At 39.8% G+C, this 144,179-nt stretch overlaps 1 protein-coding gene across 1 annotated transcript; it reads right to left on the bottom strand.

The window, feature by feature from the left end:
- Window positions 1-38,704: 38,704 nt before the first annotated feature.
- LOC138202280 (urotensin-2 receptor) lies at window positions 38,705-97,236 on the bottom strand. Its single transcript, XM_069156163.1, has 4 exons — window positions 96,725-97,236; window positions 94,693-95,408; window positions 90,934-91,312; window positions 38,705-43,783 (listed from the first exon to the last, which is right to left on the bottom strand). The coding sequence occupies exons 2-3, from the start codon at window positions 95,404-95,406 to the stop codon at window positions 90,935-90,937; spliced, it is 1,092 nt and encodes a 363-aa protein (XP_069012264.1). The 5' UTR covers window positions 95,407-95,408; window positions 96,725-97,236; the 3' UTR covers window positions 38,705-43,783; window position 90,934.
- Window positions 97,237-144,179: the final 46,943 nt, after the last annotated feature.

The raw sequence follows: 144,179 nt of genomic DNA, 5'->3' as shown, positions 1-144,179 counted from the left end.
TTGTTTGTGTGTTCGGGGTTGATGGTCTGCCATATTAAGTGTCATTCCAAACCAATCACTCTGAAGTGGGAAGAGTTGAAAACGCCCTCCAACACGGAGTCTCCATCAATGGAGGCTTACAAACAACACTCCCTGAGAAGCACTGCTTTTGAGTCCGGCGTGAATAAACAAGGTTCTAATCAGATCAATAATGGCAAACGTGAGAAATGTCAACAACAAAATAAATACTGCCAAAGAGGTGTGAGAGTGAGTTTTGAATCTATTCAGCCATATTTTTCCCCTCACAACCTCATACTATGCAATGAAATTAAGGGTATCTTTGCCCATGCACTTTTTCCAATGTTGTGTATGTAGTTATCTTTTCGGTAGTTTGATAATATCAATATCCTTTCTGAAACATTTTTGAAACATTTGTACTGCTGTGCTGTTGCCATGATAGCTGCACAGCCTGAGACATTTCACTTATTTAACACGGCAGACAAAGAAAATAAAAAGAGAGGTTAACAAGGTTGAACGTTGTATAAATAAAACAAATATGAACCTACACAATACCTTAAATTATTTGTTATTGCAAAACAGTGTAGCCCTGGTTTTAAAGATCACACAGTGCCACATTAATGTGGAATAACAGTGCAGAATGACTGAATAGGCACGTTGGTCAACACTAAAATGGGCCTTAACCACACGTGCCCTCTAGCCAATCTGGCCTTCGCATCCACCAGCAGGTGAAAGGTCCTAACTCAACACAAGTCGCTGAAGCCAAAAGATGTTAATTTGAAACCACGCGAACGAAGTTCCTGTTTCCGATAAAATAAGGTGAGCCCGTCCCAAAGCTTTACGATGTATTTAGACCCCCCACCTTGGTTAAGAGACCCTCCACGGCTTGTGGGACTCCATCACAAAGTGTAGCGGCCGGACTGGAATTTGGGTCAGAATGTTGACTGTGACCTGAAACCCAATCACCGAGAGGATTGGTGAGTAATGGAAGTCTGCTGGACATTCTCTTCAGACCACAATTGCTCAGAAAAATGTTGGGGCAAAATTACCTGGGGAGCACACAGTTCAGTAATCTGTGGCTGGACTGTTCTGTCTGTGGAGCCAAGATAGCAAAAACCTTAATTAAAGGTGTTCCTCTGCGCCTGCCACAGGGGCCGTGGTAAAAATGTGTTCGCTTTAACGTGAAAAGAACCCATTTGTCTGAACCCATATGAACAGCAACACGGACACCGAGGGATAAAGTACATTTTGGCCCTTTGAAAGGATCTTTGGGAGGGCGGTCATATGTTCTATCATAGTGATAAATAGAAAATAGTGTCATTTCAAACAGCAACAAAAACTCATTGGAAATTGTCACTAACTCCAGTTCCGTGAAAACGTGCACAGCCTCCTGACGGTTTTACAATTATTTAGGTCACTGATTGTCAGGGAGGGAAAGTAAACGAGGCCCATGCAGGTGGGGTTGCTGCTGTTGTATTGGTCCAACTCCATCTGTTCAGTGAAGTTAAATGGAACACTTCGAGACAGTTTCCTCAGCAGAAAATAGTCCTTCCTAAAACTGTGCTCAGTGACATTTGTGGAAATTCTAGTCACCTATAATATGTGTTTGAATAGAGACAGAAATCTTAAATATGGGCAACTCAAAATCTACGTAAAACGTCCGGTGGCCGTTGGAGCGCAACACAACATGAGAAAGCACATCGAAACAGAGAAAGCCAGCAGCACCTAAAAAACGATGGACGTGGCTGAGACACGCTTGTTGCAATCGTTTGCGACTCATCCAATGCCACTGATGGATTGTCGACTTCAGTAACTCCACGAGCCATGAGGAATTGCAACATGAAGTGAGTGTAAGCCGTGTCCATCATTTTTTTAGTGCCTCTCCTTTTTGCTCTGTTTGAAGAATGACATTTGTGTCCATTTGTGAATATTTTACTGTCCTTGAAGTACTTTCCACAGTAATGAAAACTCTTTTCAGCTCTCCACAGAAAGGTGTTTGGATATTTTTTCACTTAGCGGTGGCCTGGCAGCTTCCTCTTTTGCATAAAATGATAAAAAGGGGTGAGGACAGTGTAAATCCAGATTTATGGGTGTTTACCAATACATTATTTAAATGTGTCACATGGCTTAATTCCCCCCATTGGTTTTGATTTACCCTGGCGGCAGTAAGGCATCAAAGTGTACAGACAAACACTTCAGATGGCACACTGTTTAACATTGTTAGTCGGTCTTCAATTCTCAGCCTCGCTCCGGATCTCCCACCATCCATTTCTGCCCCCCTGTGTCTGGCCTCAGCGCCCTTTTCGATATCTCGAATCCCTCACAGTCCTTTTCTTCAATTTGTCCTCCTCTTGTGGCCTTTGTTCTCAGAGGCCAACAACCTCCGCTCTTTTCCCTGTCACTTTAACCTTCTGTTGTCCTCGTCACTTCACTCCCACCCAGGTCTGACCTACACAGACGTCTTCTTTATTGCTCCCATGCTTGTTAAAGCGTAAAACCCAAGTGTTTCAAATTAACGCTGCTTTTGCCGTTTAGTGCTTTGTGTACCGTTTGGATGACATGAACTCTGGCTTTCCATATTAGGCTACCATGTGGTTTGACTCTCTTTTGAAACTGTCATTTTGAGAAGTAAGACTTATGGTTCAAATATTTTCAATACCAGCATCCATACCTTAATTTCAATACTGATTCCTGAACAATACACTTTTCAATACCAATTTTCATAAAATCCATTTTAACAAAAAAAAAGAAAAAAAAAAAAAGAAAAGAAAAGTATATTACATACTAAAGCACAAATCTTTAGTTTTATATTTATCTTCTCTGCAATTTTACAAACTCAAAGCAATTTTATAACATTATTATTATACCTGATAAAATTGAGCAACAATATTCAACCAGTATTATTAGATCTTGAAATGAGCATGCTGCAGGCTAATTGCAGTGTTTCCTACAGATTGAGAATGTACTTATGGTGGTGAATGCCGCAGCTAGAGACCAATGTGCACGTAGACTCGTGCACTTCAGAGGGACAGTGTAAATCAGGTGATTCTCTGTAGCTACAATTGACAGAGGTTCCCTAAATGCCTCACATGCAGACTATCAGTAAACACATTCATTATCTTTATGGCAGCAAAATAGAAAAATCTAAAAACATATTTTGGTTTATGTTCGTTTATATTTTTTATGCACTACAAAAAAAAAGGTATAAAAAAGACAAACCCCTAAGTGAGCTGTCGATACATTTGACTGGTACATTGCACAGTTAATTTGTTACATTTGCTTCAATGGTAAAAAAAGAAAAAAGTTCTGTCTTCCTCTGATGTCGGTGTTCCTGCTCCAGCTTTCCTTCCCGTAATTGAGTCTGCTCAGTCTTCCATCCAGTCTGTCATATTGACAAGAGAAAGCTAACGTGGGAGCTTAGTGAGCAGCAAGAACCTCAATCCTTGCCTCAAATCTGACAATGCTGGTTTCACTTTCTAGATTTCCTGAAGACTTGGCTGATCTGTTGCAGAATTTCAAAGCAGAGTTTCACAGCTCTCACCATGAAATATGACAAACCGCCATATTAGACCGTAATGGAGCGCAACCAGGATCCAGGAAATGCAGGATCAAACACTCATTTTTCTTGTTTCAGTGTTAGCTTTCTCCATTTATTCATCACATTTACATGTGTACATTTACATAAGCAGCCTAATTAGATCTTTATCACACTGACAGCTTTCTTACACTTTCCGTCAGTAAATGAATACTTGCAGAGTGCACATGTACATGCTGTGTGGACGTGGCCCGATTTTGCTGCTTTCATTTTGTATCGGTTGTAGTTTTACATGCAGTTTGAGGGCGAGTCGCAATGCATGATTAATTCCAAGCCTTGAGTTTAGCCTTTTGGACGTCACCATCTTGCTATTTTGAAGCCAGAAGTACCATATTTGGACAAGATGAGCTGTAGCAAGCAATGAATCTGGCTCTATCTGACTCTGATCCCAAAGATACGACAGAAACCTGACTCCACCCCAGGCATGTTAATCAAACAGACACACCCCCAAATATACCGTTTTCTATCTTATACATTTTTGAATTATTTTCAGAAAGACCACCAAAACATTGATCAGAATAAGGGAATGTAGCAAATGAAACCATAATGACTTGAGGAAAAAAAAATGTGCCTTTAGATTACATAAGAGAAGTTGAATGGAAATCAATGAAGCAAGAGTCTTTTGGAGCCTGCCCCTAGCTGCCCTCGGTGGTATTGCACTTGCACCTGTGAATTGGCCTCACTCATTAAACCTGGAAGCTACGTCCACGTTTCTATGCAGTCTGTGATTAATTCCCATATTGATCATATTGATCTGGCTGTTGGATAATTAGCTACATATCTGGCATATTCTAAATTGTGCTGAAAATGTGTTAACTTTTCAACATGGTCTGTTATCTGAGCATGTGGCCATCTTGTTTGGACAGAACTATTTTGGATACATCTTTACATATCCACAAGACAGCTAACAGTAGAATTGTTTTTACCACAGACAAATAAACATGTCATACCAGGATAAACCAGGTTATCAATGATGGCTGCATTCCAGTTAGTTGTGTGTGCTGGGTGACTGTCATGGCACAGTAAATAGTCATCACTCGTGTTATTTATTCCACCTGTGCTTTTCCTGCTGTAACATGTTGCATATGTGGTTGGAAGTACAGTACAAATAGTATTTTTTTTGCAGTTGCATTTTTCAATGTCTGTGTCTTTCCAGGCCACTTAATGTTCACATGTACCTCACATGTACAGGAAACATGCTAGTTTGGTGGGAGGGAGCCCATCTCAGCTGGTCTGATTGGCCCGCAGTTCTGGCTGGAACTGCCATTCATTCAACCTTTATTTATAATCCAGAAATCAGGGTGATCCTCATTTACAATGACATCAAGTCATCTACAGAGCAAGGAGCAAATGAAAAACAATGGCAGTGATCACAATAATAAGACAAGCTGACAGAGATGAGATTGCACCACAGTTGAGCTTATAGTTAACCATTTAATTGTCAGATGAAAGATTTACCTGAAAGATGAATTAAAATCAACAAAAATATAAAATAAGAAGGTTATTTAAGAAGCATTCAAATATAAGTTAGGTAGTTTGAGTACATAAAACGGAGTAAAATACAGTTATATAAAACAATTACAAGTACAGGTTTGGAGATTTAAAATCAAGCTTTGGAAATGTGTAAATGGAATAAGTGAAATTATTTTAAGGAGATGTTGCATTTTGTTCCAGGAGTCAAGTGCACTAAAGATAATAAGAGCCAGTCAGTGGGTTTGCGGGTCTGATGAGGCCCGTCTGTGTATATGAGCATTTCAGACAGCTGCATGTAACAAAGCAGAGCCGGCAAACCTCCCCCATCTCCGATGCTGCCTCATTATTTTTATAAGACCTGAGCCAAAACTCTGCATTGCCATGTGACAAATAAGCAAGCCCATTTCATTACTCTCCTTTTGGTTTCTCTACTAATTCTACTTCTGGGTACTTTGTGATTACTATAGCAACCAATGTGGATAGGCTGAAAATGAGGATTTCCACTCATTCAGAAAAATCCGATTTATTATGCAAGCAGTCAATCATGAACATCGACTCTGATCAGATATACAAAAAAATCTGACTTTGACTGACAGTCTGAACATAATTTATGTTGCACTGTCACTGTTTTCTCTTGTGCTTTCACACTTGTGACTCATCAGCTGTGATCTTCTGCCCTCCTCCCCGGCTGCACTTTCATTTCCAATTAGTGTCTGTGTCTATGTAAAGAGAGCAGTTCTGTGTGGTGTTTGCCAGCTTGTCTATGTTGCCTGCTTTATGTTTAGTGGTCCAGCCAGCCCTTCCTGAACACTGTGATTTTCACTGGCTGTTTGGGACGTTCTTTTCGTCAGGCAATTTCTTGTTTGTTAGTTCATTATTACTTGTGTTAATCAGAGTGCAGCGTGTGATCAATGTTCATACAGAGACTCATGTAGTTTAGAGGGGGAGAGTGTAACTTAGTTTACTTTCTGTTGCAGCAGTTTACTAATGACTAACATGCAGGCAGGTGAACACAGAGAAGCACATTGTCACCACTGCAGTACAACTGAGATAGGTTAACTAATTAGTTTGAAAAGAGATATGGTATTCTAATATTATGGTTTTGTAATTTACTGCAGGTCTAACTGAGTGATTTTGATTGTAGGCTTGTCTGTGTTTTCCTTTAGTCTGTCTTTATACATTTTATGACTGTGAGTACCCTCTTTGCAGGAAATAAACAGCAAATATACCACAGTTGTATTTTCCACCCAGGGGTGTTGTTGCTTTTAATAAAAGTTTAAAGCTCCTCTTTCTTTCAACAGCCTTGTATATTTCTTTATTGGCCATCTCCCCCCCCCCCCCCCGAGTTCCAGAACGAAACTGAGAGCACATCTGGCATTGCGTTCATCTTCACGTGTATTTTAACGATGCAGTTTATCAGTCACGTATCTTGAAAAACATGACATCATCCAAACATTTCTACATTGAAGACTCTGATTGGCCCGTCAATAAATGATCAATCAACTTACAACCTACATTCAACAGAATATATATACATAAAAAAAAATATATATTTTTCTCATTGTTACGGTGTTTAATTTTTTTCAAAAGATTGGAGAGCTCATTTTCAGATTTGTCACTGAGATGGAAGTACATGTAATTTCAGGCAATATTGAACCAAGAACTTGGAATGTTTTAGCAGAAACAAATGTATGCATTAGACACAAATGATCTGCCGCAATGTCTTTTGGCATGTATTAAAACTCTCACAACTTTACAGATTCATTGTATAACAGGCCCATTTCCAGAGACTACAAATCTTGAAGTCCTTGAAGCCCTCTATGTACCACCACATGCACGTGCACATTTCGATAACAGTGAGTCACATATATTTAGTGTGCCAGCACGAGACACTCACTCTTCTTGACCTGCCAGCTCTTTCCTCTGGTCAGTAAAAATGTTTGGCTGCTTGCTCTCCTCTGAAATACGACACTTCATGTGCGTCCTTGCGATGACATTGATGTTCTGGGGAACCTGCCAGTAGTTGTATTTATTTTAAGACTCTTGTATTTTTTTGTGACATACATGTAGTTTTTTCATCTGTATTGGGCCTAACATTTGAAAAAAAAAATCCTATTTATTAAATGGACATAAATGCCAAATTTATGGCCGGTGATTGTCTGCAAGTCCTCCAACCTGAACAACCATATAAAAACAACTTGGTTAGATTGAGGTACAGAAATGGCTGCACTGGGTTACATCGAGGAAAAGGGAAGAACTTCCTCTTCATGATTACAATTATAAACAGGCAATCCCAATTAAAAATCCATTGCTTTGTTTACCCATCCATCCACCCCAACCTCTGCCCTACATAGACTTTGTGGCTCATTTGTTCCTGTGCTAATTGCTACAACCACGAGATGGTGTTGTTACAATAAAGCCTAACTATGGATCGTAAAAGTCTGCGTGCACAAACAACCAATGAAGTTGGGTTTTTTGTGGGATAACAATTTTGGGATTCTAGATGAAGAGCCACTAAATTAGGAAGATGATATTAATTTTGCAACTTATATAATTGATTTAATGAGAGAACCCTGGGCAACAAAATTATTACTGTTTTGTCCCACAAACTAAAATAGTTGGACATTATGGTTCTTTTTGCGCTGAATTCCAATCGGTTTTAAGTGACAGAGTACGTTACATATTCATAAATAATGGTGTTTTTACACTAAAGATATGTACAAATCTACTTTTACATGCACATATGCGAAGTAATCGCCTTTTCTTGGCCTCACCAACATCCCTCTTTTGTGTCCTTTTATAGTCTGCCTACTCTTTCCTTGCAACTGCTTTTCCACGTCCTTCTGACTATAATGGAACAAGACACAACTATAGATGATAGAGAGATTATGAAAGCAAATTTGGAGTCAGCAGTCAAATGTACTTAAGAAACAGGAATTTTTTGCATGGAACAAAATCTTAATTGTTCAGTGTTATTATTGCATATAAGCTAAAAGTTATTGAAAGCTCAGAGGAGTGGAGACAAGAAGTGAGAGGAAAAATGATAGGGTGGTGAAGGATGTAAATACACCCACACGCATACAAATTAGCAGAGGTATTTTAAGAGGTCTGTGTCCAGCTGTGAGGGTCAAACATGAGCCATGTAGATGTCAAACAACCACGACGACCTCTAAACAGGATCTCAGTATGATGGTGGAGAGAGTGGGACTTAATTGGAAAGCTGAGCCGTGCACCATAATATCATAACCGAATAATCTAAAGACTAGCAGGAGTCAAAATCATTAAACGACTGGGTTATTTGAAGGATCAACACTGCATTCATTACGATTTCTAGAATTGTGGGTATGCTGACACAGAGAAATAGTTAGAGCTGGTAGCTGAAGAAGGTATAGCCGAATAGAGAGCGCAGCACGTTGATTCAGCCAGCCATTTCACTCCAGGCAACGGACTTCATCCCCTGAAGCCACAAAACTCTGATGAGTGAGAGGAGGCCCTGAGCTGGAGAAACACCTGAGGAGGAGATTGATTTTGATCCTAACTGGGCCCACTATTGGATGATCACAAATACACTGCAGGCACTAAACTGACTGTAAGATTATTGCGAAAGGTTCAGTATCCTGCTTACTTGTACCTTGTGGAAAGGCCGGAGGAGCGTAGCAGGTCAACTTTAACAGCTGAATTGCTGGTAGAAAGTGGTAAGACCTTCTTAAGGACTAGCGAGCCTTCAGTTAACAAGATCTAAGTGTTATCCAAGGGCAACTGGACGCAGACGTTTCACCTCTCATCCAAAAGGCTTCATTAATTTTAGCTGACTTGAGGGTGAGTCCCAGACTTAAACCTGTTGCGGGGATCGTTCACACCTTCATAGTCATTGTGGTCACAGCTAAGACCCAACCGGCCATCTTGTGAGTCATTTAGGGTCGTTTAGAGTCACGGTAGTCTTGGTGTGATTGTTAGTTGTTAAGGTCCTGGTGTAAATGGGTGTTGAGATTCTGGGCAAGGAATCTTAGGATTGCAATTTAAGTGCTCCTCTGTTTATAGATGGTGGTTCCAGTTTGACATAGAGGACTTCTTTTACTCCTTGATGTCTGAAACATGTACACTGTTGTCACCTTGTCTTTAAGATGTAGATAGACTGCTGAGTCTTGCCCTGAGGAATTGGCTGTCCTGTGTTGTGCTGTTATTTTGTTTGTTTCCCCAATGTATCTGACCATTCCTTGCTGCATTGACCGCGGTACACTACATTGCTGTGCAATGACTGCATCGGCCTATCTTTTCTATCTAGCTATGTACAATTGGTCGTTTGTTACTTTACCTGAACTCCAGCAGTTTTACCATAATAAGCCCAAACTTTAAAACCTTTATGGCCAATTATAGATGAAGCAAATAACCCTCATTAAAAAGGATCATGTCAATGTCTGGGATAAGTAGGCAGTTGGTTCTTGTAGTTGACGTGCTGAACGTGGGAGATAATAGTCAGGTGTAAAGACCTGAGCCACTTTTGAACTGGCCAAATTTCTAGGACCTGAGGACTATGGCAGTGCATCTCTGAAATGACATAGCTTGTAGGGGGGCACTGGTCAGCACCGTTGCACCGATGAGCTTTGTAAGGGTGAAACAAGGATTAATAACTGACAGCCATCATTATGCAGGGAAAATAACTCCACTAGAAATACATGACGCTATGACCACAGAGCACCATGGTGTCTGATACGGGATTATGGGTCTCTATAGGTTCAAAGCCTGCTGTATTCACACCATTTAATAAGAAATAGCTATAATCACTACATATGAAGATATTTCCTCTACTTCCGGAAAAAATATGTAATTAACATGATTGAACAGATTCACTCTCTTCTGTTCTGTGCTGATATCCTTCGACTTAATAGCTTTCTGGCAATCCAAGAACCATTTACTCCCTTTTCACGAGAAGCTGGGTTGATTGCATTTCTTGGCATTCTTTCCCTCCATTTCAACCATTTGAGCCCGTTTTATTCAACTCTACCACTAACCCTCCATCAAAGAATGTTATTCACAGCTCAGTTTGACAGTTGAGTCATAGGCAGAGCGGGCAAGGTTGCCAAGGTTCTCAAGCACCCACATAATGTGGGTGCACATATTTGCCTACCACCATCAATGAATTACTGGAAATGGAAAGGAGATAAAGAGAATTGTGAATGTGAGAAGACGGGATTTCTGTATTGCTCACGTCCCTCTGTCCAGATCTACCGAACAATGTCCCTTGAGTCATGGAACAAGCACCAGGCTTTGACTGTTCAATTCTGCCACTGGGTTTCTCCTTTCAACTCACATTTGTCTGTCTGGCAGTGAGCTCCCAACATCTTGGTCTAAGATCAGTTGTACTTCAAAGAACCAAGTGAGGGAGTTTGTCCAGATTTAGCACATTTTTCACTCATGATTTTGGGGGAAGGACTTGCACATGAAAGAGCTTTTATGCAAACTCTTAGGTCATATCACATTTATTAGTGTGCTAGTGTAGCCCTGTGACATCAGAAGTACAAACACGTGTCAGTGCAATTTTATACAGCAAATGTCTGCTACAAGGCTCACATAGCATAGTCGTCTCACTGAAACATATTCACTGATGAGCCAAAACATTAAAGGCACCCACAGTGGAAGATGGTAAATGAACAGTCAGTTCTCCTAATTGACATGTTGGATGTGGGAAAAATGGACAGACGTAAAGACCTGGATTACTGTAACACGGGCCAAATTGTCAAAACCAGACGAGCAGGTCAGTGCATCAGCAATGCCAGAGCTTGAGTGAGTGCTCCAGATCATCACTGTTACACCTACCAACAGTGGTACGAGGAGGGACAAACCATCAACCGCAGACAGGGTTTTGGGTGATGTGTTGGGACTGTAGCAGCTCCAACTCACAACTTCCAGGACCTAAAAAGGATCTGCTGCTGATGCCATATACCAAAATGCACCTTCACAGGCCTCATAGACTCTCTACCTCAGCACCTCAGAGCGCTTTTAGCAGCACTTTGAGGACAAAATGCATATAAGGCAGGGTTTTAATAGACACAGTCCTCATTTACTCTCTTCAGTCCCTCTGGGCTTTCACCGACTTTGCAGCAGCCTTTCTCAAAAATTGTGATGCAGTTAGTGGAGTTTTAATTGCAGGACTTCGTAAAAGTTGAGTTAAAATGTGATGTTCTTTTGTAAGTACTACCCAATGAAGAAAAAAGTCGTATGCAATCACTCCCTGATAATAAGCATACTGCACATCACAGAAAATATTTTAGTTCCAGTCTTTTTTTATTTCCTGAATTTAAAGAACCCTGGGGCCCAAAGTTACAAAAATAATTCCTGAGTCACTAAAGTGATGTAGTTCTACAAATTTGAAAATCTGTGACTGCAATATACAATAAATATACATTGTATCTTCAGTAAACGTAAGTGCTTTCATAGCATTTTGAATAATATTGATTTAGCACATACGACATGCACAAAAAATAAAGTGCAATCTCTTACAAATTTAAAGGTGAATAAAATGAATGTAGATAGGTACCTCATGTATGTGGGTAGCTTAATTTACAGGATGAGAACACATTTCCCATAAATCCTGCCACTTCCCATTTTGCCAGGATTTGTTTGCCCGATGTTTGTTATGATATTGAGAGAAGAGGTTGAAGAGCCTTTGTGACTGTAAATGAGGAAGTATTTTTGTTGACGAGGCAAGTTTTTGGGGTAACGATTTGAGTCATGTTTTTGTTATTTTTCCATGTAGTATTGGCCAGTATACCAGTTATACTTGTAATGACGCTATTCTTGTGAAGATGAGTACTCTGAACATCCCTTTACATTGTCCAAAATGAACAACAGAAATGTCAAACTCAAAGTCAAATTTATTGTCAATCCATCATATGTACAAGACATACATATGTACAGAGAGATCGAAATATTGTTTCTCACAGTCCCACAGTGCGCAAAATAAAAAGATAAAACAAGAAAAGTATAAATATGTAACAATAAAAACAATAAAACAGACAACAACCACAGTGACACTTAACTGCAACGTATTTAAGTACAATGTTGTGCAAATATGGGTCCATAGTGCAAAAGTCAAGACTTTATGAGGCAAGGGGGAGAGAGTTGAGCATCCTGACAGCTTCCTCAGTCTGGAGGAGCGTGCGGTATATTAAACAAAATGAGGAGTCGTGTAGAAAGTGCAAAAAAGAAGTTTCAAAGTCATATTATTCTCTCACATATTCACAGCTATGTCAGCAATGAGGAAAGGTTCACAGACCAGGGTAAAACAAAATAATTAATAGTTCCATTATATCACAATATTTGCAAAATGACTGCCACTTGTCCCCCAGCCTTTAATTATTATTCTCAGTCCACTCAAAGTATGAATCTGCCTTTTCTATTTACTTTGGGATTGTCTCCTTTTTAGTAGTCCAGTTTTTCCAGTTATACAGGCTTTAGGATTTCTCCAACGTGCCTTCAATGGCAGCATCTCAGCTACGACTGTTTGTCTCTAAGTCAAGTTCCAAGAGGAAATGTCAAATAACGACTCTGGTGTACATGAAAAGACCAGACAATGTCTTCAACCGCTTTCAATTTTAAAGTGTGATTGCCTGAAGATCCTAGCTCAGCTTGATGTCTGTGTGGGTGCTCAGAGAGCAGCACTTAATGTGATGGAGGCAACAGTTTGTCTGGCCTTCATCTTCAGTCAATTTCAGTGTTTGCTGTACGGTCCTTGGCTGTGTGTTGAGTCACAGAAGAAGCAATTTAAGGTTTCAGATGACACTTTCACTTTAATGGACTCATACAAGGAGACTGTAGTCGAATTCAAGACCGTGTCAAAAATGGGGTTGATTTCAGATAGTAGTTGCAAAATATGAACTCGGATATTATTCAGTCATGGGTTGGAATTACCTGCAGATAGTAACTCACCCAGGGTACATCTGAAATTCCTTACATGCATCTACCTCATGTTTTACTTCCACCCACTAAATTTGTAAGGAAAAATGTTTCAGGTAAAACATATTGAAATTATACCATCCTGAGTGTCTGAAGCAACATAAATTTCTCATGATGCAGATGGATCAGCTGACATTGTTGTTGGCATTAGCAGGCACCCCTGCTTTTATTTCTTTGCCTATATTTTAAACCTGGCAAAACAAGGTTTATTTTATTAAAATATCTGTAAAATATTGATACTATCCTATTATTAGCAATGCTAGTGGCTCTGTGAGGCTATACTTTGGCCCAGTGGTGCTTTGAGCGAAGGTTGACATGCCAACATGCTTACAGAGACAATGATATATGATGTAAAGCAGGTGTAATGTTCACAGTGTTCACCATCTTAGTTTAATGTGTAAACATGTTAACATTTGCCAATTAGAACTGATACAATACAACTGTGGATGATGAAAATGTCATTAGATTTGCAAATATTTGGTTGTAAACCAAATTATTGGCTCAGAGGGTTGAGTGGGTTGTTAGTTCAATCTCTGCCTCCTTTAGTTCACATGCTTGTGTGTGTGTGTGTGTGTGTGTGTGTGTGTGTATGTGCATGTGCATGTGCATGTGTGTGTGTGTGTGTGTGTGTGTGTGTGTGTATGTGTGTGTGCGTGCGCGCGTGTACGTGTGCGTGTACGTGTGTGTGTGTGTGCATGTGCATGTGCGTGTATGTGTATGTGTGTGTGTGTGTGTGTGTGTGTGTGTGTGTGTGTATGTGTGCGTTCTGTAAACCTCTAAGGTAAAAAGGTACTATATAAGTGCAAAGAATTTACCATTAAATAATTTGATGATTGTGAGAGATTAAAAGTCCAGGTTTCACCAGAGTTACATCAATCCATCCTCTGGTAACCAGGAATGAGTGCACCAAGTTGGGTGCCAATCCATCCAATAGGTATTGAAATACAGTATTTCACAGAGACCAATATCTGCACCAAATTTTATGACAATAAATCCAAAAGTTGCTCAGATATTTAAGTAAAAGTCAAAACTGTAGATCTGCTGGAGACGTCGGGAAGACGAGCAGGAACGGACTGTCCTGAGACAATTAGTAGCGGTGAGGGACATTTTAATTGAATTACAACTGGACTGTGTGAACTGCATCTATATTCAAATAGAAATTGTAGAATAATGAATCAAAATGACAAATCTGACTTGTACATGAGGACGGACGTCTGTTGCTTAATGCACAAAAATTAACCATTGGCTCTGTTGTGCATGATTGTGTTTTGACAGAATGTAACATCAGTGCAGATGGAACAACACCTGCTACCTTCAGATGGCTGTGCAGAGACTCACCAGAGGAAAGGAAAGGCCATCATCTGTGCATTACAGAGCTGGTAAGGATCACTCATGATTTTTTATTTGGTCTGGCTGGCATTAAGGCTGTAATCAGTATCATTTTTGGCTGGTTGGAAAACATTCGGTAAAAGCTGAAAGCCAAACATAACATTGATAAAGGGGGTTGTGGGACTTTTAAGGAAGTATATATGGATCCATATAAAATAAAGTGACCAATATATTATGGAACCCAACTGCTCTGAGCAGACCAGTCAACCAAACACAAACAGGTTTCCAATGATGGCAGACCTCATTGATTTGTGGGCAATGTGAAGAGGGATGCAATTAAGATAGGAGGAGGAGGCAGGAGAGAGATGGGGCAGGCAGGTTGAGAAAGGCCAAATTGGAAACAGAACTCATCAACCCACATGGAGAACATACAACACTGTAAAAAGGGGAGGAAACAGTGGTAGGCCCGTTTCATAAATCTCTAGGTTCATAAAAACCTAAACAGCAGCAACATTATTCTCTTTTGGAAGGGCTTCTCCATAGTTCATAGTGAAATGAGTGATGTACAAAATATGGTTGTCCTGCCCCCCCCCCCCCCCAAAAAAAATTTGACAATCCAAGCATGGATGGTGTAGACATCCACTAAGAAGTTTATCTGTAAGTGACATCACTTGCCAGCTGGTCCAACAGCGACTGTGTGGCGCTCTTTCTTTTCTGATGGTGATGTGTTGTTTCCAAGCAGTGTGTGATGTCACAATGGTGTTTCCCATTTTGTCTTTTTATACCATTTTGAGCCCTCATGAACTAAAACAACCGATCACTACAATTGTGCACGCTGATGATGTCAGTTAAGTCTGTGAAGATTCAATGCTTTGGCTTCAGGATGGAGAGGGGGATTGGGCCAAAGAACAAAGATATTGTAGCACGAGTAGTTACAATGACTGATTAATGAAAGAGAGAAGCAGCTTTGGGAAAACTTTTAATTCAGCTAAAAAGAAAACTGCCTTAATACTCAGCATGCATTCTAGAAATGAATTTGACTATTTCTGGTCGCTGAAGAAAAATCTGGTCATGCCTTTCCCAGCTGAAAGCAGAGTCTGAATGAAAAATGAAAATGTGGCTTTTTTTGAACAGGTAGATCTTAATTAGCAGCCGTTGATAGAGTCTACTATTAGTTGTTTCTCATGACTAATCTTGTTCTGATTGAGTCACACTTCAGACTAATACCAAGACGTTATAGCTAATTGCTATAGATTTGGTGTTGTGCTAAACTTCTCCTGGCATTTTGTCCCTCACGTCAATCCATTTCGTTGAATAAAGTCATGGGAGAGAAAAAAAGGAAACTCTCCAAGAGAATATGCTGTGATGCCTTCCTCTATTTTGACCTCAGAGGTCAGCACTGTCACTACAGCATGCTGTTGGACTTTATGCACACCGTTGGCACAGATCAATTCCTGTTTTAAATCCTAGTAAGAAGCATTGAATTTGTGTAGATAAAATTGGGCCTTGGCCAGCTGATAGTCATGCATCTGTGAACGATTCTGAAGTATTAATGAAACAGATGATTGCAGTCTGGTAATTCCTGTACATTGTAAGGCTCTGCCTGAAGGAAACTGTAATTTCTAATGACAGTATTCTATCAAAAAGGTTATTCATAGAAATCAGGTTTTACAAGTACTCAGAAAATGCATTTGTATGCAGTGCAGCAACCCTTATTACTTTAAAAACTGTAAACACATGCAGCCTACCTCCAATATCTTTCTCAGCGCTATAAAACCCAACTCCTCATTTATGTGTGTACCTTTCCTTACAGTCTACATGTGTCTAAATTGTACAAATACAGTCCCATCCATTAGTTTTAGACACAACAAGTAAAGTGAGAACGCTTTTAAAAATAATGACATGAATGGTTTCTATTCATCAATTAATTTCCTACAAAGGGCACTTTAACACAGCACCATTTCTCCTTGGCACACCAGCACACACATTTTTTTTAAGGTACTTGGCAGGTAGGCTCCCACAGTTCCTGTATTTAATGAATCTGTTTCAGCTGCTCTTTCTCTACATGTCGTCCCAGACTGACTTCATGATGTTGAGCTGAGGGCTGTGTGGGGGGGCCAGACCATCTGTTGCAGGAAACCTTGTGCTTTTTGTCAATGAATTTGGGACCTATCAGAGTCTTCCCTGATGGTATTGTGTGATGGAGATAAACGATTTAAACTGGCAAAACTTTTGTGGAGTTCTGTAGTCAACTGTTCAGTGGTGGAAACCTGCTCTGCTTTTAAAATGTCAGGCACATTTGGTTGACTTTTACACCGCACATGGCTAAGTAGTAGTCATTGTATCCACGTCAGTTGAAACTCCAAGAAAAACAAAGTTCCAGGTGAGCTGAGCTAAGCTGATGCTAAACGTTGACCTGAAAACACTGCAGACCTTTGACTGGTCAGACAGAATGGTCACAATCACTGCATCGCTGCATGCACAACACGAGACATCCTGCTTAAACCTGCGATTGTTAACTAGCCACGTTATTATCAGCCACAATGTTTTTTAATTCACTGGACAATTCAATTGATGGCAACCTGCAAAATCACGGCATGTTCAATTGAGGAGGTGCAGAAGTTCTTCTGTTTGGTTGTCGACAAAAAGATCTAGCTAGTGTGTGTGTCGCATTGAAGATGATCGCAATTAGGGGGTGTTATTTGTCGTAAAAGTCCTGAAAATTACTAGGTATCAAAAATGAGTAGAGTCGAAAGGAATAGAGCCGGTACCAGAAGTGGAAAAGGGGGCTTATGTATGGGCTTTGATTCTAATTGTTTATCCACCCTTATATGTGTTATAAAAACATATAAAAAGGTAGGTAGAGGTGAGGGGTAATGACACAAATTTAAACCTTTATGTGTTGCTGGAGCTGAGATTTGTGTTGAGTTCATGAAAACTGACAAACACAATGTTTTGCTCCATAAAACTGCCTCTAACCGCTCGGGTTAACCCCGGAGCCGCTCTCAACAAACTTTAGGTTGATTTTCCAAGGGAATACGTTACAATCTGTTGCAGCACCGAGGAGTTGGGCATTTTCCCTCTGAATCAAATATATCAGACTTGAGTCATTTGGCTGAGAAGCGAATGTTAGAATAGATTAGCTCAAAAGAAAGCAGCCTGGCATTGTTTCTGGGTGAGGAATGATTTTCTGGCAGGAGGAAGAGGTCTAATGGTACCAGCTTTGGTAATGTGATTACGAGACCTTGTACGGGATTAGGTGTGAAAGTGTCTGGCCAATAAAATGACTGATGGTAAACTGAACTATTGAAGCATGTGTACAGACCACGGAGAGGTTTCAAGGTCGGCCTGCTTTTCTCCACCAACAGCTTAACACTAAAAGGAATTGGTCTCATCTGATGCCGTCCTCAGTGACGCCAAAGAAAAGAGATCCAAAAAAGTACAACCACCAACCCTCGGACCAGCTGGAAGTGTTATTTAAGGTCGAGCTAAAAGGAATTAGCAGAGTCCTGTTATGTTGTTAATGAGATGCTGCACCCTGCCAGAAAGAGCCTGCTGCCTGCAATTCAAAAGAACACAGTTCATAAAGTTAAGTCACGGTTTCTGCATCTGTGTGACGCTTCACTTTCAAGGTAATTGTCAGCAGAGGAGGGGAGTAACTGGTTACATACAGATCTGTAATTAGATGCCAAAATAAAAAGTAATCATAGTCAATTACATTTATTGAGAAATTGTTTTTAAATCATTTACTGTCACGATTTAAAATTTTGGTGTTGGCAAGGGGTCACATCTGAGTATATTAGTTAAGTTAATAAGCTTATATGTATGAAATATCATTATGTTGCTTTGCATCTTTTTGCTGCACAGTAATGCCATCTGTCTACTGTTGAAAAAAACTTGTTCTGTAAATAGTTCTTCTACTCTTGTGACCAAAAACATTGCTCTGAAACTCAATTCTGGGGCTGTTCTGTAAAAAGTTTTCGAATGAATAGCAAATTTAGCAATTTCTGATCAACCCATATCAATCAGGCTCAAATGAACAACTTCTGGTTAGTTCCCACCCACTTCCGGTCTAAGCACCAGCCGCTTTCTGCCCCTCTATAATAGTCTGATCTTACATTTTCCGTATCATACTGAAAACATTGCTTTCCCTGCAAGACAACAGCCACGCTGTTTCTTTGTTTCCTCATTAACTGCTGAATGCCAACTTTTTGCCATTCACATCTTAACCTAGTTTTTTTTTTATTCAGCATGATATCTTATGTATTCCTCAAGTGTATTTTCTTTTTACAATTCAGCTGATGACAACAATTTCAACCAACTCGTGGAGCTAATGTTAGACTAATTAGCTAACTACAGCTGTTAAAATCAGCTAACAAGTTCTCATTTCAGTGACAAACTTGAAGGTTACGAGAAGTGAGACATTTGTCTCTATCTGTCTGAAACCATATGCCTATAATCACAACTTCAAAAACTGATGACTTGATACTTAAGCTATGCACAACAATTTCAGACTGTTAATTGGAAAATACAAGAATAACAAACCCCCCAAAAAAATCACAGTATGACAATCCTGATGCTAAACAATCTTGTGAATGTTCATTTTTGGTTTTTAAAGTTTGTTATTGATGTAATCATGAGAGAGTAAAAGTTGCGTAATTCCAGCTGATGTCAGGCATTTAAAGTGAAAACAGTTATGCACTCTGATACTTTCCATCTCATCTTTTTTATTGGACCAATCATGTCAGTGGGCAGTTCTTATTCCCCAGACTTCTATGTGTGGGCCTTGATTGTAATAGTTTATACTCATCCTCGCCAATATGTTTTATTACAACTCATAAAAAGAGGGCTGACATTCACATACTAAGTAGAGGTGAGTGGTAATGGCACATTTTAAACCTTTGAGTGTTGCTGGACCTGAGATATGCGTTGAGTTCTGATTAAAACACAATGGTTTACTCCATAAAACTGAATCTATCAGTTCCAGCTAAGCCGAAATAAATGCCTTTCAGAACAAACATGAGTGCTCTTCTAATGGAATACATTACAATCTGTTACAGCACCAAGGTGTTTTGGTCAATTTTCTTCTAATCGAATTCTATCAGACCCGAGTCCTGGCTTGTAAGTGAATGTTGGAATAGATTAGGTTAAAAAAAAAAAAAGCAGCCTGGCATTGTTTCTGGGTGACTGTGATGATACCAGCTTCAGTTATTTGGTCATAAGATCTAGTGCAAGGTTATGTAGGAAAGGGTCTGTCCAATAAAATTACTGATGATTCAGGCATGGGTACAGGCAGGCCATGACATGTTTTCAAAGCTTGCCTGCCTTTCTTCACTGATTGCCAATGAGGAATAGCAGGGGTCTCATCTGATGCCATCCTTTGTAAGAATCTGCCAAAGAAATGAGATCCAAAGAAAGAAAACAATACGTTTTATTGAAGGTGGTGAGCTTGAGAATGAGAAATTCGAGTCCTGCTATATTATTAATGAGATGCAGTGCTCCACTGGACAGTGCCTGCTGCTTCAAAACAATACAGATCATAAGGGAGACAAAGACAAACATGAAACAGGATGAAGCATCGTCCTCCCTGAGTTTACACCTGACAACTACTTTCCTTTTTAGTTACCCCCCCTTGGACAACAGCATACATGGGAATCAGATACATCTCTAAAATAAATTGTAAAAGTTTTCTACACACACAAAACCATACAGACATCCTCCAGTAATTTATTTGCTACATATCCTTTCAAAGAACCATATCCCACCAAGTCTGCACTAAATGTATATATATCATAAAATCCATTATCAATTGTCCACTAAACATCAACAACCATGTTTAACTTAGCAAGTGGAACATCCTGAAGACCCGCCAATCTTTGATTTTTCCCCAACTGTTAAAGGGGTACATATATATGATTGATTGTAGTTTGTAGGCTGGTGTCTTTTTTCAAAACCAAAAGGTCAAACGCAAAGTTATAAGAAACTTTGTGTTGATGCTCTAATGTAAAGGTGTTAGCGTGTAACCAAATGTTATATCCAAGGCAAGTGAGCAATAATCTGGGACACACTTCAGCTTCAATATTTGCTGTAATTATAGTCTGGAAACCTTGCTCACATTAAGGTTTGTTCAACCACTCGGAAGGGCAGATCAATGAGCGACCAGCGAGGGTGGCCAAGCACAATGACAATGAAGTAGTTCCAAAAATGGCGGCAGTCGTAGAGTTTCAGTGCACATATATGGTGGTCAGTGCCGATTGGTTAAAGGCTGCACCAATAGTATCAAAATTCTCCCAAGGCTCACATTACGATGCAACGACTGGAAACAATCCTCAATGGAGGCTGGCCAGACCTATATATTCATGCAGTCGATTTAGGTCTGGTAATACCAGGCATTTTTATTCTAAGAGCTCCAGTCAATGTTATCAGGGATACTTTAGACTTACAATTTTATTATCAGTCATAGAAAGTCCATGAACTTGAGTTCTTCACATAAGTATAGTTTTGCGCTGCTTATATTTTTCTTGAGTATTTCTATTCTCTGCTACGTCTTACTTCAACTCTACTACATTTCAGAGAGAATATCCTGCATTTTACTCATAAAATCAATGGTTCCCACCTTTTTACCCCTTTATCCCTGGCAAAAAAGCCAAAGGGTCTTATTGTTGTTTCAGATGTCTATGGGAATGTTGAAGTTTCACCAACTTCTCAGATTTATCTCACAACTCAGTGGAAGAGGAACCAACTCCTCCTTTGGAAACTACTCAACTAACTAACTAGTTACTGTATCATTGACCAACCATGTCCTACCTAACCCTGACCCAACTAAAATAAAACAAATTATAGTGTGTAAGCAGCAGTTTGCTGTCGGAGGAGGTACTGAGTGGTTTTACATTTGCATTAGAATCCTGTTTCTTTGGAATATCCAGGTTATTTGTTGCCCATGTAAATATCATGGGCAAGGCCTTAACCCCAGATTTGAGAAACCCGGATATACTGTCTGGAGAAACCAGTATACTGTAGCATGTAAACACCTGATCCATGTTTCAGAATATTCTGAAACGAGTGAGAAACTAAAGTCATGAGAGGCAGATAGAACAAAACATGGCCTTCCTTTGCCAGACTATTGCTCACAGTCTCAGTTTTCATTGCTGTGATTATAGACTGGAAACCCTGTTAGCGCTAACATTCGCTCAGCGACTCTGAAGGGTGGTTCAGTGCAATGTCGTTGAAATCGAGTATATTTTTCGGAGTTTCTGACAATTTCGACACATAACCTTTTATTGCTACAGTTTCAAAATTACTTGAGCGCTACGCCCAGTAGGATGCAACAACTGCAAACAATTCCCTAACGAGCGCACCCAGACTCATATTCACGGTAAAAACCAGACAAACCAAAACCATGACAGAAGCCATGTTTTTTTTGCATATTTTTGCATGAAGTACACATTTCCATTTTTAAAAGCAAGCTGTGCCAGCAATGTCAACTAACTAATAAAGCTAATGTTAGCCTAATTTAGCTAGCCAGTAAGTTCTCATTTTACTCGTCAAACTTGACGAATGCTAGACGTGACACATTTATCTGTATCAGTCTGAAACCAAGGACCATCTGCTGCAAAAATAACTAAAACCTTTGAGTGGGAAATTGTTCACTGTTGTCCCAGATGAGAAGGGAAAGCTTAATTTTGAGCAATAATAACTGAAGGGAGCCTCAGTTATTTGATAAATGTTGCCCTCGAGCTTCTTGCAAATCGAACTGTTCTGTAATTTCAATGAGCTTCATTAATGACAATAACTCATGGCATGAGTAATTTTACAATTGGCTGTTCTGTTAGTCAACATGAATCTATACTCGTGGACAAAATGTCAAGCCCAATGTGCCTCTCTTTGGTACTTCAGCAGTTCTACACAATAATGGGTTCATCCTCGTATGGATTTATAGACAAGGCCACAGATGAATGGGGTGATATATGCAGTTACATCTTATCTTGCATTGATTTTCACCTTGATTTTGTCTCTATTTTGAAAGAGAAGAGCAACATTGAAATGCAGCTCATGAAATATCAAACAGTTGGCTGTAACTGGGAGACCAATTACAAAATATAAAGAGCCAAACATGATGAAATGTTATTTATTTTTTTCTACTTCATTATGTTTTTCATCTATGAATGCCCCCATGAGTTGTATGTAATTAAATTGGAATGAATTGAAACTTCTGTCTGTGTACCCAGAACATAAACATACTTTCACGTACACTGAGTTGTGTATTCATGTCTTGTTAATTATGATGGCTTGCAGGATTCCTGATCTGTGAATATTTTACCACATAAATGCACCAAAACACCAAACAAGTACCTTCTTCTACAGTAATTGATTACTTCTAAAACTGAATTCTCTGTCTCTGTTTGAGATTTGATCTCTCTTCCTCTGTTATCTCCTACTGTGGACATCACCCAGGCTGATGTCCTTCAAACTATTGATTGAATCCCTCCAGTATGAATTGCTTTTCTGAGAATGTTGTTGTTGCTCAACAACTACTGGGGGGGATCAGCATGAAATTTGGACAGTGTGCTGTCCATACAGAAGATTCCCTCAATTTCTTTTCAATGACGTCTCCCCAACTGCTGGATGGATGTTTACCCTTGAGATGAAGTAATACTTTCTCTTATCCTATCTTATTGCTCTTTTCAGGAGTCGTTATCAGGTTAAAGGTTTTGATTTCTCCAATATTTTTGGTTTATGATCAAGTACCAGCCAAACTAATGCCATTCCCATCAGCTTGAAATGTTAACATGCTGGCATGCTAAACTTAGATGGTTAACATTGGTATCTTCATTGTGTGATGTTAGGCTATAACTCGAAACACTGCAGCAGCCTCCACAGAGCTGTTGGTCTTTTTAACAGTATATACCAAAACCAGGGGGATGGAGGTCATAGTATAAACAATACATCACAGCAGCACACCACAGACTGCAAGAAAGCCCTCATGTCCATATCCATACAACCCTAATTTTGACAGCACAGTTGAGCCTTGAAGAGTCTAACAGTTGGAAAGCAATGAGTGTAACAGCCTCACATCGCAGTGTGCTGTCAAAATTAGACATTTTTCAAAACTGCCACACATTAAACGTGTTATTACAGGAGCTATTTAAATCCCCTACTGTAAATACATATGTGCTGACAAAATAAAGTTATTTCAGCTTAAGGTCTTTTGGAATAATGAGTTAAATTAAAATACTGAGAGTTCACTGAAGTCATTCAATTAAACTGAATTGCATATTTGCAGACTTTCCCAGCCAGACCTCTTCTTTTTAGTTTGAAGAAAGCATACATGAATAAAACTTGGTATTTGACTATAATGCATATAAAATTATGTCGCGGTTATTTCTTTTCAAGTTCAAAAGAAAAAAAAAGGCTTTCATATTGAAAGGTCCTGTTGAATTTGGTCCCTACACCAGTGCACTTAAAGCTAGGTTACAGACGCAAACTCAAATGTTACTTGTTTGTACTGACACTTTGAGCTGTGAAAATGAAAATGGAAAAAAAAATCAGTGATTGTTACTGTTGCAAATCAGTTGTTGTTTGAACTTAATGTTTTAAGTTTATTATACTTTTTTTCTCAAGTATGCTTCACTTTGCTTTTAAAACATTGCAACTGAGACAAATTGTGGAAAACTGAGCAATGAAGTTTAGTTAATGCACTTTTTTTTTTAGTGATCTACAAGGATTCCCCTCTGAATCTATCAACTGATGCATAGCCCTCAATGACAAAAGCCATTTAAGTGGATACAGATGACCAAGCCCTTGGTTGTGAACATTGATCATTTTTCCAACAGTCCCAGTTTGCAGATACTCATTCGGTTGTAGTCAGTTTTAAAGAAGCAAAAGCCCAGACACCATTCTGCCCCACATGCCACAGAATCCAAATGTAAAAAGGGGGCAAACAACATTCTTTAAAGGAAGTGTGGGTTTGCTATTTTATGTCTGAACCAATTTTGAGTGGCATAGTGGTTGGATTTGTAGTTTTAACCTGCTTTTTTGGAGCCAGTGTCAATGTTTATGAAAGTGTTTTACTCTTTAGGCCACGTTTAGTGGATTAGAACAAAATCAGGGCTTACATTTGTTGCCACCTTATTCCATCCAAACACTGTTGAGCATTTCATTACTTTGACTTAATTTGATTCTTGCTAATCAAACTTAATGCGACTCGCACATGCTGTCCAAGCTAATCCTTCGCACCATCTATAATTTGAAAGGAGCCACATTTTCAGTAATAGCCTGTCCAATGGCTACCTCTGGGGTCAGGAGATTGGCCCACCTGTCAATACTTTGCCAGTTAATCTGGCGGTTTCCGGGCAGGGAAGCTCCCATTAGGAATCCATCGTCAGGATCCCTCGGTAGCCTGTCAGTGATCAGTAAACATTAAAACCCGATCATGTTGGAGAATTAGAGCTGTTAATCTCTTTGGAGACTGACACGTGCATCCTTATGTTCAGGGTTGATGTGGTTGCCTAAGAGGGTTGGGTAAATCCTTGGAGAAGCCAATAACTAATAACATCAATGATGGCTCAGCTCCACTCAAGTGTCCCAGTAAACCATGACAGTGGGTCAGAGTGCACAACATCAAGAGTCTGATTCTGAAGCAGTTTAGTGGAATTAGGATATCATTCATTTTATTATTTACACCTGGGATTCTCCAGCTCTCACATGTTTATATCTTCAATAGAAAATGGCATATATAGTGTCTATATTGTCTGTAATAAACTGTAGATTAATATTTGGAATGAACGTCTGCACCACATTTATAACCCCATTTCTGCCTGATTTTATACTCTTCTATTAAATGCTTAATAACTTTTCATCACGGCAAAGCATGTAAAACACGCGCACTATAGGGAACCGTGTCAGTGTCACGTCTTTGCCTTACGAGACGCATCAGTGTTATATGCTTGAGGAAAACCATGTGGAACAAAACCATGTGGAAACAATCACATGATTAGGGGTTAGAAAAAAAGCAACTCAGAAAAACACGTCATCTCCTCCTGGACTGAAACCCTGTCCATGACTTTTGTCACCAAGCAACCCTTCCAACCTCTCTACTTAGACTTTAGTGACCTTTGTACTTTGTCTTTTGTCGTCAAGCGATGTTTGTCACATGACCTCTCTTACGTGACCTGCCTTAGTTTACAAACGTGTTTTTCATACAGCTACACGATTCCAGGTGTGTCAAAGAAAAGCTTCCCTCTAGTGGATGAGTGTGTGCACGCTTTGTCGTGAAACTGGGCTGCATGTCAACATCGTAGAACCACGATTAAGAGCTTAAACAGAAGAAGACACTTGAGCTATACATTTCAAAAGCATAAATTACTTCATCTGTTTAGCAGCATGAACAAACAATCTTTCATTTAAAAATTTACTGTGAACTTCCTAAAATATTTTTTATAGTAGGTTATCTCCAGATACGCACCCCCTCCTCCTGCCTCACCACCTCATCTTTCTGGAAGCCTCAACTGCAGTTTCCATGAATCATCTCCATTCTCGTCACCCAACCCGATCGAGGCAGACGGCCGCTCCCCTCCGAGTCTGGTTCTGTCGGAGGTTTCTTTCTGTTAAAAGGGAGTTTTTCAGACCCGGCTGTCACTCGTGGGAATTATCAAATTATTGAGTTCCTGTATTAAGTGCCCCAAGATGTCTTGCGTTGTCATTTGGTGCTACATAAATTGAAATCTGAAAATGTCTCCTTTCCACCACCTTCAGCGTCGAGGCTTCAGATGGTTCTGTCCCAACTCCTACATCCATTTGAGACACTGCTTTATGGTCTACATTCCTACTTTCACGTGTAGTCATGAACTTTGGATGATGACGTATGGAATAAGATCCCTGAGTGGCTCATGGTCCTCAGGGATGAGCTGGACGAAGTTGGGACTTCTGGATTTCTCTGATTTTTCCTGTTGCCACCGCATCCCTAATCTGACCTGCTGTTGTGGTCAAAACGAAGATGAGCAAGATTTGACGATCAACGCATTGAACATGAGCCATGAAGGCCTGCACACAATAGCAGCCATCACTTTGATTGCTGCAGTTGCTTTTCACTGGTCACATTTAAAGACATGATGGGAAATAGTTCTCCTCTAAGATGGTGGATCAACAACCCGACGCATTAGAGAAACTTTGTAATTTGTACTTTTTGCTGCCTTTGACACTTCATGTATCAAGAAAGTTTTGTGACTCTGCCTTTGTTAATCAGCTAACTTAAATTAGATCAGAAGTGAGGGGAATTTCTGCCTTAAACTCTGTCGTCACGTTTATGCAAAAAAAAGAAAAAGAAATTAACGGCTGGGTCCTGTCAGGGAAGCAGGTCGTCTCCACATGATTAAAGCCCTCAGGGAGAACACTCGGTTCAATGGAGCATGTGCAGTGAAGAAACTGCCTCTGCAGTTTCATTAGGGACTTCAAAATTCCCAGGTGTCATTCAGCTCAGGGCCAGTGAGGGGAATGTGCTTCCGAGGCGGTGTGATCTGCGCTGCTGGCAAATTTGTCAGACATACAGAGCTGTCTTGCTCAGGCTGAAAAAGCCCGGAAGCCTTTGTAGGTGAAGGACAAAGATAAGATTACACTTAAAACAAATATGCGTACCTGAAAAGTATCTCTTACGGTACATGTTTGCATGTGTGAAAGTGTGGTTTATGCTTTTGGTTTTGTACCTTCTGCAGCGAGTGATTAGGTTTCCTGCTGATGCTGAAAGAAAACATTCAAACATAAATGACCCCCCGAGGAATTCAGAAAGGCACAGGTGCTAAAACATTCACAGCGCTGCTCGCAGCACAGCAGTCATCCATGACATGAGTGTTGCTCATTCATGTCATTTCATGGCTTTTGTCTCGCTGCAGTTTTCTCTTAAAATTAATGAATTCTTACGTTGTTTTTACAATTGCACCTCTTTTAAAAAATTCTGCTTTTTTCTAGAAAGAAAAAGACCAGTGATTTTGTTAGTTCTGTCGCCTCAGAGCAAGAAGGCTCTGCATTTGAACGGCCGTTATGAGGCTTTGAGTTTGTATTTTGGCTGGCGCCATCTAGCTAGTTCGGAGCAGTTTGGAGCCGGAAGTGCAGTTCAAGGGACTTCCACATCAGCTTCATTTTTCCGAACCGGAAGGAAAGTCCACTTTTATATACAGTCTATGATTTGAACCTGCTGGTCATCTGAGACCTTTCTGTGGGGAGTTTGCATGTCCTCCCTATACCTGCATGAGTTGCACAGTCCAAACACATGCATGCTTGGTTATTTGATGACTCAAAATTGTCTGTTGATGTCGTCAAAGTATAAATATATCCAGTAAAAGTCTTAATACAGAGAGAGTCATTGGCAAACAATAGAAAGCACTTGTTTATATATATATATATTTTTTTTTAAAGAGTTTAATTTAGATGATTTCACTTGGAACAAAATTCATATTTTCATATAAATATATGTATGAGCATAATCCATAAACAGAGATGAGTAAATCACTCTTCAGTGTTTATGACAACATGATGAAATACGACTGCAGATGACAGAAGCCTTCTGTTCCTCCCATCAGTCTGTCTGCGCTGTGCTTTGCTTTGAAAGACCCCGTGAGGACACGTTTACCTGCTGCTGCGTCGGGGCAGTATATCATTCAGCTGGTTGGCTGGATGGGACGGACGATACCGGCCCGATTTAGGAGGGTCTGATTTACAGGATCCCACAGAAACACGGCTGCCTCAACAGGCTTTGGAGCCGTAAGCAGACATGACAAAGCAAAGTTTACAGGCTAAACACACACACACACACACACACACACACACACACACACACACACACACACACACACACACTATAATAACCTTTACAGTAGTTTACTCTGGTGCGGCTGCAGGTGCACCAGATTATCGTGTAATTGGACAGGGCTCATGAATAATATAATGTGTATGTGTCTCTACTTATTAATCAAATGCATCGTTGAAATTCTGAATGAATTCTAACTGTGTCACTGTCTCTTGAGGGTATTTTCATCTTTTTCCCATTTTTATGTCCAGACAAGAACAAATGTATATATATGTTTTGATATTTATATACATGATACAGATTATTAGATTTTGTCTGACTTTTATTTATCATGCTTTAATCTTTGAAACTGCAAAGGTCTGTACGGTATGAAGCAGGATTTGCGGTTAGTGACCTGACTTTGGTTTAACGCTGGGCCTGCTGGGCCACAAAGGTGGTTTACTCCTTATCAGGATATATCGCCATGGTAACTTAACCATATCAGAAGGAGGTTAAGTTTGAGATGACAGATCAAAGTGTAAAAAGCACTGCTGACTGACCAATCAGTTGGAAGATGGCATCACCAATCACAGAAGATCCTGTGGAGCTTGGTGTGCAGATAGTGAGAGTGTGAAGAGAAAGTGTTCAGGCCAAAAAGCCGAACCTCTTTGACTTTCCCCGACGACTTTATTATGTTCAGACTGTCAGCAATGAATAATCAGAGAGAGAAAGAAATATGAGTTGTGAGGAATTGAGACGTTGCAGCCATTTGGCGCAGAGTGTTTGAAGTTAATCCTCCTGAGTTGTGTGTCACCGTCTTTGCTGCAGCTCCAACTCCTGACCGTTGACCCAATCAACAGACCAAACGGTAAAAGAGTCGCAGTTTATTATGTTACAACAGAGAAAATCCAGCAGGCCATCAAAATCCTTCACCTGGCAAATACGTGCTATTTTCAGAAACGTGTACATCGTCACCTCAAACCGTTTGAGTCCTTTTAGCTCCAGGAGCTGTTAACTGCTCGACCTCTGATTTCTGACACTGATGACCTGACCTGCTTTTTCTTCTGTGTCGATTTGCTGTTACAGTTCAGGCCTCCGTGGCTTCATTCACAAGTAACAATTGTACTGAACAGTCAAGCTGAGACTTGCTTCTCTACACTTGTTCTTCTGTGTAATGGCTTCTGGGTAACAAATATCTCTTGTGATGTTTTATTTATTTTTGTATGGAGTGTAAACACTATAAACCGATCGTTAATCTGAGCTCATACATGTTGCAGCGGGTGTGGGAGTTCAGTACAAATAAATGTGTTGATAACTGTTTTAATGGTTTATGAAGTGGTGCTGATTTATGCTGCTGCAGTGTGTGTGTGTGTGTGTGTGTGTGTGTGTGTGTGTGTGTGTGTGTGTGTGTGTGTGTGTGTGTGTGTGTGTGTGTGTGTGTGTGTGTGTGTAAGTAAGTGTAGCTTTAGGCATTATACTGTACCAGTGTGTGTATGTAGCTGGGAACAGGGCTGCAGAGAACAACTATCTGCCACCTCTTCACTTCTGTATGAAACCTCTGCAGAGTTTATGAATCCATCAGATCTAAAACTGAGACAGGAAACAGATACATCAGACACTTGTGCTGTGCTCTGTGACATCTTTTTTGCTTTTTAAGGCTGTGTATACTGTAAGGCATTCAAATAAAATCTACATATTTTGACTCTTTTTTTTTACACTGTGAAACAAGACAACATCTTGGTTCTGGTTTCTCCACCTTTTTCCTACCAACCCAGACTCCATCTGCAGCGCCTGTTTTTTGTCTGAAACGGAGGAAGCTGCACATACTGTAACTACAAATCTCAGCTCCATGTAGATATGTCACAGTCTACTTTAACAGAACCCAAATCCACTGACCACATGCTATGCAAAAATACATATTAAATAAAGCTTATATGGGGCTTTATCAGTTGGAATTTGACAAATTAAATGGAGGTCGTATTAAGTTGCAGGGATTTCATTCTTTCTGTTTCCCTGGATCCTAGCTGAGCTGGAGTAACAGGATACTAACACAAAAAGGGAACTTTTTACTAAAAAGAATAGAAGATTGGGGAATAGCATCTTGATGTTACTGTCTCAGATTGTTGAATCCTGCTGTTTGAACCAGTTTGATCACTTAACTATTCCTTCACAGTTTGAATGGGATATCTGTACGGCCAGTTTTGATAAGAGGGATGATACCAAAAAATTATTTCAATATACTGATTTAACTTGACTGTATTTAAATATACTTTAATTTCCCCATTCATTTGGTCTTGTCATACACTTAAAGAACAAGTGTAATCGTTTGACATTTACAATGGCTGCATCCAGGTGCCTGCTCCTGTTCCTACTGTTTCACTGGGATGGAGCCACACCTGATTTCATTAGCTTGACATGAGATTTGTCCTCCATGATAAATTAAAAGAGCACACAAGAGGTGCAAAAAGCTTCACATGTGGTTGTCTAATTGTCACTGCGACACAAAGGGATTAAACTCTTCAGCACCGACTGGGCCTCTAAACTCTGCCCAAAAAAATTACGTTTTGCACAAGATGCCCATAGAGAACAATATTACATAATTGCTCAGCTTACCTTTTTTCAACAGAAACATATAAACACAGGAATAATTATTCTGTGTAAATTTAAGTTAATTAAGTAGCTAAATGACTATTTATTCACTGGCTAAATTAGTGAGTAGATTGGGTGTTTTAAATTCCATGTACACGTGTCTAGTTTGCCATTCCACGAGATTTGTTTTCTTTGTAGGCAATTTATTTGACACTAATTGCTTAATTTTTCTGAAATAATAATAGTATTATTCATAGTCTGTGCAACCAAGCATTTAAATGTAATTCCAAATAGATATAATTGCAATTTATGGCCATCAACCTGCATTCAATAACCCATAATGAGTGAAAATAAAAGCATATCGATAGAAAATTCTAAATATATTATTAAAAAAAATAATAACAGTGTAAAACAGCACACACCTGCTCATTTAAAGCTCCACAATTTACAGTGCATGTCAGATACAAAAAACAACATCAGGAAAAGCCAGAAACTCTTTGTAGACTCTGTGATTAAATTGTTCCAAGATTTAGATCAAAGCGAGGGCATAAACCGTCTCTGAAGCTTTGAGTGTTTCCAGCAGCACAGTGGCCTCAAAAACTGTGTAATGGAAAAAGAATTGGCTGTCTGGCCAAACAGCAGGAAGGGCCTTGATCAACGAAGCGACCAGTGAACGTTCACTCGAAACAGAACTTCTGCAAAGACGGGGGAACCAGGGGAGACATTTGGCATAAATACATCCTTATATTAAAGCATGGTGGTGGTAGCGTGGTGCTATTGAGGTGCTCCTCAGCAACAGGGAGACGGGAACTGGTCAGAACTGAGGGAAGGATGAATACAGCCAAATACAGAGAGTTTGGAGGTTGAAGAAAAACCTGCTCCAGAGAGAAGTTACCTGACACTGGGGCAACAGTTCCCCTTTAAGCACTGCAATGACGTAACGCAAACAGCCTGGACAAGTCCGGACCGGCTCCTGACTGTCCAGTCGCAGTCAAAGCCCAGACTTAAACCCCAGTGAACATCTGCCACTTCCCTTCCATTCTCACACAGCCGAAGAGGAGACTTGAGGACTTATGGCCCTATTTTGGTTCCCGGCGCAATGCTGTTTTTTTGGGGGGAGCGAAAAGATTAGAAACTCTTTTTTTAGAGTACATATGAAGAAATTAAAATACCTCCATGTGCAGTTTCTGGGGTAAAACGTATGATTCCTTTGAAGCAGAGGGACTATTTCAAAGGAAAGTACAAGAAACTCAAAATGGGCTATTTGTTTTTTAACAAAACCTTGTGTTCTTAATAAGGAGACATATTTAATGATGAACATAAAGTGACAATACTTTCAAATAACTTTGGATTTGTCAAAAGACGTGTGGCCTGTGGGCTTTTACAACATGCATGGAAATATTTATTAGGAAGAAAAACACGGGAAATGGTTCAAATTATTATAATCCTTAAAAAACTTTATTGATACAGTACTTTTCAAAACTAGGTTACAAATTGCATTAGATGGTATTATTAAAACATTACAGGGCTGAGGCAAATAAAAGTGAGAGTGGGGGGAAATCAGAGCACCTGGAGAAAACCCATGAAGTCCCCTTTGAGTAGACCTTTCTTCTAAATGTGGTGAGCCCTAAAGCCGTAGAGGCAGGTTTGGGCCGAGACTCCCCAGTGACTCTCAATCTGTAGCTTCACATAGGAGAACAAACTTCTGGAGTCTGGTTTCTGGACGGAGACAGAAACACGAAGAATGAGAAACATCAGAGATACAGCTGACAATGTTGATGCGCCCGCCATCTACAGTATGTGGAACATGTGGTGTTAGCATGGTTTGTATCATAAATAGCAGCTCCGCCTTTAAGGTACACTTCAATTAAAGTAGTTTGTTTGTCTTTATATTGATGTACTTAGAAGCAAACAGTTACAGCCAAACTCCCATTTTGCAATATTTTTGAATGTGCCCAATTTAAAAATTGAAATAGGAGTCACGTCATACATACAGGCAACTTGAAGGTCTGAAATTCTTTACCGCCCTTTTGATATCCCAGTGTTCCCAAATAGGTGCCTTCATCATCCAATGTTGTCATTCCCTAAACGTTAAGAGGTAAAAGGGGGTCAGCTGAACAGGTCATTGTGCACTGTGGGGACATAAAGACAAGATCTTCAGGTAATCTTCAGGAGGAAGAATAAAAAATGTGACTTACATAGACAGAAAACTCCCTCGGTGCATTTTCCTTGTATTCAAAGGAGGCCTGGTTTTTGATTATGTGTCCAAGCGTCACATGAGTGATGGAGATCGGGTGGGACAGGGACATGAATACATGTCCCTCCTCCCCAGTAAAGCACCAACAGGCACCATTACGTAGTGTTGAAGTTGCCTGAGGGGAGAAGATTCAGTATTGTAGTCTTCACCGTTCATAATCAAATGAGTTCTTTTGCATGTTGTTTTAAATCAGTGTCATTACAATTGGCTTTAAGAGCATGGCTGTTTAATCTCTACCTGGATCAGTCTTCCTACTTTTACTGAATGCCTCAAGTATAATATCTTTTCCCAATAACGGTCAAAGGGTTGTTGGAGCACATGCGTCTCTGCAGCAATGATTGCTATTTCTTCCGCCTCTCTGACCAGCTGCAATTGATGCTCGACATCTCCGGGCTCAATATGCAAGGCTGCAATTGCTGAAGCAAAAAAAAAAAAAAGAAACAAGTTAGAAATATGTTATTTTTTCCTTAAATGCTGGAGAACTGTGTGAAACCTGCTGCCCAATGTTTTACTCATGCATCAGTATAAATGATTGTTAGTAGTAGTAGGTCACTTACCGAAAAACAGGTAGAAGAAGATGAAGAAAGTGAAGGCGTTCAACGCGTTAGACGTTTTTGGAGCTACGGAGATAGAGAAACCAAAAGTTTAGAGCTTCATAACAAAATAAAAACATCTTTCTTTGATAAAATGCTGTCATTACAGGCAGTGCTGGAAGACGTATTTAGATCCTTTACTCATGTTAGGACACTTAAAAAGCGAGAAATACCTCTACGGCAGTGTGAAATAAAATACTGTATTGCAAGGAATAGTTCAGCATGAAAAATCCTTCTAACGTAAAAGTAAGTTTTGGCAGTAAAATGTAATTAAAATATTAAAGTAAAAGTCTATGTGGTTCAGTCCCTCTGACAGATATATTATATCAGTCATTGTTTAATACATATAAACACAATTTGTTTCATTTAAAAGTTTGATATGTGTCAAATCTTCATCCGGAAAGTTAAGAAAAGTACAATATTTCCTTCCGAAATGTTGAGTCGGAGTAGAAAGCATCAAAAGTGTACTTGATTAGAGTACTTGAGTAAATATGCATGAACGTTCAGTGGTACTTTCCACTGGTTACAGGAGTCCTTACCCTCGTTTTTTCTGGCCTGAGTAGTTGCTGTTTTAGGGGTCCAGTTCAAAGGGGATGGTAACGTGCACGTCTTCTTATGATCCAATATCCGATAGACTATATGTCTTTTCCTGAAGTACAACAAAACAAAACAGAAGTTAAAAAAGGCTGGTGGATTTGAAGTGTGGCAGCAAGTGTAGACAACCGTTGCAGCAGCGTACCTGGTTTTCCTCTTTGGGCTAATTTCCTCATCGGAAGAATATTCTTCTACTTTCCGGAAAGACCTTCTTTCCATCAGGACTGGAAAATGAGAGAAATGTTGAAGCAGTTACATGCTTTTTACCAAACATGGTTTCATGCAGTTTCTTTAAAACAGATTTATGGCAACTAACTGGCAGCATGTGTGTTTATTGGGTCCCTTGACTTACAAATTCAATAACATTTATAGAAATAAGAAATACAATGCCAAGACAACACACAACTACAGGGCACAAAATCACATTACATGTCAGTTGACTGAGGTGCTAAACAATAAGTTTGCAGCAACCTCGTACATATAGTGTCGGCTCTCCTGTCCTGCTGGTAACTTACCTTTTATTTTTTTGTGGTGGGAGAATTAATCCTGTGAATTAGAATTAGTTTAAACCTGCAAAGACAAGAGGATATAGATTTTGTATGTAGTTGAAGTGTATCTAAGCGTCTGACCGGCGTAAACACACCAAATTCTTGTTTAGAAGTTTGGCTGCTCAGTTGTGACATCACTCACCTGAACATTCCAACATTTGGTAATGTAATAAAATGTTGGGCTATTTATTTAAATACATTTCTTATTTCAGACTAGTAGAAACTAAATAAAAAAAAAAAATGAATACATATGCATTTTACTATTAGTCTTTTTTGCATCTGTATATTTCTCCCAAATTCACCAAAAGTTAGCAATCTAACTTATGATGCATTTAAATGTGTATTAACTTTTAAATTGTTTTTTCTCTGGATCTGATCAGATATTGTGCCTGTAAATAATGGCTTATAATGAAAATGCATGCAATTTTAAAACGAAGGCCATTTTCTGAAAATGATTTTCTCAAGCTCTGAATCAGAAATCTCCACTTAAGCAACACTTACACCAAACTTTACAGTTTTATTACCACCTGTATCTTGAAGGTTTTTACAGAGGGGTTTGTTGATACAAGACTGTTTTAAGGTCTGGGACCATTTTAAAAGCATAAAAACTCTTGGGTTGAAAATCTACGTCTCATTTTTAAGGGTAGACTTGGGTGGAAAAATGCTGTTTGGGTTGGGGAATTTTTCATTATAATACCATGACGAACCGACTGGCCAAGTCATTTCCATCTCTCTGTAATAGATTCATAAAACACTCGCAATGCTTACGTGCTGATGTTTACTAAATAGATGGTGCGTTCCAGATGTTTTTTTGAGTGCATCACTTTGTTCACACTGTCAAGTACAGAAACCTGCAGTGAACTATAAGTACCAGGATGATGCACTCAAAACGCTCCAAATAAAGAAGTGTGAAACTCTGGACACTTTCCACCCTAAACGGCCGCCATCTTGGCTCTGTAGAGGAAGGGGGCGACGTAAAAAATGTTGGTGTCTGAGGAAGCTGCAGCTGTTCCTGAACGCCACACAAAAGTATTTCCTTTTCACTAAGTACCACCATAATGCTGCTAAACAGAAACCGTAGTGTTTATTGTGTGTTAAACAGAGGGCACAAAAACACGTTAATTTCTGGGTAAAATAATTAAAGCTGCAGAGAGTTTGGCGGGTGATGTGTTCACATGATGAGGTTATTTCCGGTCGGTGCAGAACGACAGTGTGTGATTTGAAACACTACCATGTTTAAATTCCTGCACCACACTAGGAAGAGTCCCAACATGAAAGCACACTATTTGTTAGTGTACTAAGGGAAGTATGTCATTTGAAACACAGGAATAGTTTTACTACATACTAGTTGTGAGTCTTGGCGTGTAGTATGGCACTTCTTAGCCATATTCTAGCTTTTGGCTGCCAAGCAACTTACCCAAACACGTCAGGGTTACAAGCCTTGATCAAATCTATCTTGATAGCAGTTCTTGAAAGTAGAGGTAAGACATTTATTTCCTCCACAACATCTATCTTTACTCCAACGTCTGACCACAAACCCCATGGTCATGTTGTTTGGATCTTATAAACCTGCAGGTTTACCTTGTTTGTCTGATGTGGACTTCAGTGTAGTAGCGAAGGAATAGATTATTGGGTGCATGCGTCCTGGCCAGGAAAGTGGAGACATACTTATTATGTGGACAGGGATTTAAAACAGCTCATTAGGACTGTTGTTGGATGTTTTCACATCTCTATTACTGATTAGCAGTCAGTATTACTTAATGAAGAAAATATAGAGCTGTACACCATTTTAACTGCAGCTCTTAACTTACAGATTTACAGTGAAAACACTAACCTCAGTGGATATGAAGGTGTCGACCCAGCCAAACAACTAGCAGAACGTTTGTACCATGAATCCAAAATGCATTCATCATGCGTTTTGCTATTTTTGTGCTAATTTCTGCTTCGGGCCTGTAAAGTGGCCTGAAGAGTGTGCATAGTACTGAACTGCTGATCAGCAATGGCTCTCTTGGGATGCCAGTTAAGAGACTGCACTCAGCAAAGAGAGAGAAAGAGCCCTCAGCACTTTGTGAAATAAGAGTTGAGTACATTTTGCATGATGTAAATTTATACTTGCGGTTTTATTTGCTAATGCCTGGATGACAAAAAGTCAGACAGTGTAGCTGTAGTGTGGCTTTCTACAGTATATTTATTTTTTTCTCTTGGCATCCAGTAGTTTTTCACCTAATTTTAGGAAATTCATGACATGACTGGCAGATATCTTGTGTGACTTGTGAGTGACTTTTATGCGACTTGGCATTCATGATGATGATAACTTAATCTCACGAGGGCAGTCAAATCTGGGCTAAAAGCATAGCTACTGCTTTAAATTTGATGTACAGTAACTCATTACTGTCTTCCACAGAGTCTATATTTCCGTGTCAGCCCAGTCTACTCCATTTATCCTTGCATGATGTCAAAGACCTCAGTGACCCAGTTCTTAATAAATTTAGAGGATTGTGCACATGTGTCTTCAGGCAACAGGAATGGAGCAGCAGCAGTGAATGAACTGTTCTTAAATCTGTTTAGCTTGTGCCTATTATTAACAACTGAGGAACACAAAGTGTTCAAAACATTTACACACTTAACAAGAATATGAATTCAACACTTTTGTTTTTGCTTGCATTTTTCTGAAATGTCGTATTTTCTAAAATCTGTGTCAGTGAGCTCTTCACCTTTGCCAAGATAATTCATCCCCCTGACAGCAGCCGCACATCAGGATCCTGATTAAACAGCCTGATTATTGCACAGCTATGCCTTGGACTGGTCACAATAAAAGGCCTCTCTGAAATGTGCAGTTTAATTGTGCAACACAATGCAACAGATGTCACAACCTTTGAGAGAGTGTGCTATTGAAATGCTGACAGCAGGAATGTCCACCAGAGCTGTTGAACTGAGGAGAGCCTCGTCACTTTTCATTTACTCAGCTAGTGTTGGAGAATCTGCTTTGAAATGGTTCGATTATGAAACAAGAAGTAACCTATCTTTGGAGGTATTTAAGTCACAGCAACACAATAGTTTTGTTGAAAGTAGAAAGCTACACTACCGGCTCAGAAAAAATAGTTCAACAGCTCCCACTCACTTAATTTGGTCAGACTTTGTTTTATGTTTGAATTCTAATATTTTGAAATTCTAAAAGAATAGACACATATGGCTAAAGATATGCATTTTTCCTGTGGGTGGATGAGCAGAAAAACACTCCTCTTCGTTGACTTTGCAAAGTTGCTGGATATTGGCAGAAATTGAAGCACACTGTCCTACACGCTGATCAAGATCATCCCGAACGTGCTCACTGGGTAACATGTCTGGTGAATATGCCGGCCGTGAAAGAACAGGGATATTTTTAGCCTCCGGGAATTCTGTGCAAATCCTTGCAACATGTGTCCGTGCAGTATCATGCTGCTAAATGATGGTGGCCGATGAATGGCACGACGATCGGTCTCACGACGATATCTTTGCGCATTCAAATTGCCATCAATAAAATGAACCTGTGGAGATATGGACTTTTTACTGGGAATTCATGAATGTCATAAACAGGGGGAATTAACAAAATTAATTCCGTCCAAACACTTTAACATGAATATTTGTATTAATATGGCATATTTCTAGCTAGCACCCCCACAGCGCATGCTAGCAAGCTTTGTGGTAAACACTCACAAATGTTGATGTTGGCTTCTTGTTTCATACTAAATAGGGAACACAGAAATCATCTCAAACTCAGTTTTTATATTTATACATTTTCAAAAAGATTTCTTTCAAATATTCTGCTGTCATTGAAGTTTGTAAACAAACTATCTAGTTTTCTTCTTGCATCATTAGGGATGTTGAACAGGTTCCTTCAGATGACTTATAGTACATTGTGAAATAGGAAATTGGATTAAACCAGTTAATTATGGAGATTAGTATCTGTTCTATGAAGGACACAGACACAGAGAAGTCAAACAGTTTATTTAATAAGAGAGCACATAATTTACATCACTCATTGTCTTCAGTTGACAAAGGATAAAAGCATCACTTTTCCACTGTAGTGTAGCTCCAGGTTTTTTGTCACCCACAGGGGGAATGTAATTGAATACAAATACAATATCAGCCAAGGGCAGACAAACCCCTGACTGGACTGAATGATCAATTATTTTATCATACGACAACCTAATTAAGCAGGTGGAGATTTACACAATGTATTAAAGAATGGTCACTTACAAGTATAAGCACTTATAACATGAATATCCTGAGTGTCTTCATTAGCATGCGTGGAAAAGTCTCTTCTTAACCCTGTGATTCTTGTATACTGAGCTTGATTTGATAGAGAAATATTAAGCGTGCGGGTTGAAATGTCCTTGCTGTGAAGGAACCTGTCTGAAAGACTTTTAAGAGCAAATAATTAAGGCTTGAGTGAGATTAGATTAACAGGAGTTTGTTTAACCACAAATGAAACACATTTATGAGGAATTATAAACATTGTAACAGCAATGGGTTTAGATTTATAGCGCTAAACCCACTGACAATCAACAGACAACTCTATTGTTCTATGCAACGTGTTCAGACTGAAAGCAAAAAAAAATAAATAAAGAATTGTCGTCTGTCAAATTTCCCCCACTGGACCATTTGTGTTTATTTGCTCTGAAACAGTCAATTTCCTGATAGACTTTATCGAGACAGAAACAGATGCTCCAGATGCTAGACATCTGTCAAGTAAAAACCTGTGAATTGAGTGATTTTTTTGTTGTTGTTGTTGTTCAGTTTGAAACATTTCTAATACACCTTTGCATCAGTTCATTCAACCCCGGGGGGATTTTCATCGAATTGTGTCTTTCTTTTGACTCACAACACCTGAGCACACAAATGCAACACAGCATTTACGCTGAAAGAACACAGTATCATTTCCAGCCAACACACTCTGACACTCAGAGAAAGTTACCTGCTCAGCATCATGCAGCAGAGTTGAACAGAATACGTTTCTGATGAAGAAACTTGGAATCTTGGAGCTACAGACAACATATTTGCCTTTAAATCCATATATCAAGAGAATATTGGACAATAATTCATCAGGACCAATGCGACGACTATTTCTTTCTATCTGCTGGTAAGATATTGAAAATTGTGGGTTTGGTGGTATCTTATGTACAGTGACCAATCACTTTACAGACGGAATCAGGGACCTGTGATTGTTTGACTTGAACATACCTGAGCAGATTGGATACATTTTACAATTATATAAGTAATTTTGGTCAATTATTGACAATTATTTTTCAGACTTTCAGAAAGACTTTCCCTTCAAAAGAAAACCAAATACAAAGTTTTTTACAGGCTGAGCAGCTTCATCCGTAACAAGTCAACTGATCTTAATGTGTAAAACTGGTTTGTTATATATTTACGTAGACATTGACGGAGATATAACAGAAATCAAATTTATGAAAACACACAATTTTTTTCTTTTGATAGTATTGAGTTCTGCAGAGGTTTTGCCACAGTCCACTAAACTCCACTCCTCATTCCATGAATGAAACTTTGAATTAAGGACTGGGGCAATTCAGACGTGATGATTAGTTTTGGATTGCAAATCAGATTTACTCTTTATTAACACAGTGTCCAAGCTCTTCCATGAATTACACTGTGAATCTTGCACACTGCACAAACTACAGTTTTGCTGTCTAGATGTGACAAGAGCAAAAATGCAGACCACATTTTAACACTCGCTCAAGCTCAGTTATTGAAATACATTGGAACGGAGCCCAGAAGAATTATACAGTCTGAGGATTATCACTTCCTTTTCTTGTATTCCAAGTCACCTACTGCCAAACTACTACTGTCAAAGCAAAGCAGCAAGCCTCGTCATGCCTCGTGGCTTGTGGGCAGCTCCATCTGCGGCCGGTATGAAATAGCAGACTGAATCTCAGGGTATGAAACCTGGCTTTACTCCACTGCATTTGATCATAACCATTGTTCATTTCTCTGGTGTCTATATACGGTGTACATATGCGCAAAAGCCAGCAGGATACATATATAAAAGGCTCTCTTCTGTGTGATTTTCTCCCACTTTTCAAGCTCCTGCATTCAAAACCTCCCAAATCCAAGAACAAGATTTCTTCAGACGATAGATTGGTTAAATATGCATCAGCCGTGCAATTTTTGCAGCTTGTCTCCTGCTGCACTGGGAGTTAAATCAATAGAGATGCAACAGCTTGGTTCTTACCGGCAACTCCTGTTGGTGCGCTTTGTATTCTTTCTTTTATCTGAATTGAAGCCACAATGATGATGATCAAACTGGCCCCGGGATGACAATAGAGGCTTCAGAGGAGCCTCACAGACCCGATACAAAACACACACACACACACACACACACACACACACACACATACACACACACACACACACACACACAAAATGCTTTTGCTTTTTTTCAGTATTTTGTTAGGATGTTGTACAAATTGATAGCATCGCACAGCAGCGTTAAAAAAGCAGTATTGACATGCGGAGGAATTCAAATATCTGTAAACAGAAGAATTACATTGGCAACAATATCAACATGGGGAATTGATTTTTTTTTTTTTCTCAAGCATTTATTTTGTTCAGTTTTTTTACAGTTTGAAAAATGTTCAAAGCAGGTTTCTAATGTTCTAAGGCTGGTGTTATTCTATATATTCCCAGAAAGACCAAAACCACCAATGTATCAGTCCATCCCCTAATACTTTACAACGTCTCTGTCATGTCTGTGACCTTCAGCCTCATGCTTTATATATATATATATATTTTTTTTAAAGCCTAAATAATTTTACAAAACAGCTTGATACTGTAACTTATTATACAGGAAGAAATAATGCATTTGTTGGGGGGACTATTTCATTTGTGTGTTAATCCCCAGCAGGGCAGTGTAGTGGAGGGGGTGTCAATATAAACTAACTGGTGTGTTTTGATGGTGATGAATGGACATGTGGGTGGCTGTGGCTCAGATGGTAGAGCGGGTTGCCCACTAATCACCAGGTCCTCCTTGCCACATACAGAAGTATCTTTGGGTAAGACATTGAACCCCAAGTTGCCCCCAATGGGAGGCAACTTTAACTTTGCTGTTAAAGCGGTTTGAGGGAAAAAAGAAAAAGAAAAGGTGCCATACCAGTGCAGACCATTTATATGTCAGCTGGTTTGACTTATTGATATATATTTTTTAGAATGGACCTTTATTGTAAAGAAGAATAAGATTATGAGGCTTTGGCTTTGGGTACACACATAATATTTGGAATCAATTTACTGTTGGTTTTGTCTTTTCATGGACTTTGTTGAAAGAAAGAATGATAAAGAATACTGCCAGCATGTCTGGGTGTTTAGACAGAGGACAGCACCGCATTAAAAAATGCAGTATTTGATTACGATCCAAGAGACGCAGTTGGAGTCATAAAGTCATAAACCAATGAGTTTAACAGCCTTTCAGATACTAAAACACTCCTCACACTCATAAGTTGTGGCCAAAGTAGATCCAGATTAAAAGTCTTTGTGGCACGACTGTGATTTTTTTTATGCTGAAGAGCTGCATTTTCTTCTCCAAACAGTGCTGTTGTCTGTTTTGAACACTGCCTTAGTTCAAACATGTTGGGAAATGCAGTTATTCACTTTCTCACTGCGAGTGACACAAGAAGATTGATGCCACTCTCGTATCTGTAATGTAAATATGACAATACAATATCAAGGCAAAGTGTGAAATAGACACGCCAGTACTCGACAGCAAAATATGACGTAGCTATGCTTGGCAATGTCGAGATGTGACAGTTACATATTTTACTGTAGTCGACCAGCGTGTCTAAAACACGCTTTGTGGGCGTGAAAACTTACAAGCACGTAAATCTCATGTGATGAAGGGTCAAGTGACCATGGTGCGGCAACAGAGAACTTGAGACCAAGTTGCCATATCAGGAGGCAGTAGGGTTGGATTGGAGGCATTAATCACAGACTGCCATGCGAGATGATGGAGTTTAAATCCAGTAGGTGACAAATTTAGTTGCTTGTTTTTTCCCCAAACACCAACCATGTATTTTTGCTAATGGTTTACTTTTCCCGTAAGTCACATGGTCAAAACTATGCAGTAGGTTTAATTTTCCTACAAAGAGCTACAGGCCACTACAGCAAAACGTGTAACTGTCACGGCTAGACATCATCAACCATAGCTATCTCATGTTTTGTAGTGGACAGGCGTGTCTATTTCACGCTTTGCCGAGATACTGGGTTGAATATGATGCTTTCATTAATTTAGGTCAAATGAAGGTTCTTTTGGGGGCTTTGAGGTGGATTTTGTTGGACAAAGTCAGGTCTGCAGTTTTCCCCTTTTACACATTGCCGCAACCAGCTGCTAAAGGTAGTTTTGCATTTAAGGTGCATATAGTATCCGTCTTCTCATTAAATTCTTAAACAACAAAGCAAATAACCATATTCCCCAAAATGTCAACCAAATTTTCCAAAACAGGAACATTGAGGATGCTGCAGCTGAAGCCATCATGCATTCTTTTCACTGCAGCTTGACTGTAATATTGTTTCTCTCTTTTGTCTTTAATTAAATCAAACCACTGATGTCTCGATAATGTTGTGTTTACTTCACTTGTGCGTCAGCAGCATTACTCCCCTGCTGTGTGCACATCCCTTTTTAGTCACCAAGAAATTATGGTTTCAAAGACACTTTCGCGTGCAGGACTTCCCAATGTAATAGACAAGAGAGTAAACGTACAAGAAAACCCTAAACGTTGGGAGGCCTTTGTTTTGTTATGTAAGACGCTAACTTCTTTCTCCACATCACAGGAAGTGATGGATACAGATGTGAGGGTGTCTGTTTTGTACACAGTCTAAAACATTAGCAGCCAGCATCTTAATTAGTCCATGCTGGCGCTCACTCAACTTCATTGTCCTCCTTCATTTACAAAAACAAATACAAAATATAACTGTCTTCTTCGTCTGCAATTGAGGGGATGAAGAGTTCAGAGTCCGGTACCAATACTGGATCTCCAACAGGTTCTTCCTGTCCTTTATTCCACCTCTTCAGCTCAGTCATACCTATCAGGGAGACATAAGACAGAGCATGGCTGTAAATCCTCTGAACACTCACACACATAAACACATACTCCCTAGTGTTTGCAGAGCATGGTCTCTTTGGAAACGTCAGTAAAAATAGCACAGATGCAGCTATCAGTTCCTGTGTGCATTGAGAGAGGTAGTGTAGGCACATCTTTTTTTAAACACACACACACATACACACACACACACACACACACACACACACACACACACACACACACACACACAATTCAAGCTCAAATAAATCATTATAGAATGCTTTAGAGAGCATAGTTAACAGGATTGCCTGGTATGATCAGATTAGTGGTGAACGGTGCCTACGGTGTCTCTGCCATTATCCCTCAGGCATTTTTTTTTATACCAAAACATAGTTTATCCTCATACATTATGTATAATCACTTTGGATGAACCAAGTCTCTTCAGGATGGAGATTTTGTAGAGCCACACATACAGCTTTTTATTTAAATTGTTTTATTTTTTACATCAAAATCTGAACTGGCTATATGTTTGGGTTAAACAGAGGAAATGTATGTGTTCTTGTAATTTCTACAAAATTTTAACTAACATCCATCCATCCATTATCTTCCGCTTATTCGGGGTTGGGTTGTGGTGGCAGCAGGTCGAGCAAGTTTTCCCAGACTTCCCTCTCCCCGGCAAATTTGTTTTGCTCATCCTGGGAGATCCCGAGGTATTCCTATGCAAGATGAGATATATTATCTCTCCAGCGTGTTCTGGGTATAACCCTGGGTCTCCTCCCAGTTGCCTCGAAAACCTCCAGTGGAAGGCGCCGAGAAGGCATCCTGATAAGATGCCTGAGCAATATCAGCTGACTCCTTTCGACGTGAAGTATTCATACCTCCCTCCGGATGTCGCCGCTCCTTACCATATCTCTAAGGCTGACCTGACCCAGCCACCCTGCAGAGGAAACTCACGACAGGCACTTGTGACCACAATCTCATTCTTTCGGTCACTGCCCAGAGCTCGTGACCATAGGTGAGGGTCGGAACGTAGACCGACTGGTAAATTGAAGGCTTCGCCTTACGATTCAGCTCCCTCTTCACCGGTCCGGTGCAGCGCCCTTTTTACTGCTGCTGCCACCCCAATCTGCCTGTCAATCTCCTGTCTTACCCTCACTCGTGAACAAAACCCCGATACTTAAACTCCTTCGCTTGGGGCGAGCTCTCCGTCAATCCACCGTTTTCCAGCACATCACCATGGCCTCAGACTTGGAAGTGCCGACCTTCTAAGTGTAGTTAGGCTAATAGCAGTGCTACAGGTAGAGTCAGTGCTCCCAAGTGCTTATGCATTAACACCACTTAAAGGATCATAATGTTCGTAATATATGATATATGATAATATATACCTTCCACGACAGCTTCAGGTGTCAGCACTCACCTTTAGTCTCAGACATTCAACATGACATAGACATTTATGTCCACCTCGATTCACAACTTTTAATTTCTTCACAGCTTACACTCACAACTGTATCTGCATGTTGTAACTCCTCTACTGTTTATTCAAATGAAATGGAAATGGGTCAGATGCAAATTCATTTATTCCTCCACCATTCATCTTTTCTCAACTTTATCTCCACTGTACACAAAGAGTAAACAGCATTCACTCGATGTTATATACACCCGTCTCTGAATAAATTACATCCAATGCATGCAGTGGATACATGACATCAATCAAATCAGACCTATCCTGGGATGAATAAAGGTACGCATGATTGACAGCTGATCCAGCATTTTACCATCTCTTATTTTTTGTCTGCTCTCGACTTCATTTTAATTTTAAACTAAGGAAATATTACAATTTTTTGTCCTCAACCTCCTTCACAAGGACTTGGCGATAAGTGAAATCTGAATGCAACAAAGGAGACCTTCGCTGATTGTTGCACCTTGATGAAATAATTCATTAATCAAAAGGGATGTTTTTTGTTTTTTTTTATGTACAAAAGCACAGGACTATTATCTGTTCCTGCCTCAGGAAAAAAACAAACAGAAGAACCAAAGAAAAGACTGGTCACAATAATGTCATTTGAATAATAATAGCTGTATCTTTGATGTAAATAAAATGCTAATTTTGCTTAGTTAATTTCACCACTTCATTCACACTGAGTGCAAAAAACAATACAGAGGATGCTTGGTTATCTGTATTATTAATGAAACAATAAATCCCAAATATCAAGCTCAATATCTGTATTTCAATATCAGCGTGGTGCTGTTGTTCAGTAGCTATATTTAGATCCCGTCTAATTTCTGGCTCTTTCAGGACGGTTCACGTCAGGTCTTTCCTGAGTAGCATCTATGATTCAGCTTTCTGCACAGACTAAGCATTCTCTGACATAAGCCACACTGAATCCTTCAAATAATTAACATTTTGGCATGTATAACCTTATTTGCTTTCTTTTCAAGAAGGAAGATTGATACCGCTCTCATGTCCATAATCTCAATATGTAGCTGGAGACAGCAGCTGGTTAGCTTAGTTTAGCACTAAGCCTAAAAATGGGGAAATAGCTCGCTAAACTGTCGAAAGGCAGCAAAATCCCTGTTATTGGCACCTTTTAATATTTATCTACTTAATATGTTATATAGCCCATTAAATCTACACAAAGGCTTAATTGTAAAGATGATAGTTTGTTCTTTATGTTTGCTATGAGTTATATATTAGAATATTCGTTAGTGGAGACCTCAGGCCAAACAGCCAGCGGAGGATCCACGCGGTTTCTCTTCGCTGTCAAGAGATAGATCACTGTGCTGGGTCATTAAATTGGTATATGGTTGAACTCTTCGCTAGAAAGCAGATAAATATATTCCTCAAAATGGCACTATTTTTCTACCTTCAGTGACAATCTGGTTCGGATTATCCCGCAGGAAGTTTGGGAATTTTCCTTCTTGGCTGGTCTTGTGATGAGCAGTCTTTTTTCCCTCAAACCTGGCATTATAAAGTCCAGATAAAGATATTCAATAAGTCATCTTAGTAGCAGCAACACGACTGGTGCATTGCACCATGGCATGACGTAGTTTCCATCACTATTTAATGTATCCCTACTGTTTAAAAATATGTAGCACTTGACAAACATGAATAGAAACAGAAAACCCAGACAAGGACCTCTATGGAGACAGGTGGAAAACACTTTTGCCTGCAGGTTACCAAGTCAAATTAGGGGAGGAGTGATCATTAGTTTACATTAATCCAATTTAGAATTTTTGCTTTCTGTACATACAAATATTGGAAGGAAAACTTAACAATATTTGTTTAATTGTTTTACATACTTGCGTAAACACAAACAATACAAATTAACAGATTGTACATGTGTGTTTTTTGGATTCAGGATTCAATGTGTCAGTTTAAATCTGGTGCATGAAACTGGGGCAATTCTTTTTTTTTTCAGATTTTAGTTGCCAGTCCGACCTGGAGAAAATACTAAACATTTTTCATGATTTATGATTAACTGAAAAGTAATTACATCAACCTAAGTTGTCAAAATTCAAAATAATCGGCATTTCTGAACTTTGAGTCATCACTGGCTACATTTTTCCCAACTCTTGGTCTTTGTCTGCTTCTCTTTACTCCCACTCAAGCATTTATGGCATTGTTGTTTTTCACTCCCCACACATCAAATCACACTGACATGCTGTGACCGATTTGTCTTTTTACTTTCCCCAGTGAGTGAGTGTGTTTGGAGTGAGAACTGAGTTGTGTGTATGTATTCACACAAACTCAGACAACAACAGATCAACACAAAGACATATTATTTTATTTTAAATTGTTGACTGAGCCGACAGCTAATCTAGCATCTTTGTGAGTCAGACAGATCAGTACATATGCAAATGTGAGCATGCTAACATTTTAGTTTGTTGGTTTGCATTTGCTAATACACATACTAACTTGTACTTAAGTCTCCCTTGAGATAGTGAGATCCTAATCTGAATGCAGTTTATCCCATTAAATACATGTAACATAATACACAACCCTCAGAAAACAATATATCATGGAATAAAAGAACATTATGCAAAAAATAACTTAAAATATAATTGTTAATAAATAGTCAAATATATAAAAATTCAGTTAAAACAACTACACTGAAAAGAATGAAACTTAGCTCGCTAAAATGCCCCAGTGTTACCATGTTGTAGATTTGGTCATGGAAGTGCATGGGAATTTTTCCAGAAGCCAGGAGCAGAGAAAAACAAAAGTACTACCCAGTTCAAAATTGACCCGGGAAACACAGTGTGACTTAGTGTTGGAGTGGGTTTTTGTGTTTAAAACTGACAGAGATGAAATGTAGGCAGTTAGTTCATGATGGAGGGATTTGTAACTGAATTTGTTGCTCCTGTCTTATAGAGAATGAACCAAACCTATAATTAATGACGAACCTCGAACTCACAGGATGGTGAAATACCTTTAAGAGTTGTGTTGCCTGCATTTCGATGTTATACCCCCATTTTGTGTCAATATAAAAAGCCAAATATAATTTGCCAGTCCTCAGCACGACTCAATTTTATTAACAAAATTTATGACGAAAAGTATTCATTTAAAGCCCCCTACTGCTAATGCTAGGTGAAAGGAACAGACAGAGAGAGGGAGGTTGAGAGATTGGAAATGATCATTTAAACTGTTTACTGAGGAGAGTCCATCTGTTGTATTACTGCAGAGTATTGGGGACATGGACACTGAGCCTTTTCAATTAAATCTGTGATAGAGGAGAACAGCACGTGTAATCATAGTAACATACACAAAGATGGCCACAGCTGTCGCTTCAAAATGTTTACAAGATTGCACAATTAGAAAAATACAAAAATGTGATGTAACTGTTTCTTGTTTTTGCTTACTAAAACTAATTATCAAATGACTAGGATTTGGTTAATACTAATGTATGTTTGATGTTGTATGTGATAAAAGTATCACTATAAAACAGTGTTATCGGCATAAAGATGGACATTACAAGTCTTTATAGAGGAGACAACATTTTTCATAAATTCTAAGAAGAATTGGTCCAAGTAAAGAGCTTTGTGGGACGCCATATGTTCCAGGTAAAAACTTAAACACTGCTGTCTTTCCAAAAGGTAATTTTTTCATCATCTCTTTCAAACACTTTTGTTAAGTCAATGAGAAAGGATTCAGCATTAAAAACAAAGTAATTACAGTTTCTTAGGTATTTGATTTGATAGCACTCGCCACAAGAATTTATACTCTTAGGACGATGAATATCCAAATTTAATAGTGATCTATACAATAGTAGGGGTGGTGGACATGACCATCTACTGAAGACTGTAAATTTGTAACAAATACAGTTAGACACTGCTATTTATATGGACATAATTTTGCCATTGTATATCATGAAACAAATATCAAAAATGCAAGGAGCCCTTGATTTAAGAAACAAACAAAAACTGCAAACAGAAGTCGCCTTGAGTCCTGATTTTGCTGTAATATTTTGCTGATAGTACTGGACAGTCTTTCCACAAAGAATCCACAGTTTTTCACCTAACATCTTTCTCTCCTCTTCCTTTTTCTAATTTCTGTCTATGTGTTTATCTAACACACTGCTACTGTCAGAGATGCTGTTCACGCTTGGACTCCTTAATTACTTTTAAATGGCTCAATCTAATATTAGTTTAGTTTATGCCAAATATCAGATTGACCTATTTTTTTTTAATAATTTCTTTTAGCTTTCTGCTTGTTAAATTCACCTTTTTCTCTTTCATGTTTGTTACAGTGGATGGACAAGCTTCTCTAACCCTTGAGAGAACATTCTGTATTATAGGGACACAATCAGCATACTTTAAAATGTCTAGCTCATTCACTCCTATTGTACCCATTCAGCATATTTTATTTATTCTTATATTTCTTTATATTTCTTCTGGTAGAGGTGGGACTTGGGTCAAGTTTTAAAGCTGGCTGTACCAAAATCAGGGAGTGAACCTCTGTTCAGGCTTAAGGTCAAACATTACTCTACTGTCTGTCACGTTTTCAACCATAAACAAGCAGTTCTCTGCCTCCTCTGTCTCCCTGTTTGTCTCCTCAGACATCTGTGGATGTAGACATGTCTCGGCCCCCATTTGATTATTTGCATGAGAGATAACATTTGAAGGCATGTAAGTGTTTTGAGTGTCCTCCTTGTCAGTGGACCGAAAACAAAAGCAGCAATAACATGAGGTATTTCTCTATTGTAAAGTACGTTTTAAGAACTGTATTAATTGGATTGCATTTTTACTGTTTATGCAACTGCTGCGTAGATAATGATGTAAGTATACTTGGGTATGGAACATTGTTGTGATGTGAACGCTGGTCAGTGGTGAAGTGGGGAAATCATAATTGTGCAAAATACAGATTAATTGTACCTTGTGTGGTAGCGCCCTTAAACTATATGCAGCCAAGTCCGACAATCTACTTCAGAAAGTGGAGGATTTTTGTGGTCTGTCAACATCTTGGTGGAAATTTTTCTAAAAACCTTTTTCACCTTCCCTTCAGTTGAATCAGGGAATAGTGGGAAGATCGTGTCAAATTTCAGACATTTATTGGAATTAAATACATTTCATAAATTATCATTAAGTTTTGTTTTGACAACAGAATGCCCCCTGAACAATGCCACCCACAATAAGTCCAAGTGTTCCCATCACTTCACTTTATTAGGATAGTAACTTACATTCATGTCCTCGACAATTGCCCAAACCAAAACCACTGCTTCATACTAAAATTCAATGATACACATTATAAGTACTTGCCGATGTATGTCCTCAACATGAGTAATACAAGTGCACACACAGACACAGATTTGGAGAGAGAAAGAGACAGAGAGGGGAGGCATTAATTTTTGTGAGAGCACATCAGTGCTGATGCATACTGATACTTTTGTGGTAAACACAATTCAAATCAAGTAGACTTGGACATAAAAGTTAACAAAATATTCATAAAATATTCAGTGATGATAAGCCTGGATAGCTCAACGCCATTGCCAGACAGAAATGTTGGTTGTACACTATTGGTTTTGGACCATTTTGCACAATGCTTATCATTTTTCTTCCACTCTCATTATTTTAAACTTATTGTTTTCCAGTCTGATTTAATTTGGGGAAGACAAAAAAAAAAAACAATTAGGATATCTGGTTAGGTTAGGTTGTCAAAACAATTTGTTATCTCTACTTCTGTTTGAAGGCCCTGAAAGCTTTTGTATTTTCTCTACACGCTATGACACCCTGAATGAATACAGAATGTGCTGCCAGAATTACAAAAGTTTTGTTTATTTTGAGACATTTCTGCTTTTTGTCTGTGCTTTTATGTTGAAGTCGGCGGGGCTCAGATGTGAAAAGGTCATTATATGCCTTTACTTGCAGCAATCACATTTTGTGTTTAATCTATAAAACTTTCAATACAAGTTTGTACTCGGTTTGTTACTAACTATGTAAATAAAAAAATTCAAGTTTAAAAGTAATAAATGTCTGTTAAGCGACTGAGGAAGGCTGTGGCTCACTGATGAAAGGCCTCGCATTTGTTCAATTACAAACTGGTGGCGTTCTTGGGAAAAATCACAGTGGTGCACAGTTAGTGATGCCTTGCCCGTCACCCACCAGTGGTTGTTCTGCAAGAAAGGGTAGTCTTAATTCTTAAAGCAATGGCTCCTTAAGGCTAGCAACATTTTTTCATTTCGCTGACAATTGTTGCTTTCATATTGGACTTACTGTCCACTGTGCACATCAAGTCAGGAAATTGGCAACTGAGACTTGAAATGCTTCAGAAAGCCTACAGTGATGAAGTAATGAGCTGGCTGAGGTGTATTGCGTGACATTTGTGGTTCCAGAGGGGCAGAACATCACTGTCCAAGACTGAAGAAGGCGCTTCAGGTCAGGACTGTAACGAAATGAGTTTCCTTTGATATTTGCAGGGTCGTGCACCATGAATTTGTCCCCGAGGGTCAGACTGTCAGCACGGAGTTCTACTGAGGTGTCCGAGAGAAAACATTCGGTGCAAACAAACTGAACGGTGGCGCGATGGCACTTTGGTTCTCCATCATGATAATGTGCCCGCAACAACACAATCGTAGCTGCCCACCAGCCCTACTTGCTTGATTTTGCTCCTTGTAACTTTTCTTTCTTCCCCAAAAATTTGAAACAAAATTGCTGTGCTTCAGTGTTCACGTTTTAAGTCCATTATGAAATCGTAATTGCGCGCGTAACCGTGGTAAAAAAAAACCTGCGAAACTCAGGTGCTGACGTTGATCAAGTGACGTAACTTCAGATATGTACTCTCAAAGGTTATAGCGTCCCACTGCTCCTTGATGTCACGATGCTGTGTTCCATTCAGGTACATCAGCAGCTGTCCCTGAGTGTTTTGATTGCCATTCATACATATTTTAAAAAGCAAAAAGGTCCCAGGCAAAAACATTTGCATTCTCATTAGCTGATGATTAATGTAGAAGTCATGGAAAATAAAAGAGAGAATTTTGATCTTGTCAAACTTGTAATGTTACAAAAGAAACAAACTTCAGAATTTGGTCCAACTGATGACGTTGGCACTTAATGACGCAATCCTGGAGTGTCGACGCAATCCTTCAAAACATAAAATGCTCGTTGGGCTTGGAAGTAACGTTAATATTACTTCAGACATGTTAGCATTAAAGAGTATAACACTACAGCTAATGCACACTGTGTCAACGTGTGAATAAATCCAAAACTTAATAGACCTGTTCTCTGGATCTGGTTCCTAAGTTGTTTGGACAACAACTGCTTTAGCAAAATTGTTATATATATTTTTGCCTTGTTGTGTGAAGCTTGGACTGTTTTTCTAGCTCTCAGCTTCAAAACTTAAAACCAACATCTTTCCCTCTTTTCCTTTTACAGCATATCAGGTCAGATGCCACTGGGCAAAAAAGTAAAGAAGATGAATCTTCACTTTCTTTATCAACAGCAGCTCAGGCATAAATGTTGGGGATATTTGGTGATAGCGGGCTCAGACAGGCACATAACAGTATATTCACGTGTGTTATCCTCCTCCAGAGGATCTATCCTTATAAGTTGGAGGGGCTTAAAGCTGCTGACTCTCTTCCTCGGCCCCGGAGGCTCGCTGCGATGGAGTCGTGTTCTGTTGCTGTTTGAATAGCAGCAGGCAGAAAATAGAAACCTGGATGACTCTGCTCCCTCACCCTTCAGTCCAGCTGTTCATTGGGCACCTGTTGACTTGAGATTGTTATGCATTTTGGCTCCGTGCCCTTTCACTGATGTCTCTCTTTCTTTACCCCACGGCCTCCCCCTTGTGTTCCAGCAGACATAACCCCGCTTCCCTCAGTGGCAGCAGCCAAATCACCTCGCAGGACACTTGGCAGCAGCCGTCAGGCAAAGAGGTGCATGCTTGCCCTCCTTCTTTGCCAAGGCCTCATCATCAAGAGCTCATCAGACACCATAGGTGGATCCTAATATGCTGAGGAAGTACGGGCTCACGGACTGAGTGGTTTCCTCTGCTATTTCTTGTAACTCCACACGTGTAAATTATTCAAATAGGTAAAAAAAATGTTTAAAAAAAAAAATCACACTTCAGCTTGCGTACTTGCAGCATCTTTTAAGATTGTATTTTTACGGTGTATTTAAAGTGTTGGAAGGCGTCTTTAGCAACCAAAATTGACTGCAAAGTGATGCATAGTAGCAGTGGAAGGGTTTAAATCTCCTGCACAGCAGAGACGGGAGAAATCTGTGTAGGGTAATTACTGTACTTATCAGAGTTGTTACTGTGACGTGTGTCACACACTCTGGACCATACTCAACTCTGGATGGCAGCTGATTCACATTTGGAACAGATCCCTCCAGTTCTGGATGAAAAAGGGCCGCAGAGTGTTCCATGTGTTTAGTCCCTGGCGTGATATTGGCTGAATGTCGGGGTTACAAGCACCATGAGAAAGTGTTTCTGGTTACAGCTTCTGTTTCTGCCTCCCCCACTGGCAGGACACAACGGACCTGGCTTATCCCGCCGAGCTTAACACACTGCACACACACTGGCTGCTTCTTATCTGAGGCTTGCAGCACCACAGGCCTCATCCACACATGGCATACCACCGATGCACACAGACCACTAATAATGTCTGTATGTCGATATTCTGTGTGTATGTGCGTGTGTGTGTGTGTGTGTGTGTGTGTTTGTGTGTGTGTGTGTGTGGGCCTCTGTTTACACATATGTTCTGTCAATCGGGAAAATTTACATTTCATTTACATTTGTCAATCCACAATCAAATTATTCGCTCCATGAATTTTATGGTATCTATATTCATAGCGAATATGTGTAATTTCAAATTTAACATGATGGATTAGAAATGTAAAATTTTCCCAGACATTTGCTGATATACAGTATTTATCTAAATTCAAATGTTTTCTAATTTATTTCAGTTTGCCGGCTGCTCTCAGGGTAGACGGGTTCCTTTCTCGAGTGCAGAAGTTTAAAAGTTGTAAATTTCCAAATGACCCAAATTCACTGCATTGTCATTGCATCCTCATCGTTGTAGACCCGAGGTTAATTTGGAAACTATTGGGACAGCCTTTAACCAATCAGCATTGACAACCACAACCTGTATTTTGTGCACAGAAACCTTACCACCAATGCCAGTGTTAAAACTACTTCAGCATCATCGCACTGAGCCACCCTCACTGGTCATTGATTGGTCCGCCCTTCAGAGTGGCTTATAAAACTTAATGCAAACAGGGTTTTCAGACTGCAATCACACCAAAGGCTGTGAGCATTAGTCAGGTGTAGCCAGGCCACTCGGATTTTAAAGTGACCCTTATAGGGCCTCAGAGGAAACCATGTATTGGGACTGTTTGGAACTCTGTCATTGATATCGTCACTCTACTGTTCACTCTGCTTTACATTCATTGAACTGGCAAAACACACGGTGGCTTTTATTGTGAAGCAGTCACTGGAAAGCCCTAACAACCTGGGTTTTTCTATTGTTTATCGTAAAATGATATTTTATTGTTTCATATCAGTCACAATAACAAAGAAAACTGACGTATATATACCATATTTACAATATATAGTAGGGCTGTCACTTTTTCCCAAAAGTTACATTCAAATGAGTATCGAATGACGTGCAATTTGTTCGAATGAATTAGTATATACAACAATTCAAATATAGAAGCATAAATACAGCTACCTAAATACAATCTCTACATTTATACATATATACCTAAAATATTTTATTTAAAAAAATATGTACATAATGAAACAATTGCGTTGTTCCAAATGACATACTTCCCTTTGTACACTAACAAATAGCACATATAGTGTATAGTGTACTTGTAGTGCACTGAATGTTTCTGTACTGAATGTGCACTGTCACTTGACAGTGTGAACGCACTTATTCACTCAAATTAGTGAGTGTTATTACGCAATTTGGAACAGAGCAAATACCTACACTTCCATACAGTACATGTACTGATGAACCTTTAGTACTAGTTACAGTAGTTACTACTAATTATGAAAGTATGCCGACTGTCCGTTCTGAGACACACAAAGGAACCTGCTATTGTACATGTGCATACTGTAGGAAAGAAATGTTTGAGATCTGCAATTATAAGTCAATTAACCACTTAGTCAATTATTCAGGCAACTGAATAACTGTTCCAGATAGTTTGAGCAGGTACTGATAGTGACTGTTAATCAGAAATCTAACTTTCCCCGGGGCCAGCCATTGTGTGCCACGCACTGTATAAAGTCAGGTAATGGTTGCTCACGGTTACAGTGGTGGTTAAAACAGCACGAGTTTGCTTGGCCATACTGCAAACACATACACTGGTTGCTTCTCTGTAACAAAGTAGCTGTTAAATTAGTGTTTACTGTGGTTTTAAACTTCAGGTGTTGCACAATCAACCAGCATTAATAGTTATAACAGGATGTCACAGTTGGTTGGTGGTCTTTGTCAACAGATGCAGGCATGAACTATAAATGAAGCATTTCACCTTAAGTCACCGCTAAATTGGCAAGTGTGGATTTCTATGCAAGAACTTGTAGTGAAAAAGCCCAAAAAGCATCAAACTAATGATTAATAATGTGCTGATTTTAGGTGACGATGGGTTGCAATTTACAGTCATTAAACTGGGACTAATCTTCTAATTAAAGTATACAAAGAATGAGATTACTTTTTTCTTGTGTTAAAAAAATGCTTATGATTTCAGCTGTCTCAGTATGTTTATCACAAAATCAAAACGGACAATTTTGAAAAACGTATGAATATAATTTCCATCCCAGCATATGAAATTTCATGACCAGTTGCAGCGCGCGCAGATAAACACAGTGTGCCTCTGTGACGCCTCTGTAGATTAAATCTTTTGAAAGAACCAATGGATTATGGGAATTTATCGCCTGCTGGTAACTGGATGAGACAGATAGGTCATGAAAATGACAAATTACAGCGAGATGGAAAGTAATCAGTGGTCTGCTTTGTTTTTTGTTCCTGTAAATGGCTTTTTTTGTGATGTCAAAATTACAAGTAATTATCCTATTGTTTATGAGTATATTACATGTCACCAAACCTATGATATAATGTGTGTTAGCTCCAAAATAATGTCCATGTCGCTGTATTTTGTAGTGTGTGTCTGGATGATCCATGTCCTTGCACAAAAAACCTACCTTAGTTCACAAGTCAGTGTCACATTGATGAACATTTCATAATTATCCCTAATAGGTATTTAGGAGAACTTACTCTGGATCTAATATCATTTCATTTCATATGATAAATTAGGGTGTTTGAGCATGCTATGGAGAGATTATGTTTTGGTGGAGATATATGAGCTAAAGTCCTTTCATAAGACTGCACCCCCATTATCACTCCAACTAAAGGCTGATTATATTTCACTCATCTCTGAAGGTCAGAAGATGCATTTTCTCATGTCTACATCTCCCCAGAGGCTTTTACAGGGTGTCACAGCGTGCATGAGGTTTTGTTCTAGTGGAGAACAAAGGGAGGTAAGGAAAAGGAAAAGATTTCTTCAAAGTAGTGTAGGAGGAAAATCGTAATGATGGCTGCACCACAGAAAGACGGGACAGAGCTGAGCACCGTTTCACTCCAGGGACATGTCCAAGAGAAACCCTCGAAGTCGCAACAAGGGCAACCCTTTGATCCCGTCGCATATATAAAAGTCACCTCATCAAACTCCGCCACATTAACAGGAAATCTCAACACACGTCTGAATGTAAAGTTTCCCAAACTTTGTTTAGGTGCCTTTAGTGTACTGCTCTATGTGTCCCTGAAAAGACCTGCAAGTTTAATTTGCTGCTCTGCTGCTGATGAGGCACTATTATTTTCTGTTTTAATAAAAGCCTCGGTTTTATTCACTATTTAAGTGAAGTCATGTTTGTCTTTCTGAACTGCGGCCAATGTGTCCACAAGTACAATAAAAAAAAAAAAAACTAAAATTGAAATTGAAATTCTGAACCCAAACATGTTGTTGTCAGTGTCTTTGATATTTTAATAAAAACGAATGCTAAGATGTGATATGTAAAGAATACATGTCAAAGAAGCACATACAAAATAAAGTGAGAAACATTACTCAAAAATGTCATTCAAAAAACAATATCTAGCCTACTTAAAGTTAACTAACATTAGCGACAGATAGCTACCACCGCAAGAAGGCTAAACTTGTAGTAGCACAATCCTGCATGTATATGCAAACACAAACATTTTATATTATCACTTATGAGTTGAAATGGAAAATAACCCATGAAAGTTGCATTTTTCTACATCAAGCAACATGAAAATGTGTATGCTAAGCATACTTTTAATTTGAATGACCTTAGGACCAAAGATTCTGGTACCTGAATTACATTTTATGAAAATAAAAGACATTTTTGGAGTCAAATTTTGTTAAACGTAAGTCTAGCAGTAACGCTCTTTTATCTCTGTTGTTCAATGCTCCACTGAGTCACAACTTTGTCTTCAGTTTAATACTTGGAAGGCAGTTTATGGTTTTTGAGCTTTATTGTCTGACTAGAGTTGTGAGTGGGGACCAAAACAGTAACATTGGGGGCCACAAAATCAAAACAATGAGCTAAAAGATGCTAAAAAGATCCATCGAACTAGCCATAGAATTTAAATATATTTTTGGTGATTGCTTTTAAGTTTTTGTTTACATTTCTTACTGTTGTGTAAATGAGTGTGGGCGATTAATGCTAAGGTATTTCTGGTGTTGTCAGGTAGTAAGTTAGTTAATCGTTCAGTCCACAGACACACCTTAGACTATTTTTGTTAGCCTCTCAAGAAGCATAGTCGTGACATCATGGCACTTTGTATTGTATGCCACCCCATCTACCCTTCACTTCCATTAGCACCGGCCTTACATGGGCCCCACGCTGTAACCCATCCACCCAGGATTTTGGAAAAGTCACGCAGTAGCCATTGAAGGGCTAAAACTGAGATTATCCCTTCCTCTTTAAGTCTTGGGTAGGATATCACACTGAAGCTCTCGACCTCGACAACCTTGTATGAAAGGGAAGTGTCTATTCATTGTAGCTCTGTCTCCGTGGGTCTACCAAAGTCTGAGTGGCTGACTGATGAGCAAACTATCTTCTGTAGGCTTAAACTCCCTAGATTCTTATACATAAAGTTCACAAAACAAACCAAAATCACTAACCGTGATGAGAGTGGACAACCAAGTGGTGAAGAAATGGTGGAAAACCTAAAAGGGCTTTATTAGCTGTTTTTTTTTCTCCATTAGTCTTTTAATCTTTCTCTACACCTGTTCAACAACTGTTTTTTAACTTTCTGATTTCACTCTGGGAAGATCACAGGTTGGGTTTATTAGTTCCCTTTTATCCTCTCTCCCTCTTTGCTCTCCCAACTTCCCTGTGTGTGTGTTCATTTCATTTCATGACTTTCCCCTTGGCTATTCGTGTCAAGGTGGAAGAATATAGCACGGATATCTTTATATCCACGTGTCACATTTCACTCGACCAAAAGGAAATAAGGCTGATACTTGCATGCCGAGCACTTCAGACACCTTGATCTTTCGGGCTCAATTTCCGGGAATCATCTCCTCTTTATTTTCTCATGAAACAGCCAGCTCAATGGCAACAGCCTTTCCTTCATTTTTTTTTCTCAGAGTTGTTTTATTCTATTAACTCCTTTGTACTGATTGATCCCCACAAGCTGCGGATTAATGGACGCTGATTGAGCCGCGCTTTCTTAGTGTCTTTTAATAATCGACACTCTGCAGGTGTAGCAGTTACTTCAAAGGAGAATTTTACACTGGAAAGCAGACGGATTGGATGCGGGCGATAAACAGAGTGATTGGGAATGTATGATTGTTTGCTCCATCGCTAGTGATTAAGATTACTGTGAAACCGTTCAGTCATTGTTGGTAAAATCCTATTCAAATTTCATGTAATTTAGCAATAGTACCATCCTGTCGGGGAATCATATTTATTTAAATTGTACGGCTTACATTTGACTGGTATTTTTTGTTATTTGGATTGCCTTCATATGGCCAAGTGAAGGGACCTTGACGAACCATCTTTGAACAGTGTTAGCAAATATTGTTCAGTGAAATGACTTTCTGTTTGTATGAAGTGCCTCCATTGTGCCACTGAAGGTTGTGCTCTCACATCTCACGCATACATACTGTGTAGTATGTATGTACTTTTGATGATATGTGGGCAATTCAGCTTTTTAGTGGCCAGTCAGACGTCATTCTGAGTGCGCAAGGTCAGGCTTTCATTATGCACAATGACAGACAGGCTTTCGTTATTTTTTGTTTTTGTGTCGGTAGTGTTGGTGCGTGTGATGTAGGCCTGCCTCTAGTGGAACAATGTTGCCTGGACAGCATTCGAGGAATTTCCGTCACAGTGCTTTTAAAATATTAACGCCAAATTGCTTTTTTTATCTCATTGAAACAGGCAAAAATTGCTCTTTAGTTTTAAATTCAAAGTATGACTTAAAGAATAATTCTGATTTATTTCAACCTGGCGTATTCCTTATTAATTTGGCTATTTCATGTCGTTTTCACTTTGCACTCTGAATCTCTATCTGTTATAGAAATTCAGGGAAACAAGGAATCGCACAAAACAGCCAAAAACACAACCTTTTGCTTGCAAATGTGAGGTCGACTTTCTGGAAACTCAGAAGGTTATGAAGACAATAAGCAAAATCCATTGAAGTTTAATGGTCAGTCGTGTTTATTTAAACAGGAGAACACAGATGAAGGCAGTCTTTCTGAGAAACTGGTGGCGTCCCGATGCTCACTTCCCTGCGACAGACTGTGGAGGAAAACTTTTGCTGCAAATAACTCGACCTGTTATTGCTAGACTCGGAAAGTCTGACTCAGTCTACATTAAAATTACTTCCTGTCTATTTGGGTTCCTGTTAGGTTTAGTTGGACTGAATGTTTAATACCAATGTGAATCCAGCCACACTTGATATGTTATAATCATCGTGGGGCTAAATAGGTTTTGGAGGCGAGACAGAGAGAAAGAACATCTCCTGTCCTCGTGTTGATAATTTTTGGCACATCATGCTGCTGTTTGTGGTAATATTCTCTCTCTTTTTCAAATTTTTAAACTTCATACTTGGATTGAACATTTGTCCTTCAATAGTGGTTGTTTATATAACAGAGTGTTTTAGCATCTTTTAGCCTACTGTTTTGGTTCAGGTTCACTACGCTTATAAACCTTGTTTCTAGCTATTTGCTCGGATAAAACAACTGTATACTTTAGTGACTATAGCTGGTGAAGCAAGTAGCTGTAGCAAAAGGTTTCCAATTCCTCACAATTTCACCCGTTAACTGGTAATAACTAATTTGGCATAATACAGTTTCTGAAATGTAAACAAGTATAGGAAAAAAAACATATGGCTCAGTTTGCAGCCCACAACGAAACTCTGTCCACACATGTACTGCAGCAGGATACTAATTCAGTGATAGTTGTCTGTACATTTAGTGGTACATCACTTTAAGAAACGCTTTATCATTTTCAAACTTAATTTTCCAAAATAAAAACTGTAAACAGGTGTCGTGTTTCAGCACCAAAGTGCAAGTCTGTATCCACGAAAACACTTCACTTCCTGTTTCTTGTAAAAGTGTTAAAAAACAAAGCGCAATGATGAGAACGATGATTGATAATAGCCATAGACTGTTAATAAAAATAGACGTAGCTGAAAGGTAAGGTCAATACAGAAGTGCCATAAAATACAATACCACCGATAGCCACTAGGGACTGACTTCAAAAAGCCTGTGGCTTCATAGACTCCGCTTCAAATTCTCTCATGAAGTCAACACATATTTTTCACAAGTCATTACGCCATCATTTGCTAAATCCACTCTGGTGCTCTGGTGGTCCATCTAAAACGAACTATGTAATCAATTACTTATTAGGCCTCAAAGAGAGTATTTGATTTGATTGACACTTATTGGATGCAGTCAGTTTTCCAGTATAGGTGTGTGGGCACAGTGTCCTCAGGTTCTCAGTCAGATCGAGTCACATCCACCCTGGCTCTTCAACAATTAATCCGAATATGGTCACCTCTGGCTCCAACAATACAATGGGAACGTCTGAAATGCTGAACTCGAACCTTCGAAAAAGCAGTTCATGCTAGGTTGCAGCTTGATAACTTTTTTTTTTCTTTTTTTTTTTTAACCTTTTCTCATAATCTCATAATGTAAAATACATTTTCTGTTTTTATGAGAAACAGAAAATGTATTTTACATTTTACAGGGTATTGAACTAACACATTTGTTCTACACTTTGCATTCACACTGCAGAGGATTCAGCTCTGACTCTCCACGGGCTTCAGTGGAGGGAACAGAGCCACCGTTTGATTCGGTAATGAAAGGTAAAAAAAAGTTAATGTTCCTCATTCCTGAGGGTTTAGCTTCACCATCAACCCCTAGCGAATAATTACAGAGATCATCGTGTGCATCCCATTCCTCGCTTTAACTACACAACAAAGCCTGTGATCAATACCAGTTACACATGTAGCTGTAAAAGCTCACAAGTGACTGCATCCACTTGTTTACCACTTCCTTCATCAGTTTACAACAGGTTGTAATCATTGTATAATGTCAAGGCTCTTCTCACAATAGCCCTCGAGCATTCACTTTGGAATAATGTCTTGTTATTATGTGACTCCTTTCATTAACGCTGTCTGCAGCTTTATCGTAGAGGGAAGAAAATATACAGTATGTTTGTACAGATTCTCCGACCCTTACTTAACTGTGCTGCAGTGTTCCCTCTTTGCTCGTATATTTGTTTACTACGTTAATTTTTTTTTTCTTTTAGCACGTCTTAATGTATAGAAAAAAGGAAATGTATTAGTTGCAAAACAAGAAAAGCTACGGATGTTAACCATTATTCCACTGCAGAGGTATGTTTTTCATGACAAAACGAATCCATGCCGCCTCTGCAAGCTGCGTGCATATGAATTAATGACATTTTTCCACAAGAACTGATGGCATTTCCAATTAATTATGTTGGTATTAAGGTACGTGTGGTGTGTAGCTTACATGTCCTAGTGTGCTTGCAGAACCGTAACCCTAATTAAGCTCTTTCCATAGATGACCTTGCTGCTCTCTGACTTGGCACACAATACTATGTTTCTCACTGATAATAATACCTTTGTGCTGTCGTGATGAATTTAATACTACCCGTCAAAAAGCTTCCAGACTATCACAGAAGGTGATCGTTACTGAGAGGAAGCTTCTGAACAATGGACAAAACATTAGTGAAGACAGGAAGAACAATGGGTCAGAGTAGCAGCAGAACTCCGATGGCCTCAGTTCTCTCTCGCTTTTCCTTTCAAATTAAGCTATTTAAGACAAAATTGTGCAAAGAAACCAATACATTTTCATATATATTGATCAACTGTGATGCTCTCAAAGTATTCCCAAGTGGCAACCAACAGTGACATCACCCATTGGTTTTCAAACAGCTGTTATGAAGCCTTGAGTTTGGATTTCGGCCACCACCAACTTTCTAGTTTCGTTGCGGTTTGCAGCCGGTAGTGACTATATTTGGACGAGCTGGGAGGGAGTGAGCGGTGGATCTGACTGTAACCCGACGACATCACGTCCCGCTCACCGATAGCCATAACCTGGCTGCACCTGTCAATCAAACAGACCCCCCCCCCCCCAAAAAAAAACAAAAAAAAAACAGCTTTTTGAAGCTTATTTTCGAATAAATGACAGGATTATTTTCAGATGGACTGCGAGAAAACTAATAAGGAGTGACTTCAGCTAACGACACCAAATAACTTGTGGAAAAAATTTACTGACTTAGTATTTTATGAGAAGTTGAATGGGAGTCTTTGGCTGGCGCCGGAGGCTTTTTGGAGCCGACCTCTGGTGGCACTCAGTGGTATCGCAGCTTAAGGCACTTCTGCATCGGCCTCATTTTTCAGACCTAAAAGCTATACGTCCACTTTTATGGACGTTTATGGGCAATTTCCACAGTGCAGGGAATTTTGGTTCTGACTGATAATGAGTGCTGGTAATGGGACTCAAAATGCTCCATGTACAATATTAAACATGGAAATTACATATAATTTTTATATTATATACAGTGTATATATATGCAGTGTTGAAATTATAATTACATATAATTTCAACACTGTATTTATGAGCTAATCCAGTAACACGAACAGTCTGTATTTTGGTTGAAAGCGAAGGGAAACAGCCAGACTTCTGAGGTTACAGCCAAATTCTGTAATTATGTTTGCAAGCTATACAAACAACACTTTGCAAGTAAAATCCAGTTCCTTGCTTGCTAGCATCGGCTTTTGAAGTGGCGCCTTTACAAACTTAAAAAGCAACTCAACATCATACATTTTAATAACTAAATGTAACATCTAATAGTCATTATGAATTCATAGAATTGTAAATACCGAAGCATGTTTTTTTATTTATTTAACCAGACAAAAACTGCGAGCATTGGCAGTGCCAGTATATGTTAATTTTAAATTAAAAGAAATTAGATTCAGTGTGAGGTTACACATTAACATCACATTGGGTCCTTCAAAATGCTGAGTATTGCAATGGAAGAAATGGCTTCGACTGCAAGTGAAAATTGGAAAACAGTGTACAATACTGTAGCTGAGGTGTCATTATAGTTTACATTTCCTCATACAAAATGGAGGAGGAGAATCCCTGAATATGTTTTCTCCTTACATTCTCACCTCTGTGATTTCTCTGGTATTCAATGTCTCATGGAGCGTTACAACAAGTGACAGAGAAAAGAGAAGCTGTCCTGACAGGAAGCAGCTTCATTTTACCACCAGATCAATAAGGCACCGCAGATGACCTCATTAATAACACCAGGAAGAAAACGCCTGCGACAGTTCACGGTTCAAAGTGTGCCCAAACCTCCTTTATTCTTGCAACAATCAAATTTGTAAGGAACGTTTTCTACATCAGTTGACAGGATTAAATCAGCCTTCATGTTCATCAGATAACTGACGACTACAATTTTCTGAAGATGCTTTTCCTTCAGCCAGTTGTTGCAGACTGTGTAAGCAAGGATCTTGTTAAAACTCAGGGTACAAAAAAATAAGCAAACTGATTGGCATTTTGAAAAGGTTTTGAGAAAATACTTCATTAAAATGAATAGCAAATTGGAAATTCCTCAATTCTAAGTTGCAGATTTAATTGATATAGATATACGATGAATTTAATTACCAGGGTCCTGAAGGTTAGAACCAAATCTATACATAGAGATGGGAGAGAAATTAAAGCAAGCTGATGTAATTTGTAGAGTTTGACATGTTCATTCTTGGCCTTGGAACCAGCAGTTGATCAACCAACTCAACGGCTAATTTGATTCACTCTCTTCATTCCTTCATTATTTTCATTCATTAATCTCTTTTTTAACTCATTCTTTACCTTATCTCAGTTCGAGTCTCTGAAGAAATCAGATATTTAGAATGTCAGCAAATATTGTTTTGTCAGTTGCTGTTATAAAGGCTACGAATGAAGACTTAATTTAAACTTTTAAACATGCAAAAGAAGTCCGAAAGATAACGGTGGGAAGTTTGATCATCTATGATTGAAAGCTCAGGAACAACTGGAAGGAAGAAGGTTTCTGAGTGTCACACATTCAATAACAAATACCGTTATAACTACAACTATATTGTACTTCATCAGTTTGGTATAGTTCCGAATTTTTTCGAACAGTTTCCATTTCAGTTCTTACTAACTCCTCATTATGGGGCTGGTTTTTAAAATTTCCCTCTGGCCTGTTGATGGGCACCAGAAGGTTTGTGTTTCAAAATTCTCCTAAGTGTCCGTCATTCACAGAGTCCAGCGTTGCTCAGTTTTGCCTCGTAGTTACAGAGCTGTTACTGATTAATTACAGGGTTGTCTTTTCAGGTGGAAATTTCAATAATAGCCAAGAGCTTCAGGGCTTACGTGCTTATGAATTCAACTTTCCTTCAATACGGGGGAATTTTTTGGAATACATTTTTTAAAAAAATATGACCTAATTTCACTTTAATCCTCCTATTAAACGGCTGTCCAAATACGAATTGTTACATTTTGTGGGCTGGCAACTGGTTAAATTCAAACAAGACAAAGCCTCACCGTGGCAGACGTGTATCACAGCCAAGTTAACTGCAGTAATACATTTGTTATTGTTTTGTGGGACTTCACGATCTGGAGTTATTTAAAATGAACATTTTCTCAATAACCTCTGATGATGTATCCATCCACTCGGTTTCAATTAATATGTCATTATCCCATCTCCTATAATGTGAAACAACATTCCTCAAACAAAACCAGTACTACATTTGAGAGGCGAGTTCAGTGAGCATCTTAACGAACACCTCATATCTTTTAGCTGCCTTGACTGTCCTTGAGTGTAATAAACTGAATTACACAGCATGTTTCATATTTGCATCTTAAAAAGAAAAAAAAAAAAAAAAAAAATTTGTTATGCAACACAAGTGATCAACATGCAGACACATGACACAGTAGAACACAAGATGTCCAGCTAGATTTGAACAAATTGACACAGGAACGACAGCAACAACAACAAAACTATCAAAAGTAAAACGGCTAAATCAACGGTTAAAAAAAAAAAAAAAGAAGATGAAAGCTATTGCAAAGAGGGTGTGGACGGTGGCACCAAAAGAAGAAATATAATAATAAATAATTCAAACAGAATATTCAGAAGTATTAAACAAATAGGGTAAAATAATATGAAAATGAATAATGTTGCTTCAAGATTTATAAAATGGGATATTTGCATCTTTTACAGGTTGTCATTCTGCTTCTGATTTCTTTTGTTGTAAATGTAAGAGAATCTTGTGCTACATTCTTTTTGTGTTAAAGATGCAATACATAGAATGAATGATGATTACTATTTTAAAATCTTTATAAGAAAGAGTTAAAAGCAGTTTAACCCCAAATGAACCCAAAGCACAAAGCTATTTCTGACCCTTTGAATCTTTCGGTCACATTTTCAGAATCTCATAACCCTAATGTCTTGCTGATAACCTAAATGTATGTGTGTGTACCGGGATGTGCGGCAGTCATCTGCAGCGTGTTCTTGTTTGTTTTGCAACATATTTTCTTTCTGTGTTTCTCTGTGGGGAGCTGGGAACAGTTCCCATTAAGCAAACTGCGATGTCCGCCCAACCTTCGCCCGGTGTGATCCGACAGTAATAAGCTCAGCATCTGTCTACCATCAGCCTCCCCCTCCCCTCCAGTCATCTTCCGTCTCCTCCACCGCTCGCCTGCTGTGTGCTCATCTTTCAATAGGCTCAGTCCACCTCTCGCATATGTTGCCATTATGCCTAACAGCCTCGAATTCGCAATTTCATTCCGATGGGTAATCTATTTATCTGGGCGAGGATGAAGACTTGCTGGATGTTTATGAGATTTCCTCCCGCCTGGGTTGACGACAACAATGTTCTGCCGTAATATAACATCTGCAAGTCCATAATTGAGGAGCATCACGCTGCGTGTCAACAGATTTCAGAGTGTGTTTATGCAAAGATTCTCAAGAACGTGCAATGATTCACAGTCATCCACAGCATCAAGGAGTTACTGCTCTAATAGGGTCCCACGAAGACTTTTAATCTCTGAAAGAGCTTGAACTTTAAAGAGCCCTGCTGCTTCAGCAGGCGAAAAGAGTGCACGATGTACTTGAAATGTCCTTTCAGCTGCTGCTTATTGCTAAAGTACCGGAAAGCATAAACACAAAATATGCTTGTAATAAGTAATTCAATTTTACCACACCAATTCTAAATCTCTGATTGCAAAGCCTTTAATTTAAGTGTGTGTTTACCATGATTACCCATGAGGGTTCAGGCTACTCTTTCTGAACTTTTCTATTTCACAGTGGGCTGTTTCTCTTTTTTTGTTTTTTGTTGTTTATTTGTAACGACTGTCATACATTTTAAATTTGGCCGTGGCTCTCTTCAAAAACAGACTTTCATCTCGATGTGGGGACCCTTCTTAACTAAAGACTATGAGAGGAGAAGGAAGCTGCTGGCTGAGAGACGAATTGCTTCTTCAATAAAACCAACCTTCAGAGCACATTTCATGTGAGTTAAAACAGTTTAGACTGTTCCAAGGGCAAACAAACGTCAGAGCTTTGGACCAAATGATAGACAGTCTTTGGAGTTCAGGACAAAACCGAGAAGAATATGATGGGCTCACCAAATGCAAGTCAGTCAGCTTTCAGAAAGTAAACTAAGCCACCTTAAATAGAAAATCCAGAAAGCAGTACCCCCACTTACCTATGGTAAGTCCATGAAGCTCCAGACTTCAGATGACAATTGAATACCGCATATACTGCCCAGTAATGTGCCAGTCTGTCTCTCAATATGTCGGAACTTTTGTAGTCTGTCTGTAGCCCCAAACCCTGAAAACATAAATCTTTCAAGGCGCCCCACAATGATGTAATTATTTTTTTAAAATGCAAAAAGTCTCCCCAAAACAGCTGGTCAGTAATATATAGTAAATTATAGTAATTATAGTCAATTTTATTCAAAAAGGATAAAGTGGTGCAATTGTATGGGACTATTTTCAGCTGCAGATTTTGTGACTACATGATAAATGGAGTCAAAAAAGCAGTGTGCATGTTCATTGTAATGTTCATCTGTGTCAGGTCGTGCAATGATGTGGTTCATGGAAATATTGTTTGTTGGTTTGACCTACCAACAATAGCTAACTCACACCAGGGACTAAAAGTCAGGATATATGAAGGGCAATCGAGAGTGTTCCAGTTTCATGTGAACAGAGTCCAGCACCATGACGTGCACGAAGCATTTGTAAACTATAACCTTCATGAAGTATTCCAAGTTACGTTGCTTGATCAACATCAGCACCTGAGTTACACACATTTTTGTGATCACTGGTACGTACATGCGCATTTGTAATTTGGTTGGATCGGAAGCTAGAGCAGAAACAGGACATCAAATCGGGTCAGTTTTAGCCAAATATTTTCCCACAGACACCTCCGAACATCACAGTAAAACTCGGTGTTGACAGTCTGACTCTGGGGGACAAATTCATGGTGCACAGTCCTGCGAATGTCAAAGAAAACCAGCCTTCCTGACCCGACACACCTTCCTCGGTCGTGGACAGTGACGTCCTGCCCCTCTTGAAACATGTATGCCACTCAAAACAGCTAACTCGGCTCATTGCTGATTTGTCATAGGCTTTCTGCATTTCAAGGATCTTCATTGTCGATTTCCCGAGTTTGACACAAAATTTGTTCCCTGCTCCAGTCCATGGTGAAATCACAAATGTACACATACACACAAACACATCTGTAACTCAGGTGCCGATTCTGATCAAGTGACGTAACCTGGAATACGTACTTCCCCCATGGTCCATACATGTCATGGTACTGCAATCAGTTTGTGTAAAACAGGAACAGTTTTAGAACTTTTTTATTGACTCACTGCAGCTTCAATTTTGACTGTTTTGTTGTTTTTGTTATTAAATATTTTTTTTTCTTTTAAAAGAAGCTTCTCCAAAATTGGTGGATCAGCCCCACAAAGGTTCATGTAATCATAGTTTTGCATGGGGTAGATCTGTTTTGTAAATGCATACTTTTCTGTTCAAACACAAAGTCGTAGATGGAGCTGCAAAGTAAGACTTGCAGCTTTAATCGCGTGAATGTCCTGCAGATTACTGGTGTTGGTATTTGAGTAGTTTTTGGTGTCAGAATCTAGACTGATTTCAGTAAACTGAGGTACCATTATTACAAATTGAGATGTTCTTATTTCTACTTTGGTGACTGTGGCTCAATCGAATGTATTCACATTTTCAATTCAACAAGTTTTCAGCCTTTTAACAATCTTCTTTTTTTTTTGCATCATAATATGTTTCTACAATATGAACATATAATATATCAGTGTGATGTGTGTAACATTTTAGACTAATTGAATAATAATAAAAAAAAAGGCTTGTCGAGGTGAATGGTTTCCTTCCCTCCAGGACATTCATCTAAATTATTATTCCTTGTTTCTGTATTATTCAAATGAGATACTCACAGTGAGACTCAAGATTAGTGAGTGCTTTGGGGATTTCTGAATTGTATGTGTGTGGGCGTATGTGTGTGTCCTTACCCCGTGGAAAGCCCTCCATTTTTATTTGTAGACATGACACACTAATTGCAACCGCGGCCTTCTCAGAGCAGCAGTCTCACAGCAAAATTAGTCTGAGAACCATCGGTAAGAGACATTTAATCTCAGGCCCTGATGGATGCTGAGCATTAAAATATTCAGCCCTATTAATCATCAGGATCTAACCCTGTGGCTGCTCCTTCTTGGCTCCCACTGGTTGTTTTAGACATTTATTTCTCAAGTTGCAGGTTTTAAATTCCCTTCCAGATTGTGTCTATCCACTTCAAAAGTCTTCATTATTCCCCTTCTACTCTGGCTGCTTTTTCCATTCGTCTTTCACTCCCCACTTTGCCTGCTAGTTTGTGTGTGAGAGTGTTTTATGAGGTGAAAAGGTCTGTGCAACGGGCTGCGGTCAGCTCAGACATCATTTGTCTTCTACCCGATTGGCCAGAGCCCCATCTATCACTGCTTCCTTTCTGGAGCCCCATAATGTCAAAAGCATCTGAGGGCAAGAAAGTGTCTGTTTGAGTGTGTGTTTGTTCACACGCACTTTCTGCATTGCTCCAGTATATCAAAAAACCTCAGGATTGGTTCAACCGTCAGTAGAGAAAAGCACTACGGCAAACCGCTGATCTTTCCCGGACGGTCTTGAGTTCACTTCTATGCCCTCTAAAGCTTAACCTTGTTTCCCCACCTCCCACTGCTTATATGGGCCTTAGCGGACTCATATTCACCTTGACAGAAGTTTGAACTTCTTTGTAACTTTTCTGGATACAGCAGTTTGGGACTGGCAGGTCATTTTACGCCTTAGGCCCAGACTGAAATATCACAGCGATCACAAAGATTTATTTGCCATAAACCTTTCTTCAAACATTCATGGCCTCCAGTTCATAACTTCAAGTTTTTATTTCAGCGTGTAAAGATTGAAACTCAACTGAAGGGACCAGAAGAATATTGATTTTTTTTTTTTTTTAAGTTTCCTTCATAATGTACTGTACAGTGTTCTAATGACTTTGGTGAGTGGCGGTGTCTTTTGCCACCATGAGTTTGACAGTTTCAACAATGGATGGATAGCCATGAAATATGTTCCCCATTCAACACTAAACTGTATTGACCTTGGGGGTCACCTAACTTTTCATTTAGTGCCATCATCAGGTTTAAAGCTGCACTAATACAATTTGATATTAACCCTCGGTAATATGAACACTGTTTGGTAATGTGTAAAGGCTCACTTAAATTCATAAATCCAGAGAGAAATAGAAACTAACTTTTCAGATCTTCTCAGTTTTGCAGAAAATCTTCCAATAGACCCCTTTTGCTCGGCGCCAAACAGCAGGCAGTCAGCAACAAGCTTGTGAACACAGTGGCGCATTTAACAGCCAAATAGTTTCCTTAAGTTTAAGTGGAGACCAAAACTGAGCAAAAAGTAGAGTGAATATTAGATTTCAGTCAATACATTGTGTCCCGACTCCAAAAAGCCTGTTAATGTTTTCCTGAGTTCACTGGATGTGTATATTTTTTATAAATGTTCAATGATGGAAAGGACACAAAAACAAGACAGAGGGCGAAGGCTCAAGCAAACAAAAGTTTTACTCAACACAGAGCTGGCTGGGGTTGAGTTCAAAAGCACAGTCCAACACATAGACAAGGAACAGACATGAAGATGAGACTAAGATCCAAAAAAACATTGAGACGGAAATGGACGAACTGACACTCAGAGAGGGAAACACACAGAATAAATACACTGGGGAGAGCAGGAAAATGAGGGACAGCTGAAACTAATCAGGGGACAATCATAAAAAGGACAGAAAATGAAGCAAACCAAGATGCAGGGGTTGAGAGCTACAATATAATACAGGAAGCATGACATAAATAGACTAAAATGTTAATCATATAAACTTGTAAAGTGATGAAATACCAGTACTGTGTTTGTTTTGCTGTTCCCGAAACACTTAAAAGAAACAAGTTAACACAACTTTAAAAATATTGGTGTATGAACAATAGTAACACTAATAATGATAATAACATGACGTTCTAATTAGAAAATGTTAGGCAGTGTGTTGTACTGTACAAGACTGTACAGATAACACTGTACCACACACTTTGGATCTGTTAATTAGGCACATCTACTGATTAATTCAAACAGCTCAAACGCCTTTGACTCAGAGATAAATAAGGCATGAGCATGGAAAATGCAGGCAGGGTTAAGAGGTGCAGTAATAAAGCTGGATATACACTACAAGACCATTGATTTTGGCAAAGATGGAATCCACAAATTGATATGGGATTTTGGCTGGATGGAGTTCACTGGTTGTTTCAACTGCAAATCTGCTTAAAAAATGATGAGAGGAAGAAAAGAGAAGGAGTTTCTTAGAAGGAGTCGGAAAAGCAAATGTCCCTGGGCTGCAGGCTTTGCTGATAACAGTGCTAAGAGGATGGGAGAATTTGTTCAATTCACAACCCTCCTGGTCTTCTTCCACTTTCCTCTGAAGAGACTTGAGAACCAACACCGATGCACACTTTTATCTCAAATGTTTCATCTAACTTTAGTAGAGTGGTGGGGATCAGAAGGGAATGGGGTGGTTCTGACTGAGAACCCAAAGATGCCAGCACACCACCAATACGGGGAGCCTGACTGCACCCATACGCCATTTTAATCAAACCAGATACACACCCAAATATTCCTCTCTGAGACCCTAAAGTCTGATTATTATTGTAAATATTTTCAGATGGACCGCCAGAGAACTGATTTTGGACACAGCCCCTAGCGGCCCTCTGTGATATCTTAAGGCAGTTATGCATTGGCTTCACTTTTGAACCAGGGAGTTACATATTTTTGTATGTACAGTCTATGCATGCTGGTCGTCAAATTTATGGATGACAGTTCATCAAAATTGAACAAATTTGGTCAAATTGACTCTGACCCTGTAAGTGATTTATATAAAATAAAATTCAATCAGGAAGTCCTTTTGTCATCTTGATATCGAGAAATGTTCTATATTTCTATTTTCTGTACACGATATTATTCACATGTCTGTCCATGTGTGTAAATGCTGTACAGATTAAAGCAGATTCATGATCGACTAGGCTATACATTTATGTCCTAGTACTTGTACTCTGTGCAATGATAATAAAGTTGAAGCTGAATCTTATGATCCTACTTTGCAATTCTCTGTCATTATTATTATTTATGATGAAATTTTGACTCCCACAGAAGTTATTTTCCAGTTAACACACATTCACAAAATCAGACTGATGGAAATCCACTTTAAATGCAGCCAATATAAAGAGTGAATTAATGGTAGAGTCATGATTGCTTTATTGTACAAAGGCCTGGCGATGGTGGTGATAACCTGGATTTCACAATGGGCAGCTCACAGCCTTCAAATCAATCCACTTCTCACAAAAGAATAAAAAAGGGCCTTTTTATATTTCAGTTAATTTTCAGCTTTAATTTTTTTTAATGTATTACAATTGTCAATTCAGCAGTTTTGATTTTCTATTTAAAGTGGTTAATTTCCTTCTACATATTAACTGCCCTTTCATTATTAGTCTTTTTGTACTATCTGCTTTAATATCAACTTTAATTTAACTTGTTGTGTTTGACATAGTCAAGAACTGATTATGACAAGAAATTGCTGTCAACGAGATCGTTCCCGGCCCTGATATTCAAATGGGGACTTCTGGCGGGATGTTGTGCACAGTGCGGCTCAGGAACATGACTGAAATTTCAGTTTTGTGGCTAGATTAGATACCAACAATGGCTTCTTCGATGTGGGGATGTGTAGTCAGCAAAATACGGTTTGATACTCTTGAGTCAGCATGGCTCAAGGTCTCTGTGCTACACTTCCAACACCTGCACGCCTCAAGGTTTCCAGGTTGTTGTAAAAATCTGCCCCACATAATGCTGATAAGGTCAACTTGTTGTTGGATTTGGCTCAGAACCACAAACGATTAGGGTAAAAGGAAACTATACAGATACACACATTGGCTGGAATGTTTTTAATACGGCCATCAGCTTCTCATTATGATTCAGAGGACATTTCTAATCCCAGACGAAACACTCTTTCCATTTAATTCTTTACTAGCAACATATTGGATGTTTCTATTTGATGGATAACTTTTGATTCCATTATTTGCTGACTTGAGGTGACACAGCAAGGGCAACGCTAAATTTGTATTCTGTCTCCGAGGCATTAACACTTCACTAAACAGGGGGATTACAGCACAGTCAACTCTTTTAGACAGCAGCATGAAGGAGGGTGAAAAAAGAGGTGAAAAAGGACAGATAGAGCATGGGAGCAAAAAAATAAATAAAACAAAAGAAGAGGAGACAGGGCAACTGGTCGTTCTGGTAAGGGACTGTATGACAATTATTTGGGAGGGAGGGTGTCACAAAGTAGAAGGTTTTGTTTTTTTTGTTTTGTTTTTTGCTGTAGGTAAACCATACACTATATTAGCAGATTAATTATAGAATAAATCGATAAATGAAAAGTGAACAAAAGAACAAAATGATGGATGGATGGATGGATGGATGGATGGATGGATGGATGGATGGATGGATGGATGGATGGATGGATGGATGGAGCCTCCGTGATGTCACCCATAGATTTCCGTTCAAGCTCAGGTCATTGTCAACTTTGCAGTGCCTGACTGCCTTATATCCGTCTATTTAAAAAAATAGGTAAAGAGGTGGTGAGTTGGTGGAGCTGAGGTGGGACAAATGGAGCCTGGTTGCTGAAACCAGCACCATACAGCATCTCTGTCTTTATGGCTCTGGCTGACAGTCTGTGGTTGAAACCTGTCGGCTGCTCGCCAACTGTAATGGTATCCATCAATACCTTAAAGAATCTCCACACTTTAAGCAGTCATGCAATTTAGTTGGGTGAGTTACATAAAGATTCACACCCTGTAGAGCTGTCATGAACAGGGAAATTAGCTATAGAGACTAAAACAGTTTTTTATACATGTGTATTTCTGCTTTAAAGTTGGTCATTTTAACATGAGGGTGTCTGGGGGTTGACTTGCTTTTGGAGCCAGGCCCAAATGGCCATTAGAAGTACTGCAGTTTTTGGCACTACTATGTTGGCTTCATGTTTCAGCCCCAGAGGTTGCCACTTGCTAATTAGTAAAGATCAACAGGAAACCATGCAGCCAGTATTGCTGTTTGTGTTTTGTTGTTGTTTGGATTTGACAGCTATATTTGACTACCATAGTTTTAACTTTAAATAATTTTTTTTATTTACAAAAAAGTTTTTGTTTTACTGATTTTCTATGATCTGAGCAAGATATCCTCCAACATGACATGAAACTGATAAACATGTAATTACACAATAGTTTATGATGAAGAAAAATAGTTGAAGGTTGATTAATTAAGTCAATTTTGAAAGTTTTTCAATTATTTTTGTTAAAATAGGAGAAAAGTTTGGTTGTCTGTTCGACCACATTTCTACTTCCTCAATATCAATTAGGATTTTGACGCTGCACTTTGTCGACATATGTTTGGCCATAAAGTATAAGTGGCTGAGACAGAGAGAGAGAAAGTTGCAGAGTTAGATTACGCTTGTAGGCTGTTCTGTGAGCACACATCCAGACATCCTGTTGATCGTATCAGCTTTTTATGGCCGTTACGTGACTGTGATTTATGGCACCAGATTAGCCCCCGCAGAGTGTGGATCCCTCCAAAACAGGCCACACACAAACAAATAGTTCTCAGTTTACTGTAGTGGAAGATCTTTCCGTTCCCAAGGATACCCGGTCAATTCTTCTTGGTTTCTCTGTTGAACACCTGTCAATCAACGGTCTATTTCCTGTGTTTGGATGGGGAGACGGAGACATGCAAGATGGGCAGCTGGAACAGAGAGAGAGATGATTGGGGAAAAAAGGGATTCACAGCAGGTGCAGCAGTGTGAAAGGAATCCAGTGCAGTCTGGAGAAGGAAACAGGGAGCACTTTATTTCAGAATGGTTTAAATAATGCATCCTTGTCATTTAGAGTCGGCCTGGTCTCAGATACATGATCAAAATGTTCTCCCACAGCCAGGGAAAGACGTATGAAGGTATCAGATCTTAACCCCCCCTGGCCTTCGGGAGGCTTTTATAGTGCTGAACGCACAAGATTCAGATGAATACTTTTATAAATAATGCAACCGTTCTGCCATGATCTCAGGGAAACTTGAAAATCTTGGTCAGGACTCAACCATGTCATCTCATGGACAAATATACAAGGAAAAACTACAATTTACTTTCAAGGACAACACAGGCCACAGGAAATGCACACGTGGAACTAACAGCATTAATACCGCTTGTGTTAAGGTGCGCCAGTAATCGTGTTCTGTTATGGTGTACAAGGGCAGTTAAATAGCATGGAGCTGTCAACAAGGTTATTAGTTACCAACTTGCTTTTTCTACAATGACAGGTCAGTATGTTGACCATGAAGCTGATCTGTGTCTGAAGTTTGACCTGTTTCTTAACACACAATTAATGGAGCCAATTCCCTCTCAAAGTCACAACTCAGACAAATCTGAACACAGAGACATGTTAAACATATTTTTAGATCCATTGTCGCTTACATTTTATCAATATATTATTATCAGTGATGTCAATTCTAAATAAATGTCTATAAATCTGCTTGGAAATCATTCAACTCTCCCCATCTTCACTGCTGAGACTCTGCCTCTCTGAAATGCTCTTTTTACAACCAATAATGTTACTAATCTGTTGCCACTTAACCTAATTAATTGTGAGATTGCATGTGTTTTTTTTTTGTTTTTTTTTAGCATTATACAACTTTTCCAGTGTTTTATTGCCCCTGTCCCAACTTTTTAGAGACTTGTTGCTGCCATTGAAATCATTGTATTTAGTTTTTATTTACATTTTAGACAGTGTCCCAACTTATTTGGAAACAGGTTTGCACAAAAAAACAAAAAGAACATCCTGAACTTGCCTGAAAATCATCAAAATTTTAGATTTTCTTCACTGTTTTAATTTTACTTCTTCATCCTCATTGTATATTCTAACTTTTCCTTGCCGTCTCCCTGTCTTCTATTTTAATCCAATGATATCCTTTATGTTCAAAAAACTGTTTGACAAATCAAGCTATTACAATTGTTGTTATTATCAGCTGTTAAGCAGAAAATATATACTGAGGCCTGTATTATTGCTCAACTGTGGTTATTTTTTAATATAAGACATAATCTATAAAGTCTACTCTGTCAATGTCAATAGTGTTAGTACAAGTTTGTGTGGTGAAAGTTGTGCATGTGTGCCTTTTCTTTTCATATCTGGAAGTGTCATATAGTTTTAGAATAGGCTTCTCGGAAATATCCCGACTTGGCATACGTGTTGCATACAGTGCATGGTCTTTGAATTAGAACAGGTATACAATATGCTACTATATTTATGAGGCTTCAACACAGCAAATATCTATATTTGGATAGACAGTGGACTGCCAGTTTTTCTGGGCAGAAGAAACTTGTTGATGGAACGTTCTGTTCTTTTTTTTTACTGTCAGACTAGAATTACAGCCTCGAGGTTCCTTCCCTGCTCCAACAGTCAATCTGTTCATATAATATACTGTTCGTAAATGTGTTCACTTGCTTGGCCATTAAAGCTGATTGACAGTGGACAATGCTTCAAATATAGACGTTTTCTCAAAGCTACAAGTTCTAAAACATGTGCTTCACACACATCATCAACATGAAATTAGTCTTGAGTTATGGCATGTTTTGAGAGGTCACAGTGACCTTTGACCACTAATATCTAATCAGTTTCTCGGTGGAAGTGAATGTTTGTTTAAAATTCAAAGAAATTCCCTCAACTCGTTCCTGAGAGAAGGCTTTAAAGAGAATGAGACTGACTGATAGGAAGGACGTGACCTTGACCTTCGATCGATAACATTCAAGGATTTTTGTTTTAGAGATATCACTTTCACAATAATGGGAGGGATGGACAACCCAAAAACATAATGCCAAAGGCATAAAATTATACTCACATTTTGGAAAATGGACACCATGGAAATTAATGCTGCATCATGATAAATGATCAGAACACAGCTAACTATAACCCTATTTATTAAGCAAGCATGTTGATTATTCTACCTCATAGCATCAGCAGCTATAATCTGTGACCAGCTCGTCACATACATACTACTAATTGGTGGTTGTTGGGTGTACAAGTACAGGACTCCTTTTTGTCTTCATTAATGTTAAGGAAAGTTATTACATCCTGACTCATATTTAAGGCACCCATTACCCATATCAAGTCCAGTGCCTGCAAAACTTGATCATAAAAAGGAATGCTTTACAGAAGTTCCCATATCTGCTTTTAAGATAAATCTATTCCACTCCCTAGACCCAGCCATTGACCACCGTTTGGACTGAACATACAAGATTAGTCAGTCACAATGGTCGCTGATTGGTCTGCCATTCGAAGTAGCTCTGCAATCCTCAATGCAAACAGGGTTTCCAGATAATAATCACAGCCCAGAAAACTAAAGCTGCAAGCAATGGTCTGGCAGATTTGGGCCAACCACTCTCATATCTGAATGCTAAATATCAATTAAAATTAGCGTAGGAAATAGTAACAAAAAAAAAGACTAAGAGAAATTGACCAAAAAAAGGACTTCCTGAAGTATTGTCATCACAGTGAGGCCACCACACAGGAACTTACTGACTGTAAATTAACTAAACTAAACATACTACATTAATTTGTGAGCTCTAAAGGTTTTTTCAAGTGTATTTACTTTTTGACAAGAGTCAGGCTCGTTGTGTCGCCCTGCTTCTAGTCTTTACGCTAAGCTAAGCTAAGCAGCCACTGGCTGAAGCTTCATATCGTGTACAGAACAGTATCAGTCTTCTTATTTAAATCTTAGCTAGACAGCAAATAATTCCCAAAATGTGGAGATATTTATTTAACCATACTTAAAGTTGTTACGTGTACTGAAAAATATAGCACGAAAAACAATTAAAATATATTTGCAGTAAACCATTTAGTATCAATATTTCATGACATGGCAGGTACATGTATATATGTATATATGTATATACATTAAACAGAAGACATTGTCAGGGTTTTTGCAGAATCATTCAGCAGCAGGCTTCTGTTTTGGCAGCGTGTTGATAAAAGAGAGGATGTTTCAAATGTTTACTGCCAGTGGACACTATTCTACACAATCAATCAATCTCAGTTGTTTTAAAAGGTACATCACTCATTTTACAAGGTCAGCAACCGTCCCAGGGTGGCAGCCCGTGAGGTGAAAAACTGATAGCTCTGCAGTTCCATTTACTGCTGTTATGAGGCACAATAATAATTCACATTGATTGACATCGCTGCGGCGAGACGTTTCACGGTTCAACTCGCAAATTCTGTTAAGAGATGAGAGAAAGTAAAAAAAAAAGTAAAAACTGCTGAACCTTCCACTGAGCTGTGTCATTCTGTTTTTATACACAAATACACAAATCATTATTTTTTTTTAGAGGAGGACAGGCACACAAAGGGAAACAGCAAGAGGTGTTGGGGTCGTTCAATACAGTAGACGTGGATTAAAAGGAGCAAGTGGGTTTTATTGCCCTCTAGTCTGTGATGTTAAATTGTGTGCAGGTGCCAGACACCTAAATCTAGGGTCAGAGGATAAGTATTTACAAGCATGTGTGCGGCAGAGGACCCGAGGACTATAAACACACACATCTATTCCTCACTGACCCAGAAATTCCATCTATTCTCTCGTCTTCTCGTCGAATCTATTTTGTGCCTCCTTCATTCCTTTTACATCACTTTTTCATGACACAAGAACACATTAAAAAAAATGAAGAGCACTCACCTGTCCTCATCTTTCTGGTAAAATGTATACCGTAATCTCAGCCTCTCTATCTTCCCACTCCTCATTGTTATTAGTCTTTGCCTTCATTTTGACTCCAGAAGTTGGAAATCCTCCCAGTAGCAGCTGGAAACACTTCCCTGGAGTGCTTGAAGGTTTATTGCATCCAAGGGGATAATCTGGGCTTTAAGTGTTAAATAAAAATGGTTAGGTATGACTTTAGCCACCATGTCTTTAACACTTCAGATCCGAAGTGTAACGCCTGAGGACACACTGCCCGCACGATGGTGTGTCCACGCTGCAAGCGTGTCTGCTGCAGCGTGTCTGCTGCAGCGTGTCTGCTGCAGCGCTGCCACTGCCAGCCCGATCTGTCGACACGGAGTTTCCCTTTAATAATGGCCATTATGAATCAAATGTTTTAAGTCGGACAAGTGATGAGTTTTAACGAAAAAGCAGTCATGTGATACACACCAACACACACACACACACACACACACGCACACACACACATACATACACAGAAAGGGAGATTGCAACTTGTTAATTCTCGAAATAATATAAATAGAGCCTCCGATGGGTTTCTGCTATGACTATATATTACATGTGATCACATATCTTTTTTACGGTCTACTTTTGTTGGGAACAGCAGGCATCACAGATGAAAAGTAGGCGCGAGACCAAAACTCTAGATGTCGCGCCGCAGCAGCGAGGCGTGCCACTCGTGTGCGTCTCGCGCAGGCTGTTGGGCTGCTCTGACCTGATAATATGGGCACCGAGATGAAAAGCAAGACGTTCTGCAATCGTAATGCACACACAATGCAAGCAGGGTTTTGCGGGTTTAATGTTTTCCCACTGTTTTTCTGTAGCGATGCTGTCGCACTGCACTACGGCTCAGTATGGTCTCGGTACAGTGAGGTAGGTTTCTACAGCAACCTTATCTTACCGATTGATACCATCTTGTAAAAACTGAATTACCAACCAGGAAATAGCATAAATACGTTTTATGTAATTTAGTTAAAGTTAAGTCCAATACAATTAGGTCCTTATGTGGTCCTGTGTTGATGACAGAGATTAACTGTCTTGTTTTAAAGGAAAAAATCTAATATTTTTTCAATATTTCTTTCTCCATGTGTCCCTTCAAGGGTAAATCAGTTTACTCTGAGGGTACTGCGTCTGAGCGGGGTTACAAACTGCCTGTGGAAGCGGACTGTATATGAACCATATGAGAATTAAATTAAATTTTATTTACACAGCACCAAATCACCAAAAGTCATCTCGGGGTGCTTGATATTAGTGAGGTCTCGACCTCACTAATGTGTAGAGCTGCAGGAAACTCGTCAACTCATCTAACATTCAAATGAGAAAAGCTCTTTTGAAAACAGTTCAAGGTTAAAGCCCTTAAAGCACTAAACGGAAACTCTGGAAATTAAAAACTGCCACTCGCTGTACCCTGCTGGGTTTTCTTATCCTTCTTTCCTGCATGCTTACTTTGCTAAACTGTGCACAAACTGTCACTCATGTTCCAATTCATGAGGTGTCTGAATGGAATCTGGAAAAAAAACAAAACATGATGCATGAGTTCCTTTGAGTCAAGTGCTGAGATTTATAATTCTAATCTAATGAAGATAAAGTTTGACACAAAAGGGGGGGGGGAGTACATGTAATACATTTATGTGCATTAAATCATCAGTAGAGACCATGTTTCATCATCTTAAGATCTTTCTAAATGAGGGTTGGAACAGAAACACCAACCTTCCTAAGAAAAAAGAGGCACTTGATCAGTCCTGCTCCCCATATAATCTAGTTGAACAGCAGAAGAGGGTGAGTCAAGGTGCTTATTGATCACAGCGAGGACTTTCCCAGACAATACAGCCCATAGCTATTACTGGCAAAGCTTCCTCTCACCTGTGACAAGAGAAGAACAGCAATTCCCATTTCCACTTCCCAAAATGAGCAAAGTCAATGTAATCAGGGAGATCAATAGTCCTTTCAGTGTCATGAGTGAAAGGGAAAGAATTAGTGTGGATTTCTGGATGACATTTCCAGAGGTGACCTCTGCTCGATTCTGCCAAGCGACGACCCCTCAGTTCAAGTGCTATTCCATTTGGCAGCTGAGACAGAAGCACTATGGGAAAAAAAGGTTACAAGATGATAACGAAGTTAATGAGTCGTCTATCAGTGTTTCTATAACATGCTCTGGCACAGGCTGCTACAGACGACGATGGCTTTTAAGTAAGGCTGATGTACGCAGCTCAAGACATGGGATTAAAGCAATCATAATTAAAGTTGGAGAGTGTCTGGTCTGTGAGGGAATGATTATGTCATGACCGGCTCTAATAGCGGTCAAGGATTCTCTCGTTTGATCTCTGGGGCTTTTATGGGCTAACATTTGTCAATAGCTGCACGTAGATGCCATGAATTTATTAAGAAAAGAATGATTCCATAGCCCTGAAGATTTATGTCAACAGCTAAGTGCACCAACCATACACATCCTTGGACACTTATTTAACTTTGGCATTTGTTATGAATTTAGTTTACTGGCTGTACTTTGGCAAAAAAGCTCCTAGAATTGTTGTTATGTCAGTATGAAATCATCATGTTGATAATTAGCAGATTCATGTTCACGATGTTCAACCTTTGGCATGCTGATATTTGCACTTTACACAATGAACACTGATTCATAACCACATGAAATTGTGTTAAAGGGGAATGCCAAAGATTTGCATCAGTCTGTTTATGATTGTTGTCTAGCGCCAAGTGGCAACCAAACATAGCGTCACCTACTGGGTTTTGAAGTGCCGTTTTGAAGCCTCGGGCATTTTGGCTTTTGCCATCTGGGGTTATTTTTGGAGCCCGATGTGACCATATTTGGACAAACTGAGAAGGAACGAGGAGTAAACCTGACTCAATCTGACTGAGAACCTGAGGACACTGAACCCACCTACCTATGCCAGTAACCTAAAAATACCTCAGGCCTGGTAGTCAAACCATGCACACCCCCAAACATACCCCTCTTTGAAGCCTAATAACTAATGAAATATGAAATTATTTTCAGAAGGGCCACCTGGAGACTGTTCAGAGGGAGTCAGTTTAGCTATTGAAAACATAATGACTTTTTGAAAGGGAGTCGAGAGCTTTTTTTGAAGCCAGACCCTAGTGGCCCTCAGTGGTATTGCATAATACGGTACTTCTGCATTGGCCTAATTTTCCGCGCATGGATATTACTTCCATTTTATGCTCTCAATGGGTAGTACGACTGCACATGTGAAAAAGGTTTTTAAAGCCATTTGTGGCTCCACAGGAAGCTATACAAAGTCTCAATGTCGTGACTCAGCTGGGTTTGAAGACACGTTTAACAATGAAAACAAAAATCTGGAGATGTGGAGTTCGAAAGAAATTCAATTTTCACACCTGCTCCTGCTCTTTACATCTGCTTGACGCCAGTAGCTGAAGGCTACATTAGCCAAAACTACTCACCTCTGACCAAACTGTCAAATTGCATTTAGATTAATGCATCTGTCAGGTTTTGACAATGGAGAAGAAGGGGTTGAATAGAAAGGATCATATTTACGGTACCACCACACCGAATTACATTTTTTTTGTTTTAAAGTGTCCATCGTAACTCTAACAGTTGTGGCAGTACAATGCTAAACTGGTAAGCTTTTGATGAATGCATGTGTTTATGTCAACTGTTGACCAACTTTGAAATAAGCTAAGAAGAAGCATACACAAGAAGTTGTCCATAAATGTTAAGAGCTGGGAGAGATTCCAAAAAAGATATATATAGAGTCCAAATAGTAAGTCTTGTTTTTCTGTAATTTCTGTAATTGGTTTCAAAAATCACTCAGCTAATTGATCTGCTGGAAACTGGAAACAGCCCAAAGCACTACCCAGATGAAGTATGATGCTGTGAACAAAAAACAAACTGACATTGCCATTCACAGAGCAGGGTGCCTAAATATACTTTAAATGAAACAGTTAAAGTTGTAAGTTTTTCTTTTCCCTTCCATTTCTATTTTTTTTCCTTCTGTTTTTAAAACTTAACAGCCCAAAGGCACTAGAGGATTTTTCCTTGGAGCAAAATCAACATTCATTCCCATAAAATCCCTGAAAGACACTATTTTAAAGATAATGAATAATGTATAGGGGTATGTACAAATGGACCGTCATAGTTAGTTTTTCTTTCTTGAATACATTATTAACTTTTTTTCTATCAAGGAAAAACTGGCAAAGGGAAATAATAATTTGTTCTTCTATGAAAAATATCCGACATCATTTTCTGACTAATTTCCTCTCTTTATTTGGAAGGAAAAGGGCAAGCATTTCAACCTGCCATCACAACAATGAAAATGGGAGATGAATTGCTGTTTTTTTAGAACATGTTACATATAGGAGTTCTTCATAGTAGTCACAGTCCTCATTGTCTGTTTTATCATGTATAATACCCCACTCTAAGGTTTTCCTTTAAAATCCACACACTGTTCTTGTGAGCCTTATATTTTACAGATATTTGACATTGAAGCGCAAAGTGTCCATAGATGAACAGAAAATATGAAAGCAATTGAAGCAATGTCCTCAACCCTTTTTATCCCTGTTAATTTCCTGGAACACTTTAGCACCATATTTCAGGGCAATCTCAGACCTGACCGTGTTGGGAATAGTCATCCTTTGTATGTATGGAATAATTAAGCTTGTTGAAGAGGAGATTCAATATACTTGCCTCTGTGGTGAATGTTAAACCCCAGCCCCATTTAACAAGCCTATACAGTATGTGTTTCCCACATTAACTACTAAAAATCCTTGGTTCCTACCATTTCTTTTCCCCTGTGTGAGGCCTGTGCTGCAATAAACATGCACTGCTATCAGCCTGCGTTTGGAGTTAGGGCACTTCCACATGCCCTGCCAAGCAGCTGTCACCAGGTAGAACTATTTATTGAGGAAACAGTTATGCATCACTGCCGAATTTAGCACAAAAAACATGTTAGGCAGCACTTATGAAATGTCAAGGGACTCTTTTGTAAAAATTCACACAGTGCACATAGATTTGTGTGGAAACCTATAAAAGGAAATAAAACGTTTTAAAATACTTTTAAGAGACCCAATGATATATATTTTCCAAGAGCAAATGTATTCCAAAAGTGCTGTGTTTAAAATCCAAGTCTCTCTGAAGCCGCCTTTGCATTTTTTTTAACAGTCACTAAATTGCCAAGAAGTGAGAAGCAGCCTTTGGACGACGAGAGGTGAAGCTATCCACTAATCAAAACATTAATAATAAATAAAATATCAGTGTGGAACAGATACAATTTTGCCTGGTTTTATACATTTGTATCAGTAAGCTGAAAATATATCTGCCGTGGAGACAATATCATTTTTCTTTGAAGGGAAAGAGCAAATCATACCGTAGTTTTTTTGCTCAAAGAATCCAGTAATATCTTTGCGACGGTCTCCCCAGGTCATGTAACAACAGTGTGTGTAATTCCAGTCATCAGCAGGATGATATAAAATCAATCCACTCTGCCTGGTTTTGCCTCCCATGTCTCTCACCATGAAGGAAAATGAAAGGATTTTCCAGGTGCGGGTTTTCCAACTGCAATAGCTGTAAAAACCCACGCTGTGTTTCTCCCAGGCACATAAACTGTTCAAATGTCATCATAATCAAAAACTCATTTTTATATTTTTAACCGATTTAATGTTTCCACACTTGTTTGTTCAACTCAAAGTGCTTCAGGTGAAGCTGATTGCTTATTAAAGATGCTGGGCTGAGCAACAACCTTCAGAGGACACGAGCTCCAGGCTACACGGCAGTTATGCTGCATAATTGTACACACAAGCATTTTATATGTCAAACATGTGTAGAAAAACTGTGTAAAAAAAACAAAGAGTTAGCAAGTCACATCAACCAGCTTTCCAAAAGTCCTACGTATCTGAACAAAATCCAGCTGCTTTGTGGATATAGGCTAAGAGAAGAGAACATTAGCCAGCCAGCTAAGACACGGAACCAAGCAATTAACAAGAGTTATGTTGTGGTTATTCTTTCTGTGAAGGCTTGCTGCATTTCCCAGTGACATCCCACGGCCATTAGGCTACCTATGTACACTTTAAGCACTGTCAAAGTAACAAACTATTACTGGTTCAGTAACCGTCATTTTCTTTAAACGATATCTTTTAAGTTACGGAATACAAAACCACAGGACTCTCCTGAATCATTTGATGGCACTATGGGCTTTTGTTGTAATTGTTTCAGCTTGTTCACTGAAAATCGTGTTTTGTCAATGAGTTGAATTGAATTGACTTTTGTCTTTCATTTTAGCATGGTTGATGTGCCTAAAGTATACAGTAACAAAACCCTTTGGCATTGCGTTGAAAAAGAAGCAGGTCACAAGGAATTCAAAGTGGTAAATCGCTGCCGTTGACCAAACATGGAGCTGCTCACTTCTACCAAACCTGACACAAATTCTAAAGTGAACTGATTCAAGATGTAGTTTGTATTTTTTAGCAGCCTCAACAAGAATTGTTAGCTGGGAACCACCGTTACTGGCTCATCCAAAAACATGCACCTCAGGTCAGGTTACCTGGCGCCGCGCTAGTGGCAGCCTGCTGCAGCAGCTCCCCCCTGAGAGCACCCGTGCTGTAGTGAAGAAATTTCCCCTCGGGGATTAATAAAGTGAAGAAAATCCAAAAATAAAAAAATAAATAAAAAAAATGTGACCAAAATGCACCATGGGAGATCATGGTGAACTTGTCACCTAAAGATTTAATGTATTGTACCTTCTACTTTTTATCAGAGAACCGTCCGGCTTGGATCAGCATGATGTATGATTCGAGCTGGCTTGCTAAAGTTCAACAGAGAACACAACTGAAAATAAAGGTTTCATTAAATCACATAATAGATATTGATTATTTGGCTTAGCTCTGTGGCGGTGGTGAGGGTAATAGAAACAGATACTGTGTGTGCGTGTGCGTGTGTGTGTGTGTGTGTGCATGTGTGTGTGTGTGTGTGTGTGTGTGTGTGTGTGTGTGTGTGTGTGTGTGTGTGTGTGTGTGTGTGTGTGTGTGTGTGTGTCGGGACACATATGGAGCCATATTCTCTGCCCTTGTGAATTATGGCTGATGTCACTCAGCTCATTGTATTCCAAGACAGAGAAGTAATATATGAGTCACTGCGGCTAGCCTGGACTCACAGCACCCGGTAATCAAGGGTAAAGCTCTACCAATATATTAGCCTGTTGTAAATATTGGATTTTTCCTTCCCTTTTTTTCTTTTCCTCTTGTGGAAAGACACAGAAAAAGTCATTTTGTAAAACATAAAATAGTTTTGTTTCTTCAGCGAGCTTAAAGTGGATAATAGAAGTGCTGTAATCAGCTGTAATATCCTGCTTTGTCAATCTAGAAAAAGTTAAGATGCACTTTATAAGAGTATTTATTATTTACATTGCAGATACCATCTGCAAAAGAATAAAAAAAAAATAATTCCGGATTCCGCCAGATTTAGCTAATCGACCAAAAATCTGTAAATTGCAAGTGTGTGTGTGTGTGTGTGTGTGTGTGTGTGTCCTGACAACCCTACCCCGTCCTTTTCCCCTTGCCATGCTCTTATCCCTCCGTTCCAGTCTGCTGAACTGTCATTCAGTCAACCTGCTTCCTCTCCAAAGAACGTTTGCAATCGCCATCTAAAACCGATTTAGTGTATGAGCAGTCATGCAGCCCGGCAGGCACATAAATAAATACACACTAAATGTAATTGCAAGAAATGGGGCACGTGGTGTTGACAGAAAAGTGAAAAATTATCAAAATATTTACAGATTCCAAACCAACCAAAAAAAAAGAAAGTGAAATCTGAAGGAAAAATCATACCGTGAAATGAATAGGAGAGGAAACCTTGACAAGAAGCATCCTTGAAGCAATATAACATAATATTTCAGTCAGAGTTACAGGTTTCTTGAGGTAATAGAAATTCCATGGATAATAATTAGGTAAAGTTGAGCTGGAAAGTCCACATCAATGTAAATTTTGACACGGTGCATGTGGAGTGACGTGCTGCAGGAATATCACTTTTTTTCCCCTTCTTTTTTATAAAATAGAATTATATGGTATTATCCAGAATGGGATTACCGCAGAAACACATTCAACAGGACCGCAGTTTAAGATGAGAGAATGGAAATTCATTTTAATTGATATATATGGGAAAGTATCAGTAACAAAAAATATAAAGTTACACAAGAGGTCTGTTTTTCTGCTCCACATACTATTCAGCTATAAAAGAAAACCAAGCATGTGCACAAAATGGAATAAAATAAATAATGCCGTTGTTTGCTGATGAGGTCCACCTAAGCTGATATTTCCAACAACAACCTGCGTAAACTTCTGTAGAGAACAAGACAACTTTGACATTTAAAATTAGTGTGTCAACAACAGTAATATAATTTGTGGTTATGGCAATACTAAATGACTTTATGCCGTGTTCATGTCATATGAGAGGGAAAATAATGAAGGATTGTGGTGTTGGTAAATGTGTAGAACACTTGATTTACATAATTATGTCATACAAGCAAGCTAATTGTTTGGAAAACCTCTATTAACAGGGTTGCCAATCTTCCAGTTGGGGTGCAATATGAATATAGATTATTGATATTAAATAGGTTGTTAATACTTATTAAATTTTTCAAATAATACTTTTATTCAATGTGCAACCAGCCCTGTAAATAAGCCAGGAGAAGAGGTGCTATTTCTGGTGATGGGACAAATCTAATACCCCAAATAAATAACTAATAATGAATAATAATCAGATCAAATCTGCCATCTGTGTTTCTGACAAATAAACACTGACAATTCTGTCCCTCTTAAATGATAATTTATCTCACTGCAGATACTTTAGTACAATGAAAAATGTTGTCATTGTTACTAGGCTACATTACCTGTTGCTATATTTTGATAGTAAGTTTAATGATTATGTTCTATATGCAGTTATCCATGTGCACCATGAAGTCATGAAAACGAAAAATAAAAACATTTGACATGACTGAAAAATAGTTTTGACTTTAGTAAACAATCAGACTTTTTATGACAGTAAAAAAAAATAAAAAAATATCCCGTCAGCTGTGATGGAGCTCAGGGCTCAAACTGAGGTCGATCACCATGTCAGAAATGAGCTCATAAACTGAGGTTGTGTGTGACAGCTCACCTGTCCTGTCTGACAGGACACACAATCATTTGCCTGTCTCCATGTCTGGGATAATTATGAATAATTAATTAAGTTGTTGCTGTTGTCCCACCCGAATGCACTCAACGTTCTCACTTCGGAGACGCTCCTTTGGCTCCTGCTGCCGTATGAAGCTGTAGGTATTTGATCATATCTGAGTAAAGACTCCTACAAGCAGCTGGAAGCAGCAAACATAACTTCAGCTCCTGTAAATGTTTTGTCAAAACCTGGATTACATGAAGTACTGTTGAGTCTCATCAATAAAACCTGTTGCAGACTCTGTCTTCATTACAATAAAGTTGTATTTTTAAGGTCATTTCAGTTCATGATAGATGTGAAATCGTAGCGCAAAGTGAAAAAGTTCAAACTCAGCATACATGAAAGATGTTTTCTGATTTTTAAAAAAGGTCTGTGGATCTGTGTTTGCGCTGAAACGTGGATAAATCCCAATGTTCAGACTTTGTCCTGTGTGTAGAAAACAGCCTGTTTAACATATAGAACTGTTTTTCCATGAAGGGGGGGGGGGGGGGGGGGAAGTTCGAGACTTCCTCTTATTTGGTGAGATTAGTTTTGGCAGCGTGAGATGTGCGACAGACTAAAAGCAGGGGTCTCGTGCCAAAAGCGGGAGAGTTGGCAACCCTGTAATCTGAACAAAGTGTTAGAACGTTTGATGGCTGCTTGTTCAATCTAGAACCACCTTAAACATCATGGTGACGTTGGCTGAAGACTGCTGGGCCTGATCACCGACAACGAGCAGAAGGGAGGTAATTAACCACCAGAATCCTGGGGTCAATGGAGCACCGAGAGGACAACATGAAATACCTGCGTGTCCACATCACATGAAAGCTATCATGGTCCTGCCACATTGACATCTTGGTGAAGAAAGCATCTCTACTACCACAGACATTTGAGAGACTTTAGGGTAAGGTGCTGAAGAACTTTTACACCTGGATCTTGACAACCAGTTTGGTAACAGCACAAAAATGGACTCCCTGGCCCTCAAGAAGGGAGCATGCTCGGCTGCGTGCACCACAAACAGAAAAACTCCCAAAACCTGCAGCACATTTACACATGGAGGTGCCAGGAAGATCGTCAAGGAGCATCAGGAAGACGCTATCGCAGCCTGAGGGCCGTCACAGAGAGGATTAGAAGGAGGCTGTCCGTCTCCTGAAGCAGATCTGAGACTCAGGCCACACATCACACACATTCACCAAGTTACTGTCATAAATACTGCCACTCCAAAACTCTTCTCACTACCAAGTCAGTTTTCACAGTTGAATGTGTTTTAATGTAACACAACTTACTGCCATGCACAACACTCTCATCTCTACTGCCTTGATTATCTCTCTACATATTTCTATATTTTTCTGTTTCCATTTTTTATGTCATGGCCCATCACAGGACCCCAGATTTAATCTTTATTCTTAATACTTATACACAAATACTTTCATTTACATGTATCTCTATGTACCTAGCCTGTGACAGATACCCAAACATGTTATTGCACGCTGTGCTACTGTACAATTGTGCTGTATATTTGTGTATGTGACTAATAGACTGTAATCCATCCATCCATCCTTCATGCAGGACAGGTGATGCAATCTTTTAATAGCTCACCACCCTGAAGAGATACAGCTTCACATGAAATGTTTAAAATCATAAATGCATTTAAATACGTAACTTCCCTTTTCAAACAATGGTGTCTGTTAGCTATCAGTTTACATTTGAAAAGTACCAAGATAACTGTCCGCTTTTCTTTTAATAATTGACAAGGTAATTACCTCAATCATTTATGTAGAAAAGGACCTGACATTCATTTAGTCTTTTATGAACAGAAGAAATACGCTTATGGACATCCCTTATTTTTCAAACAATAAAACATACACAATTATGTGTCTTCTTCCATTAAATAATCTTTTGTAGGATATAAATGCAAATCCCATAATCAGACGAGAGCCACCATCTCATTTCCGGTGTTGTGTCCAAATCACACCAAGTCTTCAAATTTTAACTACCATATTCAAAAAAAGTTCTAAATAAGTGAACCTTTACACATGAATAAAGTGATGTTCCATCACAAATTTAAAATCTGAAATGACCAAAGTAGAAGATGGAAATTTGATAAATGAACTGGCTTGAAGTTAAATGAATGTGTTGTTTTTCTCCATATACATCGCTGTCGGAAACCCGTTGGCTAATCAAGTTCCTGTGCTGGATTTCTCATGCAATCCTATATTTATTTTTGCTGAACGTGTTTCACCAGCTCACCCACTTTCTCACATAAACATCCCGAATGGGCATGTTTACTCCGCATACCAGGAAGTATGAGTCCTAAACAGTCTCCTGTTTCCAAAAGGTCAAAAACAAATTCCGTCTGCAATCACATATCCCATCAGAACCGGGTTTTCCTCTGATAGAAACCTCCAACATCGCGGCCGAGTCTAAAGCAACCCCTGGCTCTCACTGACACACAGTTGTTTGTAGGAAGAATTGGGATTGGGAAAGTCTTACTTTTTGGTTTCTCATCAGCCAACAAATCACAAATGCTAGTCAGAAAAATCCGCTCTTACCTCACAAACTGCTGTTGTGAGCTCGCAGCGAGGCTGTATGCGTGAGCATGAAGCTCTCGGTGCACTGCTGACTGCTGGCGGACGGCGACCTGCGCGGTGAACGCTGGAAACGACTCCGTCGGTTGAAGTAGTTGCCGGCTGTCCACGAGCACTTGTGCTTCCTCAGGTACTCCTTGTAGTTCTTGGTGAGCAGCGTGTAGAGGAACGGGTTGATGCAGCTGTTGGAGTACGTCAGGCATGTGGTCAGATAGTTGATGTTGCGCTTGGCTTTGGTGGAGAGAGACAACGAGGGGTGGAACTGACCCAGCAGCTGCCAAATCCAGAAGGGCAGGAAGCACGCCCAGAAGAGGAGCACGATGGTGAAGATCAGGTACAGCACCTTGAAGCGCACAAGACCACAGTTAATGACGCTCCGTGGTTTCAACATGAGAAGTCGTGGAAACACCGTTAGGCAACAGCAACACGGAGGGCGTCTAGAAGCCACAGAGGCTAACAATTTAGTAAGCTAACAGGAAATGCAAAGACACAGAGGGAAGAGATGAGGCTGTTTAGAGAATAAACATATTCCTCATCGCAGGTTATTGTCTAAGTTATGAAGAAAAACTACATGACTAAAATTACAAAATAAAAGCTTAACACTCAACAAAAAAAGTATTTCCATGGCCTCTGCCATTTCTGTAAATATCAGAAAACAGGAGACAAGTTTTGACCTCTGGCCTCTGGACTGTTCTCAGTAAATATGACCCCATTTTAACGCAGCAGGAGACTCAGATTTCAATTAGTGGGACACCTGACAGTGCAACTTTGTTGTCAAATGCGTCGCTCAATGTTAGGCATTTGTATTCATGTAGATCCCCAAAAATTCACATAAACACAGCATAGAAAATGTGTCTCTTTCACCAATCTCTGAAACATAAGATCAGATTTTAACATTTACCTCTGATGTATCAACCTTATGTATTTCAGCAACCAGGAAATGCTCTGATTCCATTAGATTGTGTTATCTACACCGGAAGTAGGAAGTATGTACATTGTAGGAGTGGGTGTCTGGTTGCTTTTCACAAATATCTAACCATTTTTATGACATAACTGTCACGGTTCAGGTCTTTCTGTCTCTTATTAGGTTTGAAGTGACACTCCACCACATTTCTTTCTCCAATTGAGGAAATAAATTGTTCACAGTTCTCTTGGTGTGATTGAAATGTATTTATTTCGTGAAGATCCAATCCTCTCTAAAGCGTATGTCATGCAAGAGAACCAATAAAAACATGTGGAAAGGTCAAAGTTATCAGTTATCAAGCCTCGTTTTGATCCGCTACCATTTGCCCTGTTAAAGTTTCTGCAATTACGTGTTCATACAAATTCAACACTTCCTGCTTCATTTCAAATTAAAAGCCGTCAAGTGTTTCAGCAGACAGAAACCCTTTATTTTTTGACAAGGGTTTTAATGTGAAACATTTTAAGGAACCTGTTGTCACTGAAATGATATCTGAAATGTGATTATCACTCATGTAGAGTCAATCTGGAATAACCACTGAAATAGAATGATTATATTGTTGTATCGGCTATGTTGTTGACTAAACCTGTTTCCATGGTTACACAACTTTAAAAACGAGCCCCAACAGTGTGTGCGCCTGTGCATATACTCGTACATCACTGTGCATATCACTCGTACATATATTGTCAAGTGCTCCAAACTTTTAGAAATATATGGCAGACTGTGTGAGTTGATGACATCTAAGACTTCTTAACTTGTATTAATCATAGCCAGGAAAAGCTACTAGAAGATAAAAGAAAAAAAAGTAATATATAAGGAAAAGGAACAAAACAAGAAGAGTGGCTCGAATGAGGTCAGTAGTAAAAAAAAACAAAAAACAGGCTCACGGGTCATATCATAGACATAGGTCTCTAAAAGTAGACCTTTGATCACTCTCACTCTGTAAAACAGTGCATACTTATTTTATTACTGATTAATCTGGTTGATCCTGTTCAGATTTTTAAAAACTGCCCTGAAGTGATTCTTCTGGAAGGATGAGTTCTACGACAGCCGAGGACGACCTCTTAAACCCTGCTTTTGTTGCCCCAGTGTGATAACTGCAAAGGATCCGCAGAACTGGCAGGGGAAGAGAAAGATAATTATTCCTGTAGCAGCACTTTTGAAAGTTGGACAGTCTACATTCTCTCTTATTCGAAGATCTTGCTCCAAATTATATTGAACACCCTTTAATGCAACTGAAATGCAGCATTTCGGCCCATTGTTCATCATACTGATAAGACAAAACGAAGCAGTCTTAAGTCCTGCTAAGAAGCAAATTGGGCTCTGTCTCAGCATGAGCAGTAAGCAGGAGGGAAATGAAAAATAGAAAACCTGCAGCAACACAGAGAGGAGTGATAACAGAAGGCTTTAAGTGATGCTGCTACACTTCATATGGTCTTAAATAGCTACTCTTTATCAGCCAGAACACCTGATACAGTAGTTGTGAGAAAGAACACTACAAACTTCCCTCAGGAGTTCAGAAACATTCCATAAGAAGTATGGCTTGATCAGCAGTATTGTTCAGTGGAATGTCTGTGGAGGTTTGGACACCATCGTTGTGTCTAACTTCCTGCCAACTCATCAGATGGGACCTGATGGATGTGTCTGGATCCATCTACAGCTGAGCGGCAGCCTGGGTAAGAAGTGAGACTCGGTGTAGCGTGAAGCAGCCCGGAGGAAAAGGAGAACCAAGAAGTGGGCTCCAGATCAATTTGGAAAGACTGTATGAAAACGTACAAAGAGCTTGTAAAATATTCTGTGAAGCTTTGATATAGATTATATAATTTTGAGTAATGCTTCATAAAAAAAATGTCATAATTTTATAATAACAGTTTTTAAATTGTTCAGATTTGCAGTTTTCCCCTTAATAGTTTTGATAATTGAGAGGTTTGGACAACATAACCATTGGGATTATGTCATTTTAAGCTCTGAGTAATTATGAGCAACATTTCTTATCATTTTCAAGAATATATATATATATATATTTTTTTTTTTAAAGAAACCAGTAGATTAATCAACAAAAGAATCTGCAGATTAGTCCATAGCAAAAATAATCTATTATGGCCTGATATATAATATATAATAATCTATTTCCGTCAACCGCAACTGTAAAATTGTACTTTTACATTAATACATGGGTAATAATAATAAGATAAAATTCTAACAGTCACAAGGGCCATATTCTGCCATGAATATTTTAAGTACAATTTCCTCATTATATTTACATAATTTTACTTAAAAGCAATTTTAAAAACCGAGCATTTTTACAGTGTAATACTATTATTTTATACTCGAGTAAAGCCTTTGAATACATCTTCCACCATTTTCAGATGATGTTATAGAGCCACAATGTCCACAAAGGGAGGACGTTGGGGTGGTTGGATGGGTCAACAAAGGTCGAATTCCTGCCAACAATCAATGTTTTCTTGGCAACGACCAAAATCCCACCTCAATATTAATTAAGTAGTTTATCTTTCCCACTTTATATCATCTTAATGCCAAATTTTCCAAAGGTGTTTGAAGGCATTGATGTTATCCCTACGACATCCAAACTAAGGGGATTTCTAATAGGGATGTCATAAACCGCTGAGCACACACATGCAAATATTCAATGCATAAATCTTTGCTAATGAGTGGTAAAACACTAAAAGCACCATTCAAAATCAAGGCTGTGTGAAATACACTCACATCCCATGAAATGCAATATCTTCTCACTGACTGACCTTTTGATTAGGTAGTTTCTTGGTCTGTTTGAAGGTCTCCGTCTGTGAAATCCAATAAGTCCGTGCCAGCTGGATGTAGAGATAGCCAATGATCAGTCCAGGAGCGACGATGCTAGTGCAAAACAGGAAGGAGATGTAAACCTTGTAGGAGAGTGGTGACAAGGTGGGCTGACACATGACCTTGGTGCCCACCGTCATGAGCTGAATGCTCACGATCATCGGTAGGGTGAGAATCAAAGAAGCCACCCAGACCAGCAGAGCGATTGCCTTCCGGTAACTTTTCGACCGCTTGACCGTGTCGAGCGGCTTGAGCACCGCAAAGTAGCGCTCCGTGCTCATGATAGTCAGCGTGAAGATGCTGGCATGCATGGTCAGGAAGTCCATGCTGATCAGAATCCGACACCCCGCATCCCCGAAGTACCATGCCTTGAGGAAGTGTGTGCAGACCACGAAGGGGATGGTGAGAAGGTACAACAGGTCGGCCAGAGCTAAGTTGATGATGTAGATGTACATGGAGGCCGCGGTCCGCATGGAGTGGCACATGACCACCAGGGTGTAGATGTTCCCCGAGACTCCGACGAAGCACATGATGGAGAGGATGGTGCCGATGGTGAAGGTGGCAGCCATGTCCTCATGTGAGTTCAGAGGGGGGTCGGTGGCATTGGCGCCCCTCTCCACCAGGATTCCTACGGGCTCCATGGACACCGTTGTCATGTCTGGATGGGTGGGAACATAGATATGTGGGGTTACAGAAATAATATACAATACTCTTGTCTTAAACCGGTGCAGTCACAATTATTTCATTGAAAAGGAACTCATAAATTGGGACTTTTATAGACAGAGACACAATATTGGCTTGTTTTCTGTCATTAAACTTAACAAGCTCACTTTTACTGAAAAACTTCTTTTCTGGCTCCATCTCCACTAGCCATTGTCTAAATCTGCAACTCTCACTCGAAGTACCTCTGACTTCTTGCATGAAGTGAACCTTGAGTGAAGCTTTGAAAATAGTTCGAGCCAATTGAATTAACTTTTATTTTGAGCAATATAAAGCAACAATGACATATGCTCTTCGTAAGGTTACGCAAATTTTCCCAAATTGGTCATGAAATGAGACGTTGAAGTTTTGCAACTGTCTAGACTGAATATGAGCAGCAGTAACACAGTCTTATTGTAATGACAGCAGAGAGAAAAGGTTCTGAATCTGCTATTTTTGACTGCTTAATGCTGAAAAAAGGGCAAATCTTCCAGTGAAAGACTTTTTGACAGAAATGAGAGCATCCAAATATTATCCAAGTGTTATCTACATCAGCAGAATTTCTGAGCGCTGATGACAAAATGCATCCTCTGATTAGTTTTAGATGCATGAACCCAAGGTGTGTGCTCTCTTTGTATATTTGAGAGTTGCCTTTTTTTTTTTGAAGGTTTTAAGACCAGTTGATCCATTTCAATGCAACATGCACCCTTATTGGTTGTTCCCTAAAGGTCTTCTGTCACCTTGGATAGTGTACCTCACCCCTAAGTGAATGTGAGTTAATGACATCAGTCACAGATTGCTTCAATCTGTCATCCATTCAGCCGTTAGTCATGTGTTATGTGTACATCCTGTCTTGGGCCTTCCTAAACACAATGGCACATCAATATTGACTCAGCTGATTCCCCTGACTACCTCACAACTTCAGCCCAAGACTCACATGAACACAACCATATCAATACACTGCTTTTCAAGATGTAACTTGTCCATTTCACACAAGCCAAATGACACAATGCAAGTGTTGAAGGAACTTTGAAAAATAAAGAGACTCAGACAGAAATCAGAGAACATTTTTCCTTTTCGACTCGCAGTTCTAAAAAATGGGGGCAAAGATGAAGTCAGACCGGGTTGATATTAGGTTTCAGCCCTCACAAATAGACCTGTCTGTTGTGCTCTGAGAAGCACAACAGCCCTCAGTGCATGCATGTAAATGCACCTGTGAGGGCAATTCAATATCTATCTGAGAATTGAAGTCAATTTGATGATACTCAGTCTTACCTGGACTGCTGTCCTGGACAGAAGGCTTCAGCACTCAGCTGCGTTTCCATCCACCATGCTTTGTCTGTCTTTTCCTCCAAACTTCGCACTAACTGCACAAATTTCACACTCCATAAAAGTCCCCACAGATTCTACTAAGTGTCTAATGAAATCTGCAGGTAGAACAAATGGAAAAAAATAAATCCAGCAGTCTTGAGGGGAGACAATAACCTAAATGAGTCATCCACTACAACAACAACAAAAACATTGTTGACTGGTTTCTCAACAGCAGATAAACCAATCCAAAGTGTCTAGATTCAAGGGAGGGGTGCACTGCTTGCAGCCTTAAAAGTTCTCCACCATTTCCCTCTGCCGTTTGTGCACCTTGGTAGCATCTAAACACTGGATGTCAGCTGTGACATCGGCAGCTGAAAAAAAAAAAAAATCAATTTAGAAGAGAAGAAAAAGAAAAAAAAGAGAACATCAATGAAATGATGATGAGAGGTTTACATTGAGCTACAGCTGGTTACGGAGAATCCCCTCTTTGACTGAGAGAGTAATAAAGAGAGGAAAAGTGCCAGGGTAGAGTGGGGAGAGCGAGAAGAGAGAGAGAGAGAGAGAGAGAGAGAGAGAGAGAGAGATGAGCACTGCTACTGAGGCACTCTGTAGCTCAAAAGCCCAAAGTGGGAGGGAGAAGACGGAGAGAACAGGGAGGTATGCAGGAAATGTGTTCTGCTCTCTCTCTCTCTCTCTCTCCCTCTCTCCCTCTGTAACCTCTGTGCCACCTATTTCCATGTGACAGGGGCAAGTTGCCACAAACTGATATGCAACCCTGGGACTTGAGACACCTTAGGCACTCAGAACAACTCCCAATGACACAAACACACACGTGTGCGGGAAATAAATCTATAGCTAAAAAGGCAGCCAACAGTCCCCATTTGTTCCGATGGTTGATACCCAGTGTCCATTATTTTAAATGAATCGTGCTGGGGTCAATGTCACCTAACACTGCGGCAATTCTCTTAAGCACAGTCATCAAACATCATGCGCTGCAAGAAGGGGGGCTGATCAAAGCCAAACCATATCTATGGCCTTCTGTTGCTGCTACAGCCTCCAAAGAGGTAATTCATTGATAGAATTGCATGCAAAATGGCTTGTACTCTACCTTTCTGACCTGGGAGAGTCGGCATAAATGAGACACTTGTGTTGAAAAATGCTTTTGCATAATGAAAGCCAATTATTTGGAATGCGTGTGTTTTTTTTTTTTTTTAATTGGGTTCAGGCACAACAATTGCACAAAGTAGGTAGGTAGGTAGGTAGGTATTTACTTTATTAATCCCCGAGGGGAAATTTTTTTCGCTACAGCAGCATACAGAAGCAATAAGATAATAATAGAAATAATATAATAAAATAATAGAATAGAATAGAATAATATAATAATAGAAAAGCAATAAAATAAAATAGCAGTAAATAGCAGTAAAAAATATAAATATAAAATATAAAATGCACAGTATATACAGTACATTATATATCTATATATATTATATACAACAAACCAAGAAACACAGTCAACATATATATATATATATATACAGTACAGTATATATCTATATATATAATATACAAACAAACCAAGAAACACAGTCAACAGTGTTATTGTTGTGTGATGGATTTTGTCAGAGGTGAGTTATTGTACAGTCTTATTGCAGTGGGCAGGAATGATCTCCTGTATCTGTCCTTGTGACAGCGGAGCTGGAGGAATCTTTTAGAGAAAGTGCTCCGCTGTCCCTGCAGCAGGTGGTGGAGAGGGTGGACAGGATTATCCAATATGGACAATAGTTTGTTCAGCGTCCTCCTCTCCACCACCTTTTCCAGGCTGTCCAGTTTGTAGCCGATGATGGAGCCGGCCTTCTTAACCAGTTTGTTAAGTCTGTTGGTGTCACCGGCTCCAACGCTGCTCCCCCAGCAGACCCCAGCGAAGTACAATGCACTGACCACAACAGATGGTAGAACATCTCCAACATCTTGCTGCACACATTGAAGGATCGAAGTTTCCTCAAGAAAAAGAGTCGACTCATCACCTTCTTGTAGACAGCATTGATGTTGGTCTTCCAGTTCAGTCTGTTGTCATGGAGACACCAGGTACTTGTACTCCTCAACCATGTCCACCTCCTCTCCCAGAACTCTCAGCGGTTGTGGAGCCGTCACCTTCCTTCTGAAGTCGACCACCATCTCTCTGGTCTTGGCCACGTTCAGGAGCAGGTGATTTCTACCCGCCCACTCCACAAAGTCCTCCACTACTGCCCTGTACTCATCCTCCCGTCCATCCCTTATACATCCTACCACTGCAGAGTCATCAGAGAACTTCTGCAGATGGCAGGACTCTGAGTTGTACTGGAAGTCAGTTGTGTATAAGGTGAATAGGAAGGGAGACAGAACAGTTCCCTGAGGAGCTCCAGTACCACTGACCACCGTATCAGACAGCACACTGCCCAGACGGACAAACTGTGGTCTGCCTGTCAGGTAATCATTGATCCAGGAGATGGTGGGCGCGTCCACCCCCACCACCTGCAGCTTCTCACTCAGCAGCAGTGGTTGGATGGTGTTGAATGCACTGGAGAAATCAAAGAAAGTGATTCTCACAGATTCACCGGTTCCATCCAGGTGAGACTGAGCTCGTTGCAGCAGGTAGATGATGGCATCGTCCACTCCCACACGAGGCTGGTACGCAAATTGCAGAGGGTCCAGAGAAGATTTCACCAGCGGCCTGAGGTGGGCCAAGACCAGCCTCTCCAGCACCTTCATCACATGAGATGTGAGGGCAACCGGTCGGTAGTCGTTGAGGCCAGATGGAGTCGTCTTCTTGGGGACAGGAACCAGGCAGGACATCTTCCACAGCACCGGGACCTCCTCCTGCTTCAGGTTCAGGTTGAAGAGGTGTTGTAGGACCTCAGCCAGCTGGACGGCGCAGGTCTTCAGGACCACGGGGCTGATGCCGTCAGGTCCTGCAGCCTTGCGCTGGTGGATTCTCTCCAGCTGTCTCCTAACCTGGCCAGTCGTCACAGAGAGGGGTGTGTGTGTGTGTGTGTGTGGGGGGGGGGGGGGGGGGGGGGGGGTTGGGTGGGGGGGGGGGGGTCGAGGTGTCGATGGAGGAAGAGCCCTTTGAGATTGAGGGCTCTATGCAGTTCACCAGGGGGCGCAGAGGGGGGGGGGGGGCAGCAGAGGTGTTTGGGAGGTGTGAGGTGTGGAGGAGACAGATGAGGGTGGTGAACTAAACCTGTTGAAGAAACAGTTTAGTTCATTTGACCTCTCCAGGGAGCCCCCTGGTTGTCTCTCTCTCCCCTTGAATCCAGTAATCTCCTTCATACCGGTCATCACCTCCCTCACGTTGTTCTGCTGGAGTTTGGCCTCCAGCTTCCTCCTGTAGGAGCCTTGCACTCCTTGAGCTTTTCCTTCAGGTGGCGCTGCACTCTCCTGAGCTCCTCCCTGTCCCCAGACCTGAAAGCTGCTTTCTTCTTATTAAGAAGAACTTTCAGGTCACTGGTGATCCACGGCTTATTGTTGGGGAAGCATTTTACAGTCCGGGATGGTACGGTGTCTGCAGTTTGGACACAGTGGAGTGGATGGTGTCCACTGCTGCCTCTGAATCAGCTGATGGAGGAACGTACACAGCGATAACAATGGCGGACGTGAACTCCCTCGGCAAATAATAAGGGCGCATCCCCACGGCTAGCAGTTCAATGTCCGGGCTACAAAAACGTTCCTTCACACACACGTGGTCGGGATTGCACCACCTCTCGTTCACATAGACTTCAATCCCTCCACCTTTCTTCTTGCCGCTCCGAACAACGTCTCCGTCCGCCCGAACAGTCCTGAAGCCGGGTATGGCCGCGCTGTGGTCCGGGAGATGTGAGTGCAGCCATGTCTCGGTGAAACACATGATGCTGCACTCCCGGTACTCTCTCTGGGTCTTTACCAGCGCGCCGAGCTCGTCCGTCTTGTTGGCCAACAACCTCACGTTCCCCATTAAGATTGCCGGTACCGCTGGTTTGTATTTCCTCCTTTCCGCCTTTAGCTTAGCTCCAGCTCTGCAACCCCGCCGACTTCTCCGAAGTTCAACGGGGATCTCAGGCCTCGCTCCGGGCAGCAGCAGTAGGGGGCTACTCAGCGCGATCAGCTGATCACGCAAGTAAACAATAACAGTGCCCCCATCCAGAAACGTGGAAAAATTATGGTCCATTACGGACCGTTAACTTAACACACGAGAGAAAGAAAAAAAAACCAACTCTGAAGAGAGGAGAAAGGCTTAAAAAATACTAATAATACTAATAACAAGGGGAGGGGAGCTGCTGCAACAGGCTGCCGCTAGCGCGGTGCCATCTTGCAAAGTCACAAAGTCACAAAGTTACAAAGTCAGTGCATTGATGTGAATAGATGGTGAACATTACAAACTGAGGTAAATTGGTTTTAACTAAAAGTTGTATTTTTAAATCCTTGTTTTATCATAGCAAACCCAATTTCTGACACTAAACACCACTGGTATGGTGTGTAGTGACGACATTAAGTACATTTATATTCATTAGCTGTTAGCTGGATTCAAGCTGTGTGTCCCAATACTACCATACTGTTTACTATGCCAGAAAAAGATTTAGTATGTGAAATGAAGTATGCCAAAAGTACCAGGATGTCCTACTACATCCGGTTGTATTTTGCAGTATGCAGGCCAGCATGCTTTTTTGGCAGTTCTGATCCACAATTTTCCACGCAGCAGAAAAATACATCACATCGACTCAGCTGGGAGAGTTTTGGGGGGCTAATGCTCCACAATTTACAAAAGAAAGAAAAAGAAGAAGAGGCATTAAAACTAAGCGTACTCATTCCAATTGCATCGTTTTCCCTTTACTTAAAATGTCGTGCTACAAATTGTGGATGTGACGAAGAGAGTCAAAGTTAAAGGCACACATTTATGATGGAGTATTGTGTCCCCATTGTATGCATACTCTTCGCAACAGTACATATTTTTTAAGGGTAGCTGCTGAATGTACTTGAAAGTAAAAAGCAAAAGTCTGCTATTCGCAACGCAGCTCATATCATGCACATCAACCCTCAGGACAGTTACACTGGCCCAAAAGCCCTTTTGGGCATACTCATCTTTTTTTTCTCTGTGAACATACAAAATGATTCAATATAGTCCAACATTTATTAAGTCCAGAAGAGCAGTGTGATTCAATTATTATATCCCATTCATGTGTGCGGGAAGCCAACAGGATTTAAATCAGACTGGAGAATTATTTTACGAGCAAAAAGTTCCAAGACTGACGAACGGAGCGCGGCACAGGAATGTGAGCGAAGCAAAGGAGAGCAAGAAGCTTCGTGACAATTCACTACAAGTTATGTCACTTTGTTTAACATCAGCACCACGTTTCACCATGGACCTTTCAAACTTTAAACGAATCTGGCGAGTAGTAAAGGCGGGGAGCGAAGATTGTGTTATTTCAGTCGAAAAGCATAAATGGCAAATGGTCTGCATTTGTATAGCGCTTTATCACCTCAGTGGTCTAAAAGCGAGTTTAGCTCCCGTTTACCTTTTCATGAAGGCCCAATTGCACCCTTCCACTCTCATTTCGTTTGCGTGGAGAGTCCGGTACGTTAAATGTGATTCCAAACCAACTGCACTAAAGCGGGAGTGGGTTATTGTGCTGTGAGCAGACACATAGTCATGTTGGAGAACCCAATTGCCACCACGCCAATGTCCTAGTCGCCAAACGTTTTCCCTCAGAACGTGACAGTGGAAGTCGCCATTGAGAGCCTGAGCCTGGGACATGAATTCATGGTGCACAACCCTACGAACGTCAAAGAAAACCCACCTGGTTGCGCTTCTGTCCTGACACGCCTTCTTTGGTCTTGGACAGTAATGTTCTGCCCCTTTTGAAATGTGAATACCACTCAGAACGCATCACTCAGCTCATTGGTTCATTGCCGTAGATTTCCTGAAGAATTTGAAGGTCTCTGTTGCCAAATTTCCAGAGTTTGACATAAAATTGGATGCGTCTCTGCTCAAATCCATGCTGGGATCACAAATGTGTACATACCACTCCTCACAAAAAGATGTGTTACTCAGGTGCTGATGTTGTTTAAGTGACAAGTAAACTTGACGTACTTACTGACGAGGGTTTATTGCGTCTTCCTGCTGTGTTTGCTTTACTGTGCTGCGCTCCGTTCTCAAGCAGCAGGAACGATCTCTGAACTTTTTGATTGCACCTCGTACATATTCTCGAGGCGCTCAATATGCAACTGTCATAGGTCAGAACGGATATAATATAATTTTTTTTATATAAAATCTATGTTAAGTTCTCCTTAATACAGCCATGAGGCATAAGGATGTATTATATATGGCATATAGTTGAATAGTACAACCACAGAGATATATACAGAAGACACCACACAGTGTGACCACACACACAAGTAGCTCCTCTTCTAGTGTTTTCTCACAGTTGATCAATTTAAAATGGAACACTTCATAAAATGCTCTTTGTGTCACAACCAGTAGCTGTTGCCATACAAAGATCCTGCTTTTTAACTTCATGCTAAAACAATGTTTGACATGACTTAATAAGTGCATTGACACAAATCAGTAGCTGTTAGCAGCGGATTTTCCTCGTGACCGAAGGCTCCATCAGCTTAGCTGTGATGTTACTGCCCGGTTATTAAAAGACCATGAAAGATGATACTGCGTGATAACTGGCTCGTTTGTAATTAGCTTCTGTTCTATTAACCCTCTGAACAGTTCGAACACGGCCCACGTTTTTTTTATTGAGTGCTACAGCTCAAACAGGCAACATACTGACCTCACTACTGAAATTAATACAGTCAGAAACAACATTAAATGTTATAAACAGTGATGTGGTCTCTTACTGATAAGCTCACCGTGTCACAGCTGACTTAGGATCACCATGCCCGACGCGGACTCGTTTGAATGAGGCAACACAAAAGACGCTCATTTACAATGATTGGTTTAACAAAACAAAACGTCCTGGCAATTGGGAGAAAACAAGGGAAACGCAGAGTCCAAAGCAAAAAGGCACAGTATTGATTTTACAATCTGGTAATCAGTGATTTCAGGCAAGGAGTTTATATCTATGTATAATGACTTGGGTGATTGGCAAGTGGCTACAGGTGGGGCTGAGAGCAGGTGAGGTGGGTGTGGCAGGAAGGAGACCAACCTATGGAGAGAGAGGCAGACTGAGGACCTCTGGTGGGCGCAGGGAGGGACGCAGGGACTGACGAGGAGAGAGGAAGAAACACACACACACACACACACACACACACACACACGAGACCACAGGTAGGTAGAGAAAGAGATACCTAGGACAAACCAACAAAGATGAAGCAGACAGACCAAAACCATGACACACTGAAGTGCATTTGAACGGTGATCGAATCTCTTAGTGAATAAATGATTCGACTAAGAATATTTGTAATACAATTAAGCTCAAGTTCACTCAGGAAGACTATCTTTATGTGTTATTCCTGCTTAATTCGTTCTCTCGTCTTCTAATCACCTGACTCGGGGTCATTTTGGGTAAACCAACAAATTTGACCACCACCTCAGTCAGCTTTAACTCTGTTCTCCTCTCCTCCTGTCAGGTCAGGACGTTGTGCTGCTAAACCTCCTGCAGCCCATTCACCTCCAGTCCTCACACCCAGTGGTCGAGTACATCAGAATCCACTTCTCACTTCATCCAGATCTGTCGTCACGGGCACCACCAACCTGCCCAACTTTGATCGTTGCATCTCCGTGTGTTGTTCTCTTCCCTCTCCTCACCCCAACTTGTCCAGGCAGATGTGCGCCATCGTCTGAGCCTTGTTCTCTCGGAGGTTCCTTATTGCTTCAAGGGAGTTGTTGTTTTTTTCCTTCCAGCTCTCGCTCGTGTCACTGAATTGTTGGGTTTCTCTCTATAACTTTATACTTCACTTGTTAAGTGCTTTTGATGAGTGATTTCATGATTTGGTACTATAAGAAAAATAATCTCTCCTGATTGTTGACTGAGTGTTGTGTTCCCTCTTTTTTTATTTTTTTTATTGGAAAGTCAGAATCTTTTAAATCCTTTATATAAAGGTGTTCAAGCTGGGTACTTCTTTGTTACCATTGATTGAAGCCATTCAGTAGGACCTTGACTCATTTTGAAAGTGTGTTAATACACACACAACCAAATAAAGGAATCTTGCATCTAAAAATAACACGGTGTTAGTTTTTTTATTTTCTAAACTGTTGAACTGTGGTCCATTGTGTGCCCTTGTTTAAACTGGCTTTGTTGTGTTGTGTTAGCATATCAGGAGTCTAACATGAACTCTGGTTTCTAATGGGCTGCTTTTCTTTGATTTTCCCATTTTAGGTGACACCCAAACACTTTTCAAGCTTAACTATCATTTGTTTGTTGCAGTGGTAAATCTCAGTTTTGAGGTCTACTTTGTACCTTCGTGTAAAGAAGTCAGTTTTGTTGTTGTCTTCTTGGACTGCTGTTCAATCAGCTGCTCAATTTGATGCCTATTTAAGAGGTGCTCATGCTAAGTGGGAGGACATCTAACTCCACACAGACCCTGATTACTCAGTAACAGTAGGATGGTAATGGATGGTAATGTGAACAGTCTTTCGCAGTGGGCAGCTCACAATTATTGTCAATTCTTGTTTGATGGGAACCTCCAACCCCTCCCCCCCCTCCTCCTCCTCTTTCCTGTTTATCATTTGTCACTTATCTGATGACCACTGGCCTTCAGGCAGACTGATGTTTTGCAGAAATGTCCCTTCATGCTCCCGTGTTTATAGCTAGAACCTTTTAACCTGGCAAGTCTAGATTTATAACAGCGGAGCCCTCTCTTTGCTGCGGGTCGCTCCATTCTGCCTCCCAACAAGCAGATCAAATGTTTCTAGACAGCAGCCGTAGTATTCATGAAACCGCAACAAATGCATATCGATGGCAGAGGTGAGATGATTCATTGTCGGTGGAAAATAGACACTTGGCATGCACGAGAGATGCAAATCTCTCTGACAGGCATGCATTTGCTTTTATGACCAGATTAAATGTCAAATAATTCCTATCAGAGTCGAGCAGGTGTAACGGGATGTAAAAATGTCAGTCGGAAAGCAAAGCCGCCTCCTCGCTGCAAACGATTGGAAATAAATGATCAGCTGTTACGTAATGCCCTGTTCAGTGTGTGTGTGTGTGTGTGTGTGTGTGTGTGTGTGTGTGTGTGTGTGTGTGTGTGTGTGTGCGCGTGCGTCAGAGAGTTTACATGGTATACAAGCCGGAGTTGTCTGCTGGAACTTATCATCAAGACGTCACGCTGCTTCTGTACGATGTGTTTCAAGGTCACCATCGTAAAATTAGAGGCTATCTATAAGGAGCGCTGATGAGCGGCAATTACAACGAGATCAGGACGGCATATCGGGGGCTGATTACACAATAAATAATACTGCGCGATTGCCTGTTGCTGATTTCTACAGGCATAAAATGCTTTGCAGGATGACGCCCACCTGGCACTTACACACAGGAAATGACAAAGGCAAACAGAGAGGGAACAGAGAGAGTGTAAGAAAGCGGATTATTATCCCTATGAACTTGCAGACCAGTTGCATGTATGTGTATGTATGTATCTGCATGTATTAGCGTGTTTATCCTCTGTCAGCATACTAAATGCCAGGGCAGTTGCTCGGGGGCAGCTGCACCATTCAGCTGCTTGGAAAATCACACAATTTACCGCATCAGCCTAAAGCCTGTGGTAAATAGCAATTTGACTGAATGCATAAATGTATCTTCAAAGTGCACTCGCTGAGATTCATGACAGCGAGAAGCTGTGTGTGTGTGTGTGTGTGTGTGTGTGTGTGTCTGTGCGTGCGTGTGATGACAGGTGCGTGCATGGCCATTTGATGTTGTATGGGCGCATAACATGCATAATGCATCGTCGTTGTGAGCAGCAGCATCGTCGAGGTGACTGCCGTCTGCTCGTCATTTGTTCTGCGTGAAAGGATGAAGTTTGTCAATACAGCAGACAGAGAGGAGCAAAGGGGAGGAATACCAATAAGGCTGAGTTCAAAATGAAAGCACATCAAGGATACTTTTTTTTTTTTTTTAACACAGCCCGTGGTACAACATACTGTATGTCCCACCCAAAAAATGAAAGCAAGGACAACAAGAACATGGAGAGCAGAGTGAGGAGAGGTGGGATCTGATTATTGACTTTGAGGACAATTCCAACTTATTTCATCCTTATGTATTTACCACTAAGGTGTTTTTTGTAACTCTATGGGTCAGACTATGTTTGCACTCTCCAACTGTGTTGTAGAAATTTGGGGGAAGAAGGACGAATGTGCAGGATGATCCGTTCAGACAGTAACTATCCTCAGGTGGAGACGCCCGCCAAAGTTTAGTCATGTGCACGAAAAGGAGACGTGTGTGAGATGTGTTGTTCAAATCAAAGGCGGACAGTTAGCGTGCAAGAGCAGTGGTCCTCAACTGGTGGGTTACGACCCAAAAGTGGGTCGTGGGGCCATTTTTTGTAGGTCGCGGTTGCATGCTTTTAAAAAAACAGATGAGGGAGGGGGGAGGGGAGGGGAAGTAAAACTCTCATTTTGAGTGTCTGTGCAGTAGCTTTTTGCTTCCAGCCTTGTCATGAGAGTGACAACCAAAACTAATATCACATCAGTAGTTTACTTTCATTCCAGCATTTCTAAACAGGATTAGAGAAGTCTCCTTTTAATTCAAGAAAAGTCGATCAACTTCCTTAATTCAAGATAAATCAGTTTTTTTTCATATTTCATACGGTTTGATTTAAATTGTTGAAACTTGATGAGCATCACCAGTTCATAATAGTTTGAAAAGCATTAATGACTGTAATTCAACTCAGGAAATCAGCAACGGAGTCCTTTCTTCTGAAAGCCTGCGGCGATGAAGCAATGAGCCTGGAAAAGTGTTTTGAGTGGCATTTCCAAGCTTCTGGGTGTGCACTGTGAATTCTTCAAATGAAGGATTCCTATGACTGATGATGTTAAACTATACACTGTGTCAGGTTGGTACATCACAATAAAAGCTTCTTTTTCTCTTCCTCTGCCTGTCGTTATTCATAGCATGAGGTTACAATTAATGTCATAATTTCTTCATGCTCTGGAGCACATAAAGAGCAATGAAGTCTTGCATATCTTGCACCACATAAAATGTTAGATGTTTTATTCATTTTGAACTACTCTGACACCCAGTGCAAGACGCAAAAAAAAAAAAAAAAAAAAAAAAGATGAAGAAATTCATCTTAAAATCATGTAGCAAGAAAGTTTAGTTGAAGACAGGATACAAATGGGAGCTGATCAGTGTCAGATTAGCAGTATTAACCAGCAGCCATCAGTTCTTTACCTTAATGTGCTGATGACTGTTTATTACCTTTATTATTTACATTAGTTATACTCAATCCTGGAAGGAATCACGTTACTGGAAAGAACTCATTTAGTTTTGCAATTTCACATTAATTCCCCAAAACGTCTACAATTCAAACTGGAACGGCAGCTAAGAGTCAGCCTCAAGCTTGCGTTTGAGCCGTTACCGTCTTGCTATTTCGGAGCCAGAAGTGAACATATTTGGTGAGAAGTGAATCTGACTCCAATTTCTGAGTACGCTCAACCTAGCCTGGCTGCGCCGACTGTGGCTCACAGCTTCAGTTTTCTTCGCTGTAAATACAGTCTGATAACTCGGCCCGTATTAGCATTTGCACAGCCACTCTGAAGGGCGGACCAGCCAGCGACCAGTGTCGGTGGTTTACGGCGTTTGTCCCGCCCCTCCTTCACTGTGATTGGACGGTGATGAGCGCAACTTTCGGTGACCGTAAAAAACCGCTGAACGTTCAGCACATAAACGCTCAGCACCTCGTCACGCTGCTGGTGTTCATTTACGAAAAACTTTCAACATACACTGTGCTCAGGAAAAAAACGCTTTGGTGGATGTGGTGACGTGGCGTGGTTTGGCTCAGCTGCAGGAGAGACTGATTGGGGGAGTGGTTCAGGGAAAGGTGCCTGGAAGGGGCTTAATTAGCCCCGGCTGAAATCAATGACTGATTGTCCCTGTCTTCCCTTAAAAACCCAAGCAGCAGGACACCAGGTCTCGCACTCCTAGGGACACAGAAAGGAAGGCTGGTTGGCTGGCTGGGGACAGGTTGTGTGGCATGTGTTCGAATGCACCACAGTTAAAAGTGATCGTTTGTGTGGAATAAACAAATTGGAACATCGTACTTTGGTGAAGTGAATCTATAGCTGAAACCTGACTGCACCACAGACCTGTCAATCAAACACACGCACCTCCCAAACATTCTGCTTTTTGACCGAATATCTAATCAATGATAGGATTGTTTTTTTAGATAGACGACCAGAAAAGTAATAAGTAGGAGTGGCTTTAGGGAATGACACCAATATTGACTTTGTATTTCATGAGAGAAGTTGAATGGGCGTCTATGAAGCCATAGCCTATTCGAAGCCAACCTCCCTGACCCTTGGTGGTATTGCAGTTTAAGACACTTCTGCATTGGCCTCACTTTTCAGACCATGAAGCTTTCTTTACTTTTGTATAAAGTCTTTGGTCAAACCACAGGCTCTCTCCTTCATTATTATTCTCATTATTTTAACTTTATTTATTTCACTTTATTAATCCCCGAGGGGAAATTTCTTCACTACAGTAGGGGGGCTCTCAGGGGGGAGCTGCTGCAGCAGGCTGCCACTAGCGCGGCGCCAGGTAACCTGACCTGAGGTGCATGTTTTTGGATGATGGGAGGAAGCCGGAGAACCCGGAGAGAACCCACGCAAGCACAGGGAGAACATGCAAACTCTGCACAGAAAGGCCCAGGACCGGATTCAAACCCGGAACCTTTTTGCTGTGAGGCGACAACTGCACCACTGTGCCGCCCCTCATTAGTAGTAGTACAAGCTTCACCTCTGACTATGAGACTTGAGCTGTCTTTTTATACTACAGTATATGCAAAGCGTGAACTTCATGACATACTAGTGGGTGTTAAAGCTCAACTCCACTTACGGCCGGACCGCTCGGCTTTGCAGTTGAGTCGCTAAATGAGGCTTTCTTTCAAAAGAGAATCCAGCCAACTGCTTCATTACTGCTTTTGACTTATTGGCCACATCAAAGCTGCTTCCAGCACAAAAAGAGGAGAAAACCACAAAGAGAACACCAGAGAGAAATAATGAGAACTGCTATAAGCCTTACGTGCATGTATGAATCATTCCTGAAGTTTGGAAAGGGATTACAGTGGAACACAACAGGTTGTTTTGTTCTCTGGTGGGTTTGAATACACATTTGCAGCCCATCATCATGCAATTCATGACCCGTCCGTAGAAAGTAGACTAGCAAGAGGCTCCACTGAAATGTTAAGTCATAATGCAGGTGCTGCCAGGTTTATCAGTTAACCAGCTTGTATCGTCAGATAATGCCGGAGGCAATCCAGAGATGGATCTCGGGGCAAAAAAAAAAAAGATTACATGTCGAAGATATTGTTCCCAGCTTTGAATAATCCGTGCAGCCTGGATCCAATCTGGACACATTTAGAGATCAGAAATGAGACATGGTTAAAAAAATAAAGGCCGCAACAGGAGATAGAGCAGAGATAAAGTGATGAGGTTTCACAGCATAGCATTTTTAAAGCAACAATCAGTATTTGCTAATCTAATCTATGTGTTTTATAAGTATATATTTGTACTGACAAAGAACAAAGGCCACATGGGTGAGAGATAAAGATGGATTTTCTTGATACGTTGTATGGTGATGATAGCTTTTTTTGTCTTGTGAATGCAGTAAAATGTGGAAGTAAGGTGCATTTTGGGGCTTTAAGACATCTGATTTGTGACCTGTTTGTGTATGTACACAGTGACAGATATACAGTGGAGTCCAAATGTCTGAGAGCACTTTATGCTGCAACTTTTATTTAAAAATATTGAGTCATAATTACCCTAAAACATTTTTTAACATACATAACAACTGTTGTCTGGACCAGTGACATCCGTCTGAATCTGTTCTCATCAGGACAAACATGGATGAGAGAAACGCTGGACACTGGTCTGACATCTCTTTCAGCGTCAGAATGTTGTGGATGGTTAAAGGCAGAAATGTGATTGGGGAATGTAGTGAACTAATGGGAGAGGAATGAGCCCCACAAACCAACACACACACACAACCTAATCACTAATTGTGTAGGAATGCAGAAAGGTTGGCTTAAGACAACCGTGTGGTTTTCTGTTTTTTTTAAGCAGAATCTTGGTGTGTGTGTGTGTGTGTGTAAGATTTTTTTTTTTTTTTTTTACCATGAATAAATAATTGCATGGAGGAGCTCATTATTTCAGGTAATATAGGCCACTTTCACTGGAGCATGACGTGAAGCCCCAAAGGTGAGACAGATGTCAGTGTTTGTATTTCTCTGAAAAACTCCTTTTCACCAAAATTCCTGTAATGCCACTTTTCATTTGTAACAGCAACACCACAAATGCATTTTAAGGAAAGACTTTCCAAAAGTTTCTCAATTCAAAACATCGGACACTCCTCCTCATTTAACAAAATTTAGTTGGCATTGACATGATGTTGTGTGCCAGTCATTAACTGAATATCAAACTGGATGTAGCTGTAATAGTGTAAAAGTGAGGCTATAATAAAAATGCCTTAAACTGCAATACCACAGATTGCCGCTAGGGGCTGACTCTAAAATGGCTCTCTACAAAGTCATGACACAGTTATTATGGTATCATTTGGTCAATTCACCCCCTCTGATCAGTGGTCCATCTGAAAATAGTTCCATCATAAAAGGATATTAAGCCTCAAAAAGTGGTATATTTAGGGCCGTGTCTGTTTAATTGACAGGCTTTAGGTACGCAGGTGTAGTATCCTCAGGCTCTCAGTCAGATCCACCACTTAGTCCTCCTCAGTTCATCCAAATATAGTCACCTCTGGCTCCAAAAAAACAAGATGGCGATGGCAAAAAGGGCGAACTCGAGCCTTCAAAAAGAGAGTTCACTAAACGATGGGTCATGGTTGGTTGCTGCTTGCCGTACAGACTACAAAGACCCTTCCCAAATATGGGCAGAGTCCATCGCCATGGTTGGTAAATCAACACTGCAGACTTTGTAAAGTAAAATTTAAGGATACAAGAAGCTTTTGGTCTCATTTGCTTTTAAAAAAAAAGTGCTCAGACAAGTCTGTCAGACTCCTGAGGTGTTCTTAAACCGCTTATTTGTTCACGCTTGTGTTCTCAGAATGATGAATCCCATTGTCCTCGTAAATTTAAGACTTGTGCTTACTGTGTGTAATTGGCATAAGTAAATGCCCTGTAATACCCATGACAGGGCTTGAGACTTTAGAGAAACGTAAATAATGCAAAAACAAGAATCCAAAGACAGTGAAGCACTGGACTGAATCAAAACTTGTGTTGTTCTGAAGTGGATACACTGCAGCAGGAAGTGAGCAGCAGAAGAGATGTTATATTTTGTAGCGTCAGCAGAGTCTTGGATGTAAAATTTTAAAAAGAGATGCATGGAATGTGAGTGCTTGGTCAGTACATGTTGTACCAGGAGAAGAACTGATTATGAAAAAAATGATTTGATTTAGAATCTGAGCCCAAAAAAGTAAACTGGAAAGTACAGAAGAGATATACAGGCCGCTGGAAGAGGGACGGGGACCTGGAGTTATCGGAGACGGACGAGTGACATTATTCATGAGACAGCGCTTACATGTCCATGTGTTTAATAAGGGCTTAGTGTTTAATCAACATTTAAACCTTTGCTTTTGCAGAAGGCTCTAATGAGTTCTTCTTTATGATTTATTTACAGATGAGAGGAAACCATCCTCTGAGGCAGAACCTGAGTCCTCAACCCGGGTCGCAGCAGGACACACACTCAGGTCAAAACCTGCAGTAGACAGTAAGAGTCAGACAAAAGTTCTTTTGTACAATGATCGATGTTGAAAGATTAAAAGGTCTTCAGGGGTCCAGTTGGTGCTGAGGAATCTGACTCGGTATACCTGAGTCAGATTTGGTCCAAATTCCACTCACTTTGATCAGGTCATGTAGGGTGTTGTTTTTCTTCTGCAGGTCTCGGCTCTGTGTTTTAAATCAGGTTTGATTATTATCTGGTCTGTTCATGAACGCACATTCCCGTCATTTTTCATGAGTCTGTTGAAAGACCTCTAAAAAACTGTGTATTTGGCTGGGATTTTTTATAATTTTGTTTTTCATAATTTTAAACTCTGTTTTATAGTTTATCAGTGCAACATAGACAAGAAAAAAAATACTTACAATAATAGTAACTCTAGAGGATGTTGGCAGATGCACATTTTGCCACAGTATAATCATTTCTAGTGAGACCAACCCCTGCAATAGCTCAGCGGCAGAGTACGGAGACCCACTGAGAAGATGTTACTCTTGAGAGTTGGAGCGTGAGTGCTTCGAGATAACGCAGTGAGGGCAAAGAGATGAAGCAGCAGGGGAGGTTTGGCAGGGAGCCATTATTCTGGGACCAGCTGAGTTTCACCACTAATGGACACCGCCGTAGCGATGAATCCACTGGACGAGTTAAACTGGCCCACAGGTGTGTGTGTGTGTGTGTGTGTGTGTGTGTGTGTGTGTGTGTGTGTGTGTGTGTGTGTGTGTGAGGAAGTGAGCAGTGTCATTCATTTCTGGCTGATGTCAAGCTGAGATTACATTACATACAGCACTCTCTCTGTGTGTGTGTGTGTGTGTGTGTGTGTGTGTGTGTGTGTGTGTGTGTGTGTGTGTGTGTGGACAGATGTGACCACAGATTTCATGATGACTATGATTTCATTGGAATAATACACAAACAGCGGTGTAAGACAAGCCTCCCTGTGTGACTGTGTGTATTGAAACTGTGTGTAAAAGCCTCTCAGTCAAAACAGTGACATAGTGATACGTTGTGCCTGATATTTCTTTCTTTAGCTTTTCATTTTCTTTTTCTCTGTCTATTTCTGAAGTGCAGTGTTTCTCACATTTGCGCACACACAGACACAATTCAATCACAAGGACATCCTGAGCGTCAGAGATGGAGGAAACAGGTTCTTGGTGGTGAAAACAAACCAAACAAACAGGCAACCAGTTCTGAAACCAAACTCTGAAGTTTCCTCTGGTGGATTGAACCATCTCTGACAGAGCTGTCTTCAATCTGCAGACACTGAAAATCTGCCAGAATCTGTGAAGATAAAGTCGTTTAACTGAGTATGGATGGTTTTAGGTGCTGTGTGGTGCATTGACAGAATGAATAAGATAAAAAAAAAATATATATATATTTTATAAAAACGTACTTTTCTTGTGACAAGTGAAAATGATAATGATCTATTATAACTTTTCCATGCTCTCAAGGTTCCCAATCAATAGTTTCATACATAATCATGCTGAACAGATACAAAAATGAACACTAGCAAATGCTTTTGGTAAAAAAAAAAAATGTAAAAAAAAAAAAGCTCATGTCCATTGCTTTAAAATATTGCTGTGCTGTCTTGACAAGGATCAGCGGGTGATATTTAGGTATTTTTTGCCCCAGGTTTTAATTATCAGGCTCGATGAAGGTTACTACTCCAACTCCCTGGAATCATACATATTAAAGGTGACCTGCAGGCAGGAAAGAATCTGACAACTCTACTGCAGGCACTTCCTGTGAAAAATAAACAAATTAGTGTGTGTTTTTTTTATTAGCCTGTATTCTGAAGGTCCTGTTAGGACATGAGGCAGTAAACAACAGTGCAGTGTGTGATAAAGAAGCAAATACAGTGTTTATTTAAAATAAAGTGTCACGTCTTTGTTAAGGAAAACAATTAAGTGACAGAAGTGTTTTAATTATGCTGCATTTTTGTTTCTCTCTCTCTTAGTTTTTTTTAGAAGACTAGTTTTAAGTTGTTACTCCTGATAACCATTTCCATGGTTATTTGTTCTAGTTATATGATTATGAAACACATCCAGATAGAGTCCTTTTTCTTTTTCCATTTTGACTGCATGTGCCCACTTCTACATCTGAAAAGAAACTCAGACCCTCTATGACCAAAACTCTTATGTTTCAAAGGCAGGAAGGACCCAAAGGCACAACGGAAACAGGAGGTTTTAGTCAAACAAAGAAACTTTAATAACCAAAGGCAGGAGCTGGATATCCTAAATACAAATTCCAAACACTAAGATATCCCAAAAACTGAGAGTCAGCAGCGGCTGAGTCCACAAAAAAACAACTAAAGAGGCAAAAGTGAAAGACAAGCTAAATCATTAGGAGTATAAACTAAGACTAGACATTAAGGTACTAAATGGCAACAGGAAACTGACATACAACACAGGACTCACGCACAGGAACGGACAAGCAAACTGAAGCGACCAACTGAAAAAGAGGGAAGGAGAGCACACACTAAATACACAGTGGGGAGGAAGGCAGCGAGGGAAAGATAAAACTAATTAGGTTGGGCAAGAAAATCACAGAGGGGCAGGAAGTGAAGTACACTAAGACATGCGGGGTGAGTGAGTATAAAGTAAAAAAGGAAAACACAGAACCCAAACTGAAATCAATACTACATGACAGAAATTAAATAAGAACAATGACACAAACAGTAAATTTGGAGGTTTTAAAACCAAAATAAGGAGCTAAAACAGCCTGCACCACTGAGGGAAACTGCTGAATTGGGTGATAATTCACTGAGTTCATTGCAAAGACAATGCAAAGTTATTAATAGCAGCTTTAAATTTCACTGAAACACAGTCCAGCAAAGGATCTGGTTCTAACCTCTCTATGAATACATGCAACTTTATAGGGGACTATTTAATTAATAGTAATTGATTGGTCTTTCCCCGTATTTCCAGTTTGTAATAAATCATCTGACTTAGAACTCACAGTTCAGCCAAAGACCAATTAAAAAAATTCATCCAAAAAAAAAGTGCAGCTGTGAAGACATTTGTCAAGAATGTGAGATAAAGTCATCCTAAATCATTTTAGGCTGTTTTTATTGGAAGCCAACCAATAACAAGATGAACTGGGATGTGGAGCTTACAATAATGATGATTATTTTGAAGAATGCACTAATATGATTTACTGTCACATTAAATTTGCCTTTTAGTTTTGTTCTGTGATTCAGTACATTTCTTGGCATATGCATCAGTATGCTTTTATCGGTGGAAAACCTGGGCTCATAAACTTTCACAATCACATTAAAAACTGCACTCTCAGAACAATGAAAACATCAAAGTAACGAGTCTAACCTCTGAGACATTTGATGGTGTAAATATCGTCATAAGCCATTAAAACAAAAAAGGAACATACAGCTACCAGATCGTACATGACAATCATGTAGGAGCACATTGTCTGCCAGCTTTGCATCATTAATCACCCTTTGGGTTTTATTTTGAAGGAGCTCGACCACTTTTAAAGGGGCACTGCAGCAAATGTACTCATGAAGTGTAGCAAACAAGTGATGAGGAGGATTAGACAGGCTGTGAAAACTGTTGTGTAGCAACTTCTGTGAATCTGGAGGAGCTTCATCAAGTCGGACTAAATAATTCATAACAATGTCCTCAAAGTTATCTTGGCTTTGATCCTGCTTGGCACCGTAGCTGTGCAGCTTCAGGCGCACCTGGTTTAGTCGGTGCATCACGTCAGACTGAAACACCTCAACAACAATTGTAGAATATTAATGTATAATATTCATCCATCCATCCCAGATGATGGATCTGAAGGACTTTTGTGTCCTGCTGGCTTTTCCTTTAGCGATACCATGAAGTCGGCATCTTCGGTTTTAGGAAAAATGTCTTAAAACTATTGGATGAACTGCCATGAAATTTCAGAATAACATCAGTGGTCCCCGGACTTTTCATCTAGCGCAATCGTCAGGTTGAATTTTTTTGTCAAATATGCTTTATGACATTTGCATCAACAGTTTGTGTCGTGGTAATTAGTTATTTTTGGCATGCTAACATGCAAAGCTAGCATGGTAAACATTAACGGCTAACAATCCACATCCACATCATTTTTTTTTTTATCATATTATCATGTATTAGCATAAAACAAAAAGTCAAGATACCTTTTAAAAAGTACCCCTTCCTCCTTCCAGTCGTGCTACAGTGAAAGTGACAGCGAGTGGTACCACAGGAGGTTTTGTAATAAATGCAAGCATCAATGGAAAAAAGGATCACTTTCAACCAACAGCTTGAAGATAATTGCACCTGCATATTCAAGAAGTATTGTAGGATTCCACAGAGGAAAATGAGAGTTTCAGCCCAAAGATGTCATTGAATTATTCAATACACTGACTTATAACAAGGTAGAAAGAGCAACAAAAAAAAAAGCCTCCAACATCAGGTCAAAACCTCATATATGGCTGAACCGTATATGAAACGCTTCAGGACTTTTTATTTAAAGGGAGGGTTTTTCATTTGAAGCAATTTTTCATTAGATTAGGCTGGGAGAACCGTACCGGACTGCAGTGGTGAAGCGGGAGCTGAGCCATAAAGAAAAGCTTTGTATTTCTATTTTCTCCGTTCCTATACCGTCAGCTATGGTCGTGAACTCCAGGTAATGACGGGAGGAATAAGACATGTGGTTGAAATTGGTTTTCTTCCTCGGGTGGCCTGACTGTTCATGGCTGGGTTTGGACTTTAGAAAAAGGAAGGAACTCAAAGTCGGGCATCTGGTGCCTGCTCTGTACTCCACATTGAGGGAAACCATCTAAGGTGATTCGGATTAGTGTCTTTCAGGTTCACCAGGCACCTGGTCGAAACCCTAGGTCAGCCCAGGACCTGTTGGGCAGATTATATCTCCCCGTTGGCCTGGGAGCTGCCCGAGACTCCGCAGGATGAGCTGGAGGAAGTTGCTGGAACAAGGACATCTGAGATTATTTACTGCCACCGCGACCCTGAGTGGAGTTAGCGGTTAAGAAGATAAGATGAAATGGGCTTTTCATGTGAAAAACATGCAGGAAGTCACAGCATTTGGCCAACCGATGGTGCAACTTCTGTTACTTATTACTTATAACATTAGCCTCAAAGAACGTTAAAATGTTGTTGTTTTTCTGATCAGAGTGAGTCAGCATGGGGTCATTTCTGTCTGAGTGTGTCTCACAGGTGCTTTCTTTTGTTAAACAGTCTTTCTGTGAGGATTATTGGACCTGTGGTACTTTTATGGTCTAAAATATGACATGTAAATATTAACCAATTGTTGTCACTGATAATAGTGGATGAAATGTCCCTTTTCCAGTCCTGCAGCATCTGTCTTTGGCCTGCAGCCTCGTCTCTGACACAGAAGTCGGGTTTGTGGGAGCTAAGAAGGAAATGCTGTGGAAACTGGAAACGCTTGCCCTTCACACAAAAAAAGGTCCAGACAGATGAAACGGCCAGACACTGCGAGTCACGACCTCTGTGAGAGAGGAAGAAAGGAGTCGAGACAGACGGTGAAATATGGAAAGAAGACACGCAAAAACAAGGATTGATCGAAAACAGTTTCCCTATATTCTCCCACAGTGATTGCTCATTTGTGATCTAGCCTGATAACACAGGATGTCTTTATATATATATATATATATATATATATATATAAACACTTTGGATAGAAGTAAAAATGTGAATTAAAAAGAGAGGAAACAACAATAAGCCCAGTTTAGTCAGACTGCACACATATCTTGGGGGGTGAAGTGTCACTATGATATAGTGATGATATGATGATAGCATAGCATGATATAGTTAGAGCCTACGTATTTGTTAGCCTGTGCTACCAACTGCTCACAACGCAAACAAGTGCTTTCAAACCCCTGATTAAGTCTTTGTGTCCTCTGAAGTCCAGGCAGCTAGATACAGTAGCTATATCATGATAAATTATTAACATTATTATTCTGACCATTTGCATTTTTAATAACAGCAGTTACTTTTATTTTCAGTATCAAAACATTACCTTTAATACTTGAGTACAGCATATATCAAATACTTTACGACTTTGACTCAAGTGTGACTTTCAGGTACTTTATACTGCACTGTTTATCTGTAAAGAGTTGCAACGTGGCAGAAGTTATTTTGGCGGTCCAGGTCTCAGAAGTAAGAATCCCAACAATTCATTCATAGATTTTGTTGTGTGTCACATTTGAAGCAGTCCAACAGTCTGCAACAGCACACAACTCTCCAGATTCAATCAACCATAAAAAAAGAACTACTATGTTGTTAAACATTTAAGTACGTTAAAACCTCTAAGTAGAAGTTAAGGGAGCGAGGCAACCCCAAACCATAATACTTCCACCACCATGCTTCACTGTTGGTTTGAGGTTCTTTTACTAAAAAGCTGTGTTTGTTCTGTGGAAAACATGTCTGCTGTTACTGTGGCCAAACAGCTCCATGATTTGTCTGTCCAGAGCACATTATTGTAAAATGTCTGCTATTTGCCTGTGTGTTCATTGGCAAACTGTAGTTTGGCTGTAATGTACTTTGTGGACAGCAAAGGCTTCTTTCCAGGCATGCCCTGGTGCAATCACTTTCTGATGGTAGACACATGCACTTTCACATCAACAGTTGCAAGAGTTACTTACAGATCCTGTGATGAAAGTTTGGGGTTTGGCAACTTTTCTTTTCACCAAACAGTCTTCTGTTGGGCTGAAGTTTCTGGGGCGACCACTCATGGAAGAATTGATGAAATACACACCACTTGTAGAAGATTTTTCTGCCAGTTAAATGATTGACTGCAAACAATTTGGAGAACTTTTTAAATCTCTTGCCAGACTCTTTGGCATCCACAATCTTTTTTCTGAAGGCCTTTGAGAGTTCTTTAGATCTTAACATGACACCAAAGGTTTTAATAAGACAGATTTGGATCTGGAATCCCTGGTTGTAATTTTCTGGACTTAAAGGTGTAGATGTAGGCTTGAACTTACTTATTCCACATGACTGACTGCCATCCATCCATTATTTATCCCTGCTTTATCCTACAGGGTCATGTAGGATAACCCAATAGTTGGAGTCTATCCCAGTTGACTTTGGGCAAAGGCAGGATACACACTGGACAGGTCGCCAGCACTACACAGGGCAACCACAACCACGGGAAGAAAGAAAACTACGCACACTCACATTCATACCCATGACCAATTTAGAAATGCTATTTATCATAGAATCTTGGCTGGGGTGAGATTGCTAACCACTATACCAGCGTGCTACCTATGTAACCGATTTTTTAATAACTATTAAAAGTATGAAAATGTCCATTTTATGCGTTATTTGTCACCTTTATTAACAGGCACTTTTTCAACAAATATTTTCTTGTATAGATATGTTGAACAAGTCAGCAATTTCCGTGGTACTTTTTTCTTCCCCCCCATACATGTCTATTAATGAATGGAAATTCAAATAAACGAAGCCCTGCTACAGCTTGTTCTGTAATTCCATAGAGTGCCTTAACCTGACTCTTATTAAAACAGCTGGTTCATCATAATTGTGATCAGAGGCAAGTTATTTAATTACTGTAAAAATATGAGAAGCCACAATCATTATAGAAGCTTAATACTAGTGACTTCACATTAAATCAATGTCAGCAAATGACACGGCAGCTCTAATTTATAAAGTAATTAAAAATCCTCATCTTGGCTACAACAGATGTGATTTGTTGGTTAGTTTGCGGCCAAGTGGAACCTGCACACTGGTCCTGCAAAATCAGACATGAATTACATTAACACAAATCACAGTCTTAATCTCAAACGACACACTCAATAAGGCCATATGTGAGAGTGAATCAACGATGGGCTTTTTGGGCAGTAAATTGCTGTTTTAAACAGCCGGTACCGGCCTTTACTTTCCACTCAAAAATCTTTAGGATGATAGTAATAACACAAGACTCAGTGAACCGAGGTTATGCATAACAAGTGGTTTCTAGGTACCAATTATACAGTGTGAGGTTTATGCTGCTCAAGACCTTTGAGGTGTGTGGTGAAACATGTTAAATATCAGCCTCTGATCCAGGAATGCAGAGATGAAGGATGGCAGCCATGGCTGTTCCCTGTGGAGGTCGGACATGGGGTTCCCAGCCAAATCAACATGGCAGCTGATGTCTGCTCTGGGCCTGGAAGAGAACAGCAAGAAGCATGCTGCTCGTAGGATGGGTGAGGAGTCTGAACGAGCCTCCTGCTGGATGTGGAGCAAGAGAGAGGAGGGAAGTCTCATTGTAAATGAGAATTGGTTCTCAATTGATTTTACCTGGTTAAATAAAGGTCAAAAAAAAAAAAAAAAAAAAAAAAAAAAAAAAGAAAGAAGCTGGAAGCCCGGAGCAGATGGGCAGTGATTTGGCCACCACTGCCGACCCACCAACTGGAGAGTGTCGTGGTTCAGGGTCAAAACACTGAATGAAGGTTGGTACTCATGAATCAAGACTGTTATTTTGACAGGTTATTTAAGTCACATCTTCTACTGATGCGAGACACAATTCTTCAATCTCTTTCTCTGTGTGCCTTGCACCAGCTAATTAGCTGTCCAAGATTACATTTATGTTGAAATATAAATACCAGCAGGTTCATGGACATTATATTAACCTACACAAACAATACTGTGTGACACAGTAGAATTACATGCCAACCACAATGTTGCAGAAAAATGTTAGGTTTTTTGTGAATATTGGAACTTTTTTTTAAAGCAAACCTTTAGGTAGGCGGCAACCATCATCAGGCTTTAAGATTTCATGAGTAGCAAAGTCATTAATTGGCAGGTGTCTGTATATCCAATGGTAATCCAATTAGTAATGGATTTACAGAAACTAAAACAGCACTGATGAAAATGATATTGTACACAGTTACATTTTTAGGTGTTACATTGTTCTGTATACAGTACGTTTTAACAGCAGTTGAAAACTTGCATGGTTCTTACTAATTATTGACCATCATGACCTTAAAATGATCTTTGACATAATGTAACATATTATTTGTTTGTCCAGTGGGACACACTTTGGCAAACAGCTCAAATGTGCGAATTTAATTAACGTATTTGCTCTTCACATTTTACTCATCACTATCTAGTGGAACCATAATCCTTTTCCCCAACAGGCAGCAGTCCTTTATCTACAGAAAAATATTAGGTTTTTTGTGAATATTGGAACTTTTTTTTAAAGCAAACCTTTAGGTAGGCAGCACCGAGCCTCTGTCAATGCTGCATTCCATTAAATATAATTTTTCACTGGAAGTGTTCATGGCAGCTTTTAATTATGAAGCTGCTGCTCAGGTAAGAATGAAGTTTGACTATTGCGCATCCAAAGGTGCTAATAATAGCATGTTGAAAGCTGCCCTGAAGCTGAGGGAGTCTGAGAAACGAGAGTGAAAATAATTCAAAAGAAATGTCAGGAAATACTGGACCCAAGCAATTCAGCTCGTTTGCTATTTGTCAAAGAAACATGGCTGTTGTTTTAGAGCAGAGCTTAAAGTACCATCAACAACTTAAAACGTTATGCTTTCTGGAATTAAAATGTTTACAAAAGTGTTAAAGTACACCGAGTCTGTGCAGAGAACCAATGCTGGGTAAGTTTCATGAAACTTGTTATAAATGACTTTTTAGATAATTAGATTACATTTCTGATAAGTCAAAAGCAAATTTTACTAATTACATTACTCATCATATTACCTAAATCTTCGGCTGTGTCAAACATGCCTTTAAACTACTCTATAAGTTCTACACGTTGTGGGTGGTAAAGAATAGTTCTATTTATCCATCTGTCTATTTATGTTGAATATTAATGCCTGGCAATAAACCAGCCAGTTTTTAGTTTAGTTGTATTTACACACCTCGACAGCTAATGTTAGCTCAGCCGTGGTGAATACATGCCAAACACAGATGTATAGATGAGAACTGGATACCAGGCTCAAAGATGTTGGCAACTTTTTTTACTACTGAATGAAAAAAAAAAAGTTTTACGTTGTGTGGTCTACTGCACATGCCTATTAGCGTTTCCCTCGCTGGCCCTGCTCACGAACTTTACATTGCGAGCATGTCACAACATTTTGGTGGTTAGATTCAACTCGCTTAATGAATTCTTGAGGCCCTCGGGGGAAGGCACTCAACTGCATTGCAGATTTTGGTACAGTGCCCTAACCCTGTTACTACATTCATTACATGATGCACATCAGTTTTTACTTTTAATTGGAGAGCAGCAGGTGGGACACGGAAAATAACAACATTTTATATAAATATAATTTGAATCATTTAGTCTAATAACATTTGGAAAGTCTGGAAAAGCCATATCATTATTTTATTTGACCTTCTTCTCAAGTGGAGGGAGCAAACAGGAAGTCAGTCAGCAACAGAGGGAGACTGCTGTCTACCAGTTCCACTCGGTATGCTAATTCACAATGGACACAAAATTTGCGGAAGCATGAGGAACATCAGGAAGAGTTAATTATATGCATCACTGAGCAGCTTTCATTCGAATAAATAATGCGTCATATTGTCATCTGTTATCCACTTGTCTGTAACACATCATGAAATGCATGCAGCAGTCCAGAAGTCCTGTTGTTGGAGGGAAGTCGCAGGTTTCACACATCTTCCAATTCTAAACAACACGGGCTGATAGACCTTTTTAACATAATGGAATTTTAAATGCCACAGTAAAAAAACATTAACAAGTTAAAACATTTTTTTTCATGATTTCATTAACCTTATTCATTTTAAATTACTGTTAATGTGCTTTCCCTACTGCTAAAGTGTCAGCTGTAAAAAAAAAAGAAGAAAAAAAAAAGAAAAGGCAGAGAGTCCAAGAGTAGACTTACCAGTGAACAATGTTAAAAAAAAAAAAAAAAACAGCCAACAAGACACAAATTGGCAAATAACACAACTTTGGACTGACCACAAAGATGGTATTCTTTGTCTCTGCAACAAGCTAACACATGCTGGACTATCAGAGGTCTCCAATCAGTAGATCCAGCTTATTCGGCTGGTTTGGTGGAACCAGAGAATCCATTCAGGCATATTATTGAGCTGTACATCTACATTTAGGGAGCGCTCAAAACCCAATACACAATCACTGAGTACAGAGCAGGAAAATAGGTAAAAATATACTTGGGGTCAGGTTTGTAGGTGTGTGGTGCACCTGTGTAGACAACTGGATAAAATGTTCTCTGTGATTTAAACTCATGTCTGAAAAACACGACACCAAGCACCTGAGTGTATTTTAGTTTATAATTAATGTTAAAGTACAATATGTAACTCTGTAATTTGTTGTCCATAAAAAAAAGAAAAAAAAGAAAAGCACTTAGTAAAGTTTAAAATCCGTGTTTTTTTAAAAGGCCTCATGATGCGAACGCCTGCCAGCGAGACCTCATCTTCTTCTAATTACCTGACTTGTTTTCTGTTCTGAATTAGCTACAGGTGTTATGTAAATTTAGCAGCCGCAGCCTCTCACATGGCTGTGAGCGGTCTCACTGTTAATTTCGAATAATTACTCGTTCACAGGAAACTTAACCGAGGGACAGTGTGAAGAAAATGTTCTTGGCAGGAAGATGCGCATGGAAGATTTTCGTAGCAACAACAACGACGTGTTTACATCCTGATTTTTAATTATGCTGCATTTCCTACATCCGCCAGTGGATACTTTTGTCTTGGACATCTGTGTAATTATCTGGAGCTAATCTCTGGTTTATCTTAGCTGATGAGATTTCGGTAGTAAATGTTTATAATTGGATGCTACTTCCTGTATTGTTTCATGGTTACACAGTAGTCATTTTACACACTGAAAAAAATGTCTTCGCGACATTCACTTTTGAATTTTACCTTGAAAATAAATATATCCTGTTAATTGGAAACCATAAAAATGACTTTGCAGTATTACTGTCTTTATTGTTTATTGTTCTGCTTTAAGAATTTCACCTTACTCTAACCTTTTCTTTACATCAGCTCCATAGTCTGCCATACCATAACCAGTCAAGCATATAGACTTGTTCTGGAGGGAACCCTTTAAAGTTGTACAGCGAAGATCAATGGGCAATAACTCAGAACAATATGAGTTCTATGACAGCTTGGTTATACTGCCTGGGTGTAATATCTGCTGTCCTCTACATTATTGCAAAGCTGCTATGTGTGCTGAGGTTTTGTGCGCGCACAGCTGAGTCAGCAGAAGACTTGAGTTGTCCCAGAAAGAATAACGGTTGAAGAAACTCAGCAACAGAGGGAGACAGATGGTATTTTTTGGCTCATGTTTTGGTGGAAAATACCAAGTCTCCTCCTGTAGTCTGAGGTTGCTCATGATTGCTATCCCGCGTGGGGAAAAAAGCCAGTGATAGGCCCGCAGTAACAAACCTCACCGCCAACATGTGTCTGTCCTCTGTGTTTGTATCCTGTCAATTTAAGATTGATATTAGATTACACGTCTTAGTAAAGGAATAAAACCTGTGAACACACTTAAGATAAACCTGAACCTGGTGTTTTTTAATAATGTTCAATCATTTCTGCGGAATGTGCAAATGAGACATTTGTGAAGTATTTTATATTTAGTGTTTGACAGGATGCCGCCTGCCTTTATTGTGCTTGTAATTTATTTGTATTATTTATTATAAATGTGTTTAAACATTTGTTTTATATTTTAGATTCTTCAAAGTAGCCACCTTTTGCTTTGATGACAGCTTTGCACACTCTTGGCATTCTTTCAATCAGCTTCATGATGGAATGGTTGGTTGAGCCTTGTCAAGCCTTGTCAAGAGTTAATTTGTGGAATTTCTTGCCTTCTTAATGTGTTTGAGAGCATCAGTTGTGTTGTGCAGAGGCAGGGTTGGTGCACAGTTCTATACAGTGAATAGCTCTATTTGACTACAGTTCTAATCCATATTATGGCAAGAACCACTCAATTAAGTAAAGAGAAACGACAGTCCATCATTACTTTAAGACAGAAAGGTCAGTCAATCCGGAAAATTTCAAGAACTTTGAATGTATCCTCAAGTGCAGTCGCGAAAACCATAAAGCGCTATGATGAAACTGTCTCTCATGAGGACTGCCCCAAGACAGGAAGACCAAGAGTTACCTCTGCTGCCAAGGATTAATTCATTAGAGTTACCAGCCTCAGAAACAGTACCTCAGATTAGATCCCACATAAATGCTTCGCAGAGTTCAAGTAGCAGACACATCTCAACATCAACTGTTCAGAGGAGACTGCGTGAATCAGGCCTTCATGGTTGAATTGCTGCAAAGAAGCCACTACTGAGGAAGAACAACAAGAAGAAGAGACTTGCTTGGGCCAAGAAACACAAAGAATGGACATTAAACCAGTGGAAATCTGTACTTTGGTCTGATGAGTCCAAATTTGAGATTTTTGGTTCCACCTGTCGTGTCTTTGTAAGACGCAGAAAAGGTGAGCGGATGGTTTCTACATGTGTGGTTCCCACCGTGAAGCATGGAGGAGGAGGTGTGATGGTGTGGGGGTGCTTTGCTGGTGACACTGTTGGTGATTTAGTCAAAATTCAAGGCATACTTAACCAGCATGGCTCCCACAGCATTCTGCAGCGACATACCATCTTATCTGGTTTGCGCTTAGTGGGACCAGCATTTGTATTTCAACAGGACAATGACCCCAAACACACCTCCAGGCTATGTAAGGGCTGTTTGACCAAGAAGGAGAGTGATGGAGTGCCGCGTCAGATGACCTGGCCTCCACAATCACCGACCTAAACCCAATTCAGATGGTCTGAGATGAGTTGGACCGCAGAGTGAAGGCAAAGCAGCCAACAAGTGCTCAGCACCTCTGGGAACTCCTTCAAGACTGTTGGAAAACCATTCCAGGTGAACACCTCATGGAGCTGATTGAAAGAATGCCAAGAGTGTGCAAAGCTGTCATCAAAGCAAAAGGTGGCTACTTTGAAGAATCTAAAACATAAAACATATTCTGATTTGTTGAGCATTTTTTTGTTTACCACATAATTCCATATGTGTTCCTTCATAGTTTGGATGTCTTCAATATTAATCTACAATGTAGAAAAAAAGAAAAAACATTGAATGAGAAGGTGTGTCCAAACTTTTGACTGGTACTGTATATACATATATATATATATATATATATATATATATATATATATATATATATATATATATATATATATATATATACACATATAGAGCCAGTCAGGAGCCCATAAAGTGCATGCGTGTTAGATGTCGTGTAATGATGTACCTGTAGTTATAAGAGTAGGATTGTGTCAAGTATTTTTATTAAAAAAAAAAAAAAAAAATTCTGGTAGCTGTCGGGTTGAGAAGCTGTTTTTGTTGACATCTGTTTTCTATCTTTTAAATTAGGGATGCAGATAAGTTGGCTGCATTTTCTTTCCTTTTTTTTTGCAGTTGGTAAGTTTGTGGATTCATATTATCGATTGTTTTGCTTATTGTTTTCCCAGATGCCTATTTGACCACCATGTGATGAATAAATCAATCTATTTGGACTGCATGTGCTGTGGTCAACCTTGGAAGCAGGGAAGGAAGGGAGTCACTTTTTGCTATGCTCAGGTTTTGTCCAACTGAGCATCACAGATGGACACAAAAAAGTATTGGTTGACTTGATCTTGGTGTATATTTTCAACAAGTACAACAGACTTGCAGGGCTCAGGACAAAGTTGCCCCTTCATGGCAATGTGTGTTGAATATGTGGTGGGAGTGGGTTGCAGCTACAGTATAAGGAAGAGAAATGTAGATTTTGAATGCACAGCAGCAAACCTTTCTGGTGGATAACAGAGTTTCAGAGATACTCATTGCTGAATGCAGACAACAAAAAAACTCTCACCATGAAGACTTGCCCCAAGCTCTGATGCTGGCATCCTGCTGATCGCTCAGTTCATTTCAAGGCCAGTAAATCTGTCATCTGCAGTTAAAGGTGTTCTCAATTTTAAAAAAATATGTGAAAATATCACAGAAAATAATTTATGTTGAAAAAAATGATGAAGGCAGGTGGCTGAATTTCAGCAAGTTTCCACTTCTTGCAACAGTTAAGTGCTTAAGACTGCTGGTCCCCAGAGACAGACTTTGGATTTCTCAGAATTAAATCCGGTGAGAAGGATTTCTAAAAAAAACCTCCACCAAATCCCAGTGAGTATAGCATTTTACTGTAGGTGCATTTCCCAGCTTAAATTCAACCACTGAAGCAAACATGGAAAAGTTAAAATGGGCTCAGCAGAGAGTCACCGTAATAGAAGAATAAAATCTTCAAACTAATGCCTCACATCCATTTTAGAGTCACTCGAAGTTCGTCATTGTTTGCACACATTTGACACATGCAAAGATCCATTTCAGATTGTGCGAATAAGGTCAGTCCACCTGGTTTGTTTGCGACATACAGTTGCCTCCGTTTGTCAGAGTGGTAGATGACAAGCTAATTGAGTTGTCAAGTTCAGCTATTCTAACTGGTCTAAACTACGTATCAAAGTTATACAGAGGTGTACTATGTAAAGAAATTCAACCGTGGTCTTTGCACACTTGCAGCACACTCGTGCACCCTGAATAACAGGCACACAGCAATCCCGGTGTTTCCTAAGGCCAGTGCCCTACTGATAGTATACAATGATCAACCTTTAAGCTCTTGCTACATAGTTAACATTAGCATTAACATGTGTTTACTCATCCATCTACATTACATTTTGGAAGTTCAGCTTCAGAGTTTATTCCTTGATTGCCAAGAACTGTCTCCAGTGGTGGAAAGCAAATGTGAACTCTTGTTTTGCTTCTATTGTGTGTAAAGGTTTTAGGCATCATTGTGTTCACTGTTCCATTAAATCCAACATAAGGTTCAAATACACAACGTCTTCTTTCTCACATGTTGGACTGAGGGCAGACTGTGTACAGTGACTCACTATCGCCTGTTGAAGTGCAGGGTGGTGTTACAAGACAGGACGGGGTAGCTAGCTTGAATGCTTTGACACAATGTCCACACTGCTGTTTATGTATATTCTGTGGATTATGTTAGTTAACTTTTGAATGATTTTAACTAAAAACTGAACATTGTACCTTTTTAACCAAGTGTTCCAAACTCAGACTTTCGATGATTTTGTTGTTTCTTCACAATTTGTTTTATTCTAACCATTTGGCAGTAAGACCTAAGGACGTGCGGGCACTTTGTGGAAGCAGTTGCCTAGATTGCTTGTACACAACATGCCCAACAAGTTGTTGTTCCCCCTGAGGGGGTTATGAATATTACATTGTCCGGTATCTCCAGCAAATACAGCATCAACTCTTTGAAATACAAGTAGGACTACAGTCAACATTTCAGACTTTCGGCATTGACTTGGTACCAATCCATTGACTTGTGACACTGCTATGAACAAAAAATGTTTTTAATTTTAACTTGCATGTTACACATTGAAAATGGAAACGATTACTTTTAAAAGTATTTAAAAAACAAATTACTATTACCATGACAGCATGATTATAAAAGATCTCGATGAGAAAAGATATCAATATTACGAGCTAATGTAAAATATACTAATGGGGTAGGAAATGGAATCCCTGACCATCATCAGGCTTTAAGATTTCATGAGTAGCAAAGTCATTAATTGGCAGGTGTTTGTATATCCAATGGTAATCCAATTAGTAATGGATTTACAGAAACTAAAACAGCACTGATGAAAATGATATTGTACACAGTTACATTTTTAGGTGTTACATTGTTCTGTATACAGTACGTTTTAACAGCAGTTGAAAACTTGCATGGTTCTTACTAATTATTGACCATCATGACCTTAAAATGATCTTTGACATAATGTAACATATTATTTGTTTGCCCAGTGGGACACACTTTGGCAAACAGCTCAAATGTGCGAATTTAATTAACGTATTTGCTCTTCACATTTTACTCATCACCATCCAGTGGAACCATAATCCTTTTCCCCAACAGGCAGCAGTCCTTCATCGGCAACACCCTCGATAATCCTCTATCACACACACACACACACACACACACACACACACACACACACACACACACACACACACACACACACACACACACACACACACACACACACACACAGACAGATGATGTATTTGTGTATCTGTGTGTGTGTGTCTGTCTGTCTGTTTATTTCTCTGGGACGTGTTTGACTGCGCCTCATCAAAGGGCGTAGGATTTTTTTGGTATTCCACTAGAGTGCTCGGTGGCGGACCGGAGACGGACCGTGGTCAGTGTACCGGAACAGTCCGGACTCGATCTCCGCAGCAGCACACGGGACCTGCTCTAAAAGTACACAGTGGAATGAGGTGAATTAGATTAGCCATGTCAGAGGGTATCAGCTGAAGGCTTGAAAGGCTCTGCCGGTGGAGAATTGACGAGAGTGATTGCTTGCTGGCATTTTAACAATGTCCATCCTCCTCCTCGATGTCACCCTCCTAACCAGGTCACCTCGTACTTTCATCATCAATGTAGTGCTCAGTGTGTGGTTCATCTGAGAGAAGTTCAAAGAAGAAAGGAGCTTTCGCTGTGCTCCTTGTAAAGAGAGGAGTCGTCTGCAGGGACTCTGTCAGAGTGGCTGCTCGGTCAGCTCTCAGCTCCTTCGTCATCGATGAGAGCTCTCGTCGGGAATTAGAACAGTCTCTTCCTCGCTCCCTTGGGTTTGATGCGCTTTCTATTTCTCCTGCTCTGAAAATCTTTACTCAGATCCGTCAGCACCCGTGGTCTGAATAATCTCCTTTATTACAGTCCAGATGAATTCCCTGTCAAGCGGCAAATCAACCGGTGGGATTCTCAAAGTTGTGGCAGAGAGGCTCTACAGCTACAGTTTCACCAGTGCAAAAATGTTATCTAATACCAACTGGGCCTGTGTGTAAAAGGAAACCCAGTTACTTAATCCAAAAAAACTACCAAAGAATTCAGTGATAACTGGTGGCAGCTGGACAAGACAAACCCAGGCCTGGTTAGTACCAGCCCTGTCCGGTCAAATCATCACTTAAACAGACAGTTTTCAGAAGCCCGGAAGTTTGCTGAAAGGTCTTCCCAATAGCACAAAATGTCAAAATCAAAAGAAACTCTGCAAAAGATAAGGAAGGTTACTGAAATACGTACATCAGCCTGGGAAGGATTATGAAGCTATTTTTAAGGCTCTGGGATTCTGGGATAGTGAGAGACATTATCTATACTGAACAGAAATATAAACACAAGCGTTATTTCTCAGGTCATCAGTCTGTGAGTTGAAGCTTAAGAGCAACAAGACAAAGATCTTAAACAGAGGAAGTCCACCTCTGAATGGCTCAAAAATAATAAAGTGAATGTCCCTGGGTGGCCTCGTCAAAGTCCAGACCTGAACCTGGTTAAAATGTTGTGATGGGACCTGAAATGATCAGTTTATGCTCACAAACAAACAGCAGCATCATAATTCCACATCAGTGTTGTCAGAGACTGATCTCTGGATATTAGAAGTATTTGGTTGTTGCTGCTCCAGGTGGCACAACTCAGTAGTTCAGGGAAGCAATTACTTTCTCACATCAATGATTTAGTTACTTGTGATAACTTTTTTTGTGTCAGTCAAAACAATTATCTTTTAAACTGTGTACTTTGTGTTTTTACTTGCCCCTTCTTTCACAGCACTGTTCTTAATGCAACTTTCAGCATTGATAAACAGGAAACAAAGAGTTTGTCAGTTTTATTTTTCATGTGGGTAACATTTAAGTTCATTAATTGCTGGTGACATCGGTACTTTGAGGCGTGAAGTCGGTGTATGTTTATCACTGCATCTCTTTGAAACAACTTGAAATAAAAATCTGGTTTGCTAATTAACTGTTCATGTTCATAACTATGCATTGCATGTACAAGTGGCAAACTGAGTCATTCCTGAAGGAACTGTGAACTCTTTAAAATGTCTGAAAGGCTCTTTGAGGGAAATTTTAGATGCTGATTTTGAATCAAATGAGACTTTTTTAGTCTGAATTCTTTTTTTCATTCAAACCAGTAAAAAGAGCACAGACAACAAACAGAAGTTCAGAAATATGTGTATCATTTATTCTATTTATATTCAATGAAGGATCCCAAATCAAATGGGTTTTTTTTATACTTTTTTGTTTAAGTCAGAAATCTAAAATGAGAAAACAGTCATTTGACCTGATTTGTGTGACCAAGAAGTTGGTTTTCCTCATGAACAATGCAGGACTGCGGTTTGTATTTCCCAGAGCAATACTTCATCCATGTTGCTCATCTCACTATCTCCCACAGATATTTCATGGACTTTCTCAAATTCTGTCCCATTTTTCAGTGTTGGGTTTACAATAGATGAAGAGGGGCTAAAAGATGGAAGGAAGTCCCAGCAGGACCAACATGTGCGCGCTGTTTTTTTTTTTTTTTTTTTTTTTTTTTTTAGGGATTCATGAAGTGAGGACGAGCTGCTTCGTCTGCTATCCCGTCTGGATCTTCAACGCTGCTGGATGCTGGACCGTGTCAAGAGGCGGGAGGAACAAAATCACAGAAACTTAAAAGGATCTAATTTTATTTGCACTTTGTTTCTGAGATCTCTGAGTTTTTTGGGGGATTTGAACAAACAACCTGAAATCCGTTGGAAGAGACTAACGGTGAACTGTTGAACGTTAAGGAACTTCCAAAGATATAAATACGAGACCTACTTTGACTGACAGTTGTAAAGGACTAAAACAGACTATTAAGATCTAACAACTGAATTATTTTGGGTTTAACAGAGTTCAGAGGTTTATACCTGATTTGAGTGACATTATTTTTTATAATATGCAAATCCATGGTTGTATATCCAATTTTGTTACATGGTAATTTCAGTTAAGTGAAATTCATGTTTTTGTTAAGAGCTGAAGTTGAGTTAATGTGAGATTTAAAGGTATTGTTCAAGTGAGATGGTTTAAATAATTCTGTAAATATATTCCCTCATCATTGAGTCATTGGTTGTGTGTGCTTTGTGGGCCTCATTGCTCTTGTATAGAGTTGCTGCCACCAATCTCCTTACCGAACCCAGTAATTGAAATGAAGTGAACTGTAACCAAGGTAACCTGAAAAAAATCTTGGCCTGAACTGTTAAAGAACTTCAGATACTGATATTACATGGAAAGTAGGGCCAGGGTTAGCATCATAGATTATCATTTAGTAAAAGATTATGTGCTACAACAGCAAGGGTTACACGTACAATAAACAGTGGAGTTGTAGGTTATTAAACCAAAACAACGGGCTTAAAGATGCTAAACAGCTCCTAATAGAAAAATACAAATGCAGCTTTAATTTCTCTGTTTTGGTAAAAATGACTCAGTTTGTTGGTGGCTCCTGTTCTACATCCTCTTGTGTTAAAAAGTGAACACAAATGGAGCTTTAAGTGCCAATCTGGAAGACCATCTTTACATTTGATTCTTCCTCAGTTCACTCTTTCCCGCTTCTTCTGTTGACATGACGATGGAGTCTTAATCGCCAGAGATTCTCATTCCTCACGCTTCTTCCTGTTCCTGAGCTCGTCAAAACATTTTCTATCTATTCACTCAAACCGAGTTTTACCTGTTTGAGATAAAAAGTTTCACAGCCCGACCTTGTTGTTGGAGCTGGAAATAGAAACTCTGACGGCTCCAAAAGCTGCTTCTGCTGAGCTGTGACTAACTGTGTAATCACAGTAAATGATGACGGTAACATGGGTACAATTAGTGTTTTGTTTTTTTTCTCAGGCGAGTACTCATCACTGTTTTTTTTTTTAAACTGGCAGTTTAATTGGGCTTTGGAAACAAAAGCAAGTCTTCTTTCGTCCTGTGTGTCTCTTCAAACCTGTAGGATTTTGAGTGGGACATAAAGTGGCCAGTGACAGACGGATGACCTGTGCTCTGCGCCGCAGGAAGGTGCTCCGTTGCTTTTTCACCCAACGTCCGAAGAATATCAACAATTCTGCAAAAATAAAACGACACCTGAGAAAAATCCCATGTTTGGCAGCTTTTTCTGCTCGTGTGAAATTACCTAATCGGTGAATACACACCTTTAAAGCCTGGATATCACAGCACACGACGACCCCGGCTTATTATTTATGAACCTGTCATTCGGCTGCAGTTTTACTTGCACAAAGCTGAATAATTTAACAGTGATTTCTTGATAAGTGCGCTGCATGCACAGGAAAAAAACAAAAAAAGACGGGTTCTGTTAAAGACGTGGCGTCAAAAGAAAAGAGAGAGTTTGAGCAGAGCGGCATAAGAGCGGTGCCGTGTTCCAGATGACGCACTTCCCTTAGTAAACTAACAAATAGTGCTCTTGCGTATCAGTACTCTTACTTGTGTAATGCGGGGGTGGGAGGGGGAGGGGGGGGTGAAACATTACGTAGCGGCAAAAGAGCAGAAGTATAACTCACTACAACACTCAGGAGCCACACAACGGGCCCTCAGAGATCTCCATCCAGGGGTACTTTCCAGCTGACCCAGTAATGATTACATGTGTGAGGCTGACTTTCTGGAAACTCAAAATGGAGTCTAACCTAAATGTAACGGCAGACTGGACCGTCATGAGGACAGTTGCAAATCCCTGAAGCAGCTGGCAAATAAAAAATTCACTTTGAGTCTGAAAACAAAGTAATTCATGTTAAAATCTTGCTTTTGGAAAAACTGAAAGGAGCGCACAACTAGCTGTTCAGATGTTCTTGCTTTTCAACCAACTTCTGGTTTTCACAAAGCTCTACAACAACGAGGTGCAACGTGACCGACGGAGCCCCGTTAACGGGAAATACACCAGTTTTGAATAACAAAAACACTCTGTTGTTTATTTTGAACCAATCACACACACACACACACACACATACACACACACACACACACACACACACACACACACATACACACACACACACACACACACACACACACACACACACACACACACACACACAGAGCCATGCTGGCAGAAAAACTCTCCAAGACCACCAAATGAGGATTCATCTGCAGCTGAAAATAGTCTCCTCCAAGTTCAAGATTCATTAGTCTGGGAAAGGTGTCACCTGAGGTGACAGATGGAGAATATTTAATCTCTGCTATTCTCCTCCAGCTCGGTTTAGCCACTGAGCGAGGCCAAACACACACACTGACACACACACTGACACACACACACTTGTGTACCCACTCATTCTTATGACGATATCTTGAATTGTAAGTCCTTTGATCTTTGGTTCGCTGCTAGATCAGGACGGTTTCACCGTCTAGTTGAAGAAGTCTCATAAATGCATTGCTCCACAGATGTTGTTTTTCCATGAATGATTGAAGTTTTCCTATTCGACTCAGGAATTCAGGAGGCTTTCAGCTACTTTAATTAAACTGGGGCTAAACATGTCGTGAAGTTATGCATCATACAGTTAAACTTGCTTAACGTTCAGGTTTAAAACATCAATCATCAATCAAAGGTTGATCTTCATTTGTGTGAAGATTTCCCACGTAAAATCCTGTAATCCTGGAATTACTTTAATTTCACTGAAATGATCAGGAAATACCAATTTCTCACAAGGCTTCATGATTTATCCATCAGTTCTGTCCATATCTATAAATGCAGCGAGGAACCTTCGTTGCTCGTGATCACGTGTACTTTTTATCCTGCACACTTCTCCTTTTCCTCTGAGGTCTCATGCTGTTAACTAAACGTTTAACACAAAATACACAAAACTATACCGATCAAACCATCACGTATTGGACGTTAAGTCCATAACTTTCAGCACATTGTTGTCTTCTGCGTATTTGAATCAATAAACTTGCCTGTGAACCAGTTCACGCGGAGAGCTTGAGTTGTTCTTTTTCCACTCCGGTAACAGTTTACATTTGTAGCACACCGTTTGGGGGTTTGGTGTCCAGAAATCAATTTTCCGCAAACAACACCTGCAGGCTGGAGCGCTTCCAAGGACACGAGATGCGCCGTCACTAAGAAGTAATTATTTGTTAAAAAGTCAAGAGGTACATCAAAACGTAAGGAGTGAACTTCCGGTCGCTTCATGCAGCGATGGCCCAGATGGATGTGAGAGACGGGACAGGATCCCCCGGAGGTGGTGGACCATGTGGATGTCACAACTTGTCTTTATGTAGCGTCAAATAACAACAGGAAGAAAAACCTCTTCCAGCATGAAGGGAAAAAAAACAAGCTCCCTTTTAACAGAAACAAAAACATCCTACAGCATGAAGGAAAAAAAACTCCCTCTTAACAGGAAGAAAAACGTTGCGTGTGCTAACAGCAAACAGAAGCTAAAACTTTGCGTTCAGCAGTTCAAATCCCTTCACTCTCTAATCCTGGGGCACTTTTTGTGTTCATAGTTGCATTTTGAATTTGAAGCAACCTGAATTCAAGACATTAGAATTGCCTCTGGATATTAGAATGGGAAGCTCGCTCTAACCCATTTCTTTAATCTGGCTTTTAATTTGAAGTATTTGAAGTTTTTTGCCTTCGTTTTTATCATTATTTCATATCCCTGGTGGTATTTATTCTATTTTATTGACTTTTATTATTGTCGTCATTTTTTTTGTCCTGCATTTATGTGGCTTATATTTTTGTGTGCTGTTTTAATGTGAAGCCCTTTGGGCTGTATGTTAGTATAAAAGGTGCTATATAAATAAAGCTGAGTCGTAGTATTAAGAGCAGTTTGCCATCCTCTAAATAATTCAAATGAATGGCTGTTGCATTATCTTCCAGCACGTTTATATCATCCAGGGGACTACTGTGTTTGTGCTAATAGAAAAAATATTTAAGATAAAATTATTAAAAGATAAATTTGGAATGGAAATTTACTGCCCAGGGGCTAATGGAAAATATGAATCGTCTCATGTGTGCTTCAATATGTGGGAAATACCACCTTCTTAGGTTCTTCTTTGATGTGTGTGGAGCATCCACGCTGTAGTATCTGGAGCTTCTTTAAGTGTTAACGCCTGAACTGCTGATTCTCTTGAAACTGTTCATCTTTCTTTGCTCGTTATGCTGTAACGCTGCTGAAGGCCTTAATCTCACGTTTCATTTATTCCAGTGAGGGCCAATTTGTGAAACTGTCTGCAGCTGAAGGGTCTGCAGCTGATTCGTCTTTCCCACTGTGGCTTCTTCCTTTCAATAATGTCGATCCAGGGACAGTGACAGCGAGAGGTGATGGCTTTGACAGGGCGACTGTTCCAAACAACTTATTATTGTTCGAGATCATCTTTAATTTTTTATCTTTGTGTTGTGCTTGTGGGTCCTAATTCTTGAACTTTACTGACAAAATGATTAGTCCATGAAAACAAAGTCCAGGCAATTTGTGAGAATCCATGGGGGGGAATGGGGGGGGAGGGGGGTGAAGAGTCGAGGGGAAACCAGATTAGTCCTAAAAAAATTCACACGAGGAAATCGACTCAAGAGTTCTGACTTGATAATCCGGCCTTATTTCCGAAAGGAAACAAACTGTAGGCAAACCAAGCGTGGATGGTGTCAAGGAGAACTTGGCTACTCACTGTTGCCGTTATTTATTGCATAAAAAGTTGTTAATATTGGATTTACTTATACTTATTGGCCCAATCCCAATGTCCACCCTGAACCCTGAACCCCTCACTGACTTGACTGTTTGAGTTCATGAGGGCTGAAATGGAATAAAAGTCAAAATGGGACACTCTGTTTTGACATCACATGCTTCTTGCATATATGTTTATACATTTTAACAAATTACCAAAACTCAGTAAAGCCATTAACACGAGTAAATCCAATGTAGACATTTGACTTGAAACGCAAACAACTTAGCAGACACACAACGCGCCTCAAAATCTGTGAGTCTGTGGGGGGTGGAGATTGGGATTTGGGCCACCATCTCTTACATTGGCAGTTGTCAGATAAATTCTGGAGGTGTGGCCTTCTTTCTCTTTTTCCAATGGTGTGTCACATTTTAGTTGTTTTCCATCATTTTGAGCCTTCTTCAGCTCAAACGCCGGACCACCGCAGCGGCGTACACAGGTGACGTCAGTGAAGTCTGTGAGGGTTTAGTCTTGGGCCTCAGTGTGGAGATTAGGATTGAGTCTGGTGGTTAGAATGAGTGACACGGGGAACCGGAGAGAAACAGCATGGGGAACCTCTGGAGAGAGAAAGTAGAGACTGTCACAGACGCTGGGGGCTTCCGTTGTGTGAAGACAGTGACACAAGCAGGAGACCATGTCTGTGGTTCGCTCAAACATGTGAGCAAAAGAAATGCTTTGCATGATTGATATTTTAAAAGTATTTATTGTTTAATATTAAAAGGTTGAAATAAGTCTGACTGAGACTCCATCCTGAAGATGACAGTCGTTATGGTATCATTCTCTAGACTCACTCATTAAGTATTCTGGCGGTCTATCTGTAAATAATTCCATCATTTATCTGATATTAGGCCTCAAAAATTATGTTTTTTTTTGGTGTGTCTGCTTGATTGACAGGCCTGTGGTGCAGTCAGGTTTCCATTATAGGCGGGCGGGCGTAGTGTCCTCTGTTTCCCAAACGGATGACGTCAGTTTCACCGCCGGCTCGTTCCCAGCTCGAAAATAGCAAGATGGCGGCGGACGAATTGTCGAACTTGAGGCTTTATTTGTCGCTCCAAGCACCCGTACCGTAACAACACAAATAGTCGGGCACTTAAAATGATAGCGGCGGCTAACTTGACCGGTTTGGTTTTAATACATGACACTGCTAAGATCTTAAAAACACGAGTCCATTGATATCTTTTCTTCAGCGGATATGTTCATTCCAAGAAGATTGCGCGAGCTGACCAGTTTAGTGTTTCTATGTGCTGTTTGAGAATCGATCTCTAGAAAGCAATAAAACGGACTAGACCTCATCTGTGTTGCTAAGGTCTTTGCTAAGGGGCGGCTACTTCCTGGAGTGGTAAACATTGCGTATGTTACATTATCAGTCTGTGAGTCATTTACTTTCACAGTGAGACTGTACCGTACAATCACAAATCAGTGTGACTAGCTCAGAGCCGACATCCCCACAGAGCATACAGTCGCGCTTGTTCTCGTATACTTCCCTGTTTCCGGTGTGGAATCAAATAAGACTCGGGTTTACGCATCCAACTTACCTCTGCCCCGAGACTCCACAGAGGCTCACACCAATTATAAACAGTGGCTGATTTTAGATGAAAGATTGCAACAGCTGCCACGTGGATTTATAACTTTTAATGGGTCTGGCTTCCGCTGTTTCAGAACGGATAGAGAAAATAGTGAGACCGGCAGATCGAATGCTAAAGGAAAGAAAGTTAGAAAAGTATATCACTGCAGTGAGCTTCAGAAGGTGACATCAGATCAATGAAAGAAGAAAAACAGTTCTGTGTTGTGCTTTTCGGCATCGCAGTCATTTTGACAGCCAGATATTTGAGCATTAAACCAACTTTGAACCTCATTCCAAAGTATTTCACAAGTGTGCTCTTTCATTTCTTGGAGGGCTTTAAGAACTTGTCGTCATGTGCTTTTTTTGGGCTTGGTATTACCCAACCCACATTCACTGTGTGGTGGTTGTTTCCAGTAGTTGCACCCTGTTATGGGCGTAGACTCTAGTTCAGCTTTAAAACTAGTTTGCATTGACCACCATGTGCACCAAAACTCACCCAGCTGAAAATAACGGAGACCCTCCGCAGTGTCAGTCAAGTTCAACGCCATGTTGGTAAATGACCATTGCAGAGTTAAAAAAAAAAAAAAAAGGGAATTGTTCGTTCTTCAGCTTCAATTCCTCGATATTGGCTTGCACTGCAAAAGCTAATTTATGCGTATTGTTATCTAATTCTACCCCCGCTGCCATTGTTGAAACTACATTTTGATGCAAACAATTGACCTCAACTTCATCGCACCTAGCTGGTCATTGATTGTTCCACTCTTCATAGTGGCTAAGCTGAAGGGTTTCCAGACTACCCTGGCTTGGCCTAACTATTGCTCACAGTTTTAGTCTGGAAACCCCGTTTGCATCGAGGTTTGCTTCGCCACTCTGAAGGGCGGACCAATCAGTGACCAGTGGGCGTGGCCTCGTGCGATAAGGTGGTTGTTCCAACGATGGTGGTGGTGGTCGTAGTGTTTTGGCACACGACATACGGTATATGGTGGTCGATGACGACTGGCTGAAGACTAGTTCAAAAATGAACCGCAGGTCTGCACACATTCGGATGCGTTGACGAGAAACAAACCTCCAATGAAGTACAGAAAGTTCCATATTTCCATGCAGTGAATTTGGGTCGGGTTAAACCAGCACAAAACCCAGACTGTGATCAAAGTGACAACTGAAGTTTTTCATCAAGAGACTGGCAGTCGAGCAATGAGCTGACAGTCAGGCAACTCTTCTCTCCCAGCAGTGAGAAAATATCTTCTCTTTCGAATGTTACAGACTTGCAACGATGCTCTCCAGTGAGTTACAAGCACAAATTGGGAACCACTGCAACTCTTCAACTAAATCTTGAATCAGAACTCAAAAGGCAAGATTGTGCTTAGTGCTGCCACTGGTGGCCTGAGGCTATATTGCAACTATACTGTGGATTTAAAAGGTATTTTCATTCATATAGTACAGTATCATTGTACTTTGGTTGATGTGTTTACATTGTTTACTCTTTGATATCTCCTTTCAATGTGCACACATGAAGTGACACTTCAACTCCTGAAAAGTCCAATACTTGCAGAGCGACATGTCACCTTTCATCAGCAGTTCATCAAAAACATCAGCTTCTTTCATTGTTTACAGTCAGTGTCTTTTAATATCTTATTCTTCAACTAACACTTGAATTGCTTCCAGCTCCTATTCTTCACAGAACATAAAAACTTCCCAGTCAACTTCATTAAGCTGAACCTTTACGAGCTTTCGGCAATTACACCTGAACCTATTTTATCTGCTTTCAGCCTGGTGCACACTTCGGGCACTACATATTTCATCCCACTTAAAACGAGATTTTTTTTTAAATGCAACATTCTGATTCAGTTAATTACGAAGTTGATTCTTGTCTATTGAATTGTATGTGAATCAGGCAGTTGGCGCTCGTCATATCAATCTCAGCCATATAATAAAAGAGGCAACTCAGGTTGACTACAAATAGCATGCAATTACGTTACACATAAAGAGATGACAATTAAATCTAGCCAGCCGTGTAAGGCTGCAGACTGTGACACTGCTCATTTAAGCACAAAAGCTTACAAGTTACGCACAGCAATTTTGGCCATATAATTATACATTGGAAAGTAAATTATTCAAAACTCAAACCAACATCAGTGATGTTAGGAGCATGTTGCTCCTCATCAGTTTTGTTAATAATTTAATTGCATAGAGAGCTTTTAAGTGTGCGTTATTCACTTCTGCACCTGATTTCAGTACATTGGATGAGTGTTCCGTGTTCAATTTGATGTTTAATCAATGAAATACCAAATCAAGTTTTGAGCTAGATTATCCACATTTCCAATGATATGACCATGACGCCCTCAAACGCCCTCGACGCTCACAGCTGAGCCTGTTGATGCTGCTCCGTCCTCCGCTGGGGTGAGTGTCTGTGCCCCAATAGATGAAAATAGAGCCATTCAACTTCAATTGCACTTCAACAGTAATTACCGTTGATTTCATCTTTTATAATTTAAATTATGCTGTTTCAGCTTCCGTCTCGTGCTCATCAACAGACTGGATACAACTGCTCTCATCTCATCACACTTCAACTGCCAATTCAAATGCTTTCAGCGCTTAAACATCAGTTGACACAATTCCTTTCCTGGCTTGAATGGTAACCAACACTTCAGCTGCTTTAATTTCACGTACTTCAGCCGACAGTGGAACCGCTTTCTTTCAATCGGAACCAACTACAAAACGTCCTCTAAAAGCGTAAGATGACATATCACGCACGTTTCAGTAATTATTCTACAGCTGCTTTCAGCTTTAACATCTCAACAGACACATCAATTCCCTTAGATGACTATTGTGGCTATATTAACTAACACTTCAACTCCTTGCAGTGCTTCACCTGAAATTGCAGCTCTCATGCAAAATGATAAATGCAAATAGTTTTAAAGGTGTTTCCTTCTGCACGGTCAGTTCTTTCCTTCAAACTACAGACAGCAGAGGAGGAAGTGACATATTAACTCTTTGCACAAACCTTCACTGAGGAAGTCAATCAACCCATATTTGACATTCATATTAAACTGAGATATTTTAGAATCTCATACGCACATATATACGAGCAGGGCTTCAGGCATCATTCTTGTGTGGGAAGGAGTTTCTATAAATTCAGTTTGCCTTGAGACACAGTAACACAGCCTCAGATCTTTCTCCTCTGTTGTTGTAGCTAATGTCCCAGAAGACCTCCACCAAACACAGACTAGCGCTGGTAAACAAGGCTTTCTGTTAATTCCCTTCAGAGTTTTGTTTTTCCATGTGTTGTTCTACTGCATCACTAATTTCCAGCCATCCGGACAAGGGTTGTTATTTAGAGGACACCAAGCCTTCTTCATTTGGTTTACTGGGCGATACAAAAAAAAAAAAAACAGAGTGGAAGAAGTGGTAAAGTCGGGGCATGTTGGAGAATCGTTGTGTCAAAGTACACAAAAGATTTCTTCAGGGATTGTCTACACCATTATTTAATATTTTCAGTAACGCTGATGTTGACTGGGATTGTTTACACATATACAGATTTCTGTAGTGTAGAAAGTTACTATTAAAATGTATTAAGTTACAGATTGCTAGTTACCCTCTTTTATTATTTTAATTATGTCATTAAAGTAATGTAACTTATATTTGAATCATTTTAATTACCTTTAAACAAATGATTTGCACTGGTGATTAAATCTGAAAATGTCCAAAAAAAAAATGATGTAAACTTGTAAACCTCCCAACAGAACTCAACGCTGGTTACTGTCAGACCGACAGCTTTCAGGTTCCTGAATGAGTCTTTTTAAATATCTCCTCATCTTATCCGATCACATGGTCAACCTCCTTGGCTGCTTGATTGACAGACAGGAGGCATGGCAAATTCAAACAAGTGAGACAATCAAAGACGGTGCTTAATATTTGAGTGCATACTGTCCAATGAATGGAGCCTGTCTCGTGTCTAAATGTAGACAGGAGACGAAAAGATGCAAAGCAACAGAATAAATATTATATTCTACATACAATTTTTTTTTTTTACAGAAAACATCATATTCCAATGTAACCCTTCTGATTTAATTGCCAATTTCTTCTCAGTCATTCATTTTGTAATTAAATTGCATGACTGTTACATGTAAAGTTTTTCCCCAACACTGGATTTCAAACTTCTGCAAAATAAACAACTTTAAAATGTGTTTAAATCCAACCTCTTTAAACTCGTATGAAGCAACACTGGCATTCACCCAAAAATGATTGGAGAGAATATAGCTATAACTTGTTATGCCTTATTTTTTCACCTGGAGAGGTCATTTAAAAAGCATCAGTAATTGCAAAGGAAAATGTTGTTTTCTATCTAAAAACTCCTCTTGCTTTCTCACTTTCAAAGCTAGCTTGAAAAAAAAAAAAAAAAAAGCCACACGGCAAATTGTCTCATGATATTTCCCAGACAAACCTCTTCACAGTCTGAGCTGTCAGTGTACAGCATCAGCTGGCATCTGAGTGTTTGCTGCTGCTCATTCATATGCAAAGAAAAAGTTATTTCACGTTTCTATGCATTTTAAAGACTAGTTTGAATGTAGATACCTGGGAAGATGTGTCAGCCCTTATTATGTCATTTCAGCTCATACACAAACAGGTGGATACTTTCTAAGATCTTAGCAGATTTTGTACAAGTGACTCGAAGACATATATATATACTTTAGAAACTTTAGAGTTGCATTGTGGGTAGGGTTATCGCCAGGTTTGGTCCATAGACTGTGTATAAAAGTGAACGTAGCTTCAGGGTCTGAAACGTGAGGCCAAAGCGGAAGTGCCTTAAACTACAATACCACCGAAGGCCACTCGGGGTCGGCTCCAAAAAGCTTCTCGCTCCGTAGACTCCCATTCAATTTCTTTCATCAAATACAAATGCAATAAAAATTCGTTCTTATTATTTTTCTGGTGGTCCGTCTTAAAATAATAATTTTATTAATTAGACATTAGGCCTCAAAAGTGGTATATTTGGGTGCGTGTCTGGTTGATTGACAGGTTTCTGCTATAGGTGGGCGGGGCATAGTGTCCTCCCGTTCCTCCCTCGAGTCAGATTCACTGCCAGCGCCTCCCCAGTTTGTTCAAATATGGTCACTTCTGGCTCCAAACTAGCCAAATGTCAAACTCAAGACTTCAAAATGGCGGTTCACAAATCAATGGGTGATGTCACAGCTGGTTGTAGCTTGGGTTTGACTATAGTTGACTAGAATATGTTGAACAAAAACTATGATATTGCTGGTTATGCTGCATCAGTTTCAAGCTATTTTTTTTTATTTGAAACCGGCCATCTTAAGTCTGACTACGGTGCAGAAGTACAATGTTACATTTTGAAGTACTCTTTAAGCCTTTTTAGGTGAACCGTCTAAACAGAAAGTTTAAGAAAGTTTGTTAGCTTGCTCCCTCACAAAGGATGTCAACTGCAGTCAGCCTGGACTCATA

Source organism: Embiotoca jacksoni, unplaced genomic scaffold (genome assembly GCF_022577435.1).
Source record: "Embiotoca jacksoni isolate LCO1_2020_lvr unplaced genomic scaffold, fEmbJac1.0.p SCAF_20, whole genome shotgun sequence".
NCBI classification, from domain to species: Eukaryota; Metazoa; Chordata; class Actinopteri; family Embiotocidae; genus Embiotoca; species Embiotoca jacksoni.
This window is presented reverse-complemented; position numbering and strand designations above follow the sequence as displayed.

Excerpts from the sequence above, each read along its gene's own strand:
- LOC138202280 (XM_069156163.1), bottom strand. The coding sequence starts at position 95,406 with ATGACAACGGTGTCCATGGAGCCCGTAGGAATCCTGGTGGAGAGGGGC. Across the intron at positions 91,313-94,692 it reads AGAAACTACCTAATCAAAAG|GTGCTGTACCTGATCTTCAC; the intron begins GTCAGTCAGTGA and ends GTGCGCTTCAAG.